Source organism: Arachis duranensis, chromosome 9 (assembly GCF_000817695.3).
Source record: "Arachis duranensis cultivar V14167 chromosome 9, aradu.V14167.gnm2.J7QH, whole genome shotgun sequence".
Taxonomy (NCBI): domain Eukaryota; kingdom Viridiplantae; phylum Streptophyta; class Magnoliopsida; order Fabales; family Fabaceae; genus Arachis; species Arachis duranensis.
In genome coordinates this window covers 6,466,998-6,593,613 of record NC_029780.3, presented here as the reverse complement: position 1 = coordinate 6,593,613, position 126,616 = coordinate 6,466,998, and the positions used below count along the sequence as shown (strand labels likewise).

General features: G+C 33.2%; 11 protein-coding genes and 4 long non-coding RNA genes across 18 annotated transcripts; 5 read left to right on the top strand and 10 right to left on the bottom strand.

Moving 5' to 3' along the window:
• Positions 1–1,804: 1,804 nt before the first annotated feature.
• Positions 1,805–3,325, bottom strand: LOC110275018 (uncharacterized). The gene is made up of 6 exons (XM_052254057.1): positions 3,282–3,325; positions 3,078–3,209; positions 2,558–2,691; positions 2,363–2,466; positions 2,171–2,246; positions 1,805–2,069 (listed from the first exon to the last, which is right to left on the bottom strand). Exons 4-6 carry the CDS (start codon positions 2,446–2,448, stop codon positions 1,821–1,823), a joined length of 411 nt encoding a protein of 136 aa, XP_052110017.1. The 5' UTR covers positions 2,449–2,466; positions 2,558–2,691; positions 3,078–3,209; positions 3,282–3,325; the 3' UTR covers positions 1,805–1,820.
• A 9,643-nt stretch (positions 3,326–12,968) lies between these two features.
• Positions 12,969–14,294, bottom strand: LOC110275017 (disease resistance protein RPP2A-like). The gene is made up of 3 exons (XM_021130479.2): positions 13,915–14,294; positions 13,516–13,837; positions 12,969–13,400 (listed from the first exon to the last, which is right to left on the bottom strand). Exons 1-3 carry the CDS (start codon positions 14,292–14,294, stop codon positions 12,969–12,971), a joined length of 1,134 nt encoding a protein of 377 aa, XP_020986138.2.
• Positions 14,295–14,527: 233 nt separating this feature from the next.
• LOC127741482 (uncharacterized) lies at positions 14,528–16,747 on the top strand. Its single transcript, XR_008002656.1, has 3 exons — positions 14,528–14,926; positions 15,734–16,084; positions 16,190–16,747. It is a non-coding gene; the product is annotated as an uncharacterized LOC127741482 (long non-coding RNA).
• A 636-nt stretch (positions 16,748–17,383) lies between these two features.
• LOC127741483 (uncharacterized) lies at positions 17,384–19,350 on the bottom strand. Its single transcript, XR_008002657.1, has 3 exons — positions 18,457–19,350; positions 18,294–18,367; positions 17,384–17,804 (listed from the first exon to the last, which is right to left on the bottom strand). It is a non-coding gene; the product is annotated as an uncharacterized LOC127741483 (long non-coding RNA).
• A 13,445-nt stretch (positions 19,351–32,795) lies between these two features.
• Positions 32,796–40,118, bottom strand: LOC107464508 (disease resistance-like protein DSC1). Its single transcript, XM_016083430.3, has 7 exons — positions 39,494–40,118; positions 37,699–38,752; positions 37,284–37,586; positions 35,637–37,173; positions 35,459–35,529; positions 34,818–35,172; positions 32,796–33,972 (listed from the first exon to the last, which is right to left on the bottom strand). The coding sequence occupies exons 1-7, from the start codon at positions 39,967–39,969 to the stop codon at positions 33,041–33,043; spliced, it is 4,728 nt and encodes a 1,575-aa protein (XP_015938916.1). The 5' UTR covers positions 39,970–40,118; the 3' UTR covers positions 32,796–33,040.
• Positions 40,119–50,750: 10,632 nt separating this feature from the next.
• On the top strand, positions 50,751–56,757 carry LOC107464319 (disease resistance protein TAO1-like). The gene is made up of 6 exons (XM_021131784.2): positions 50,751–51,333; positions 51,934–52,975; positions 53,059–53,358; positions 53,447–54,897; positions 55,374–55,455; positions 55,602–56,757. The coding sequence occupies exons 1-6, from the start codon at positions 50,849–50,851 to the stop codon at positions 56,631–56,633; spliced, it is 4,392 nt and encodes a 1,463-aa protein (XP_020987443.1). The 5' UTR covers positions 50,751–50,848; the 3' UTR covers positions 56,634–56,757.
• LOC107464439 (TMV resistance protein N-like) lies at positions 54,482–62,591 on the bottom strand. Of its 3 annotated transcripts, none has more exons than XM_021130478.2 (5): positions 61,606–62,591; positions 59,854–60,937; positions 59,464–59,772; positions 57,775–59,364; positions 54,482–54,596 (listed from the first exon to the last, which is right to left on the bottom strand). In XM_021130478.2, exons 1-4 carry the CDS (start codon positions 62,532–62,534, stop codon positions 57,784–57,786), a joined length of 3,903 nt encoding a protein of 1,300 aa, XP_020986137.1. In that variant the 5' UTR covers positions 62,535–62,591; the 3' UTR covers positions 54,482–54,596; positions 57,775–57,783. The 3 variants fall into 3 exon arrangements, with proteins under 3 accessions (XP_020986137.1, XP_020986136.1, XP_020986135.1); XM_021130477.2 differs by lacking the exon at positions 54,482–54,596 and adding an exon at positions 56,099–56,221; XM_021130476.2 differs by lacking the exon at positions 54,482–54,596 and adding an exon at positions 56,122–56,240.
• Positions 62,592–62,774: 183 nt separating this feature from the next.
• On the bottom strand, positions 62,775–84,280 carry LOC107464318 (wall-associated receptor kinase 3-like). Its single transcript, XM_016083247.2, has 3 exons — positions 83,790–84,280; positions 69,255–69,425; positions 62,775–63,926 (listed from the first exon to the last, which is right to left on the bottom strand). Exons 1-3 carry the CDS (start codon positions 84,193–84,195, stop codon positions 62,815–62,817), a joined length of 1,689 nt encoding a protein of 562 aa, XP_015938733.2. The 5' UTR covers positions 84,196–84,280; the 3' UTR covers positions 62,775–62,814.
• LOC127741484 (uncharacterized) lies at positions 71,611–74,197 on the top strand. The gene is made up of 3 exons (XR_008002658.1): positions 71,611–71,754; positions 71,977–72,135; positions 74,032–74,197. It is a non-coding gene; the product is annotated as an uncharacterized LOC127741484 (long non-coding RNA).
• A 1,010-nt stretch (positions 84,281–85,290) lies between the features above and the next one.
• LOC107464317 (disease resistance protein RUN1-like) lies at positions 85,291–89,878 on the top strand (the record flags this gene model as incomplete). The annotated part of the gene is made up of 4 exons (XM_052254161.1): positions 85,291–85,809; positions 87,083–88,157; positions 88,249–88,548; positions 88,631–89,878. Coding segments are annotated over exons 1-4 (3,090 nt in total), but the record flags the coding sequence as incomplete, so codon positions are not given.
• A 4-nt stretch (positions 89,879–89,882) lies between these two features.
• On the top strand, positions 89,883–91,024 carry LOC107464396 (uncharacterized). The gene is made up of 3 exons (XR_001587094.3): positions 89,883–90,193; positions 90,344–90,516; positions 90,910–91,024. It is a non-coding gene; the product is annotated as an uncharacterized LOC107464396 (long non-coding RNA).
• Positions 91,025–91,935: 911 nt separating this feature from the next.
• Positions 91,936–95,628, bottom strand: LOC107464521 (coatomer subunit zeta-2). The gene is made up of 6 exons (XM_016083449.3): positions 95,476–95,628; positions 94,327–94,486; positions 93,503–93,650; positions 93,313–93,390; positions 92,890–92,974; positions 91,936–92,179 (listed from the first exon to the last, which is right to left on the bottom strand). The coding sequence occupies exons 1-6, from the start codon at positions 95,485–95,487 to the stop codon at positions 92,120–92,122; spliced, it is 543 nt and encodes a 180-aa protein (XP_015938935.1). The 5' UTR covers positions 95,488–95,628; the 3' UTR covers positions 91,936–92,119.
• Positions 95,629–98,780: 3,152 nt separating this feature from the next.
• On the bottom strand, positions 98,781–99,618 carry LOC107464395 (EPIDERMAL PATTERNING FACTOR-like protein 3). Its single transcript, XM_016083314.3, has 3 exons — positions 99,395–99,618; positions 99,197–99,249; positions 98,781–99,093 (listed from the first exon to the last, which is right to left on the bottom strand). Exons 1-3 carry the CDS (start codon positions 99,507–99,509, stop codon positions 98,857–98,859), a joined length of 405 nt encoding a protein of 134 aa, XP_015938800.1. The 5' UTR covers positions 99,510–99,618; the 3' UTR covers positions 98,781–98,856.
• Positions 99,619–105,711: 6,093 nt separating this feature from the next.
• Positions 105,712–107,302, bottom strand: LOC107464536 (uncharacterized). 2 transcript variants are annotated; one of them, XM_016083464.3, is made up of 2 exons: positions 107,184–107,302; positions 105,712–106,148 (listed from the first exon to the last, which is right to left on the bottom strand). In XM_016083464.3, the coding sequence occupies exons 1-2, from the start codon at positions 107,209–107,211 to the stop codon at positions 105,898–105,900; spliced, it is 279 nt and encodes a 92-aa protein (XP_015938950.1). In that variant the 5' UTR covers positions 107,212–107,302; the 3' UTR covers positions 105,712–105,897. The 2 variants fall into 2 exon arrangements, with proteins under 2 accessions (XP_015938950.1, XP_020986609.1); XM_021130950.2 differs by having other exon boundaries at positions 105,712–106,142; positions 107,184–107,279.
• A 16,190-nt stretch (positions 107,303–123,492) lies between these two features.
• Positions 123,493–125,373, bottom strand: LOC107464316 (uncharacterized). The gene is made up of 2 exons (XM_016083245.1): positions 125,049–125,373; positions 123,493–124,505 (listed from the first exon to the last, which is right to left on the bottom strand). The coding sequence occupies exons 1-2, from the start codon at positions 125,371–125,373 to the stop codon at positions 123,493–123,495; spliced, it is 1,338 nt and encodes a 445-aa protein (XP_015938731.1).
• Between the last annotated feature and the right edge of the window lie 1,243 nt (positions 125,374–126,616).

The following is a 126,616-nucleotide window of genomic DNA, read 5'->3' as shown; positions in this document are numbered from 1 at the left end:
TGAGTTTGGGAATGGGTGCACATGGTTGATTTGGTTTAGCCTCCGTCAGCGTAAGGGCATTTGGGAGGTCAAAAGGTATAACGGACCACATATGTGTCTAGCGACCTCCATCTCCAGCGATCACAGGAGTTTTGATGATAATGTGATCTCGGCATTCATCATGCCAATGGTTCGAGCTGATGCATCCGTATGCATCAAGGTGCTCTTAAATGCCACGGCCGCACAATTTGGGTTTAGGCCGACGTACAGGAGGGTCTGGCTGGCGAAGCAGAAGGCCGTTGCCCATATATATGGTGACTGGGATGAGTCGTATAACGAGCTCCCTAGGTGGGTGTTAGGAGTTCAGCTGACGATGCCTGGTACAGTTGCAGTTCTTAGGACGAGCCCAGTTCGAGTTGGGGGACAGGTGGACGTTTCTGCCATGTATCGAGGCATTCCGTCATTGCAAGCCGTTGGTTAGTATTGATGGCACCCATCTGTATGGCAAGTACCTTCCTGTTATGTTCTCCCTCGATGGAGCAAGAAGATAAAGCGCAAGCATACGTATGTCAAGAGTAGCCATGATGTCAGTCGATCAGATGAGAGTCATGTTGCATTCAGGGGACTGTGTGCACACTTCTATAATGTTGCTCAAGAGTTCGTCGGTGACGATGACGAAACAGCATTGCTGCATGTTGCTTTGGAATAAACAAGGGCCAAGTTGGCTACGCACCGTGTCAACATTGGCTCACAGAGTTCGAACGATGTCGGTGTTGATGACATCCAAGGCCCATCGAAGGTCACCACAAAGGGCAGGCCAAAGAGTAAGCGGCTCAACGCTGTCCTTGAGAAGTCATTCAAGAATTCAACTCGGAGAAAACAAAAGAATTCATCCCCAGTAGATGTTTGGCTTAATCTCAACTTTGTATGTGTATTTGGTATAGTACTATCCAAGAACATAACTGTTGGACTTTTTCTTTTTTTTTTTGGCAGGTGGTTCGTCTGCACGCATCTCAAGATGTAAACCATGGTGCTGTTGCTAGCCTGAATGTTCCCGAACAAGCCGGCCGGTGGTTTCATGTCTATGTCTTCCTTCAACAAAAAATAGGATTAGTTGGACAAAGTTGTGATAGTGTATATTTTCTCATCTCTGTGTTTAAAGGGTTCATGTTAGTTTCAAGGTTCTAAGGCAGCTGTTGCAAAAGTCCATATGTTATTAATTGCAAGAACCCTTTTTCCATTTGTTAGAAGGAACCATTTTACTATTTTTATTTCATTTAGACTTAATGCATAACGAGTGTATTTGATGGTTATTCTGTAATTTACGAGATAGTTTAATAAAGCTGTACCTGATTTCTACATGCTTTACTGTATAGTTTTTCGGTACGTAGCTGTTCGTTATAGAAATTGTTTTCACGTATTTTTAATAAACTAAAGTGGATGTTCATTTCTATAATTGATCAGATGTTCGTTTTCACTCTAAGCCTGGATGGTTAGCCGTTAGTATTCATGTGTGCAGCACTTGGTTATGTTTAAATTTTTACCAAGTTACACTGGATGTTCATTATAGTAAAGTATATGATGTTCAGTTTAGCTATATTGGTGGATGGTTATTGGTCACGTATTTCAATATGCACAAATATGGCAACTTTACCAAACAACTTTGATAAATCCGGGATTCTAACCTATAAAAAAAAAACATAGATAATTTTAAGGTAACATAACCAATAAATCATTGTCCTGGAATCAAGTCTTTCTAATGTGGCATAAACAAATCCCTAAGTATGTCAGCAGTAAGTAAACTAATTATAATCTAGTAGTTCAATTCATTGTAACTAATCCTAAGTAAGCAACTTCTTCCTCCCTTTGCGCATTGCCCTCTTCGGTAACCCTTCCGCACGTTCTATCAATGACCGTGTGCTAAGTGCAGTGTATGGTAAACTAACTTCCTTCTTCTTGTTCCGTGATGCATTGCCCCGAACAGGTTTAACCTTATCATTCAATAATGAAATAAGCTGGTGAACCAATACATTGTGTGGGCCACAAATTATATCTAGCATCAACTCCATCTTGTATGATCTGAGTGAATCCTGTGAGTAGATTTATCAGGCGATTTAGTGTCAAAGAATCGTTACAGTGATATTTTTACATCAAGAATAATGAGAAGTGCAAAAATGTTTATTTAACAAACCTTGTCCCATTCGTAAAGTTCACGATCTTCTGTCCAACTTTTCATGAACTTAATAACGTACATGCCACAGTCAAAGCTACAGGAAAATAAATTACTTTTGCAATTAGGATGACAAAAACTGTTAACATGCTACACCCAATTATTGAAAGAAATCTAAAGAAGCCTCAAATTTGGGTTATAATTTCATCTCACTTGTTCGGTTGCTTTGGAACCCTAGCGTAGGAACGAGTTGGGCCATACGGAGTCCGAACGAATGCAGGAATAGCAATGTTTGCCATATCCTCACACAGTCTCCCCTGAAAACCATGGAACAAACATGGTGAAATAACATGCTATCGAATTAGATAATATAGTTGTATATTGAATAAAAGAAGTATAGTATCTTACCACATATGCATCGAGTTTATCTCGTTTGTCATCTTCTGGTGTAGAATGCAAATTGTCGAGTATAATTATGCGCTTCGCATTCACCTCAAATGCATATACCCACCATGGCCCCTCCAACAATAAGGAAATAACTACTGCAGCAAACAGTACATATGAATGAGTTTGTCTCGTGAGTAAACAAAAAGAAAACCCCAAAAAAACCTATTGATCTCCCTCGAGCATTCAATAACCAAACATTCTCGAATTATATGATAACCTATTTCCAACAGCATAGTATGGTAAAGTCAATCAACGTAATAACATGGGAAAACCTAATACCAAAATATGCAAATAAAAACACACATAAGAAAAATTGGTCACAGTGACCCCCCGTTCTAGATTTAACCATGTATTTATTAGGTGAATCAAAAGCCTGGGTTAGGTCACGTATACAAATTGTGGTAAAATAATAAATAACCCGCATAAACCAATACCGGGTTCAAGGAGGATATAAACAGTTCAAAACAAAACATTAACTCACCCAGTTTCTCTTTGCTGCTACTGCCTTGTCAAAGAACCTAGTATCCTCACCAAAGCTTGGACTAAGACCAGCATAAATTGGTCTCACACCGTCAATAAATGAAGCAAGACTATCATTTTGTGTCACTAATTCCTGCAAACCCACACACATAGTAAGAATCCCAACAAAATATTTTTCAAATTGTAATGAGAAGAATGTAATTACCAATATGCCTGGACACACACAACAGAAATCTCGCTTGAATCTAGATGATTTGTTGTCGTTTAAAGAGTAGCACATTCATTAAATTACCTACACAATTTATTTAGCTAGTATAAGCTAAACCCCGATATAAAGATAGTGAATAAAAACACATGATTTAGTCCATATACTTATGCAGCTGTTGACCCAACTGCAGGGTTTCAAGGTCCTGAAGTCCTTCCTTTGTAATACCATGTAGTCCCGCCCTTCATACTTAGCTAAATCTTGATCTTCGTCCAAGGACGAGCTAACTATCCATGTTCTGATTTGTTCCTCCTTAGTCTCCCCCAACTTTATATTTCTTAGGGTTGGATGAATTAAATGTATCGGAGAAGGGATTGGAGTCTTTTCAAACTGAGTTAAACCGAGTGAAAAGCTCGGTCTCCCTGGACTTGGTGTATGGTAGCTTGATTTGTTTGGCAACACCATTTGCAAGGGCTGCATGATGATGGCATTTGTTTCGCGCCCCTGTTCAACATTATTGAGTACTTGCTCAAATTCAGGACACTGAACGATCGAGATGTCGAATTTGCTGCAAACGAATACGACATGAAGTTAGCTAAAATAACAAGTTATGCCTAGCTAGACGGGTAATCACATGGCATGGGTATGAAAAATAAAGAAGATAAACATACAACAAGGTAATCCAAAAACCATTAACCGGTCAAAATTATAGTCACTGAGCTGTACAAGTGCTGCTGGCGGTGTGTGTGGAGATCCACTTTTGAGGTCAGTATTTTCTTCTTGAGGACTATTAAGATTGCCCTTGACCACGGGATCTGCTTATTTTACATCATATGGCAGAGGCTGCTGTTGGAATAACCGTATCCTTCTAGCAAGCGGCACATTGTCATCATCATCAGAATCTGGGACTACCAATGGTGCAGCATTGCTTCCTGGTAAATTTTCTCTTGGAATTGCTTTTTTGTTGCCACGTCTAGATCGGCTTTTGTGGACAAGCAACTTTCTCCTCGTACCAGTCTTGATTCCTGTGGTGTAAATTCATGCATATCGTCATTTGCATAAAAAAAATACTGAAACTCTTCATCATAGATATTGCCATTTGAATGAAAAATAAACACACGTGATCATAATGCAATTAATTCTAATTAACCAAAAGAGTTGTCAAGTACATGCACATCACAGCATGTTGCACACCAGCCAATGAAGGAATATACAAAGATTAAGAAGGATGCATGAAAATATTAACAAAAATGAATCACAAATTAGTAATCCAGTTCAAAGCATAAACCCCTTTTAGCATCTTAAATGCATTTGTCTACATAACAAAGACAATCCAAATTAAGAATAAAAACCGACTATTGTAAACAACTCTCCCAATTTTCATTCCCAAACATCATCTATCAAAATCAAACATTCGATTCCATAGTAAAGTTACCTTCCAATTATACAAACCGAAGTTCTATGAATAAAAACAACCAACCAATCATATAATCGAGTAACGATCCAACAGGAAAAACTCTCTATCTATCATAAAAAACAACCATCTAAAATCCTACTAAAGTGAACAACCAAGATCCAACTAAAGTGAACATCCAATTCAAATTAGCGCATGAGCTATCATGAAGAAAATAGATCACCTTATCCACTTCCTTATAGCTTTGCTGAGATGTAGTCTTGGCTTGGATAGACGGAGATTTGTCAGTTTCCTTGCGAGGGCCTTTTACACCCTCCTTTCTCGTTAACTACTTTACTCGAGGACTGTTCTTTCTGTTTTTTCTCTTCATTGCATTGTTGACTAGACAACCCTGTGTGTTCAACATGGGACAACAAATAGATGGAAAAAACTAATGTGAACCTTATGGTGCAAGGCAAATAGAACAAAGTCACAATCTATCATCACAACCAACCACCTAAAGCCCTACTATAGTGAACACCCAAAACCCTACTACATGTGAACATACTCAATTACAACCACACCAATCATCAATGAAATCTATTTTCATAGAATCAATCAACTTGGCAGCCCCATAAAGCAATTCTTTCATACATAAAAAAGCCATCCAAATAAAGATATCATACGTTATCTATCCAGTTCAGATCAAAACCTAATTAGAGCATCTTATATCCATCTGTTTACTTAACAAACTTGACTCAAATAAAACCTTAATAAAAATAAGGCACAACTAATGTAATCAAACAAGCCTTCAACATAAAAACATGTAAATATCGTTCACGGTAATTGGAGTCAGCTCTCCCAAACGTTCATTAATAAACACCATATATTAAAACAAGCCATGCAGCCACATAATGAATTAACTTTACAATTTTGTAATGGCAAATTCTATGATAAGGATCAACCATCCTATCAAATAAGTAAGGATCCAATTAAATGAGCTCGTGAGCTAACATAAGGAAAGCAAATCACCTTTTGCGCCTCCTTATAGCTTGGATGAGGTGTAGTCTTCCCTTTGGTAGACGGTGATTGGTCAGGGTCCTTGCGGGGCCTTTTACACCTTCCTTTCTCGTTAACTGCTTTACTCAAAGAATGTTTCTTTTGTTTTCTCTTTTTCCTTGCATCGTTGACTATGCAACCCTGTGTGTTCAACATTGGGCAACAAAGAGATGAAAACAATCAATGTGAACCGCCAATTTGCATTTTTGTTCAACTAGATTATAAAAAATGCATTATTAGAGATTGAACTTGTGAGATAACATGGTCGGCCTTCTTATCAAGTTCATTAGTTGTTCATTCAACAATCCAAGGGTCAGATACTTGACATCCATGCAGCGGATCATGCTTTAAGCGCTGAAAGTACAAAACCTATACAGAAATAACTTAAATTTTAAGAATTATACCTGCAGTCGTACATGGGTTTTAAATTTAAGTAATTTATTGCCATTACCAACAACACGAACATGCACCCGCCACATGTTTCCCAGTTCTCATCTTGGAATTTCCTTATCGCATCTCACAGCCACTTTAATATGTAATATGGCCAATGAAACTTTCTTGGGTTCGAGATATCCAATATCAGAGGGAGGTGCCATGGACAAATAGTTTGTTGGCTTGTGGGGTTAAGAAACATCTTCAACACAACCATGATAAAGTATCTTCTAAAGGTCATACTCTGTTGCTCGGTCTCCATCGGACAAGCAAAGACAAAGTCCCGCAGTTGGGTTGTAGTTTTCTTCTGAAATTCTCTCTTAATTGCCAAATGCGATTCATTTTTTTCTATAGTTCAGGGATTGGGTCCCCTGCCCGAAATGAAACAGTTTACCACAATCAGTACATGTCAACATCGGAAAAAGCATTACCATGCAACAAAAAGCTTTACAGCTTACATAATTTACACTAACCTCGAGAAGGTATGCCGAATACATTGCCGATAAGTTCTACAGTAATGCGAATGTCTCCGACGTCGATCCTGAGAGTGTTTGTCTCCACATCATAGACACTAGCTAGTTAGAGCATGATGCTCTGCTTCACATGCCATTGTGTTACTTGGCGCAGGAAATCAAATCCAATGGCCTCAATTTCGGCCAACTTAGCTTGCTCATTATGTCGTTCCAAGTGGGTAAATAAGTTGTTAATGTAGCAAGGTACGCAATGCATCTCGACTAGTTTCTGTAGAGCAAAACAAATATGTATCAGCAGAACGTCATAAAAAATACCTAGATATGTTTATTTATTCATGTAATCAATGGGATACCTTTTTACCCATTTGAGTTTGTCTTGAGCCGATTTAGAGATTGGTTTGTTCGATCACCGTGATAATTTACTCACGCAATAGCCCCCCTGCAATCTAAGTCGTTAACTTTTGCAAAGGAGGCAAGTAACCTGCAGCCAAATAACGTAAATTATAGCATATTATTAAATTCCAATTGATGTCACCTTAATTATTGGAGCTATATGGCATGACAATATCATACTGTTGTATCAAGGCAAATAAGAAAATATTGACCTTAAAGACTAGCTTTTTTCTTATATCTGCTATGTTATTAGAGAGATATAAAGTTCAAACCTCAAATTTTCCCTTTTGTAACCATATATAATTAACATAAAAAACCAATTCATGAAGACATAGTAGCAAATACAAAATTCAACTGTCCAACCACAAATTTAAGTAATGATCCATATAAATATGACCAATGTCTATCAAGTACACCAACCATCCAATACCCTATTAAAGCGACCATCCAAAAGAATTAAAAACTACCAGCACATCACAGCATGTTTCACAAATATAAAGAAAGATGCATGAAAATACTAACGAAACTGAACCAAAAACTATCATTCCAGTTCAGGCCATAACCCCTTTGAACATCTTAAGGATGTATAAAATGTCGTATAAAGCAATATAAATGTCGTGAAAATTAATATCTAAGGAACACTAAATCAAGGGGTTTCACCTCCTAGCAATTAAGGACGCCTGTCTTGTAGAAACCTTGAACCTGGGATAGTGAGATTGCTTTAATTCTTCCTGTGGCACACACCAAAAAAATAAATAATAAGCTTATATTGTGTAGTTATCTTGCTCATGTAGCTGGAAGCATGACTTAAGCACAATAAATAAAAACATAGCCAAATTTAGTTTGCACAAAACAGCATGACACAAGGATGCACTTCAAGTCCATTAACCCTTTCCTTATATCCATACAGCAGATATTACCTTGTTAGAGCCTCCTAATGCAATTTTGACGTCCGGGTTTAAAAATCCTAATGGTCCAAGCGTGAGATGAAAATTATTTTAAATTTATTACAAACCTATAACAACAAGTTCATGTAATTCTTTGGCTGTAGTGGCAAGAGCAACATACCAGGAATTAGAAATTGTTCAGACTTGAGAAAATTTGCAAAACTAACCATTCAATATCCTACTAAAGTAACCATCCAACAAATATTAACCAATTTTCAACGATGGTCAGCTAGTATATGTCACGTTGCATGTACATGGTCCACACGAGAACAGACAACAAATTTTTAAATTTAACTCATATATAAACAAGATCCCAAACTTTTCTGACCTTTTTCGCGCTAAAATAAAATCATCATGAACTGCAACAACCTAAACTAAGTACAAAAATGGCTCCTACTGCTATTTCACCATGGTTAATCATGCATTTCATCAACAAAATCTATCTACAATTAAACATGCAACTGCAATTACCAATAAAAAATGAACAACCTCACCCATTTACTTTGGATGGATAGGATTCTTCCGGTCATGATGTTCGTTGTGTTTCCGGTGAACTGTTGACTAGCTGGCGGCTATTTCTTCAAGGTCGGCTGCTTCGTTGCTCAGAGACAACGGGGCCCGCTCGCGGAGTACTCTGAAGATGCTCGGTTCAGCGGTGAGATCTCCCTGGCGGCAGTTCTGGTCGGCGGCGTCTCGCCCCGCGGTTGCAGCGAAGGCCGGATGTTCAGCGACGGCGCCATGCTTGAGGGCAACGAACAGGTCACTTGCGTTCACCCGTGACCTTTCTCAGTTGCAGGTTGCGGGGCTCAGGGTTCTAGCGCCGTCACGGGTCTCTGCAACAAATTGGGAGGATTTTGGTGGGAGGAGGAGAAACGGCGAAACAAAAGGGATTGGGGATTTGGGAAAAAAGTGGAAATAACAAAAATCTAGTGGTGTGTAGTAAACAGCCATAATAGAATTAGGGTTAATTTTTTTCTTTAATTTCAATTGACCCTAATAAAGAGCCCATTGTAGGCATTGTATACATATTCCATTGTCTCCTTAGCGAAATTCTAAATTATAGCCATAACCTTCAAAATATGATCACGAAGAGTTCACCACTTTTAAAATAATAAATAAATAAATATTTTTTAATTGTGACCATATAAGAAGCCTATAATCATGATTAATAACTTTGATCACAGAATAGTTTAATATCACAGTTAATAAATATAACCATAAAAAAAGTAAGATATATAACAGTTTTTATTAATTACTAGTTATAGCCCCGATTTTTTAGTATCAAACAAAAAAAAATATTATAATGTAAATAGTACTAATAGTATTTTAAGAATAAAGATTCTTACCCATTATTTCTATTTTGTGAATATTTAATCAATTAAATCACAGTTGTTATAATCCATTGTTGCCATCAAATGATAGATATCCCAATGCCATGTCCATCGGAGAAATGACCCATGAAAAGAGCTACAACAATATACACCAAATTAACATGTGTGGGAAGATAACATTGTAAATTGTGAAGAATAAATAAACAGCGTATACAAAATCAGCAAGATATAAGGCAGAACAGTTCCGGCTAAATATCAGTATATTAGACCATATCATGCATCGTGGATGATAATCTTTAATAATTTATTTGTTTGAAAATAGGATCTTTATCGTTCATATATCATTATCTAACCAGAAAAACTAAAACTCCTGATTATTTTTTTCGTATTCTGACCCTATAAACCATCTAATAAGATTCAGCTAGCTTTCACCACATTATATCAGATTTACGTAATGAAAAAAAAAGGGGGGAAGAAAACGAGGCTTTTAAGAGTTTATTGGATGTAACTTCATGTATTCATGCTTGGCATCTCCGGTCATACCAAATACACAATTAAATTAAATCACGGCAAACAATTAAAAGATATTTAAAAACAAATTGATCTATGATAAAAAAAAAAAAATAAAGGATCTTCCTTACGTGTTTTAGGACAACACACAGAATGAAAATACTTCATAAAAAATTTTATTATTATACCCTCTAAAATAAAAATGCACCTTGACAAGAGAGCGCAACAGCAAAAGAACCCCCTTACGGGTTGAGCACTAAGTGACGAGAAAGGTGTAGAAATAAGAAAGATTTGGAAGAGTGAAGTGAAAACTCCACAGATGAACGAGACACTATATATAGAAAGAGAATGAAGTTACTAAAAGTAAAACGGAGTGATTACGCTTTGTTTACATTGTTGAATTTAAATTCTTATCCATTAGATAAGTTAGAGAATTAAATTTCAACTGCGGTTTAGAGTCAACAAAAGATTCTATTCCCTTTCCTCGCTGTCAACCAAAACCGAAAATCACAAATTGAATTTGTCAACGTAAATTACAATGCACATGGATATATCTTCGGACGGACTGGGACTCTCTTGTATGGTAAAATCTGTAACTTTATACCTTATAGAAACCTTTAAACTTGTATATATATTCTTCGGACGGACTGGGACTCTCTTGTATGGTAAAATCTGTAACTTTATACCTTATAGAAACCTTTAAACTTGTATATATATCCATATATGAATATGAGCACTATATATATACACACACGTATTGCACCCCCAAGGTTTAATTCCTTCGTTACCATATTTTGCATTAAAAACGCTCCAACTTATATTTATATTAATCTAAAATTATTTTACATTTTTTATTGATACAATTGACAGTAATATAAAATTTTAAAACATATATAAATATAAATTTTTAGATTATATTCTCACTAATATATAATAAATAAAACTTTTAAGTAATTGGGTAAATTTATAATTTCAAAATTTATGAAAAAACCAATTATACCTTTGAAATCACCCATAAAATTCTCCTAAGCGTTTGTTATTTATAATGATCTGACATTTCATACTTAGTATGTGGGACTCATCAATGTTGTATGTAACATTTTTCATGGTTATTATTAGTTATTCCTCGTTGCAAACTTGGCTGCCAAATTTGGACGCTACTTCGCTTCATCATCTGGCTGCATGCCTAAGCTTGTTTGCTTATTCTATTTTTATCCTGTTGTCTTTTTTCCTTCCTCCTAAAAAAATTGATTTTCTTAATCTTGAATCTAGTTTTTTGTTTAAATAAAATTTTGCTTTGCATAACTTTATTTAAGCAAAACATACAATATGTGCATACTTTATATTTGATATTCTCTAAATATACTGATAATTGTATAATTACGGCTAAAGTTTTTTTAATTATAGTCAATAAACATATTATTAGTGATTATTTTTATTGCTGTTAAATACAAAATAAATAGCTACTAAAAGCAATTTTCTTTAATAGTAAATAACTCTATTAAATGAAGTTGTCAAGATATTGTAAAATAATTTTTATCTTTAAATTTACATATTTAAAAACATTTTAATTGTATCTATTTCCAATTCATTAACCCTTACTCCTAAATCAATATTTTATTCTAAAAATTAAAATAACAAAAAAAAAATCCTTTGTCTATTTAGTTTTTTACTCGTATACAAGACCTCCTATATGAGACTATATCTTAAAAGGTGAATTATATGATAAATATAGAAATTTACAGATTTTTTTATGAGATAAAAGAGAGGTTGAAAAAACTAGACTCACATTTTAAATAATAATAAAATAATAAAAAAAATAACTATAAAAAAATTTTTATTCTCTTTATACAACTTTAATCTGTATAATAGAATGTCTATCTTAAAAATATAGAAGACTCTTTTAAAAAATTGGTCAATAAACTTGTTAATAAGAGTCTTTAATTTTGAGTCATTATGATACCCTAAGATTTGTCATTTGTGGCGCTTAGTTAAACTTAAATATTTTTTACACTCTTGTGGCGTTAACAAAATAGATCATATAAGGACTTGGAACAATACAATGCAAGTTTCAAGCAAAAAGTGTTGACAGAGAGGTTGAAGATCTTGACGAACATATTTGCCTTCTTGTTGAACAAAGAAAAAATCATCCAAATGAAATGGACCAAGTTGAATAAGGACTTGGAAGAATGTGATGGCAAAAGGAGGAAACTAACAGATGAGGATAAGAACTGGGTAGCTGAAAGCAAGGAGCTTATGTTGACAATTAACAATTCTAAAGTCTCTTATGCATCTGAAACATCCAAGCAGGAGAAGCTGAATGAGAAATGGGAAGGTTTTCGAACATCCTTTTCACAGAACTCAATAAGAAGTTAAGACCTTATTCTAGAGTAATGTTGCAGCAAGAGTTTTAATTTTCTTAATTTTTCTCTCCAAATCCAGTAACAATAACATGTCAGCTTATTATTTGCTTTCTAGCTATCTCAATTTCCATGAAAACTTGTCAAGTTGCTATACAGTTTGGTACAATCCATGAAAATTTTACTAAAATAGCGATCCAAAGGCTGAGTAAGTTCAAAGGTTATGGAAGATCCCTTTGTCTAATATGTGAACCAATTTGGTATTCTGTTGTCTGGGTAAATGATTCTAAGATATCTAGGCCATCCAATTGCTCTTCCTCCTACTTTTTGTCTGAGTTCATATGCATGCACTAGTTTCCTTGTACTTTGACGGAATAAATGAATGCATTTCCCTTCATCCAAACTTGCAACATTTTGGAATGAAGTACTGGTGCACTCTTGTTGCTGTGGCCTACAATTGGTTGAACTATTTGCTACCATCTGAACCAATGGGCAGTTGAATGCTTTCAAATTAATAATTGATAATGGAAGCTCTGGCAGACATTGAAGCCTCTTGCAATTCCACAATGACAGTGTTTCAAGCCTTGAAAGATGCTTGATGCTCTCAGGCAACCTCTCAATAGCACTTCCATCCAACTCTAATATTTGTAACGATGATAAGCAGTTGATGTTGTCAGGAAGTTCAAACAGGCCATGACAGTCGAGCAAAGTCAATTGTAGCAAGTATTGCAAGCCATCAAATATGATATGGAGGGTTTGCTTGGACATTACTCCGCTGTAGCTATGAAGCTAAAGTGTTCTAAGATATTTCAAGCAACACCACTCCTCTGGAAGATTCTCAAGTTTACTCCCATTGACATACATATCTTTTACTTTGCTGAGACACCCAACGGATAAGTGTGATAATTTGACTCTAGAACTGAAATTCAATGACTCCACTTCTAAAGACAGAGAAAATTTCCTTAGACTTGAACAACCCTCAACATGGAGTTGCTGAAGAGATCTAAGATGAATTTCACTTTCAAGTGCCTTAATCTTTTTACAGTTGTGTAGATTCAAATAGCCAAGTGTGCCAAGAGATAAAATGGTTTGGTGGACATGCCGCAAACTTCTACAATAGGAGAGATCTACACTTTCAAGAGTATATGCCTTGGAGAAATCTGGGAGCTCAATCAACTCACGGCATTCAGCTAGGTCTACTTCCTTCAAATTAACAAGATTCTGCAACAATGCAAACCAAGACCCCACAATGGTAAATCATTTGAAAGTTGAAACAACAAAAATCACATCCCATTTTTCAAATAAAATTTAAAGCATGAAAATTATGTGAACAAACCTGCACTCCACTCCAAAGTCTTTTAAATTGACTGTGTGGCATGCGTAAAGTAACAAGATTTTCTGGGCAAAAATTTGATGGCAAGGACTGAATAGGGCATGCATGCCACTCAAGGTACCTTAATTCATCAGGAAGTGACTCTAGCCCTGTAGGAATATGTAGATCACATAATCTTCCATCAATGTCTAAGGAGGTGAAGAATCTGAGATATCTTAAATTAGGCATCTTCTTGAATGTGTCTGGACTTAAGCATAGATTTCTACATCGAGACATATCTAACATTATGCCATGAATTGCTTCAGATGAAGGAAAATAAATCAAACTAAATTATTGTCAAGGAGTTTAAGTAAAATATATCAGTGCATTTGACTAAATTTTCTTCCTGAAAAATAGTAGTACCTCTTTCTTACTTTATTGTTCTTCAAAACATCACAAGCATCGTCAAAATCCCACAGACAACTACGTTTTCCAGGAGATTCTTGACGAACAATTTCCCAACTCATTTGTTGTATCAGGTCATGCATCTCCACAGTATTGTTACTTGATATAGTTATAAGAGCCTTATCAAGAAGGGATCTCATGCCAATAACCGCATAGAAGCCACAACAGTCCAATAGATCAACTACACTTTTTTTTGACATTCCCTTTAAAAAGCATGCAATGTTTAGAAGTATCTGTTGCTTCTCATAATTTAATCCATCATAACTCAATCTTAACACATTTAGAAGTTCCTCACGGGGAGAGTGCAGGCGATAACTCATATCCTTTGCGAAGCTCATAATCGATGAAGGTTTTTATTTGCTTTTGGGACAAAGCTCTGTGAAGATGGCAAGTGAAATTGGTGCGAGTGTCCTTGCCTTTAAAGCTGATAAACACATCATATTTTTCAGCATTCAATTGATCAATCGAACCAGATGAAGAAGAAGTCGAAGAAGATGCACCACAAACTTAGCATTTTTTCAAGACAATTGATCATCCTCATCCATCCGAACGTATATCCTTCAACTAACCAGAAATGGTAAAGGGTCTCCAGTTTCTATAAATGTGACAAGGAGCCAACATCCTTGATTACGCGTCCCTCTATAAATTTTGGATTGTGAAATTTTTATGCTCGGTTTGTGCTGCCGCATCCCTAACAGAGAGTTGTGCTTTCGACACTTAAGCGTAGACGACGCGATCGCGTCGCTTTGCCAACGCAGATTACAGCCGCGCGCTACCCTATTTCTTCTGTTCTCTTCTTGTTTCTTTTCTTTCTTCTTTTTTTTCTTTCTCTCTCTTACTTCTTCTCATCACTTTTCTTCTCCCATTTTTCGTGGCCGGCGGACCACCACCACCGGCAACCACCACCTCCGACGATCCTATCTCCTCTCTTATTTCTCCTCTTTTCATTTTTCTTCTCCTTCTTTTTAAGGTCTCACTTCTCCACCTCTTTTACTTTCTAATTTTCTTTTGTATATTGCATTTAAATACTTTGATTGCTCTTAGTTACATTTTCGTTTTGTTATTTGTAGTCTACTTTTAGTCTTTCTTTCTTCCTCCTATATTCTTACCTTGGTGTTAAAGTTTCAAATTCAATTTTTATGAGTTGGTGGATTATTGTGGTATCTTTTGATTAATTGTATATTGTTTGGTGTTGCTATGGTAGTTGATATTTTATTCTGGGAACACTTTGGATTTGGCAAGCTACTTGTTGTTTATAATATGCCCACTAAATGTTTGTGAAAAAGAATCAATGAAACTTTGCCTCAATGTCGGTTTTTTTTTTTTCGCAAATCTTTGCTATTTTTTCATCACACTTGCATTCCTTGTGCATTACTATACTTTTTCATGGGGAATTCTTATTGTTGATGGCTTGCTATACTTGTAACATCATGCATGAATTGGTGATCTAACTCCATTCTTTTCAATTTTTATGCCTAATTGTCTTGGAGTTATACTTTCCTCATGTTTTAACTATTCTTGCATGTGTTTTTCATTGTTGATATTGATACTTGAGATCACTCTTTTCATGCCTTATGCTTATATGCTTTCTTCACTCTTGCATCAAGTGCTGGTGATTTGTATCAATGCTTTTGTTGAGTTTTCACTTATATATTGTAGCTACCATGTATTTGAGACACCTTACTTTTAGTTGGCATTATTTCTCATTTGCATTCTCTTACTTCCAGTGTCTTTCTCTCTAAACTTAATATTTCTTTTTTTTTTTTCTCCTTTTCAGGATGAGGACCACGAAAGGAAAGGAGAAAGGCTCTAGAAAGGCATCCACCAAGGCACGAGCTCCCAAGCCATCCATCAATCCACCACCAGTAGCATCACATGCACCACAACAATCTATTCACCAGTTGTTACTTGAACTTACTGAGAAGATAGACCGAGAAGGCCGGAGGATTGAGCAGATTGAGCGACGCAACAAGCGTCGTTATGACTACTTGAAAAAGCTCATTGACTGTATCAATCCACCTATAGAGGAACCCAGACACTCCGGAGTATACCTCTAATCATGACGAAGAGAGTAATCAAGAGATGAACATGGAGACGCTCCTGTCTCACCATCCCATGGCCATTGGAAGTGAGGCAGCCAAAAAAGACTATCATTGATTTGGAACTTGTTTGTTTGATTATAGTATGATTTTTTAAGTTTGACGTGGAGCTTATATCTTTACCTATATTTTAGGTGGAATAAAGTCAACCACCAAGGCGCGAGCTCTCAAGCCATCCATCAATCCTCTACTAGCAGCACTACATGCACCACAACAATCTATTCACCAGTTGTTACTTGAGCTTATTGAGAAGATAGACCGGCAAAACCGGAGAATTGAGCAGATTGAGCGACGCAACAAACGCCGTTCTGACTACTTGAAAAAACTCATTAATTGTACCAACCCATCTATAGAGGAACCCGACACTCCGGAATACACCTCTGATCATGACGAAGAGATCAAGAGATGAACATGGAGATGCCCCTGTCTCACCATCCCGTGGCCATTGAAAGTGAGGCAGCCAAAAAAGACTATCATTGATTTGGAACTTGTTTGTTTGATTATAGTATGATTTTTGAGTTTGATGTGTAGCTTATTTCTTTACCTATATTTTAGGTGGAATAAAGTCTCACAAATCAAGTTATCCGTTGTGAAACTATCATTTTCTTCTGTGAAGGATTACCATCATTGTATACTGCTTATGCAACAAATGTTGGGTTTAAATGAAAGAGACAATCCATTAAGTGAGACAAGAATGCACAAATAACATATCAAGTCTTCATATTGCCTGTGTTGATTTGATCTATGAAAACAATGATGAACTTGAAGCAAATAAACATGGGATATATTTTGTTAATCGTGCTTGTGTTTCTAAAAGTTAATTTAGTTTTTAATGTATTTAGCAACAAAATTTAGAATTATTATATGGATTAAATTAAGGTGAATGTTATAGTGTCTAAAAGATGGTGTCTACTTACTAAAATAGTTAAAAATTAATATTTAATTTAAAAGATACAAAAATAAATAATTTTAAAAAATTAAAATTTACTATAAAAGGTAAGTCATAAAAAATTTAGGCATCAATTCATAGCCATAGAATTGACCTTAAATTAAACTGCTCTGCTAAATCCTCAATCACTATTGAGTTAAGCTCAATTAAAAATGTTTATCCATGGCTTAATAGAGAGAATATAAGTCCATAGTGATTTGTGTTGTAGATCAGCCCTAGTTGAAGTAGCCATGAAAACTTAAAGTAGAATACACTCTATACTAAATACATATTATGGAGTTTTATAGGTGAGCTTGTTTGATAATAAATATTTCAACTTAAAAAACCAAATTAATGAACTAATTCTGTTAAGAAAAAAAAATAAGTGTGTATCGCTTATTATTAATCTCAAAATAGATTATGCAAGGGAGACAATTTCAAAATCTATTATATACAAAATAAGTATATACAATGACTTCACTTGGGAACTATGACTTACATATACAAACATATCTACGTTAAATAAGTGATAGAAAATTAAGTTAATTGAAATTAAACTGGACTTAACTAAACAGAACACTTTAAATATCTAAAATTCTTTTCCCTCCACTATAGTTTTTTCTTTTGTTCGAGTTTGCCTTCTTTCAGTTGAAATAATGCATTTTAGTGGTTCTATTGTAACATTTGCATGTGGAGTAACTTTGCATTCTACGTCGGTGTTGTCCTTTATTAGTTCTTGTATCAAAACTTCAAAAGTGTACAATTCTTCTAGACTTTGTCTATCCTTATCAAGATCATTTTCTTGATCATGTAGCTACTATCTTCATCAAAGTTAAAAAAAAAATCCTAGAAAAAACAAAATCAAATTGTTAGTAATTTGTAAACCAAATTCACTTTTTGATGACTAATATACATATATATGAGTAAGCTATAAGTTGAACCTTTATTGTATCAAAAAATTACACCAAAAACATGTTGTTAACTATCAATGCAGTCAAGGAAAACACACACACACACACACACACACACACATATATATATATATACCTCTAAAACTTACGTATACTAAAATAATCAAATTTATCAAATTATTAATGCATAAATCACCACCAAATTAAGAAAGTCAACTTCAGCACTTAGCATCAGTACGAATAGCATTATTTTCTATAACAGAATTGCAAACAAAAGCCTTATCAAAAAGATTTTGAAAGCGGTAACTTTTCAACTTTCCTATTCTTTGAAGTCCAATCAAAACCGTAACTAGAAGCAAAACCAATAGAGCAAAATAGCGAATCAAGCTAAGAACATACCATAAAAAGAGAAAAGGCGCGAGGGATGAGGAAGCAGACCAAAAGGTGACATCAAGAAGAGCTGGGCAACATGACTGCACCAATTAAACATAAAAATTGAATCAGAATCATAAACAGAAACCAAAAACAGAAACTATTAGAGCAAGGAGAGTGAGGATCATACCCAAAGAGAGGCACACGTCAACACGGCAGCAAGGTTGTTGGAAGGCGGCGGGAGCAAGTGGCCCGGATTTTGGGCCTTACCTCATCTTTTGTTTTTTGTCATTACACGACTCACACATCCACAAGGTCCTTATACTTAATCCCAGTTCTAACTAGGATTTCAACGTGGTATAGTTCTTAAGAGGCAACTAAGTTTACCATTTGATCTAGGCCTCAACTGCGAGCCTTATGTCATCTAATTGTGCCAAAGAGATAAACTGCATCTTATATTATTATATTTTAATTCCTATGTTTTGGATTTAGCGGGAGATGGCCTTTGAATTGCTGATAAAATGTTTGATCTAGCTACACCACCTAAACAGTTGTTGAAACCGCCGCAATCAAACCATTCAGCGGCAGTTAAAAACAACCACTAAAGGGCAGCCAGTGGTGTAGTGATAGCATTTGATTGCTGATAATCTTATATAGTTTGTTTTTCCCTTCTTGGAAGTTTTTCCTTCTCCATCCTAATACAAATATCTATAATGTACGCTGCTGCTTGCAGAATTTATTTTCGCATCAAAGTTATGTTTTCTTATTCATTTTTCTATGTCTCCAGGGAATTGAATATGCAGTATAAATCCTTCAAATGGTTGAGCTTTTGTGTTTTTATTTCTCAATCTTAATACAGTCTTTATTATTTCTTTAGTGTGCAAAACAATTACATAATGTAAAGAACACTACTTCGGAATATATATTATTATGTTATGTTGCTGTTATTTTGTTGAAACATTTTGGTATTTTTTATTTTTACCTAGTACAAAAGAGACTTTAACTTACTATTGCACAACGTATGACAATACAATATATACTAGGGGCCAGCAATATTTGTGTTGGTAGCTATCAACTAGCTATCAATAATGATTTGTTGTGAGATTGGTGTGAGATTTCATCCAATGACTCACATTTCTCCTATACTTTTCCATATATATATATAATAAACATAAACAAAAATGATTAAGAACATATGAAAAAGGAAAAGGGAAAAATGGCAAACTTTCTAATGCAACAACGTAACGGTAGAAAAAAACACAAATAGCTAGTGTCACGTTTATAAATCATAAACGTAGCCTTCAAATATGCTAAACACTTTCAAAATAATAAATAAATAAATGCTTTTTAATTGTAACCATAAAAGAAGCCTATAGTCATGGTTAACAACTTTGACCACAGAATAGTCTAATGTACCAATTAATAAATATAACCATAGAATACATTACAATCAGAAACAATAAAGAATATGAATAAAGTCATAAATGCTTAAGAAAAAGAACGCGATACAATTTTTATCACGTTTTTCGACTAAGCACAAAACAAGGATGGCTTAAACTCGAAAAATCCTCACTGTTAAACAAGGTTAAACTAAATTTACATATAGAGAAAAGATATAATAACAGTTTTCGTTAGTTAATAGTTATAGTCATAAATTTTCGTATCAGACACAAAAATATCAAACAATGTTAATTTATATAAAATAGTACTAATAGTGTTTTAAGGATAGAGATCCTTACCCATTATTTCTATTTTCTGAACATTTAATCAATTAAATCACAGTTGCTACAATCCATTGTTGCCATCGCGTTGCCATCAAATGATAGATATCCCCAATGCCATGTCCATCGGAGAAATGACCCATGAAAAAGAGCTACAACCTACTCAGGCATCCAATAGATATACACCAAATTAATGTGTGGGAAGATAACATTGTAAATTGTGAAGAAAAAATAAACAGCGTATACAAAATCAGTAGGATATATGGCAGAAGAGTTCCGGCAAAATATCAGTATTATCAGTGTAGATAATATTAGACCATATCATGCATCATCGATGATAATCTTTATTTGTTTAAACATTTTTTTTTCATATTCTGACCCTATAAACTATCTAATAAGATTCTGCTAACTTTCACCACATTATATCAGAAGAAGGGGGAAGAAAAAGAGGCTTTTAAGAGTTTATTGGATGTATTCATGTTTGGCATCTCCGGTCACAACAAATACATAATTACATTAAATCACGGCAAACAATTAAAAGATATTTAAAAACAATTTGATCTATGATTAAAAAAAATAATAATAAAGGATCTTTCTCACGTGTTTTAGGACAACACACAGACGAAAATAATTCATAAAAACATTTCATTATTATAGCCTCTAAAATAAAAAATGCAGCTTACCAAGAGAGCGCAACAGCAAAAGAACCCTCTTCTGGATTGAGCACTTAGGTAGCGTTTGTTTTGAGGTACTGAAACAGAGACTGAGATTCAGTATCGTGTTTGTTAGTTCAGAGACTGGTACAAAAATTTTTGTCTCTGTCTCTAAAATTTCAGTATTTCAGTATCTCTATAAAGTAGGGACACAGAGGACTGAAATTTTTAGAGATAAAGACTAAAACTTTAATAATATTTTATACCTAAAATACTTTTATTTCAACTAATTAATTTCAATTTTACCCTTTATGCAAATTAAATTAGAATTTCATTCTTGTTTCAATTCTTGTCTCTCATTTTGCACCAAATAAAATACTGAGATTTATTTCAATCCCTGTCTTTCAGTTTCAGTCTTTCAGTCTCAGTCTTTCCGTCTCTGTCTCTCCACCAAACACTACCTTAGGACGAGAATGGTGTAGAAATAAGAAGGATTTAGAAGAGTGAAGTGAGAACTCCACGGATGAACGAGCCACTATATATAAAAAGAGAATGAAGTTACTAAAAGATAAAACGAAGTGATTACGCTTTGTTTACATCGGTGAATTTAGATTCTTATCCATTAGATAAGTTTGAGAATTAAACTTCAATTGCGCTCTAGAGTCAACAAAAGATTCTATCCCTTTCCTCGTTGTCAACCAAAACCAAAAATCACAAATTTATATTAATCTAAAATTATTTTACATTTTTTACTGATACAATTGACAGTAATATAAAATTTTAAAACATATAATAAATATAAATTTTTAGATTATATTCTCATTAGTATATAATAAATAAAACTTTTAAGTAATTGGGTAAATTTATAATTTCAAAAGTTATGAAAAAACCAATTATACCTTTGAAATCACCCATAAAATTCTCCTAAGCGTTTGTTATTTATAATGATCTGACATTTCATGCTTAGTATGTGGGACTCATCAATGTTGTATGTAACATTCTTCATGGTTATTATTAGTTATTCCTCGTTGAAAACTTGGCTGCCAAATTTGGACGCTACTTCGCTTCATCATCTGGCTGCATGCCTAACCTTGTTTGCTTATTCTATTTTTCATTGTGTTTTTTTTTTCTTCCTCGTTAAAAAAATTGATTTTCTTAATCTTGAATCTAGTTTTTTGTTTAAATAAAATTTTGCTTTGCATAGCTTTATTTAAGCAAAACAATATTTGCATACTTTATATTTTAATATTCTCTAAATATACTAATAATTGTATAATTACGATTAAAATTTTTTAATTATCAAACCCCCTCTAAAATAACATGTAAGTTACCCTTCATTATGTGTCATATTGTAATTGGTCCTTATCTTAACCATAGTTAAATTATTTTATAATTTATTATTCTTAAAATATCAAAGCTCCACTCCCGTTAATTGAAGCACATTCCACTCCTCCATTTTTTTTTCATCACTTCATCACCTAGATTTGGTCCTTCCAAGCACCGTTGCGTTCGTGACAAGAAGCACCAACGTCATCGTCATCTACTTCCTTCCCACACAACCTCTATTTCTTTAGTGCATCATCCTTAGTCACGTCGTTAAATTTCGTCGCCCATAACTTGTCCTTCCCAGTATAGTCAGCGCTTCTTTTTGCCATGTATCACTGCTTATCCATATAATTAATGGTTACCTAGTAATGTCTCACTTTTGGTACGATCATGACGTGCTAAAAGTTAGGGTGTTACATTATGATATCAGAGCAGTTCATTCTTGCTAGAGCCTTGGGAATGGACTGACTATGTTTCTTTGCATACTCTGAGTGTCTATCATGCAATATGACTTGTTCTAATGACAAAAATTTAGATTTTAGATGCATGACTGTCTATTGATTAATGCTGTTAGTCGACCATTGTATTTCTCATGGTATTAGGTCTGGCCAACTTAATACTAATGATTTATGTATATGGGAATACTAACGAGTTGTCATGGACAAAATAGAAGTACTAGATAACGTGAATTTCGGGGGTTTGAGAACGTTAAAGGTTACGAAGACAGCTCAATTTCAAAGTATAACATTTATTCGTGCTACATGAACTCGTGCCATCTCTTCTTTCATTATGTTCATTGGAATTCTTGCCATGGATATTTTCAAAATGAATCTGATTTTTTTTCTGACTAAATCTTGTTGTCTCCATGTACCTTTATTTGTTTGTAGACCTAATTGCCTACCTGACATCTTCCAAACATTATTTTTTTCTGATTTTAATTATACTTTTAAATACTCTAACTAGAATTATTATATTATATTTTACATATGAATATATATTCTATCGTGTAATTAAATAAAGATTTATTTTAATAAAAAAATTTAATAACCAAACTAAACATTACTTAGGTATGTATTTCATATTTATCTCTTAAATATTTATACAATTTATTTTTTAAACTGTTATATTGATCTCTTCTCTAATATAATCATAAAAATAATTTGTTTAATTATTAATTAAATAATAAAGTACTAATAAATTAAAAATTAAAAAATAAAAATACTATAAAAGATACGGTAAAAAGTTGAATTTTATCATTTCAAATTTCTGTTATTAATTTTAATAATATATTTATTTTTAAATAATATATGTATGATAAAAAAAATATGTTTATTTTTTCGGAGTACAAATTTTATTATTATATTTGTATGTTCATGATTTTAATTATACTTTTAAATACTTTAAATAGATTTATTTTATTATATTATATTTTACATATAAATATATGTTTCATCACGTAATTAAATAAAGATATATTTTTTTAATAAAAAAATTTAATAACCAAATTAACCATTAATTATGTGGGTAAGCAGTGATTCACGCGAAAGAGAGGCACTGGCTATACTATAGTGGGAAGAGAGGTTGTGTAGGAGGGCATGGCGATGACGTTAGCGCTTCTTGTCACGAAGCGACGGTGCTTGAAAGAACCAAATCTAGGTGATGAAGTGATAAACAAAGAATGGAGGAGTGGAATGTGCTTCAATGAACGGGAGTGAAGCTTTGATATTTTAAGAATAATAAATTATAAAATCACCCAACTATGGTTAAGATAAGGACCAATTACAATGTGACACATAATGAAGGGTAACTTACATGTTATTTTAGAGGGAGTTGGGTAGCATTCACCAACATATTATTAGTGACTATTTTTATTGCTGTTAAAAATAAAATAAATAGCTACTAAAAAATAATTTTTTTAGTAATAAATACTAAATAACTCTAATGAATGAAGTTGTTAAGATAATTGTAAAATAATTTTTATCTTTAAATTTGCATATTTAAAAACATTTTAATTGTATCTATTTTCAATCCATTAACCCTTACTCCTAAATCAATTTTTTATTCTAAAAATTAAAATAACAAAAAAATCCCTTTGTCTATCTAATTTTTTACTCATATATACGACCTCTTATATGAGATTATATCTTAAAAATATAGGAGATTTTTTTGAAAAGTTGACCAATAAGCTTATTAAGAAGAGTCTTTAATTTTGAGTCATCATGACATCCTAAGATTTGTGATGTTTAGTTAAACTTAAATAATAAACTTGTGTGTCTCAGTTATTCCTTTCCTAACGTTAGTAATGAGGAGCTCAACCAGATCAGTAGCATAGTTTCTAATATCTAGGTTAAAGAAGTAATTCACCAAAAAGAGATGGCATCCAAGATAGCTTTTTAATCAAAGTCAATGGAATTGTGCAGGAATAGATTTGTGCTTTTTGGTGCAACAGATTTTCGTGGATCCTGAGAAGATTTGCGAGAATAATGAAATTTTTATCATCTTTATTCTTAAATCTGACCCGATTACCAGCCTCAGTTAAATGCGCTCCATCCGCCTTTGTAATATTACTTATAAAGTGGTTACTAAGATCATCGTGCAACAGAAAAGAGGGGGAGGTGCTGCTTCTGCCGTCACCAAGTCGCCACCGTCACCGAAAAACCCAAAAAGATAGACTCGAGAAAAGAGAAGGAGAATGCGACAAAGCTCATCCCTTGTACCGCTATTGGAAGGAGGCCGCCGTCGAACTGCGTGGCGCTGTTATCATCGAAAAAACCACTATTGAAGCCTCTGCTAGCCTACTCTAGCTCTGTCCTTTGTTCTTCTTTCACTAGAGGAGCCTTCCGCCATTGCCTTGCCCTTTTGAAAACGCCGCAGGAATTGCTTCACACCTTTGTCAGTTTAGTTTCACCACCATTTTAGTCAGGTTAGTGATTGCTTGTTTTGTTTTATTTTTACCATTGTTTTACCATTGCTATTGATGATGTTGTCATTGCTCTTACCTTTAGCCATTGTTGCGTGTCACTAGCTTGCCGCTTCTGCTGTGCTGTGTTCTAGTTAGCTGTTCTGCCTGTCTGTCAGAGCTGCCGCTGCTCCGGTCCAAATTTTGCGCTCTTTCGTTTTTGTTACCTAGATTTTTTTTATCCATAGTAGATGTAGGCTTATTTGTTATATATTTTTTTAATGAGAGTCCATAAGGAGTACATAGTATATAAAGTATAATAACTCAACAGATATTTTTAAGAAAATTTTTCATTCTTTTCAACAATGAGAATAACTTATTTATCTCCCTCTCTTAATCCCTTCTTGTAATGACCGGAAAAATAAAAAGAAAGAAAAGCACGTGGGGGCACATGCCCCCACTTAAATTTTCTTTCTCTATTTCCCCCTTCCCTCCTTCGAAGACCCCGTCCCTCTTTCCTTCTTTCATTTTCTTTTATTTCCTTCCAACAAAACCTAAAACCTTCTCTTCTTCTTCCCTTCCTTCTTATTCATCTCTTTCATCTTCTCATCTCTTCTTCTTGCAATCACACACTATCATTAAATTCATTTCTTTCATTTTACTTCTTTCTCTTTCTCTACTTTATTTTATTCATTCAATTTTTACTTTCGACAATCCTAAATCATGGAGTTCAACTTAATGAATGAAAAAACTGTTCAACTTTTGAGTTCTAGTTATTATTGAGGCTTCAAGGTAACTCTTTGACTCAATAATTAGCTATATCTCAAATTTTTTATCATTCCTATACTTGTGGGTATAACGAAATCCGAAATTAAGGTTATTAGGTTAGAAAATTTGGGGCTTTTGTCAAAGTGAGTAAGATTATGTTAATTGACAATATTAGTAGCTCACAAATATTATTATTGCCATTTTTTTAGAGTTGTAAGAATATTGGACATCATTTGGTAGCTCGTTGACGCGTTCAGAGTTGCTTTTGGTTCTTTGGAATCAAGTTGTGAGTGGATATTATGTCTATAATTGTTTCTAACTATATTATTATCAATATTTATATTGAACAATTATTTTTGGAGTTTGAAAATATTTGATTATTATAATTTTTGAATTTTTGAAATAGATATTAATTTGTAAAACTTATAAATTAATAAAAATACATACAAGGCGATATTTATATATTTTGTAAAGCATACATATTTTCTTATTTGACTTTATTGAATTTTAATTAAATTTTAGTATGCATTCTTATATATATATTTTATTTACTATGAAAATTTAATAATATGTTATAATTATTAGAGATTTGTTATAAATGATTTGGTTTGGATTGGTTTGAGAGACTCTGACTAGAAAACCATAGTTAACGGCGGTTATGACGTTAACTTAGATGCATCTAACTCAGACCTCAGCTAGCAAAGGCGTTGCTAGCCCTACGTGTAGGCCACACATTGGATCTGTTATACCGTACGAGCACACTAGAGGAAAGAGCTACCCTTAGAAGTGGAGCCGCCCTAGATATGTAATATTTGATTTGATTTGACTTCTTGAATGAGAATTCCCATTTCAGTTCATCCGCTTAACTACTTATCTATTTGTTTGCATAATTAATTAATATGAATTTCTCATCTCTAAAAGGAAATATAATTTTCAAGGTAAACTTTATATTGTCTCGTGTGGTTATAGATGTAATGTTTGCTCACTGAGTTACAAAACTCACCCTCTTATATTCCCATATTTTCCAGATACAGGAGTCATTCCAGGTTCCATTCCACTTGTCCCTCAGTAGATCTTAGTCATTTTGATGAGCCCTTCTTCTTTCCAAGGGCTAAGTAATTATGTAATATAACCTTTACTCAAAATTTAGATTATGTCAATGTTCCATATGTCACAGGCAGGATGCTCGTGTGGGTTATGTTATTTTGAATCTTGAACTATTTAGGTAGTAAAAGTATGATTTGGTTGTGTAAGACTTATGGATTTAGCTATATACTCTAGGTATCAACTTTATACATATATATATAATGCGTATTTTGGATATGATTGGAATATGTCGTTGTTGTTGTCTTTGGAAATGGATGTTTATTATTGATACAGGGAGTTAATATTTATATTGGTAAGGTCCTAGAAACAGAGGAGATTCTATCAGTTTTTCTGAAAATTTGGTCATTTGACTTGCTGAGGGACTTATCCCTTGAACGCCAGTCATGGCTTGGTTCGGGCCATGACACTACTGATTCATCAAACCATCAACATCATATGTTGAACAACTTAGGACATGAGATTTTCTTCATGGTACGGTGAGTGTGGAGAGCAACAAAGCTGTGAATCAAATTAAAAAAAAAAGTTGTGAATTGATTTCATTTTTCCCTTTCTTACTTCTTCCTTCAAACTCATTCAATAGAGTTTGATGAGAGGCTATTTCGCAAGATTCTTTCTTGGTGAACATAGCTATTTTGATCAACGAGTTGGAAGGAAGAAGATCTGAATCCTTATTACTCTGTGATTCATTGATTTCTCAAAATGGCGAACACGATAAACAAATCTTCGAGTGGTGATTTTGACAACCAGAGCAATGTCAATCTTCTCCATCAACTCACAAATCTTTAATCTCAAATTTTGAAGAACACCACAAGTTCGATTCAATATCAATCATTGATGTTGTCCTTCCAACTGTTTATAATTTGAACATTGATGCTGTCTTTCCAAGCTAGCGGAAGTCCTCCTAGCACTCCCAATGGATTAACAATATGCCAGTTTTCATAGCTGCATGTCTGGAGTTTTGCTTCCACCTGTCGAGATTGGTTCTTTATTTCACTTATGAACACAATCTCAGGGGAGTGGGATTTACATATCCCTTTTAGGGTGTGAATTGTCAAGGGTCTCCTCAAACCCCGACAATTACAAATTATAGTTCTCATGGCGCCTTGGGTGCCATTTGTAGGCTGGCACCCTCCACCCCCTGTTCAACTGCATTTTCATTCTCTGTTCTTGTTTTTTTTGTAGATCCTTCAAATATACCACTCATCAACTTTTTTTGGTTCCAACTTTAGTATCTGACCCTCTAGCACCTTGTCTTGCTAATTTTTTCCACTTCCTGCCTTCCTCTGTTGTGAGACACTACCCAATAGTGAATTGCATAGGTTGTCCTTCATCCTCCTTGGCATTGGACTGACTAGCTATGATAACCTCCATGCATTTTGTTCTAGAATTGGCTTATTAAGGTGACTTAGGTGCTACCCTGTTACCAGGTTTTGTGGTTTCAAACTTTATTCCCCCTCTTGCATTGACATTCCTGCAAATTCCTCCAATAAGTAGTTTAAGACCGGCTTTTTCTTACGTTGAGTAGCCTTATTCTGATTCTGGGCTGAGTTGTTGAATGTTCTTTCTCCTTCAGAGTTAATTTGTGTTCTCACTTGGCTGCCTTTAACCCATTCGCCAATGTCATCCTCTTTTACCCTATCACTCTATGTGTCCTTCAGCAAATCATGGCAGTTTTTCACCTCGTGCCCCAATTTTGCGCAATAGGTACAGAACTTTCTAAGTCTCTCATAGCGCAATGCCACCTCTACCTCCTTTTTATTAGGTCCTACAACTATTAACTGATCCCTCACTTACTTGTCAGCATCAATATTGATCTTGACTTTTACAATCCTAATTTCTCTGCCTCTCATTGAAAATTTATCTATCTCTAATATTGTGCCCAATTTCTCTTCCAATTTACGTCCAACTTCGAGAATTTTAAACGATTTTAGACATTCACTCATCATTTGAATGAAATATTAACTTCCTTTTTATCGTTACTGTAAAAGTCCAATTAATGCCAAATCTAAATCATTCATTTTAAAGGAACTACTTCATTAAATCAAGAAAAATATATTCTCCTTCATAATAATTATATTGTTATTAGAATAGTTATTTTTATTTTCATGACAAATCTACTATTACTTAAATAAGAGGCAATATTTTAAATCACTGCATCACCTATTTCTTAACTTCTAAATTTTGTAGGAGTCTAAATTATGTCTCATCTAACTTAAGCAATACTTCGTTCAAATATATTTAACAAAATTATTAAGTACAAAAATTTTAGTGCATAATATAAAATAACATAAAAAATTTTAAAAGATGACTTATCCAATCAATAAAATATTTTGTGCTGAAAATGTTTGGTGTTAGAAAACAGCAAGAATTACTAAAATAAAAAACGAAACGATACAAGTTTCAAGCAAAAAGTGTTGACAAAGAGGTTGAAGATCTTGACGAACAAATTCACCTTATTATTGAACAAACAAAAACCATCCAAATGAAATGGACCAAGTTGAATAAGGACTTGGAAGAATGTGACGGCAAAAGGAGGAAACTAACTAGATGAGGATAAGAATTGGGTAGCTGAAAGCAAGGAGGATGTTAACAATTAACAATTCTAAAGTCTCATATGCATCTGAAACATCCGAGCAGGAGAAGTTGAAATTTGAAATGGGAAGGTTTTCGAATATCTTTTTGATGAGTTTGAAAATTCTAATTTAAATTAATAATGATTAAATATTATTAAAATAATTAATTATAAAATTATTAATTTGATTTCAATTCATATATGATAATTAAAATAATTTTAATGTACAGGTTTTTATAATTGGACCTAAAAAAAAAGAAAAATTGTAAGTCTAATGTGATTGTAAACACTCAACCTTGATTAAAATGTTTAAGTGACTTGGCTGAAACAAGGATTTGTTTATTGGGCCAGAATTCAATCATTATGACTATTAGCCCAAATTAATTTTTATTGGCTTGCTTGGTCCGAAATGAAGAGAAGAGAGAAAGCAAATGCTTCTTGCTTCCAACGGATCTCTCTCTCATGCGATGGATTCTAAATTTAATTCAATTATTATTAATCACATGGGAATTGAGAGAAATTAACAATTGATTTGATTGTTATCATCAATGCTACACGCCACCTAAAGCAGAAAAAGGGAAAAAAATTAATTTTGTTTAATTGACTTGTTCAAATCTATTTAATGCTTCTCTTTTCTCTCTCTCTTTTCTCTCTACTCTCTCTTCTCACTCTCGGTCACTTCACAAAGAAAGCATGGAAGCTATGGCAAGCTACCGTAGAGAAGAAGAAGCAAGTAACAAGACCATTGCAATGATGATAAGAAAAAGAAAACAAAAAGTATGTTGTGACTAAGATCTTCACCAAAATAAGGTAAGATTTTGTAAAATAAGCTCATGCTCTCCATACCAAAAATGGAAGAGAAGATCTCGATCAGAGGAAGAAGATCTCAGAGGCATGACTCGTCTCTGCTTTTTGTGTTCACTCATCACAGAATGTAGCTAGGGAGGCTACGTGAAGGAGGAAGCAAAAGTGGAGCAGGAGGAGCTGTCATGCATCAAGAAGCATCAAGGACTAGGAATCCTTCTTGGAGTGCAAGTCAAGATGGAAGGTTCAGATTGATGAAGGTTGGTGACAAGGGAAGACACAGAGGTAATTGCATGTTGGATTTTACATTCGGTTATCTCTACTCTCTCTGGCCGAACCGATTTTTGCTTGAAGAAGAAGAAGTTTAGCTTGGTTCAACCGTTTCAACCTTGGAGGTTTCCCCTTCTATAAATAAGGGAGAACAACCAGGGCTTGAAGTAAGGAAAAGAGTGAAAGCACAGTGTTCACATAGCTACCTAAGCTAACAGAAGTTCTTCTCCTTCAATGTTCTTCATTTTGTATTTTTTTGTTTAATTTTGTCTGTCTTGAGTCTCATGGTAAAAGGCAAACAGTGAGGTTTGTAAGAAAAAGATATAGAGCGAAAAAAGACAGAGTGCAAAATTAAAAGAAAAGTCATAGATGTCCTTAGAGGTCCTTTATACATCTGTGTTGTGTATCATGATTCTGTGGGAATCCCCTTACAAGTTGGATTAGCACTTAGCAGTTGAAAGCTTGGCAATGACCAAGTCAAGTTCAGGATTGGGGATTAGATTTTGGACTTGTCCCGGATAGGAAGGGTAGTTTCTAGGGAGAATTGGTATCTGTAATCAAAGAGGATTATAGTGAAATTCCATCATTATTGTAATGGAGACTTGATATAGGCTACATTGCACTCAACAGCTGAACCAGGATATATCTTGATATAATTTTCTCTCTCTTCTACTCCATTTTTGTTTTTGCTGCATAGGAGACAAAACTGAAAAATATCTCCTCAAGTGTTCTAAAGGACAGCAAGAGTTACTAAACGAAAAAGGAACTAAGATTCAACCCCCTTCTCTTAGCTACTGATAAACCATCACTTTTCACATAACTCAATAAGAAGTTAAACAAGATCAATGTTGTAGCAAGAGTTTTAAAAAGGTGTTTTCACAAGGTGCTTTAACAAAGTGTTTTAAACTTTTAATGTTTGAATCTTTGAATGTAAATATACTTGTAACGATCCCATTTTTAATATAACAAACGAAATTAAGGAGACAAAAATTAATGGAGACTAAGATTTTTAAAATGAGACAAATCAAGGATATTTTACTATATGGTTTAAAAAAAATCGGTTTATTTAATATAAATGGTTTATTTTAAAAAATCGGTTTGAATTGGACCAAGCAGTTACTTTTATTCCCTTCTTCTTCGTTTCGCACGTAAAATTCGTTCTCTTTCAATCCCTTTTTCAGAACTAATATGAAACTTTTAATTAGGTATGTTCCTTTTATTTATATTTCGTAATCAAATTTATTATTTCAAATGTATTTCTTAATTTATGTTTTTATTCATTTCTCTGTAAATGATGAAAATTATTTAATAAATAAGTACATATTTATGTCATCACACCATTTTAATGTTCAGGATCATAAATGCCAAGATAATCATGGCAATTTCATGTGATGGAAGATAAAAATGTAATTATGGTATAACGTGACTAGTTGATAGCATGAGCATTGTTGAAATTTTGGCATGATCTCTTTCATATTTGCTATATGTCTCTTTAGTTGGTGATGTTATAGTTCATTGTGATGATATGATGGTAATTTAATTGTATGAGTTATGTCCTTTTTATTTGGTTGAATTTTTTCTATGGCTATCCTATTCTTGATGGCAATGTCAAAATAAATATTTTCATTAGTTGTTCTTTTTTTCTCTATTTTTTAATCAATTTTATTTTGAAAAAATTTATTAAAAATTTTTGTTATAGACAAAATTAATAATATTATGTTCAATTATTTAAGGAGACCAAATTAATATTTTGATAAGATACTTTTTGTTTTATTGAAAATAAATTCTAATTTCATTAAAAAATAAATTCTAGTTGATAAGTAAAAACACAAAAACGTGCATGATAGTGAAATCATAATTTCTAGACAAGTAAATTATAGTCTTATTATCTTAAAAAAATAATTTATTTATAGAATAATATTGAAAAATAAACAATAATTTGCATGAAAATAGTTTATTAGTAAAATAAAAGTTAATTGATTGATTACCATAAAATTTAATTTAACGATAAATTTGCAATTGAACATATTTTTACAGCTTAATTTAAAATATGTTTACAGCTTAATTTAAAAACAACTGAAAATGTAAGTTACAGAAAACAAAACAAAACTCATCAAGAAAATAGAAACAGAGACACAAAAAAAGGACAGATGATATCATTTATGCCATTTCTATAAAAAAAACCGTAAAGTTTCAGATAAATTTAAAGAAAAATTGGTCAATATAAATGAAGGAAAAGAACATATCAAATTCATCTGTTAGGAATTTAGGAATAACACGCAAAAAAAATTTAAATTATTTTAAAAGTAGTTATTTGATCTATTCAAACCGGTTTTTTTAAATAAACCATTTATATAAAATAAATCGATTTTTTTTAAATCATACAGTAACACGTGTCAACGATCCAGAAGCAACCTCACTGCAGTCAGTCGAGTGCAGGTGAGTTTCCACCATAATATAAATAGAATGTTTATTAGTAATTGAAGAGTGCGTAATTAGTTCCTCCAAGATGCTAACAAGCTGTAATTCAATGGCGTGGTGTACTTATCTTCACCTAAAAATTTGGAACTCTAATCTCACTCCTAATTTTAAAAAAAAAAATCCTCCCAAGACTGGCACTGTCAAAATTTAAATCTTGGGATCACAAAAATAATTTACTCGCCACGGGCATCGTCATGACCACCATTGTCAAAGTTGCTGGTGTCTTCTTCACTTTCAGTCTCCTCCGTATCAGAGGGGGATACTATCTGCCCATTTTGAATCTCCTTGAAAGGTCCAAGCCTACTTAAATCAATGTTAGGGTACAAAATGGAAACCTGCGACCTGCAATTTTCAAACGACCAAACCAACTGAATTGCCGCCTCCGTAATCAGCTCACTCTCTCTTCTTTTCCAATAAGATTCTCTCTCAGCTCCTACTTCTTTCTCATCTTCAAGTTTCTTTTCCGTTTCTTTCAGCGACTTTTCAGTTTCCTCATATTTACTTCTCCAAGAAGCCACCTCAGAATTCAAATCCTCAACTCTTTTCTCCAACGATTCAACATGTGAAACCCTCTCCTCCATTCTTTTCAATGCTTCTTCAAACTTTGCATTTTCTTCTCTTGCAACTCTTAACTCTTCCTCTCTTTCCCGTTTGGCCGCTTCGAACTTCATCTCTGCATATCTCGCAACGCTCACTGAGCGAAGCCCTTGAACTTGAAGCCAACGACAAAGTGCCGAAACATCAAGGTCTTTTGTTATGGAATGATCATATGGATACAGAACATGATTGTCCACAAACTCTGTTATTTGGAGGCGTTTCGCCGATGCATCGAAGTTTTTTAGCAACTCCAGAGCAACTTGAGGATCATCCAAGGAGGGAATGGTAATTTTATCATGATTTTGTGCAATAGAAGTAGAAGCATTTTCAGTTGGAACCTGGTTCAAACGGATATCTTCTGCTCTTTTGCCTTTAATCTTTGAACGGGAAGAAAGAGAAGTTACCATAGCTAAATTTGTAGCTGGGGTTACTCTTTCAGGGTTGGCTTCAACCTTTGCCTTCAAGTGACGGCGGAGTTCTTTCAGAGGCAACTTAGGAGCCATGATCACTGCAAAAAATAGATCAAGGTAGTTGATGTGTGTTTGGCAAAGTTAAACATGTGTTGTGAAACTAACTGTCACAACTTGATAAGAATTTTATCAAGGGTTATGCTAGGTATACACCAAAATCAGCTATCAAAGTCAGCCATCAGTATAAAATACATGTTGGAATACAAATACACATTGAAAATAAATTAAACTACACATATATTTATATATAAATACATTGGTGACCGATTTTAATGGCTGATTTTAGTGTACAAATAGCATTTTTCTTTTAAGTAATTAGATTAATGACAGAAAATCAATTTGAATCACGACTCAATGACCAAACTGCACATGTGTAAACTTAAAAGACCAAATTGATTATTAAATGAAAACTCTAACACTAAATTAAGTCTTATCTCATTAAAACACTTTTCATTTATTTATAATCGGATAATGTGAAAACTAATTTCCTTTAGATAATATAAATTAAAAAGAAGAGAAATATAGAGTGAAAGGTTGTGATAGTTATCTCCATGTGATTTCAAGGATTCAAGGTTACAGGTTCAGATATGAAAGTAGCCACTAATATTTTTATTAGATTAGTTGCTGTGTTACATGATAGCTTGTGATGCAAGTCAAGTCAGAACTAGAAGTTAGTTAGGATGTTTGATCATTCCGTTTATTGTTGAGCCCACGTGACTTCTAGTTATAGTTAGTTATTAAGTGGTTGATTCTGTTACCTAATTGTGTTGCTCAGAATTGTTATGGAGGTTGAATATAAATAACCGAGGTGAACATTTCTGTTAAGCAGTACATTTCATCAACATAATGAATGAGAGAAAGGGATTGCTTAAAGGGAACTCACCGCCGTGCGAAGGTATACTGGAATTAATGGGTTGAGCATGCTCAATCATTTCTTCTTTGTGTAGCTCTTGCAGTTTCTTAGCATCTATGTTTTGTTGCCCAAGATTTTTCGTTTGTTCTGCATTTGCTTCCTTTTGCTTTTCTTTGTATGGTTCATCAGCAGTCATACCACGCATGTTATGATGAACTTCTTGTAGTTTTTCTTTCAAATCTTTGACCTCTTCCATACCATTTGGCTGATCATAATAATTTTCAATTGAAATGTCCTTGGACACATTTTTATTTACTGAATCAATAGATAGAGGGGATCCAGCTTCAGATTCAGTTGGTGTTTCTTCATTTCCTTCGCCTTTGACCTGCACAATGTAATTGCAAAATAGGTATAAAATGATTCTACCTGTGTTTGTAATTATGGCATGTTTTGAGTAACAGGAATGAAGTCAACAAAGCTTTTTGAATACTTTTCTAAGAACTCAAGATCATAAAAGTTTCTACCAATAATGTTATGAAACGGTAAAGAATTATGGCAGAGTGATATACAACTATTTTTCTAACTTTATTGACTGATATAACTATTTTATAGAGTGTCGGTATATAAAAATTAATGTCTCACATAAAATAAAAGAAATTCTTTTGACTTACTATGTTGTTCTCCTCATGGCTTTCTCCACCACTAGTATTGTTTTCATTGGGAGCAAATTTCATCTTCGCTTCTGCATGAAAATTATCTGAACTCTTAGTATTTGTACTGAATGGTTATTGAAGATGTATAATAAATTTTTTTATTAAGTACATATCGAAAAACATATTCAATGTGTACCTGCACCCAGTACATTGCTCTGCTTCTCATCAAGTCTTTCTTTCTTCAAGTATTGAGGTGGTGTCTGGACATGGCTGTCACTGTGATTTTGATATCCATGTGGTGCATGTAACTGCTGCTTTGATGATTCCTCCTCCAAGTCCTTTTTCTTCTGATCTAATTCCAGCAAAAATCTTTGCAATTCAGATTCATTTATGATTTGAACACCACATTCTTTAATAGTGATGGAATCATCAGCTTCCCCGGTGTCCGTTGCAACACTGAACTCAAGATGAAAACTTGTCCCATATTGTCCAAGAATTTTGTCAGTGAGGAATGGATCATACCATATATATACAATATCCGAGTTCAATTCACTTATGGTTATGTCCTCCCACGAAGAATTCTTGCCTCCTGCAAAGTTGTATTCGCATCGGATTTTGGCACCGTGCATCTTCATTCCATGAGGCGGTGAAAGAACCACTGAATAGATAAAGCCAAGAAAGTTGGAAGGAGAGTCAGGGAGTTCAATTGTTATGGAGGAGGATTTCTCCGTTTTATATGCAAATTGCTCCGGGATTGTGTCTCCTGGCAAACAGACCTCCACACTATTGTAGTTGTAGCTATGGACATCGGTTGCATAGCTTCTTACCGTGACATTGCTAGATACAGCACTCACCATTGTTGAATGGATGCTTTCCATGATCGAATGCAATGTGTGTCCGGCCGACAATTTCAAGCTATTATTGAAGGAGATGCGTTTCGTCTTTCCCACCATCTTTGTTGCCAGAGTGTTTAGAGCTGATACAGACTCCAATGAGATGCAGTTATCGGCAGAGAACTCCTTCACAGAGGATGGAAGCTCAGGAAGTGTCTCAAGAAACTTGCAATTCTTTAGGGACAAAATTTCCAACTCTTGAAGACGCTTGATAGTTGCAGGCAACCTGGTCACATTGCTTCCATCTAGCCTTAACTCACGCAATTTCGATAAGGCATCAATGTTGTCAGGGAATTCAAGTAAGTGATTACAATCCTTCAAATGTAGTATTTGTAGAGATGATAAGCCGTTAAACAGTTCTTGCAACTGATGCTTGTCAATTACTAGTTCACTGTATGAATGCCTCAACTCCTTAAGGGATTTTAGAGTTGATAACTGCTTTGGAAGACGCTCAACTCTTGAACCTTCTAGATTGAGGCATTTGAGCTTCTGTAGCTGCCCAATTGATTCGTCCAGCTTTTCAACCTTTGTGTTACTCAAATCCAAGTTTTCAATTAAATCTGATGATACTGCAAATTCATTGAGATTTGAGCAGCCTTTGACACTTATGTGCTGCAGAGACTTCAGATGCCTTTTGGCCTTAACACACTGCAAATTTGTGCACCTATCCAGTATCAAAGAAACAAGTTCGTTGGAGGAAAATACAGATGAATTAAGAGTAGGCAAAGTCTCGCAGCCAGAGAGATTCACCCATTTGAGACTTTTAGCCTCAGACAAATCTGGAAGCTCTTCTAACTCTCTGCATTCACTTAAGTCAATCCCTTTTAAATTATAGAGTTCCTGTTCCAATCACACAAGGAGCTGAGCCATCAGAATGGAAAATCTTCATATTTGAATTTAATAAAAAAAGAAAAAGTGATACTCATGAGTATGTATGTTTATATCTTTACCTGCTTCTCGTTCCAAAGTTTCTTGACACGGCTGTGTGGCATGTGAATCTCAACAAGTAACTCAGGACAAAATCTTGGTGGAAGAGTGTTGAAAGGGTACTGATGCCACTCAAAGTACCTTAATTTACCAGAAAACGGTTCAAGGTGTGTAGGAAGGATCATCTTACCAGAACTCTGACCCGAGGGGATATATAATTTTAGAAATCTCAAGCTATTCATCCTTTCGAATGTGCCAGGACTCAAACTCAAGTCTTTAATTTTAGACAAATCTAATATTATGCCTTCAACTGCATCAAGACTCTCCTGAAAAACAATGTAACCAAAAAATGCAAAATAAGCTATGATATAATGATATAATGTCCAAATAAAAAGGTATGCAAAACAAGAAAGCATACAGATACAACCTGTTCTTTACCTTGTTATCTTTGAGTACAACACGAATTTCTTCAGTATCCCTCAGTCGGCTACGTTTTCTAGGGTCTTTCTCTTCCTTGCGTACGATCTCGTAAGCCATTTGTCTTAGCAAGCCATGCATTTCGATTGTTTTTTCATACGGAATAGTAGTAATCAATGCTTTATCTTGAAGGACCTCTATTCCTCTTATTGGTGATAAATCACAGGCTTTTAATATGCTTGTGACAAGATCTATCTTTTCTCCATGGAAAAAGAATGCAATGTCAAGAAATATCTCCTTGTCTAGGTCTTCCAATTCATCATAAATCTTTCTAAAGGCAGTATGAATGCGCTGATCTGGATGCTTCTCGAGCTTTTCTAAAGTACTTTCCCAGAACTGAATGCTTTTGGATCGAAGATATGAACCCAAAAGGTTCAGAGCTAATGGAATTCCCCCAGCATACCTAACAACCTTATTTACCAGACTCTCGTAAGGTTTTGGAGGGATGCTTTCCTCAAATGCTTTCAGGCTAAGAAGCTCTCTAGATTTTGAATCGTTCCATTGTTGAACTTCAAATATCCAATCAACTCTGTTTTCAAGCAAATGCTTATGTCTTGTTGTTATAATAAGTTTACTTTCTCTACTATGGTTCTTGTACCCTTCACACACTGCTTCTAACAATGGTTGATCAAAATCATTCACATTGTCGAGGATAATGAGAACTTTCTTGTTGCTAAGGCTGCTAATAATTTTCATGAATCCGCTTACATCAGTGGAAATTTCTTCCTTCAATAGCACTGAAAGAAGCCTTTGAAGCGGATATTCTTTCGCATTTTCCGCATAGCAAGCATGGTCATAATGAGGAAAGGATTCTGCATATAACATTTGAGCAATGGTTGTCTTCCCTATTCCAACCATACCCCAAATTCCAATTACTCGGTGTTGCTGAATGTAGAAGTCAACATTTTTACGGGTTTCTTCAATTCCAACCAGGCCTGTTGGTACAATGGGTTGCTTTAGATTACGCATTTTCCGTACATCATCCACAACCTTTTTGATGAGCTCATGATCGTCCCTACAATGAGTTGAGAAACATAGGATACACATAATAACTATGAAAATTAAATAATCACAATATTTTAAAATAAAAAACCAGAAATAGATTAATTGTCATCTCAAGTAATTCTACTTTTATTAAAGTAGAATTTTTTTATTATTTTAATATATAAATTTTCAGAATTAAAAAAAAAAATGTTTCTCCTTAGCCGGTGTTTTATTGCTCTATAAGCAGTTTTTAGTTAGCTAAAGTAACCAAAACCAGTATGTGTTCTAATTTAATTATTTTGAAACTAAAACTTTATGTAACTTCACTCTTTTCATTAATTTACTAAACTGATCACATGAATAATACAAATTTATTAAAGGTGAATTCTATGGTGCCTATAATTTGGTGCCTAATTTTTGTCTAACTTACTTTTTATGATAATTTTTGAATATTTAATAATTATTTATTTTTATACTTTTAAAATTAAATATTAATTTTTAACTTTTTTGATAAGTTAGACAAACACTTTTAGGCACTATAGCAATCACCTTTATTAAAATACATTTCTTAAAAAAATTGGTAAGACAATACAGGCAACATTAACCACAGGTAAAATAATAATAATAATAATAATAATAATAATAATAATAATAATAATAATAATAAAAACAAATTTTCCAAATTCATAAATCATGTGTGGTCTCTCAAATCAAAATAAAAAATATAAGAAACTAATATTATTAATTAATTCTAAAATTNATATATACTTACGCATAGTTTCTGGAGTGCCATCCAGAAATATTAGCTGATTTCTTGAGAGCTTCTCTCCAGTTGCTTATCTTGTCTCTGTTGGATTCACTCTCTGCAAGATCTCTTTCGTATTTAGCAAACGCCTTCTCAAAACTCCCACTTTGGTGCCGTATATGTGACGGATCTATTCTATAGAACACTGGTATGACAACCTGACTGTGATCTTCCCTCCATTGAAGAATCTTGACGAGCTCTTCCAAGCACCACTTTGAGGTTGCGTAGTTTTCTGAGAAAACCACGATCGATATTAGCGAGCTCTCGATGGCTTTCTCGAGTGCCGGCCAGACTTCGTCTCCTCTCTGGAGAAGACAATCCATGTATGCCCGGATTGTCATGTTTTTCAAAGCGCTATACAGATGGACAGTGAATGTTTCGCGGGTGTCCTCACCTCTGAAGCTGATGAATACATCGTAGGTTATTGTGCAAGAAGACGACATAGCTTATCGTAATGCACCTCTAACTACTACACAGATGATTGTAGACCTGCATCGCCTTTTAGATCTCTTTGTACTAAGACAAAATCTTTTGATGCCTGTCTTGTGGTCAGGCGCGGCAGGTCAACCATTGCTAAGGTTATTATTAAAAATGAATATACTATAGAAAAAATTTTAAGCGTATATTACAGTTGTTTTAAGAGTTGATTTTAATTAATATATATTTACACATATTTTTACAATTCAGATCATTGGAACACCAATATTTTTGGTACATTTAAAACTCTTTTTATATTATATGTACACTAAAATTAGTCATCAAACTCAGTTATTATATATTTTTTATATAAATTAAAAATACATATTGAAATATAAATATACATTAAAAAAATTAAATTACACGTATATTTATAAATTTTTTTCCCAAACACTATTTTTAAAATTTTATTTCTCCAACTACGATTTTTTTTGTTTAGAGCAAGTTCCTCGGCAAATTCTATAAAAATTATAGAATTTGCCCTCCTTTCAAATTTTTTGGATTTCTACGTTTTGAATCCATTTTAATTTATTATCATCTCCAAATAGTAGATAGACCTACAAATAATATATAGGAGTATACAAAAATACACAGATAATAAACATGGTTTTTTTAAAAAAATTTTTAATTATAAATTAAAAATAATAATCATCATCATCGTCTCCAGAAATACACAAGTACACCGAAATAAGCCATATTTAACAAGAATTTTTTAAAATATAAATCGTATTTTATTTTGAAAAAATTTATTTATTTTTTTAAAAAATAAAATACGACTTATAATTAAAAAAATCCTTGTTAAATATTGCTTATTCCGGTGTACTGTGTATTTTTGGAGAGGATGATAATGATTATCATTGTTAAATATGGTTTATTTTTTTAATGTATAATTAAATTTTTTTTGAAGAAGACATGTTTGTTGTTTGTGTATTTTTGTATACTCCTATATACTGTTTGCAGATCTATATATCATTTGGAGATGATGAATATAGATTAAAATTGATTAAAAACGTGGAATTCAACAAATTTGAAGGGAGTTCGCTGGGGTAAGGCAAACCGAGAGTGCGGCGAACTTACTCTAAAAAAAATCGTATTTGGAGAATTAAAGTTCAAAAATGGTGTTTGAGAAAATATAATTTTTTTATTTTATTTTTGAAAAAAATCCGTATACTTATATATAAATACATTGATAATTGATTTTCATATATTAATAGTATTTTAATATAAAAAAATTTAAATTTTTAAAAAATACTATTTATACATCAAAATCAGTCGCTATATATTTTTAAATAAATATATGTGTAGCTTAACTAATTTTTGGTATATATTTTATATTTTTATGTATATTCTTTTTTAATGACTGATTTTAGTAGTTAATTTTGATGTAAATTTATCCTTGGTTGTAAATATTTTTTTATTAAAAAGTTATATGCACCATTTTTTCTGCATTATCTTTTGTATATTTTTTGTTTTGATATTAAAAATAATTAATAAAAAAAATTATTTTTACATAAAAATATAAAAAATATATACAAAAAATATGTAAATTAACTCCATTCCTCATCTATTATTGCTTGTAATTTTCAAGTCATCATCTAGTGACACTAGAAGAAGGAAACAACACAATTACCCACAACCGAGACTGAAAATTAAATAAATAAGACCACAAGTACACTTTTAACTTTGGGACTATAATGGCCAGCTAACAATTAATTAAAAAATAAAAAAATGTAATTAAAAAATTAAAAGAAATGAATGCAATTGGATGAATTATGGAGCAAAGCACATGATATGTGCATACGGAAATGTTTGGTAACAAAAAAAAATCAGTCAAAAACAGCTATAATTTGTCTTATTTAACATTCATTAATTATTGCGATAATTAATTAATGTTAAATAAGGCAAGTTCTAACTGTTTTTTTGTCTACCTAGCATTATCCTATTTATATAATACCAAACATATAATAAAACGAATTTATGCCATATTACTTTTTACATTTGTATCACATTAGCAATTTTGCATGACTAAATCTCCGTAGTGGTCCCCCAGATTCAGCCCGTGCATCAATTTAGTCCATGAGATTCCAATTGCACTGTTTATGTCCTCTAGATTGCGATTCGGGCACCATAATGGTCCTTCGGAGAATTTCCGACGTGACTCAGCGACGGCGTTGCTTATGTGGCACAGCCACTGCCACGTTGGACATTCGGAACGACGTCGTTTCATGAGGCAAAATGATTGAAAGCCCACACGTTGCCGTTTTGATCACAGTGAGTGTAGTAGTAACTTGGGTAAAGGGTTTGGCATTCGTTACGTCTTCTCCTCCATATTTTCTCACCTCTCTCAACGCTTGGTCTCCTCCTCCATAATCAGTAGCCACAGGCAAGGGCACTGCTGCCTGGTTTCTTAACATTGCTGTACTGAACTTGGGAAAGGGTCGTGGTTCACAATTGAAACAACGACTGAAGAGCCGTTTAAGTTAATTTCAAGGTACAAATTTTATTTTATTTTTTTTTTAATTTTTGGATCATGTTTCATTCCTGATATGGCCGATTGTTAAAGTTACTTGAACATAATGCATGTAGTTTGTGTTAGAATCTACTGCTTGTTAGGGTTTTAGTGTTTTCCTTCTTCAAACCAGTAATGCATGCTCTGTTTCTTGTGAAAAGAACAGGGGATAATCTCTGGTGGTGTGTAATATTTAAGTTATTTGTTGTTTTTGTGTTGCATGCGTGGTAAATTTTTTTCCTCTGTTATCTTGTAGATGAACGCCGAATTGTTAGACATAATATTTCATCATGGAGAAAATTTTGAGAGGGGTAAGGATGGGAGATGGACATACACACCTGACAATAAGCATTGTTTAGGTTATCTGGATGTGGACAGGTTGGATGTATTCTACCTGAGAAATTACTTCAAAGAGCTAGGCTATGAGACCATGAAGGAGGTTTGGTGGCAGGTCCCTGGAATGAGCCTGGAAGTAGGTTTGAGGCGTTTAGACTCTGGTAATGAGTTGAAAGAGCTGTGTTCTCATGGTGGAAAGAACAATGGGGTAGTGGATGTCTATATTGAACATGGCATTTCAGAACCTGAAATAGTACAAGGAGAGGATGTTGTTGTGCATGTTGATGACCAGGTGAGGGATCTTGGAGAGCAAGCCAAGTCAAATTCCAGGATGGTGAAAGACCCCCCTGTCAAACCTACCACCGAGAAGGACCCTCCTATGAGTTTAAACATGGTAACATACAAGCCCCAAGTTAAAGAGGCGTTACCGAAGAAGAGTAATGTGAATTCTAACATGGAGTCCCAGCCTAAGCCTAAGTCAAAGTCTAAGAGGGAAAGGTATTTCAAAAGCAAAGGAAAATGCTGGTGACCATGTTCTTTTATCCTCTGACTCAGACTCTCATGACAGCTATAAGAGTGCTGAGGACGAGGCCTATAAGCCACAAGAGCCGGATGATAGCTCGGATGAATCGGGCATTGGATATACTGTTCCTTCACAGAAGAAGAAAGTCAAGAAACCCAATGCAAGGAAGAAGGTCCAGGCAGAGAGTGGAAAGGAAAAAGGGAAGGCCAAGGTCTGTGTTGATGATGATGGATTTGTGGAAGACGTTTCTGATGAAGATGTGGACATCGAATTTGTGGGGGGAGGTCTAAAGGGAGATAACCATGATGCTTTTGATCCGGGATCAGAATCGGATGGTGGCAATTCGTGGCACTCTTTGGAGATGAAAACACCACCTAATTTAGAGGATGAGCTGGTTGGAGAAGAAAGTTCGGAGGAGGTTTTTCTGGTGTTTAGACATGGTGCTAGGTTCGAGGAACTACATTTAGAAGTCGGGATGAAGTTCAATACTAAGTGGGAGTTCAAGGAGACAGTGAGGGAGTTCACTGTACAAGAAGGGAGACGGATGAGGTTTAGGAAGAACGACGAGAAAAGGGTAAGGGCAGTATGTAAGGTGAAGGATTGCAAGTGGGTTGTGTACGCATCAAGGGACCACGAAGACAGGTGCTGGCAAGTTAAGACTTTCTTCAATGACCACACTTGTCCACGAAAGGATAAGAACAGGGCAGCAAATAGAAAATGGGTTGCAAGTAAATTGGTCAAAAAACTAAGGAAATATCCCAATTTCAGGAACTGTGAGGCTACAACATATTTCAAGACGAAATATGACTTGTCTCTCAATAGGAACTCTATATCACGGGCACTGTGTGATGCTAGAAATATAGTCTATGGGGATGCGAAGGAGCAATATGCCATGCTTAGGGACTATGGTGAAACACTGTTGAAAACCAACCCGGGATCAACTATTCAGATTTGCACAAAGCCACAGCCTAGTGGTGAGGTCATATTTGAGAGGATGTATGTCTGCTTGAGTGGTTGCAAGTCAGGTTTCAAGGCTGGCTGTCATCCATTAATTGGACTTGATGGGGCCTTTCTAAAAACTGTTTTCGGGGGCAAATTCTATCGGCTGTTGGACAAGATGCTAATCATCATGTCTACGTTATTGCCTGGGCAGTTGTGGAAGTGGAGAACTTTGAGAATTGAAAGTGGTTTCTAGAGTTGCTACATGAAGATCTTGGAGACTACAAGACTCATGGGTGGAACTTCATCTCTAATATGCAAAAGGTAATTTCCTACGTGAAACCTTAATCCTTAATCTCACATAATTTTTAATGTGTAAAACTGTGTTAGCTTGATTTAGTGCATAAAGTGCAGTATACTGCCATATTGTGATGATACCTCTGATATAATTGTTTGATTATATACTATACCTCTGTGGTGTGCTGTTAGGGACTACTGCCATACTGTGATTACTACTCTGATATAATTGTTTGATTATATACTATACCTCTATGGTGTGCTGTTAGGGACTATTATGGTGATTGATTTTCAAAGTTATGGACTATTATGGTGATCGATTTTCAAATTTGGGGACTATTATGGTGATCGATTTTCCAAGTTAGGGAGTATGGTGGTAACATATTGTTTGCTATCTTCAGGGATTACTGCCTGCCATGAAAGCCGTGATGCCTAATGTGGGCCATCGATTCTGTGTTTGGCACTTGTGGCGAAATTTCAACAAGCAGTGGAAGGACCTGGAGCTGAGGGGACTGTTATGGGAGTGTGCTAGAGCTACAACATTTCAAGAGTTTAAGGTACATAAAGCCACTTTTTCTGCAACAGGAGTTAGCTTACATGGACTTTTTTCCCAACTATTAACTGTTGAAATTCAGGAATACATGGATAGGATAAAGAGGCTGAACGAGGACGCATGGAAGTATCTTGACAAGTGGCCAAGGGAGGCATGGACGAGGTCACAGTTTAGGCACAACCCGAAATTGGACTCGATTTGTAACAACGCTTGTGAGGTTTTCAATTCAAAGATCAAAGAAGCAAGGGGCAAGCCTATACTTACTCTTTTAGAAGAGGTGAGGATGTTTGTCATGAGGACTATGGCTAAAAACAAGGTTAAGTTGGACAATCACCTGGGGCTGTTACCACCCGTAATCAAAAGTAGGTTAGAAAAGGTGAAGAAAGAGTCCAGACATTGGCATGCTATATGGTCTGGAGATACTGGATATGAGAAGTTTGAGGTCCATGGGCATCCTACAAACCATGTGGTGTTACCATATAACACTTTCATTCATTAATTTGGGAACTACATTACATTGACATGTTCTCAACCCTTTAATAGCACCAATCCTACAAAAACAACAACTACTAAGAACCCAAATCCAAGAACATGAGTTATGAATTTCAGATTCCTAATGTCTGCCTCCATCTTGCCCATCCGCCATGCAAAGTTCATCTTCATGTCACCATCATCATCTCCTGCAACAGTTCTTTCAGACAACACCTCTTGCACAGAATCAGCCCAGACGAATAACTCACACCATGTTTTTCTACTTGTCTGCAACCAACCAAAATAATCAACCAAAAAAAATTTCAATCAGCTACAAATTATTTGCCTTTACTCACATTATAGTTGGGGCAACCAAAGAAGGGCTTGTTAGGATGCGACTCCGTCCCTGACCACCTTAGCACCGGGCGACAACCACAGCCGCACCAGTCCGGAACCCGTCCCTACCTGCTTCACGTCGTGCTTCTTCTCCAGTTCTCCGTCGACAATGACCAGTTGGAACTTTCTGCAACATGGCTCCCACTTCCTCTCATGGGGGACAGCTATTGGTGTACACAAGAGATGCAGAAGGAGACGTTGTTGGAGAGAACCACATTGAGGGGAAGCCAACAAAATTTTAGGGTTTAAACATGAAGACAGGGACTACATTGAAAAATTTTACCACACAATCCACGTCATCTGTACACTATGGCGTCCAACGTGGCAGTGGCTGTGCCACATAAGCAACGCCGTCGCTGAGTCACGCCGAAAATTCACCGAAAGACAATTATGTTGCCCGAATTGCAATCTAGGGGGACATAAACAGTGCAATTAGAATCTCAGGAGCTAAATTGGTGCACGGGCTGAATTTGAGAGACCATTATGGGAATTTAATCAATTTTGCATAAATAGTAATTTTATAATATAAAAAATTATATTTTTTTATAATATTAATATGTTATTTATCATCAACCATTATAAAAATTGAATCAATTTTAATATGCTACTAAACAAAATTTAAAAGTTCTTAATTCATTAAATTTAATACATACCATTACTACTCAAGTGAATTAAAAAATAATAATTAAATATAATTATTATCTATATTAAAGTAATATATTTTTCTTTGTATTTTTTATTAAATAATTATATTAAATCATATACAAATGGCCAAATAAATATTTTGTATATTTTTTTATAAATTAGTCTTTAAATTTAATATTAATTTATATATTATCTAATCCATCCCTAAATAATATAAAAATTTAAATTTATACTATATTAGTATATATAGCTCAGGCAGCGACTCACGGGAGAGGAGACATGGAAACATCTTGTTATTTTTCTCTCGAGTAAATAATTATTTCTGACCATCAAAGATTTAAGTGCCGACAAAACTAACCACGAAAAAATTAAACTAACAATGTACCCATGAAAGATGAGTATCAGTTTGACAAAAATACCCAATTATTAAATTTAAAATTAATTCCATTAAAAATTTTATGAAATTCCCAAAATACCATTTTCTTTCATCTTCTCCATCCCAATCTTTTACCCTACCAAAATGAACCAGCCCCATTTCACCTCCTTTGTTTTTCTTCACTCACCACTCTCAAATCATCGCCGGCAGTTTCCCCAGATCGTCGCCGCCTCCTCTCGCTTTCACTGAAGAGTGCTTCATCCTCGTCAATTCAAACTTAACTACATGTTTTAGAAATATGTATATGTATACTAAATCAAAACAAGAGGAAATAATCAGTCATACCCAACTACTCCAATCAACTTCACTTTCCTGGGAATTTCATACCGCTAAACCAAACCCCCCTCTTTATTAGTTAACATTTCTTCATTTCTTTATCATTTCCTTCCTTCCTATCGTCTATTCCAATTCCAATCTCAAGGGTTTCTTTTACTCACCCACCAATCTTTATATGTTGTTATTGCTCTTCTTCTCCTTTTAGTGGTAATTCGGATTCATATTACTAAATCTATAAGCATTTGGTGGCCACGGAGAACAACAATTAGCAATATTTTTGGCAATTTAGTGACCAGCTTAGGCTTCAAGCATCTAGTTTGGCCAATCTCTCTCTTAAAGGTTCAATTTGCATCAACATGAAGGGTCTTGTGCCGCTACAGCCAGTCTGTGCTCTTGCACGCCACCACGTAGCAAATTGCCTCCCGAGGTACAGCTCTGACATCAATATGTCCTCACCAGCGGTGGCACCGCCATCTTCATCGACACCGATCCCTCCAGCGAGTCAAACAAGCTTGATCGCAAGTAATAATGCAACGACTCCGTGAATAGATCCACAAAAACCGAACCGTTATGGTTGGCTTCCTGCTCCACCATCGTGAAGATCTTCGGCTTGATTTTCTTAACCGTGGCAAGAACTTTCTTGATGGAACCGGGGACAGGCCAGCATGCGATGCAACTCGAAAACGCAATTAAACGCAACGGCTTCTCCGGGTCGAATCTCTCGAGCATTTTCAGGTCAAGATCCAAAAGACTAGAGCAGAAGAAGCTGTGAAACTCGAATTGAACGCCTATGGTTTGTCAGAGCGAGAGAAGGGGGCGACAATCTGGAAAAACCGCAGGCGATGATTTGACAGTGGTGAGTGAAAAAGAACGAGGGAGGTGAAGTGGGGCTGGTTCATTGTGTTAGGGTAAAAGATTGGGATGGAGAAGATGGAAGAAAATGGTATTTTGGGAATTTCATAAAAATTTTAATGGAATTAATTTTGAATTTAATGATCGGGTATTTTTGTCACACGATACTTATTTTTTATGGGTACAATGTTAGTTTAATTTTTTCGTGGTTAATTTTGTCAGCGCTTAAATCTTTGATGGTCAGAAATGGCTATTTACTCCTTTTCTCTCTTAGCAACTCGACTCACAAAAGGTTTACGTGGGAATAGCATTCCAAAAACATGATTCCCTTGAAAAAGACATTTCCATTAAGGACATCCAGCAACCATACATAAATGTAAGAGTGAATATCCGGCCCTGACAATTATCTCAAAAGGATAACGAGGCCTCAAAAAAAAAAATATTCAATTCGGTTCCTGATCTTTTTTTTTTGGGACTGATTAGTCTTTGTGCCAATTAGCAAGAACCTCATGATCTCGTTGTCTTTTGAGATAATTGTCAGGGGCTATTTTGAATTTTTCTCTAAATGTAACTAAATAACAAAGGAAAGATAGTCACCAAAACAAAAGGAAGTCACCTAAAAAAAATAACAAAGGAAAGACTAGTATTATGAATAGCACTGCTAAGAAGATGAGACGGCCACTATTATCTTTTAAATTTTAAATTTTTATTTTAAAAAATAAAATGTAATTTTTTATTTTTAAATATGTTTTTATATTTTTTTATCTTACTTATAAAATAAATATTAAGAAATTATATTTTATTCTGTAAAGTAAAATATAAAATTTAAAAAATTCAAATCTATTAGCATTAAATTAAGAAAATAGTAGAAGATCAAACATATATATTTTTTTGGTGAGTAGATCAAACATATATATGTGTCACCTATTTAATTCCTACTGTTTTTACTATATTTTTTAATCTCTCATGTCAATTACAAAAAATTTTTATAAATAAATTTAAATTTGACACAACATCTTTTTCACTGAATTATCATGATTATAAAATTATTTTATAATTTTTTGATTACATATTTAGTATTTTCATTCTCATTTATGTTTCTTCCAACTTTTTCTTTAATTTTTTGCAAACTAAACATCACATAAAAGACAAAGCATAACAATTAAAGTAGATATAGAAATAGAAACAACAAACAAATATATAACTATATATAATTTTAATATAACAAAATTTTATGTCTTTTTTTAAAATAAATCAATTCAAATTCCTAAAACAATAAACTATATTCAAATTTGTATCACAATTTAGTTGAATAATTATATAGAATTATACAACAAAATATTTTTAATATATAACACTTCAAATTTAATATTAATTTACATATCATCTAATCAATTTATTTTTTTAAGTGACTGAAAAAATTTTATTTTTACAGACAAACTTTAAAAAAATAACTACAAAGACGCAGGTTAAGACAAGAATAAATTATATAGTATAATTAATTTATCTCTTGCATAATGCACATGTCTCACTTTAGTTTAAATTTAACTTTGATGCATTAAGCATTTTTAATTTATATATTTATTGTATTTAATTAGTATTTTATGTTTTAATTGAATAATAATAATCATGACATATTTAATTACTACTTTATGTTTCAATTGCATTTAATTTATCTTTTAAAGAAAATGTCAAATACTCAAAATTTATTTGTTTTTGTAACTTTTAATTTAAATGTTGACTTTTTAGGTTTTTTTTTTCTTACAAATTAGACACCAAAGTTTAGGGGAGCAAAAAGAGTAAACTAGTAAAATAGTATTAAAAAATTCACATTGCTAATAAAAATAATCTCAAAAAATACTAATAACAAATAAGTCCGAAAAAATTTAAAAGCACAACAAAAAAAATTAAATATTAAATATATATTATAAAAAAAGACTTTAATGATCATATTTTGATGTGATTTTTTGTCAGTATTAATAGAAAATAAGATCTTTTTATCCTTAAAATTTAGTAATTTTATATCAAGTGAATTTTTATAAAAATATTTTTTATTGTGAATGACCACATATTTTTGAAAAATAAAAAGAAAAAGTCGAAAGATTAAATTTTATTTCGAATATTTTTTTACATCTAAATATTTATTTAAATATTGTCATAAAAATTCAGATTAAATGAATAAATTATTTATTAAATATAAATTTTGTTTAATTATTTATAAAAAAAAATTTACATTTTTAAGTTATTTAAAAACGATTTGTCGATAATATCTTTCCAAAATTTTCTTGTCAGCATCCGAATATCTCATAACTCCACAGAAAAGCAAACACCTCAGATAAATTCGGTTGAGCCCCTACTCTAAAAAGTCTTTGTATTAAAGCGCAATGGACCCGTTTTGAATGGTGGACTTAGTCATATTGAATATTGATTGCACTCTTTCAAGTCAAAGGATGCAGGTGAATAATAAAGGAAAAAAGATTATCAAGTTCATATTAGGTGCTTTATATATATAATTCAATCTAAGCCAAGTGATTAGGTTGGCCATGAACACACACATACTCTGCACTTGTTCTAATTATCTTCTGCACTAAACTTTCTTAACCAATTCGGATATGTCTTGCTCAACCAAGAAATATGATGTTTTTCTTAGCTTCAGAGGCGAGGACACACGCACAAACTTCACTAGCCATCTTTACACTGCTCTTGATCAAAAGTCAATCAGAACTTACATAGATTATCAACTCAACAGAGGAGAAGATGTTTGGCCACCACTGGCCAAAGCGATCGAGAACTCGCATGTATCGGTTGTGGTTTTCTCAGAGAACTATGCTTCTTCAAAATGGTGCTTGGAGGAACTTGTCAAGATTCTCCAATGCAGAAAGGATTTTGGCCAGGTTGTTATTCCAGTGTTCTATGAAACAGATCCATCACATATAAGAAAGCAAAGTGGGAGTTATGGGAAGGCATTTGCAAAACATGAGCGTGATCTTTGTGCAGAGGGAAGATACAGTGATTCCAACAAACACAAAGTAGAGAATTGGAAAGCTGCTCTCACTGAAGCTGCCAATATTTCTGGGTGGGACTCTCGGAACCACAAGTAAGTTACATAAATTCAAGTAAACATCTAAAATGGTACCGGAAATATTTTGGCGTTGACAAAATATATCATATAAGAACTAAAGTCTCTATGGTCTTGAACATGTGTTTGACATTTAAGTTATGGTTGGACCATTTTATCAAATATCCATAATCTTTCAGAGAAGACAAATATCAAGTATCCATATCAATGAAGAAATCTTTCTCAGTATTGGCTTTTGTAGTTCTCTTTAAAAAGAACATTTTGCCATGATGTGAATGTTTCACTTTTACATAAGTACCAAACACTATCTGAAGTGTTAGAGGCTTAGAGCACACGTAACACTCACTTCATAACACAGTTATAATATATTAAGAGAAATGCTTTGAAATGATAGATTTCTATTGATTAATGTATATTTCAGTCATGCAAAATTTAAATGCATATAAACTTGGATAAAAGGTAAGAAAGAAATGGTAAATGAACTCTTATTTTCTTTGTTAATTATGAATGGTAAAAAAAGCCAAATAAATTCATAGTTTCTGTACTTAGTTTTCATATTTGTGATGAATTTATTTAGTTTATACTTCCTTACATCTCTTTTCCCCATCATTTTTGCAGGGACGATTCTCAACTGATTGCAAACGTGGTTAATGATGTACTGCAAAAGCGTTACTTGAGGCACCCTATTGAACTAAAAGGCCTTGTTGGAACTGAAGAAATCTGCAGAAATGTCGAATTGTTAATGAAAAGAGTTCGAATAATTGGAATTTGGGGCATGGGTGGAATAGGTAAGACAACCATTGCAAAAGTGTTGTTTGCCAAACTGTTTCCTCAGTATGACAATGTGTGCTTTGTGGTGAAAGAAATCTCAGTTGATAGGCTTCTGTTCGAGCTGTTAAAGGAAGAAATTTCCACATCTAACCTGGTAGGACTCGCATTCGACATGAAGAGGCTTAATAACAAAAAGGTCCTCATTGTGCTAGATGATGTGGATAGTCTTGATCAATTGGAACATTTGTGTAGAGATTTTCGAGATCTAAGTGAAGATAGTCGACTCATCATAACTACAAGAAATAGGCAATTGCTTGCTGGAAGAGTTGATTGGATATATAAGGTTGAGAAATGGAAAGCATCTGAATCTCTACAGCTTTTTAGCCTGGAAGCCTTCAAGGAAACTCATCCTCAAAGGGGTTATGAAGATCTCGCCGCAATGGCAGTTAAGTATGCTGGAGGCATTCCCTTAGCTTTGAAAGTTTTGGGTTCGTATCTTCGTTCGAAAAGTATCAAATTTTGGGAAAGTACTTTGAGAAAACTCAACAAGTATCCCAATGAGACGATTGTAAATTTGTTGAAGGTAAGCTATGATGGATTGGATGATCTAGAGAAGAAGATATTCTTGGACATTGCATTTTTTTTCAATGGAGAAGAGAAAGATCATGTCATAAGCATACTAGATGCCTGTGGATTTGAAGCAAGTAGTGGAATAGATGTTCTTGAAGATAAAGCTTTGATAACCATTTCATATAACAACACAATAGAAATGCATGAACTGCTACAAAAAATGGGTTTTGACATAGTGCGTAGAGAATGTAGCGGAGACTTTGCAAGACGAAGTCGATTGAGGGATACTGAAGTTCGTGCTGTACTTAAAGATAATAAGGTAAGAAAATGTACACAACTTCTTTTAGACATGCGTTCAGTTGGAAACTGTTGCTAATGTGATTCCATCACCTTTTTTTGCAGGGGACTGATGCAGTTGAAGGCATAACGTTAGATTTATCTCTAATCAAAGATATTCATTTGAGTGTTGACACATTCAACAAGATGAATAACATGAGATTTCTAAGATTCTATATCCCCTTGGGTCAGAGTCCTGGCCATGTGTACCTTCCAAGAGCTCTTAAGTCATTTTCCAATAAACTGAGGTACTTTGAGTGGAATGGATATCCTTTAGAGTCTCTTCCTTCAACTTTTCATGCTAAGTTGCTTGTTGAAATTCGCATGCCGCACAGTCGTGTCGAACAACTTTGGAGGGGAAAACAGGTAAGGATATATACATATACCTAAGCTCTTTTTTCTTATGTCTATTCAAATTTGAAGACTTACTTTCCACTATAATGTCTTGTTGTAGGAACTTGATAATTTAGAGGGCATTGACCTAAGTGATTGCAAACATTTGATAATGCTTCCGGATTTGTCGAAGGCGTCAAGACTTAAATGGGTGAATCTATCAGGTTGTGAGAGTTTGTGTGCTCTTCATTCATCTATTTTGTCCTCTGATACACTTGCCACTTTGATACTAGATATGTGTACAAATCTGGGGACTGTGAAAGGTGAAAAGCATTTAAAATCTCTGAAGAATATTAGTGTCAGTGGGTGCTCAAGTCTCAAGGAATTTGAAGTGTCATCTGATTTAATTGAGAACTTGGATTTAAGCAACACAGAAATTGAGACGCTAGACACATCAATTGGGAATCTACCTAATCTTATATGGCTCAATTTAGAAGGTTTGAAGCTTAAGCAACTTCAAAAGGAGTTATGTTTCTTGACATCACTCAAGGAGTTAAAGCTTTCTTACAGTGGACTAGTAATTGACAAGCAGCAACTGCATGTGCTGTTTGATGGCTTGAGATCTCTACAGATACTTCATCTGAAGGATTGTGCTAATTTGTCTGAATTTCCCGACAACATTGGCGCTTTATCGAAACTACAAGAGTTAAGGCTAGATGGAAGCAGTGTGAGGAGTTTGCCTACAAGCATCAAACATCTTTTAGCGCTTGAGATTCTATCGTTAAAGAATTGCAGGGAGCTTCTGAGCCTACCGGAGCTTCCGTCTTTCATCAAGGAATTCTATGCCCCTAACTGCACCTCATTGGAGACAGTATCAAATTTCAAAAGCTTTGCGATGAAGATGGTGGGAAAGACGAAACACATTTCATTCAAGAATAGCTTGAAACTGAATGGAAACTCACTGTATTCTATCATGGAAAGCTTGCATTTAACAATGTTGAGTGCTGCATTTCACAATGTGTTGGTAAGAAGATTCCATGTGGCCATCCATAGTTATAATTATAACTGTATGGATGCCTGTTTACCAGGAAGCAGAGTCCCCGAGCAATTCACATTTCGAATAACAAACTCTTCCTCCATTACCGTTCATCTTCCTACCTGTTCCAACTTGCTGGGCTTCATCTACTGTGTGGTTCTCTCACCATCCAATGGAATGAAGCAGTGCGGTGCAAAAATACAGTGTGAATGCAATTTGGCAGGAGGCCTAAAGGCTACATGGCAAGATAAAGCAGTTAGTGAGCTGAACTCGTATCATGTTTATTTATTGTATGATCCATTCCATTGTGACAACATTCTCAGATTTTATGAACCAAAGGTCTATTTTGAGTTCAGTGTAACAGCTGACACAGGGGAAGTTGATGGATCTATAGCTATTCAAGAGTGTGGTGTACACCTCATAAGTGATTCAGAATTGCAGTGTGTTTTACCAGAACTGGAAATGGATTTAGACAAGAGGAAGGACTTGGAGAAGGGATCCCCCTCCCCCTCCTCCCTCAACCCCTCCACTCCCACAACCAAAAACTAGAAAGAAAGTAAGGTCACACAAGGAGAAAAGTAGCAGCAAGAGAATCCGGATGCAGAATCCAGGAACGGAATTATGCGTGCAATGTTGCTGCGATAGGAAAGTAGGTATGTAACTCTGACTAATCTTTTATAGTGTGTGCATCTGTGGTTGTTGCTCATTCCTTTGATGATTAATTAATAGCATTTATATATGTAACCAAGAAAATAAATAGCATTAATATTTAAGTTTTAACAATCACACAATACAAGAAGTAAAGTCTTTACACGAAAACCAACGAATTTATCAAAAGATGTTATAGGACTCGAGTAAGGTATGTCTTTACTCGGTGTTGAATCTATCACTTTTTGTGTGTGTGTGTGTGTTTTTCAACTTATCATTTGTTTCTTGTTTGTAGCCACAGAAGAAATGAAGTCTGAGACTATTGAAATAGATCCTAGGAGTACAGACCATTTTTCTGATGTAGGAGAATGGAATCTAATTGCAAGAAAATCAAGAATGGTGATAGAAAAGGTCTTGAGGAAAATAACTCAGAGTCAACAAAAGCTGTAAGTCAATGGTTGTTTTATTTTGAAAAATTTTCTCATTCATCTTAGTTATGATGTGCTAAAAGTATAAAACATTAACACTTCCATTTTAGTATTTTATAAATATAACAACAATGTCATTTTGTCAATCTGATTATACTGCCTAGGTCAAAAGCAAAGGAAATGAAGAAAGGCCAATTGATTTTGATGCTGGATTGGATCTGCTTGTTAATTCAGATTCAGCCAGCAAAGAATATGCGCCTGAAGACATGCCACTTCAAAACTTTTATGATCAACCAAATACCACAGGAGGATCTAAGCACTATAAAGAAAATCCAATGCTACTAAGAAGACAACTCCTGGTTCATCCTGAAATTAATGATCTGACCGTTGAAAAACCAAACCAGGAAAGAAAAAAGGAAAGAATGGGTCTCGACAAACCTAAAGTCGAAGATGAGCCAGATGAAGATCCTCTTGCTGAACTTGAGAGCATCTTGTTGGGAAGACAGAAGTCGTTGCTGAAACCAGCCTGTTCTGCAAGCGATGTTGCCATAAGGGAAGCTCTGCATAATCTTGAATGCATACTCGAAAAGTCACTTGAAAACATTCTTGGTGACATTGAATTACAACACAAGTTACAAATTTCTTTGCAATGCATAGAACAGGCATCAGATGAAGAAGTTTCTCCCAGTATAACAAAGCTTGTCAAAAGCATGACATCTTCTGTTGAGGATCTGATCAAAAGTTTTGCGTCGACCCAAAAAGTAGTTGAAGACCACACTAGCCGCTTGGAACAAAAAGAAAAACTTGTGCAGAAAATGTTAGATGCTAGGAAACAGCAAGAATTAGTAAAAGAAAGAATGAAACAATACAAGATTCAAGCAGAAAGTGTTGAGAGAGAGGTTGAAGATCTTGACGAACAAATTCGATTTCTTGTCGAACAAAGAAAAATCATCCAAATGAAACGGACCAAGTTGAATAAGGACTTGGAAGAATGCGATGGCAAAAGGAGGAAACTAACAGATGAGGCTAAGGATTGGGTAGCTGAAAGCAAGGAGCTAATGTTGGCAATTAACAATTCTGAAGTCTCATATGCAAGTGCAATATCTAAGCAAGAGAAGTTGAATGAGAAATGGGAAGGTTTTCGAGAATCTTTTTCACAAAAGAAGTTAAAACCTTATCCTAGAATAATGTTGTAGTAACAGTTTTAACAAGCTGTTCTAAACTTCTAATCTCTTATTTTTTCTCTCTGATCCCAGTAACAATAACATACTGTGCAGTCAGCTAAATGGATTAGTGTGTTCATCATAAATCGTATTTGATCCCCTATTCGTATTCAAGTCCACCTTCTCTAATTCCAAACTTAAACGAGAAAGTTTAAAATAGTCAAACTTTCTCCAGATCCAAACATTAGACTGCTCTTTACAAGATTAAAAGGCGACCAAAAACCTTCTTTAGTTCCCAAAGGAGTAGTAAACTGCTACAAAATTGAGTGCTTTACAAACCTCAAAATGTGTCCTTCTTCACATTTATTAGATTTGGTAACTTTTCTTATTAAGTTTATAATTTCAGAAAAATATATCTAAGCACAATTTAATCTCTCTTCTCATGCACAACTAGCCATTTCAGGAAATTCCTACCATTACTTGGCTCTATTTTAGTGTTGTGTTAAGTTTAAATACCCCTGATTCAACCAATCAACCCCCTCCTCAGGGGCCAAAGTATCATATCCAATATTCCAATCAAGTCTATCAAAAGAAAAAAAATAGATTAATATGATTTAAGAATAAAATTATATATTTTTAGGTTATTAAAAATTAAATTAATTAATCTGTTGCCACCTTGTCAAATATGTACTAGTTAGTAACAAACACCATTGGTTAAGTAATAAGCAAACTCATTTCCTTTTCAATAGTGTTGAGTTTAGGTTGTGGACAAAGAAAAAAAATATTATGGTAGGAAATTTTTAAACTGGATAAATCGAATTTAAGGTAACAATGTCTAAACAATAGAGCCGAAAAAAACTTGTTGAGAACAAATTATGTATGAAACGAAATCAAAATCATACGAATTCTCATGAATAACTATAAAATTTGACTATAAGATTATGAGCCAAATTATCTATTATATTATTATATATTTTTCAGCTACAAATAGTCAAACTATTCTCATGAATCTTATTTCATCTTCAGAATTTGTCAAGAATGTAGTAAAAATAATTTATTTTTCTTTCTTTCTTTCTTTTCAAAAGAAGTTATCATCACATTGTGAGAAGCTACAAAGAGAAAAAGAAAGTTAATACATGAGTAAGAAATTAAGAATTCAGAAGAAGAAAGAAACCTGTGTCCACTAGCAAAGTTCTTTGAGTTTCTTTGTGGAAGGGAGTGGTCCTCGGTCACTGGAGCTTCCAACTCCAACCCCACCTTCAGTATGCTCCATCTCAAGAATACCCCTAGGCCTTTTGTTTTCCATGCCCAGCTCCAATTCCAATTCCACCTGCTTCAACCGAGAATCAGGGGCAACAAGTGGATAAACCGCACACTCTCTGATCAACCAGTCATGATCCTGATTCCACTGAAATGTGCAACAGTAGAAATAGAATTCAATTGTGACCTTTAGGTTATTGTAACACTCGCTGACGCTGTGACTCCCGTATTTTAATTTGTATGCCTTAATTGCCTCTATGATGCCACCACGGTCAAGTGACATATAAATATGATCAAAATCCCGTTCTGCAGGAACGTCATCAAGAAGAATTTTACTAGTTGAATATTTGTTCATGTCACTATCTTCCAAGTGGCATTGATACTGAAGAATAAGGCCATATTTGATTGGGGAAGGCCAACCGGGTGCGATAACAACGCAGAGAACGAAACTAGAACAGAGATCATAAGGCTGATCAAGTTCAAAAGTTATGGAAGCTCCCTTTGTTTGATACGTGAACCACTTTGGTATTCTGTGGTCTTGGTAGAAGATTCTGAAATTGATATCTGCAAACATTGCTCTTCGTCCTCCCCCTCCTCTTCTTTTAATCCTTCTTAACTCATATCGGTGCGCTAAGTCCCTTAAATATTGATGGAATGAATCAGTATGTTTCTGTACATGGAAATTCACACAATTATGAAATGAATCATCACTTCTGCCATCTTCTTTCGGCCTAAAATTTGTTAAACTTGATGATGCTATGGGCAACAATGTGCAGTTGTCTGCTTCCAAACGAATAATGGATGATGGAAGCTCTGGCAAAGATTGAAGCCTCCTGCAACCCTTTAATGACAATGTTTCCAGTGCTGAAAGATGCTTGATGGTCTCCGGCAACCTCACCACATAGCTTCCATCCAAAGCTAACTTTTGTAGCGACGATAGCTGGTTGATATTGTCGGGGAGCTCAAACAAGTAATGACAGTCCATAAAATACAGTTCACGCAATGATTGCAAGCCATTAAACACGAGATGCAGGTTTTCTTTGGAGCTTACACGGCTGCATCTATGTAGCGAAAGCGTCTCAAGAGATTTCAAACAAGACAATTCCTTTGGAAGATTCTCAAGTCGATGCCCATCGACATGTAAGATTCTTGCTTTGCTGAAACGCCCAATGGATGGGTGTAACACTTTGACTCCCATCATTAAATCCAAGACTTCAACTTCTTCTGAAGACACAGAAAATTTAGCTAGACTTTTGCAGCCACTGACATTGAGGTGCCAAAGTGATTTAAAATGAGTCTGGCTTTCAAGCGTCTCAAGCTTTGAGCAGCCAGTTAGATCCAAACGCTCAAGTGTGCTGCAAGATAAAATGGATGGATGGATGTTGCTTAAACTTCTACAGCCAAAGAGATCCACATTTCTAAGATTTTTTGCCTTAGACAGATCAGGGAGCTCCACCAATTCTTGGCATCCAGCTAGGTTTACATCCTTCAGATTAACAAGATCCTATAACAAAGAAAATGGAGACATCACAATGGGAAATCATTAGTGGAAAGTGCCTTTTTCTGGCTAAAATCCGAAGCAAGGTAATACACATGGACAAACCTGCACTTTGTTCCAGAGTCTTCTAAATTGACCATTAGGCATTCGAAGAGTGACAAGCTTTTCAGGACAAAAATTTGACGGTAGAGAAGGCAAAGGATATGCATGCCACTCAAGGTGCCTTAATTTCTCAGAAAAAGACTCCAACTCCTCAGGAAGCTGCAGACCAGATAATTTGCCATGCTCCCTTACGGAGATAAAGAATTTGAGATATTTTAGATTAGGCATCTTTTTGAAAGTGTCAACACTCAAGCTTAGGTTTTGTCGAATTTGATATGTATCTAACTTCATGCCTTGAATTGCACCAGTTCCCTGACAAAAGCACAGAGAAAAAAAGCAAATTGAATCAAATTAATGAGAGTCTTGTTAAAAGGAAATGTGAGTGTCTGTTACCTTATTGTTTTTGAGAACATCACAAGTATCGTCAAGATCCCACAGGCGACTACGATCTTCAGGATTTTCAATAGATTCTTGACGAACGATCTCCCAACCCATTTGTTGTATCAAGTCATGCATCCCTACAGAATCATTAGATATAGTTATGAGAGCCTTATCAAGAAGGGATCTCATGCCAATAACTGGATAGAGGCTGCAACTGTCTAATAGACTAACTATGTTTTCTTTTAGCTCTCCCTTAAGAAAACACGCAATGTCTAGAAATATTTGTTGCTCCTCATAATCTAACTCATCATAACTCAACCTTAGCACAGTTTGAATTTCTTCATTGGGAATCTTCTCGATTTTGTTCAGCGCACTTCCCCATTCAGCTTCAGTTTTAGAATGAAGGAAAGAACCCAACACTACTAAGGCTAGGGGGACACCTTTGCAATAGTTAACTGCCCTTCTTGACAGCTCTTTATATCCCACTTCAGGAGAGTCTTCATTAAATGCATTCAAGCTGAACAATGTTAGGGATGTAGGGGAATCTAACCCCTCCACCTCATGTATTTTCTCAACTCTCCGGTTTTGCAGCACACTTTTATCTCTAGTTGTAATGATGATCTTACTACCTGGACCATAGGATTCAAGCTCCCCAACCAGGTATTTCAACTGCTTTGAACTACTCACATCATCAAGAACTATGAAATTGCTTTGTCTGCGGATCCTGCACTCAACAAAAGTTGATTTTGCTGTGCTACTTTGGCGAACTTTTTCATTCAACAGCACTGAGTAAAGTTGATCACGTAAATCATGTAGTCCTTGCACATGATCTCCTGATCTTTCCCGTATATTTTCCAAGAAGCATGAACCTTCGAACCCATGAGAGTATTTGTCAAATATATATCTCGCAATAGTTGTTTTGCCTATCCCACCTATCCCCCATATACCAACCGATCGAGCTTCTCTTAGTAATGATTCTAAAGGGGCAGACTTTTCCTGAATACCAACAAGGCCGTTAAAATCATTGGGTGGGTAATGGTAAATTAGCTTTTGCAAAACGTCTTTGACAATCCTTTGAATGAGTTCAGTGTCATCCCTACAGTATGAAATAGAGCATAAAAATTTTAATTGTTAAGTGAAAGAACCATTATTCATTATAGCGCATTGATTGCAATTTAGATTTTTTAGATTCCTTAAAACTATATATGCAAATCTATCCTTGAACTTTCTTAAATATGTGTTCCCCCTAAAATAATTGCACTATACATTAGGTATGAACAAATCTAATATACAATTTTGATATAAAAACTTTTTATATTTTATACCAAGTTTGGAGTAAAGATCCAAATGACCCTAGAAATTTGTCTTGCGCCTTAAAATAGCTCCCCAAATTTCATTTAACCCAATTTAAATTCTCAAATGTGGGTTCTTGATGTCTTTGGATTCATCTTCGCTTTGCCCAACTTCCCTGTGACTGAGACTTAATGGAATTATCATAAACTTGATTGTCACCATCAAAATTTGGAATTCAAATTAGATTAATTGAAATTTCAAAGAACATTTTGAGGCGCGAAACAAATTCCAGGCGTCATTTGGCATTTTGCTCATTATATTTGCTCACCATGGATTAAAAATTTATCAATCAGACCTGAGACTAAAATACGCATTACATTAAATTGAGGGAGGTAAAGTGCAATTTAGTAGAATCCATTTACTGAATAATGAAGAATTTCTCAGTTTACTATTTGGCAAACGAATCATTACCTATAGGAGCGAGAGTGAGAATCCCAGCCAGCCAAATCAGCTGCTTCAGCCAGAGCATCCTTCCATTTTTGAATCTTGTTCATATCAAGCATGGAATTTTGCATGTGCTTCTCAAACGCTTCTTTGTAACTTCCATTCTGCTTCCTTACATGTGATGGATCAATCTCATAGAACACAGGTATAACAACCTGTCCATATTCTTTTCTACACTCCAATATCCTCACGAGTTCTTCAAGGCACCACTTGGAGTCAGCATAGTTCTCCGAGAAGACGATAACAGACACATACGAATCCTCGATTGCGCGAAAGAGCGACGGCGAGATTTCATCGCCTTTGTGAAGCTCGTAATCGATGAAGGTCTTTATTCGCTTTCTGCACAGTGCTTCGTGAAGATGACAGGTGAAGTTGGTGCGCGTGTCCTCACCCCTAAAACTGATAAACACATCGTACTTTCCATGAGTACTCAACGGACCAACCAAACGGGAAGATAATGAAGAAGAAGGAGGAGGTGGAGGAGGAGGAAGCTGTAACTGCCTTACGGCCGGGTCGGGTTCGGGTTCAGATGAAGCGGCAGCAGAATCAAGAGGGAGGTTGGGGAAGAGGAAGAGTCGCATGCGAGCAGTTTTAGGGGAAAAGCTGTGGAGTTGATCGTACTCGATCATCATGTTTTCGAGGTCGTCATCGTCGGTGACGGAGATAAGGGAGTCGAGATCCTCGCCGGGAAGCTGGTACTTGAAGGAGACGTCGGCGGAGGCGGCATTGCAGAGGGTGGCAAGCTTGGCGAGCATAACAGGGAAGGTTATGGGGGTGCGGTGAACGTAGAGGATCTTGGTGTGGCCGCCGACGTAGGAGAGCTTAGTGTGGTCGGGTGTGTTGCTTTGGATCTTGCCGCCGTAGCTACACATGAATTTTGCCTTATAGTTCTCCATCTTCCTTTTACTTTTTGGATTCTAGGTTTGGAGTTGGGAGAAGAAGAAGAAGAAGAAGAAGAATGTGTTTGAGATGGGAAAGAAGGAGGATGCTGGTCAACGAAAATATTCATCCATGTATATGGTCTGGAAAAGAAGAATAAAAAATTAAAAATACGTATAGATCAGTTACTGTTTTTGGTGCTTCATACCCGATAAACATTTTCATATTTTACCTAATATTATTATACGATCCAATATTCCAATGAAATCATTGCTATAAACTTTTGATTGATACTTCTTACATTGAATCGGTACATGATTCGTAGCCACTGTTTTGGACACTGCTAGTGCTACTATTGCCATGCTCAAATGTATCATCAAACAAGTGAAGACTCTTGGTCAAACTTAGGTCTGAATTGCGTTTGATTTGATGCTTCTCTCTTATATTCTCCAACTCCACTGCAACCATTCCCATGCTAGGCCTTTCTTTTGCATGAAGTCTCAAACACTTTGCTGCAAGTAGAGCAACTTGGATGATTTCCTCCTCATTTTCTTTATTCACAATGCCAGTTTCAAGAATATCAAGCCGGCAATTCTTTTCCAAAGTTAAGATGAACTGCTTAGCAAGAAGGGGAAATTCCCCTTTTGGATTCTCAACATTAATTGGTTTATCCCCTATTATCAATTCTGCAAGAACAACCCCAAAACTATACACATCACTTTTCTCGGTAAATTGCCGTATGTGAAAATACTCCGGGTCCAAATAATCAACTTGATACATTGAAGTAAAATCAAATAGTAATTTGGCAGTATTAGTGTCATCAAGCAGAATGTTGGCACTCGTGACATTTGCGTGGATGATTGGTATTATTGCGACACTCGAGTGCAAATACTCTAGAGCTCTAGCTACCTCTATTGCTATCTGTAGACGAATTTTCCATGATAATTCGATCTTGTCTTCCTTGTGTAGGTTGTCAAAAAGGGTAGCATTATCGCAAAATTCATAAACCAGAAAAGGAATTTCACTCTCTAAACAACAACCCAATATGGGGACCACATTCTTGTGTCTGATTTGTTCTAGAAGGACCAACCTATCAACGAATTCCTCGATTAGGCTCTGATCTAGTTCCCTGAACTTCTTGATAGCAACAACCCTATTATTGGACAAAATTCCTTTGAAAACCGTACTGTTATGTCCTGTACCAATGATTAGTCTCTCATCAAAGTTGCAGGTGGCCTTCATAAGTTGCTCTGCAGTGAAGATTTTAGCATGGAAAAGCTTTTCTTGTAAATCGAGACCACCGTTTTGTTCAAAGAACTTGTATTTCAATTGGATTAGTTTCCTTTTCCGATACATCAGGCATATGCAAGAAGCTCCTAAAATCAGAATCAAAAGTCCAACGCCCAAACCTATGCATGGTTTAGAAGGGGAAAGTAATAAGCACATGCCAAGTAAAAAAGAAAAGAAAAACAGAACCAAGTAATTGTGCCGATTATTTTAATTAAGGAAATATATAATTTATAGGATATTTATCAATTTACATCACATTGATTTATTACGTTTATACTGTGAATGAGATAATTATAAATATATAAATAAGATATATTCATAATTTTCTTGTTTATAATATAAAAAAAATATGTATATTTTTAAATATAAAAATATAATTTTAAAAATAATAAAAAATATTAATAACTTAAATTAGACCAAACTCTTAAAAATGAAACGTTTCAAATAATAAAAAAAATAGACGATTTTAAATAATAAAAAAAATGAGCAGTTTCAAAATAACGAAGAATTTTAACTAACTTATTAATGCACATATCACATATGTCACATAATTTAAAACTATCTATTTAAAATTAGTACATTGTTTTTTGAGAAACCAACCCATTTAAATTTTAAATTAATAATTTCTTTATGTTTATTTGCACTGAATTTTTTAAAATAGATAATTTTAAATAACAGTAAAATTAGATAGTTAATTTAGATTAATAGATGTATAAGATTAGTTAAAAATTCAGATTTACACTAAACTAATTTAAATTTAAACTTTTCACTTTTAATACTTATAACACGTTTACTTCTCCAAATCATGGGAGTACATGACCATGTGAAACTGGGTTTGTTCTAACTCAAAATCGACCCTAAATATACGTCGGGTTTATTTTTTAAACCCTAACCCGACTCTAGACTCAAATATTTTTGGCCCACAATTATACCGGATTTAAACCGCGTGAAAATCGGGCTTTTAAAACTTTAACAATAATTTATAAAAAAATTTATTTATGATGCACTTGTTTATAAAGAATAAACTTGTTACTGAGAAGTTAATATCCATATTTGAACTTGAATTTGTCTATAATTTCTAATTTGATGTTTCTTTGATCTATTTACTAATTCAACAAATGTGATTAAAAATAAAATAATAAACTTATAATTAAAATAACATAATATTAGAATAAATTTAAAGTATATATTTTTTTTTAGTTCTCTTAGGGTGCACACTATATTCTTTTAATTGTGTACTTTATCTAAAGAACTTTTTTTTTGTGTACGGATGTAGACATAACATATACATCCAAAAACTCTTAGGTACTTGTGGAAGGCTTTGCCCACTCTATGCTTTAATTGGAGTTTTATTTTCTACTGTTTTAGTGGGACAACAATTTAATAGATATATTGCGGTGTATACAGTTTCTGCCCAGAAGATAGTTAGCATATTTTTCTCTTTGAGAATCAAGCGTACCATCTTCATCACAGTTCTAAGTTTCCTCTCAGATAATTCATTTTGTTCATGAGCATATCCAACTGTGAAATGAGTTTGATGCCCACTTTTTCGCAAAATTTATTAAATTATTTGGATGTGTCTTCAATTTCTCTGCCATTACGAAATACTGCTACTATTGCTTTGCTTCTCCACATATTGCTTGAACTTCTTGAAGATGCCAAAAATTTCTAATCTTTCATGTAGGAAATATATTCATGTCATTTTGGTATAATTATTGATGATGAAGAGAATGAAGTACCTAGTGTTATTGAGTGATGGAGTTTTTATCGGACCAAAAATGTCAATGTGAATTAATTCAAGCATCTTTTTGGCTCGCCAAGCTCTTCCAAAAGAAAATGGTTGACGATGTTGCTTGCCAAGTAAGCATTAAAGTTGATTATCTCTGTAATACTTAGTAGATTTCTCATTAGCTGCTTTTGGTGTAGTAGATTTTATCCATGAAAGTGAAAATGACCAAGCTTTTGATGCCACAACCGTAAATTATCTTCTTGTGCCTTTAATGTAGTTTCAATGATATAACTCTATTCTAGCGGAAAGCTCTTGTTTTTCATTTTGACAATTGCTAGAAATTTTTTAGTTTTCCTTTCACGTATAGTACATGAGTCTTCTTCAAAGTGTAATACGCAGCCTTTTTCTATCATTTGGCCAATACTAAGTAAAATTTGTGCTTGTTTAAGAACTGACAGAATATCATGAATATTCTTAGTTCTTATTTTAGTGTGGATGGTAATTATACCTTTACCATTTGCCTATATGATGGTTTCATCTCCAAGCCTGATGCCAAATTGAATAGATTTATTGATGTCACTGAATAAGCTTTAATCACCTGTCATGTAATTACTGCAACCATTGTCGAGATTTCATATGTCATTTTTCTTCTTGCACTCTTCTTACGAGGATGCATATAAGAGACATTCTTCTCTCTCCTTTGTTTCAGAGAAGTTGGCTCGATGGTTAATTTTCATCCTGTAGTCTTTTTCCATATACACGAACTTTTTATAATTGCGGCACTGTAGTTTTACACTATGCCAACAATCTTTCTCTAGGTGGTTGGCCTTCTTGCATAAGCTACATAGAATATTATTTTCCTATCTTTAATTTTATTTTCTATTTTTCTAGAAGTGTTTGACTTTCTAGAATTTTATTGCCTTTTTTCTTCTCCTCTTTTATTTTGATTATGAAATTTTATATTAAACTTACACTAAAATGCATTTTTATTGAATCTTTATCATTTTAACTTGTTAGTCTTTGTTCAAAAGCGTGTAGTGAGATTATTAACTCTGTTAGTGTTAGTGTTGATAAATCCTTAGTTTTCTCATGGTAAACACTTTAGAATCAAATTTGGAAGGCAAACTGTCGAGTTAAAAACATAACTAATTTAAATAATGATGACAAACATTGATTTAATGGGTTAAATACCCAATTAGTTTTTATTGCTTTAGTTAGTGTTGCAAACCAAAAATTAAAGAAGCAACTAGCCCAAACCAATGGAACCAAGAAACAAAGGTAATGGTGAGTTTTTTGATCCACAAACAAAGTCCAAAAGAAATGAAATAAAGAAATCATTTGGATTGAATGGAAAGTCAAGTCAATTCAAGCGCAGATTGATTCATCCAAGTTGAAGCCAACCAAAACCAACGTTCACAAAACTTTCTTCGGTCAGATTCAAGAAGAAAGAGAGAGAAAGCTTCTTCATTTTGGTTTATTCACTAGAGAAGAAAGAAAGAGAAAAGTAAATCAAGAAAGTAAATATCTAATCGCCTTAATCAAAGCAAGTTAAGCTAAATTAGAGGATAAAGGTGATTTATTTCCATTTATATGCAAGTTAATTTCTTCACTTCTTCTTCACTTTTCTGCAACGCCAACTTGAGATAAATAGAGAAAGTGGTTTCTGATTTCCACTGCTGTGAATCAATGGCTTGAAAAGTTACTTGGAGTCAAACCACATTTTCGATAGTTTGAATTTGGGATTATCATTGAATAAGCTCACATCTGCTATCGTGTTGTCTTTGGTCAAACAAATATTTCAAAAATTGAAATCCCTAATTTAGGGGTTGATTGAAGAAAGAGAAGTGATAAACTATACAAGCTCAAGGTCCAAGAAGTTCACTTGAGAGAAACCTTAACTGTGACTCAACACAATGCACAAAGGAAAAAATATTCCTGGTTGGGACTCAAGGAGAGAAAAAACCCGAGAGAAAGAGAGCTGTGTGAAACCTCACTACTGTGTTTGAAGTTTTAGAATTATTGTACCTACACTAAAAAAAGCACTCCGCCAAGATGAAGAATAAGGTTATGAATTCAGAAGATGGGTTCAATTCATAGAGTCAAAGCTGCATAATCATCATTTTATTCATGTTTTACTATTTTGTATTTCAATTTCAATGTATATCTTTCTATATTTTCTTTGAGAGGAAAAATGCTGAAAGAGAGAAATTGAGAAAAAGTCTAAGAGTGAAACACTTGAGAGAAAAGTCAATAATGATTTCATATTTCTTTTGGTTGTATTTTCTATCTTGTGTCAAGTACCTGTGTGGTATTCCTTACTAAGTTGGGTAAGCACTTAATATAAAGAGTTTAAGTATTAGCATAACCAATTCAAGTTTAGGTAAAAACTTGTGTGTCCAAATAGGATTGTATGAGTCCTAGAAAATCGGTGTATATACAAGGCAACTGAATCAAGATACATGAATATGTCAACTTCTTCCTTTCTTTTGCCATTCTGTTTTCTAAAATTTATGAGACAAAACGAAATTGTCTTTTAAATATTTCGCTGCACAGGTCAAACAGAAATCAAGTTTGAAGTTTGGTATTAAAGGCTTAATTTATTAAAGTAAAAGAAGACCATAGATTCAACTCCTTTTTCTAAGCCTTCTATAACCTTCACAAACTAATAAGTATTTTTTTTTCACTATCTTTTTATTAGACAAGTCATCTTCGTAAGCTTTCGTTTCAATTACTAAACTCATTAATTTTGTATTGTAACTTTTTATTTTATCAGTATTTTCATTTTTATATTTGTATATTATTTTCTTAGAGATTAGAGGAGGATTGTGCATATTTTTGTATTACCTCTGAACTATTGCTTCAATTTTTTTTATACTTCTTTAGCTGACGATATTCCTCTTATTCTTGAGAAAATTGTTTCGTTACAACTTGTTAGAAGAAGTATAAAGCAATATAATTTTTTTGTTGTTTTTCTTTCAATTTCTTCTTTTTTGCAGCGGAAAGTGTTGCTTGATTCTCTGGCATAGTGAACTTTCATGGACAACATCTCACAAGTCTTATACGTGTAGAAATATTTTCATTTGAGAATGTCAGTTCTCATAATTATCTTCTGATAATATGAGTATGGGAATATTTATAGTTGAGATAGTCATGATTATAGAGAAATTTATTTGAGTAGGTTATAATGTGGTGGATATGTATAGTTGATAGGTTAGAAAAAAAAATTTATACCTAATAGATAGTCGAACATATATAGCTCTGGTACTATTGTTAGTTTTATGAAATAATTTGATGTTGGTTTAGTGTATTATACTTGAATTGTGTAGTAAGAACACAAATGATAGTTTTGATGAAAGAGTAATTTAGATGAATAGTTTAAGAAAATTGATAGTTATATTATTTATGAGTTAAGCTAAGCAAAAAGTACAAAGGCTAATAAGACTTGTTATGTTTGTTAGTTGATTACAATAAGCATTACAATGATTTATTTATTGGCTTTACAAGTTGTTAGAATATAATTTTTAAATAATTATAGTTATTAAATATTATAGATATTTTAAATATTAATTTTTTAGATATTTGAGTTGATTTATTTATTTATTTTTTAAATTTTTTATTATAATATTTAGATATTTAATTTTACAAAAATAAGATGATAATTAATAAATTTAGATAGTTCTACAAATTGTCGCATTATTAATAATGCTTAACTGCTTACCAGTTATTGCAACCCTCGTGCGTACAACACTTGGATGGCATCCTTTACCTTCCCTTTTTCCATCTCCAGATTCCCCAGCAGGACAAAAGCACTCGAATGACCCTTCAGTTTCACGGCAATGATTTTCACTAATGCAGTTATGGGTGTTATAGTTCTTGCATTCTTCAACATCTGCAGGGGTGGTGCACCATAATTCATTATAAATTCATTTAAAGTAGGGAGTGAATATTGCTGTTGAAACTCAGCTCGTGATTGAGATTTGGTGAGGGTGTGACAAGAAAGAAAGAAGATAGATGGGAAAGAAGAGAAAAGCAGAGAAGAGAGAAAGCATGTGAAAACTGAAATGATGAATTCTATTAGTGTGGTTCATCTCAACTAAACTAACAAACTGTATCTAATTGGTTTATATACATGAGGTTAGAAATCTGTTAAGCTAACTATAGAGTTTGGTTAGGCTAACTAGAGTTAAATTAAACACTGCCTGCAGTAACTTAACTAACTAAACAGCTTAACTACTTCAACAGAATTGCTATCTTGGGAAGTCTGGTAATTCAGCTAACTAGATAACCAACCATCAGCCCCAACAATTGCAACTCCCATTTTTTACATGCTTATATAAAGATACAATAATAAAAAAATTTATATATAATGATATATGAGACTAGAAATGCAAGATTAATTGTTAAGATGAAAACTTGAGGCAATTTTTTTTTTATCTCTAACCAGTAACAAACTTAACCAAATAAAGATGAAAACTTAGTCATAAACTTGATCTCTTAACATAATTAACATAGTCATCCTAATACGACCAACGTATTCATAGGTAACATGTCTAACCAAAGTATGCTCTCTCTTATAAATGACAATGATTAAATCATCTATCCCCTTTTCTCAAAATCAATTATGGTTATGGATTGGTTAAAAGCATTTCTGAGATATTTATTCTATTGCCCTTATTGCAATTTAAATACCAAATTCCTTTACATTTTGCTAATGGCATCCCAATAATGCTGACCAGACCATGTCCATATTCGTCTATTTCCCGATTTTCAATTCATTTTGTGTTGGACTTACATGATATGTCACTGTTTTTTCAATTGCAAATAATGAATGGGCAGAAAGCATTTTGAAGTTTGCGCCCCATCATTTAACTACTGTTTAAGATTGCCTTATATCCCCACGATAGTGCAACTTCCAATCCATCATTTTCTTGAGACCAATGTTTTTTGGATTTATGTTCTTTTAGTTGGTATTAGTTGCCGCCAAAAAAAAAAATTTCATAATTGATTTATTAAATTAATTCATATTTTACAATTACTTAATCCGTCAATCACTATCCTAAAAAGCATAGTTGTAAAAACCGGACCGGTCCACTGCACTAACCCATTTCTTTAGCCTTTTGAATGCTTTTTAAAATATATATATCAATTCTTTCTAGTTAATACATATATATATATAAACATGGAAATACTTAACTCATTTTTTAATTGAAGTACAAATTAATTAATTTTAAAATAAAAAAATAAAATAAAAATTACTTATTCTGAAAAAAATAAATTTATATAATTATTTAATTATATAAAAATATTTAGACCTTGAAATTATTCTTTGGATATAATTCATAAATTGTTATTCTTATTGTATCTAATTAAGATACTATATAGTAGTATGAACTAATTATATGTTTATCCTTGTATTAGTTATTTATAGAATTTGACTTAACTGTTTTTAAAATGTTAGTAAAAATATGTATTTCAAAATTTAATTTTAAATTTTTGACTATTTTATATTTTTTATTTATGTGAGAGCGGTTTTACCGGTTGAACCATTAACTTATCGATTGAACCAGTAAACCAGTAAACCAGTAATTTGACCGGTTCGATTTTGACAACTATGCTAAAAAGCTAATTAACCTCGAATTACCTTGGACTAATTTGTTTCCTTGCACATTTTTTATGGAAAAAAATTATCTAAATAAGAAAATAGTTTTTTTTAATAAAATAAAAGATTAATACTATTAAATTATTATCTATTATGAGTCACCAAAAAATTATTATCTATTATCTTGTGGAATTCTTACTATTTTTGTAAACCCCGCTAAAATTGGTAAATAATTAGTTAATAATTGAATTTTAATTAGGAAAACTAAAAATGCAAAACTAATATCAAAATATGATAGAATTCGTCAAAACAAGAATTTTGATACCAATTTCAAAAATTTGACCCAAAATTGGATCGGAAAGACCGAACCGGTTGAATTGGGACCCAAACCGGACCTGTGGGTCCAACCGGACCCATAATTAAAAAAAAGCAGCAGCTTCTTCTCTTTCATTTGCATCCAACGAAGCCAGCAGAATTGGGGGAAAGGGGAGAGGAGATCTCAAACCCTCACAACCTTTAATCCACCATAACTCCTCCGTCCAGGCTCCGATCGCCGCACCGTTCGCGGCCACGCACTCAACGCGTTGAGCTCTACCTTTCTATCTGATCAATTTCACTGGTAAGCCTCATATTTGATTCAGAATCTCTATTCTCCTTTCTTTGGTGAAATTGAAATCCTATAGTGAAATCTTGTCCAATTTTGTATTTTAAGCTCAAGTTAGTTTCCGGAAATTATGGGCTCAAGCTATTGAGCATATGGGTATGGTAAGGACATCCTAACCCTAGCTCAATCTTGTATTTATAGTAGAAAAACTAAAATTAGAACATGTATATGTATTAGGTGTAGATTAAGTGGGTATATATGCTTTGGAATTGAATTGGGAGTATTTGGAGGCTTGTTGGGGATCAAAGCTTGGTTTGTGGCTGTTTTAATTGAGCTTGGAGGGGCTGTGTTTTGTGTTGTGAGGCTGCCTTGGATGAAGCTAAGTGATCGGTCAAGGTATGGTTTAAGTTTCGTACGTTTAATATTTACGGTGTTGTGAAAACTTCGGTTAGAGGAACCATATGATAAGTTGAATTTGTTAGTGCATTTTATGAATAGTTTTGTAATGTTGTTGGAATAAATTGATGATGAATATATATTGGGATTATGAGGTATTGAGGTTATTGATTTTATGCTCTTGGACTTGCTTATGATGGGTTGTGTTGGTGTTGATATATATTGATGGATTATGGTTGGTATTTGTTAATAATGAGTGGATATATGAGTTGATAGATTAATGTATGAAGGGTTGATAAATGTGTTAATGGAATAATGTGTGTGAGGGTTGATAATTGCATTAATAGAATGGTTTATGTGAAGGTTGCTCATATAAGTATATATGATGTATGCTAATGCAAAGTTGAGGATATGACTCATTGGATTGGTTAAAAGTAGCTTGAAGTAGTTTTTGATAAGTTGGAATTGGATATGTTAGCAAAATGCATGTTTTAGAGATAAGGATTTATGAATGTGGTGAAAATGAGGTTTGGAAGTGTTTTGATAAAAAGTGATTTTGATGAACTTTGGGCGTCCATAATTTACTCCATAAATTTCGGATTGAGTTATGATTTGTTACAAATAAAAGATGATTCTATGAGCTTTTGATTGATATCAATTTTGTGAAAAACGAAATTTTGTAGAGAAAGTTATGGACGTTGCAAGTTTGGTGTATAAAGCGGTGTTTCATGGTGGCAAAACTGGTTGCAGTATGCATTCTGGGCATTCTGCCCACTTTTAAAAAAAAACGCCCATCCACACATACGCGTGGTGTGGAATTTGGCGACGCATGCGCGAGAAGCATGCGTACGCGTGGGTTCATATTCATGCGTACGCATGACTCACGCGTACGCGTGACTTGATGTACGCTCCACGCGTGACTTGATGTATGCTCCACGCGTACGCGTGGATGCTGCCTGCTGCAAAAACCAGTTTTGACTGTTTTTACACCAATTTTCCACTTCTAAACCTCCATTTTCTTCCCTTAAGGCTTAAAGTATTGTTTTAGGTCCAATGGATAAAAGAAGCTAGGAAAACAAAATATCTTAAGGGTGAAGAAAGTTGTAAATGTTGGCTTTTATGAAAGAAATAAGTATGTTAACGAAGTTTAACGCTAAGGCTTGATAATTGATGATGTATTGATGATGAATTTGCCATGGCTTATGAATAATGATATCTGAGATACGAGTTGTCTTGGGTAAAAATCGTGGCTCGCCACTAGGTGTTCTAGGTTGAATCTCGATACTCTATCGACCCTACGTCATAAGGGTGACCGGGCACATATAAATTCTCGGGTATGGATAGCCCCCATTGAGTGATTATATGATGAATGAATGTGAACTCTATGCATAGACTCTTGGGGATACGCGATGGGGGACAGTCTAAGGTTTTCGGACTTGTCGGGTTGGCTGGATAACCGACGGATGGGCTCCATCAGCCATAGGACAGGCATGCATCATATGCATTTGTTTGTTTTGATTGCTATGCATTTCCTGGATTTGTCTAATTGTATATACCACCTATTACCTGTTATACTTGCTACTTGTACTATCTGCTCATTACTTGTGTGTGAACTTATTTGGTTGTTTGTTTCTGTTGCATTATGAATGATGGAGGGATAGAGAAAATGGAGAAATGATTTGGTGCTAGGATAGGATTGAAATTGAGTAAGTTAGGTAGATTTAGAATACCTACCCCTGTTTATGGTATCTGTTTAGTAATTAAGTTGGATAATTGAATAACGGAGTTCTAGGATTGCCTACGGCATTCTCAGGACCTTATTTATTATACGCGTGGCACTTTTACCATGCTGAGAACCTCTGGTTCTCATTCCATACTGTGTTGTTGTTTTTTCAGATGCAAGTCAAGAGGCTCCTCGCTAGGCGTCTGGATCCCCGAAGCGAAATAGTTCTTGGGTGTATTTTGGTTTCTGTTTGTATATATGTACAAATGTAACTAGCTTACTCTCCAAGTAACTTGTGTATGTTACTCCTCTTAGAGGTTGAAGGAGAGATAGGATTTATTTATGGTATTTTAGTGTATTTTGGGGATACTTATATATATATATAGGATTTGGATCCTCTAAAGTTTAAATTTCACTTTAAAGAATAAAGTGTGATCTCTCACCATTGATTTCATAGACTCTTTTACTTATCTTTATCATTTCCCGATTAGGTTTCTTAGCACGCAAGTAATCCTTTCTTTTAAGCGTTGCGCTTTTCATTTTGTGATTTTTGCTTACCCATTTCATTTCAAAGCTCCTAGTATATTATTCTTTTTTCTATTATGTATTTATTTTGTTGTTTAGAGGTCTATAACACTACACTACCTCTATTCTATGACTTAAGCGTAAAACTCTGCGTAGTAAGGTGTTATAATTTTAATTCAAAACAATCAATTTTTTACTTTTTCACTATGCTGATGTCCTCATTCTAAAAGAGATTAGTATATTATTGATAATTAAAGATAAAGTCCAAAACCTTTATTGAGTTTATTCCCATACCATTCATAGTCACATACTCACATTGCCAACTGGATTCACATACCAATAACCATATAAATGTAAACTAAAATAAAATATTAAGATAAAATATATATTAAAAATAAATTAAATAATATATATTTATACATAAATACATGATGATTATTAGTTTTAGTATTTTTAACAAATATAACGGAATTGTATAACTCACATTTATTGCTATTTGAATACAATTTTAGTGATTAATTAGAACTTGTTTCTTAATACAATATTAATGAAGAAAGAAGGTTAAACAGTTAACAGAATTTATTGTTTTTTGTTAATAATATTTAAAAATATTAAATGTTGTTTAAAAATATATTTTTGAATTGTTAAATTAAAAAATTTGGCTAATAATAATTAAAAATATCAATCAAAAATAATAAATTTTATTTGTCTTTGAATTTTTTTATTAATAAAAAAAATTTGTCTTGGAAATATTTTAAATTCTTTATCAAATCATATTTTTTTACTCCAATAGTATAAGTGAAAAAATATAAGTTATTCCTGCACAATAACCAAAGACGAGGTATAACTCTGGTCGCCGATCAGATAAAAATCTTTCTTATTCTATCATAATGACGAGGTATAATATATCGGCTACTTGAAGAATATTATTGGAGATAGATACGTGAAAAGATATTCTAACTCTCAAGTCAGAAAAATAATAAAAAAGAGTACAACAAAATTATATCAATCTTCTTTTAGTTTTTTATTTTTGTCAAATTATCTTAAGTTCTTATATAGAGTCATACATGTACTTATATGAGTAGGTTTTTTACTATCTAAGATTTCAGGTATGAAAATTATTTTTTGCGAAGATTTCGTACATAGTGGATGAACTGTGTTTGACTTGTTCTAATTGGTGGCCAAATTATAAAGAACACAGACTAAATTATATAACCCCCAAATTTGACCTGTTTGTCCGAGAGACACAGGTTAAGTTTATTGAAGTTATATGATCGGTCCTGTGTAATAATTTTGTCACCAACTAGAACAAGTCAAAATAATCGTTCACCCACTACGTACGAGATTCTTATAAAAAATTGTTTTCATACTTTGGATCTCAAATAGTAGAAAATCTACTTACATAAAGATAGGTATGACTCTATATAAAAACGTAAGGTAACCTGATAAAGGTTAGAGCCAAAAAAAAGACTGGTATCATTTTTATTCTCTCTTACTATTTTTCTGAATTTAGTATAGGAATATCTTTTCAAGTATATATCCTCTCTGATGTTTCTTGAGCAGCTAATGTATATTTTGTCATTAGGATTTGATCTTGCCTGTAGAATAAGTCGGCTTCAACAATCTGGTGTTCTACCGAGTTATATACTCAGAGGCTGAACGTCCAACTCTTGAGTCTGAGCTTTTTTCTTACACCGCGGTATGAGAGCACGAGCAATAAAGAGGGGGAGGAGTGTACCTGCAAAGGCACTCCAATGCTTAAGTCAGTATTTTATCTAATTCGAACTTAGTGGAAAAGAAATGTTTTACCTCCCTTTATATGATGAATTCCTCGTCTGTTGCGTCCTTGGCAATAAATCGTCGGTTTCCGAAATGATTGATAATGTAACCGACCTTATCATACCGTTTGGGATGTCGGTTATGATAGGAATATTGATGTCACCGAGCTATGACTCATAAAATCCGAATAGTAACGGATAATAACGAGCTATAGCACGTATTGATAACGGTTATGAGGCCGAGTTATAACTCGTATTAATGACGACCATATCACAGCCCCAAGCTTAGCCTGAGGGGAGTTTTTTAATGAAGCAGGTTGAGCTTTGTGATGAGTTATAACTCGGTCGAGTGGGTTAATGAGTGAGCCCCCAGTTCAACATACTTCATTAAAGGCGGTTTATTTTGGTTATCGTGGGGAGTCGTGTCCATTGGTTATTGAGGAGAGAGAAATAGTAATGTTTGCATTAAATTGATGTTGGTTTCCAATGTGGTTGTCACCGTTTGACATGACTTTGGGAGTGGATTTTATCATTTGGAACTTTTTTGGGGTTATTAACTCTGATGTTTGGATTTTTAGCTGTCTATTTTTGGTGTTTGATTTTCTGGTTCGTTGTGAAGAATGAGTAAGAGAGGTATGGTTTTGTCTCTTTGTTTCTGATTTGTTTCTTCATTCTTCTCTGCCTTCTCTTTTCTTTCTTTGTTTCTGTTATGGTTTTTGTGGGTTGATGGGGTTTGGAAAGGAGAAAAAGGATAAGATAGATTGGTCTTATGATTGGGTAGGGGAGGATGTAAAGTCTCGTGTTTCGTTGTTCTCTGATGAGGCTGCTGTGAAAGAGGTTGATGTAATTAAGGTAGTAAGGGTTAGTTCTGGAGTTCAAGTTGAGTTGTTGCCATGCAGTGTTGATGATAGGGTCTACCATCGGGGAAGGGGGTTTGAGTTTTTCTACATGCACAGTTGTGTTCTTGAAGAGCTGAGAGTGAGGTTGCCTTCTACAAAGTTTGAGTGTCAGATTTTGAGGCAGTTGAACTGTGCACCATCACAGCTTCATCCAAATGGGTGGGCGTTCCTTCGATCGTTTGAAATTCTGATGGAATTTCTTGAAGAAGTCCCATCTGTTGCTCTATTCTTTTCCTTATTTCAAGCCAAAGGGGTGTGGAAGGGGGGTTGGATAAACTTTAATAGTACCCCAGGTTTCGGAATTTTCAAGCTCTATAAATCCTCTTTTAAAGATTTTAAGGAGATATTTTTCAAAGTTAGAGGTTTGGAAAAAGATTTCCCTTTTTTCATTGATGAGAACTTGGCTGAGAAGTTTCCGCTGTATTGGTGCTCGGAACCTCGAAATATACTCGGACCGGAGGTGATATCTCCGAGAAATGTTTGTTTGATTGAGTTCCTGATGGAAAATATTGATCGTGGAAATCTAATTTCGATGTATGAGTTGCTAAAGTGGGAGGAGGATAAATATGCTGTTTTAGAGTATTTGGGTGAGTTTTGGGGGTTTTTCTCTGATGTTTGTATTATTCTTCTCTGGATATCTAACATGTTCTGTTTTTTGTAGGTGGCAAATATCCGGGTGTTTCAGCTGCGTCTCTGAGGTCGCGTTTTAAGAATAAGAATTTGGAGAAGGAGGTGTTGTCCTCTAATGCTGAAAAAGTAGTTGGGATTGGAGAGGTTACTCAACCTCCTCGAGGTCGGACAAAGGTGATTTTAAAAAGAGAAAGTCTGATGTGGTGGAGTTGTCCGAGAATTCTGATGAAAAGGAACACGGAGTCTCTTTGGAAGAAATACAGGCCTTTATGGGTAATCATAAAAAACTTCATGAAATTTCCGAACATAATGAGTGCTTTTCTGTGTGGGAGAAGGAGTATCCTTATATGGCTGTGGTTGACGAGTATTGCCAATCCTCGGCTGATGTGTCTCTTGCAAAAAAAGTTGGTGATATGGCGATTGGTCAGTACATGCAGGTAGTATCCGACCTTGTTTACTTTTTTGGTTTGTTTCGGAAAGTGTATGAACTTGTTATATTATTTTTGTATTTAGGTTGTTGGCTTGCGTCTTGCCAGTCTTGGGCGTAGCCAATAGTTGAAGTATAAGAAGGTTTCAATAGAAAAGGGGGAGGTTTCTTTGTTAAAAGAGGAGTTGAGCAAGAGCAAAGCTGTTGCTGCCGAGCTTCAGACTCGGTTAATTGATACCGAGAAGTTGTTGAAGGAGACAAAAGAAAGTTATGATAGAGATGTCGAGGACTTGAAGAAAAAGGAGAGTGATCTGGCGAGCATTCAGGCTCGCCTAATTGAGGTTACTGCTCAATTTAAGGATATGGAGAAGAAAAAGGCCGATGAAATCCTTGATTCTTTCGTGGAAGGGTTTGAAAGAGCAAGGTTACAGGTGAAGTTTTTGGCACCAGAATTTGATCTGTCTGGCATGGACCCCGGAAAGATCGTTCGTGATGGGCAGTTAATCGGGGATGATGGTGACGCAGAAGATGAGGCTGATAATGTTTAGTTTGCCATATCGATCGTTTGTTGAATATTTTGCGGAGTCGTGCAGGTAGATCGCAGACCCGGCAAAGTGTTCTTCAAATAGCTTCGCCATCTGTTGACATCGCGAGATAGAACCTGCAGGCAAAGCACACAACCAATCAAGTGCAGGACTGTCTAAATAATTTGGAAAACAACGACATAAAATAGTATCTGATGCACCGTTGACGATCATTATTGATCGAAACTTTTTGAGGAATTTCTTTGGGTCTCCGAGTCCATCATAAGGGGTGAGGGTTAGTGGCAGGGTGAATCTCTTCGGCAATTGGAAGTTCATTACTTCTTCTGTGAAGGGTCCTATAAGTTCGTCGGACTCTTCCTTCTCATCTTCAGGTTGAACCTCCTCGGCTCGGATAGTTTCTGAAACATGAGAGGGCTGGGAATGATGCTCATCATCTTCTGGTTGTTGGTGATGAGGGTCATTGTGTTCGATCCGAGCATGGTTTAGTTCAGCGATCTGGGCAGCCATTATTTGGTTTTCCTCGGCCATTCGTTGATTAGCTTATTGTAGCTCAGCCACCATCCGCATGAGCTCAGATAGTGAAGGAGGTGGTACGTCAGCCATGAGTGTAAGAGAGGGCAATGGGACCAAAAGAAAGAATCGATTTTCTCGGCCCCACGGTGGGCGCCAATTGATCTTGCCTGTAGAATAAGTCGGCTTCAACAATCTGGTGTTCTACCGAGCTATATACTCGAAGGCTGAATCGTCCAACTCTTGATTTTGAGCTTTTTCCTTACACCGCGGTATGAGAGCACGAGCAATAAAGAGGGGGGAGGAGTGTACCTGCAAAGGCACTCCAATGCTTAAGTCAGTATTTTATCTAATTCGAACTTAGTGGAAAAGAAATGTTTTACCTCCCTTTATATGATGAATTCCTCGTCCGTTGCGTCCTTGGCAATAAATCGTCGGTTTTCGAAATAATTGATAATGTAACCGACCTTATCATACCGTTTGGGATGTTAGTTATGATAGGAATATTGATGTCACCGAACTATGACTCATAAAATCCGAATAGTAACGGATAATAACGAACTATAGCACGTATTGATAACGGTTATGAGGCCGAGTTATAACTCGTATTAATGATGACCATATCAGAATTGAAGAGAAAAGATTCTTATCTCGCCAGCGACCATAGTTATACCTCGACTTTGATTATTGTGCAGAAAGCTAGAAACATAAATTATATTAATATTAATTATATATATAATATATTCAGTTGACATGCTACTTCTTTGTTTTATTTATCTACTTTCAATAAGAAAAAAATAGTAGTAAATATATAAACCAAACCGAAAAATGTTAATCATAAATTCTAACTAATACTAGTATAATACTCCAAATTTAATCTTAAGGAAATTTGTAAAAGCTAGCACGACCTATCCATAATAAATTACCTAAAATTCAGCCAAATTATATATAAATACTAAAAATTAATTACTAATCAATCACCTTATATAAACAAATATTTGATATTTATGAAAAATATTTGATTATATTATTTTTTAAAAAAATAAATTATTTTATTATGATATTTTTAACTATTTTGTTAAAAAATTAATAATTAATTATTTTAATAAAAATACTTAAAATTATTTATATAATTTTGGATAATAAATAATAATTGATTGTTAGGATTTATAAATGAGAAATATTATAAGACAACACAATTTATTGTTTTTAAGCATTACTTAATTGTTAATTAAATTTTTTTCAGTCTAATAATTTAATAATATTTTGTCTTATATTTTTGGGTAAAAAACGTTATTAAGTCATGTGAGGAGAAGCTTAACCTAAATCCGCCAAAATGAATTTCGATACAGCATTCAACCAAAACGAAATTTTCATATAATTCGAATCTATATGATTCGAATTAAACTTGAATGTAGTTCGAATTGAGTAAACTCGAATTACATGAACTAATGCAATCCAAGTAATTCGAAACAAGTAGTTTCGAATTAGAGAATAATAATTCGAACAAAATCAATTCGAATTACTTTGAAAGTGTGACGCTAGGTATAGTTCGAGACATATTGACTCGAATTACGTACACAGGATAATTCGAATTTAGTTAATTCGAATTATATATATATGGTGCGATAATGGAGTTGATTCGAATTAGTGGGAAGCAGAGCTCTATATATATGCTGTGAACTCATGTTGTGCTCAACAAAAAGGTGAGATGACTAGTGAGGATAGTTTTCTAGTGCTAGTACACCACAGAGGATCGATTAAGAGAAAAACTCGGTCTGGGGTGAAGTTCACGGATAAGGATCCTCTATGTATTATCATGAGCCCCGCCACCAGTTACGATGGTCTCGCGAGCTCTGTGCTTGGCAAACTTGGTCTGGAAGGAGTGAAGAGAGTTAAGAAGTTTTTCTACCGCATTCTAATCACGGTGCTCCACGATACAGTGAAGTATGATTGTTTCACGATCGGGAGTGATGAGGACTTGCAGGTCATGTTTCTTTCTCGTAGGCAGTTTCCGGAGGTGAGGACACCGGAGCTGTTGGCTAAGTTCGTCGACGTGGTATCTAGCTCTGGTGGGTCGAACCGGAATGCCAACACTATAGCCACGGCGGCCGGTTCGAGCTCGAGACCTGTGGTTGCTTCTTCCTCCGTTCCAGTGTATGAGGCAGCGGTCCAACCTGCCGCCTCCCCATCGTTTGCTGTTGATCTCACTGGCAATGTTGGAGACGAGGTTGGATATGATGAACATCATCCGACTGAAGTACAGTGTCCTCCTCCGACTGGTGTTGGCGAGGCATTGTGTGATGATCCAGATGATGATGAAGTCGAGCCGGATATTATCGCTGATGAAAGCGGTGATGATGTTGGAGCGAGTGATCCGATAAGGCCTACTGGTGGTTCTAGTTCTGGCACCAATCAGTACCCACCCCATTTTTCATCTTTGGATCTGGATGCCATGAGGCAGGACGGACATCTTGGGCAGCTAGCTGGATTTGGCGCTAGAGATACCGACGGGTCTGCCGGTATAACAGAGTTCCAGGTTGGTCAACAGTTCCAGGATAAAGACGAGGCGCTGTTGAGTGTCAAGACGTATAGCATCCGCCGAGGGGTACAGTACAAGGTGGTTGAGTCTGACTATTGCCGGTACGTGGGAAAGTGTTCTGAGTTTGGGAATGGGTGCACATGGTTGATTAGGCTGAGCCTCCGACAGCGCAAGGGCATTTGGGAAGTCAAGCGGTACAACGGGCTGCATACCTATCTCGCCACCTCCATCTCCAGCGACCATAGGAGCTTGGACTACCACGTGATAGCGACATTCATCATGCCAATGGTTAGGGCTGACGCATCCGTCAACATCAAGGTGATTCTAAATGCAACGGCAGCACACTTTGGCTTCAGGCCTACATACCGGAGGGTGTGGATGGCCAAGCAGAAGGCGGTAGCAATCATCTACGGGGACTGGGATGAGTCGTACAACGAGCTCCCTCGGTGGGTCTTAGGAGTTCAGTTGACTATGCCTGGCACTGTAGCAGTCCTCAGGACCTGCCCTGTTCGAGTTGGTGGACAGGTGGATGAGTCTCAGGCTTATTTTCATAGGATGTTCTGGACTTTTCCCCCTTGTATCGAAGCATTTCGTCATTGCAAGCCGTTGGTGAGTATTGACGGCACCCATCTATATGGCAAGTATGGGGGAACGTTGCTCGTGGCGATTGCACAGGACGGGAATTCCAACATACTCCCTGTGGTATTCGCACTAGTTGAGGGTGAGAATGCTGAGTCATGGTCCTTCTTTCTCTCCCACCTCCGTCAGCACGTGACACCTCAGCCGGGTCTGTTAGTTATTTCAGATAGGCATAACGGCATCAAGGCAGCACTTGAAGCACCTGATGGGGGATGGCTACCTCCGTCTGCATACCGGGCATTCTGCATTCGACACGTTGCAGCGAATTTCGCCCTCACCTTCAAGGGCAAAGATGCCCGGAGGCTTCTTGTGAACGCCGCATATGCGAAGACTGAGGTGGAGTTTGACTATTGGTTCGACATCATGCGCTCTGAGAATCCGGCAATGTGTGACTGGGCGAACCGAATTGAGTACTCGTTGTGGACACAGTACTGTGATGAGGGCCGGAGATTTGGTCACATGACGACCAATATATCAGAGTGTGTCAATTCAATCCTTAAACCGCTAACAAAACACAATAAAAAAAAACACTAACAAAAACCACTGGCCTAAACTACTACCTTAAACCGCTAACACTAACATAAACCGCTATAAAAAAACCATTAACAAAAACCACTTGCCTACACCACTATCCTAAACCACTATCCTAAACCACTAAATGTTACATAAACCATTACAAAAAAAAACCACTATCAAATACCACTGTCACAAACTGCTTTCATCAATCACTACCATAAACCACTAACAAAAAACACTATCAACAGCGCAACATCATAAACCACTAACCTCGTCGTTGATCACCCCGACGATATGAGTAACTCCATCCAAACGATAAAGCCTCCCCGGATCGTCCCCCATCCCCTGAATATGCCTCCCTTGTCTTACTCGGTCCGAATGTTGGTCGTTTTCTCTGGAATTTGGTGGGGTATGAGAATGACAAAGTGATTCGAATAAACTTGGTTCCAACTCCTTATATAGCCGAAACCCTTGTAATTCGAATCAACTAGATTCGAATTACTCATGTTCACAAAGCCCTACTAATTTGAATCAATATGATTCGAACCCCACTCATGTGTCGTTCTCAATGTAATTCGAATTGATTTATTTCGAACTACACTATTATAATTCGAACCTACTCGTTTCGAATTACAAAGGAATTTTGTTTGATAATTCGAATCTTATTGATTCGAATTACATTGGAAAATATTTTGGAAGTAATTCGAATTGATTCAACTCGAATTACATGGAAACCTAATTTGAATCCTATTGATTCGAATTATATAAAAATGAGTTCTGATGGATTGAGGTATCAAACTTTGATTTGGCTGATTTCCGTAAAAATGAGCTCTCCTTGGCTCAATTAAGTTTTTTACCCTATATTTTTAAATAATAATAATTAACTAAGGGCTAAAAACAAAACAATAGCTAGTAAGTACCTCGGCAACCTTCGGGATGGTAGGGGTTTCCCTCAAAGCCTTTGTTACATGTGCATTGGTAGCCATATCCAGTCTTGGAATCCTCGCAACTGCTATTACCCCTGCATACATACCCAGACAAGTCCTTGCGGGAAACTTCACAACCGTATTCCCCAACGCTCCAATCAACAACCATGGGAACCCCCTCTAACGCTACCCCCTTCATCAAATGACTCACTGAAAATCTGTAGCCACCCTTTTTGGCTATAAAGGAGTAGCTGCAGTTGTTGAATCCCCATGATGTGTTGAAATTGGAGAAGCTATTCGCCTCTATGCTGATGTTATTGTTCTTCATTGCAAGAGGAGGAATATCCACCTTACAACACCCTATCCCCGTACAAGTCCCATCGTTTTGCATATCACCCATGCTATTGCACCTTGTCAAGCACCCTGCTGTGCTTTCTACGCTGCCATGAATAGTGTTGATGAACCCGTAAGTGTCACACCCTACACTTACGAAGCTATTTTCTTCCTTAGAAATCACGAACGCCCCCCGGCTTTCTATCGGAAGCCTGGCTTCGCTTCCATGCTTCCTTCTTCTGTTGTGATCATCTCTACATACCTTTGAAATCAAAGCCGGCACGTCCAGTTGACCTTTGAGGGAGATGTTCCATATTTTGAGGTCCGCGCCTCTGAGATACAAAGTTGAGTCTTTGCAGACAAGTTCCAAGTTTTGCTGCAAGAAACAGCTTTTACTGGTGATTGATGAAACTCCTATACCGAACGGGTATGGAATTGAAACATCCCCACATGTTTCAGTGCAGCCAGGAAGGGCTAGGTTAGCTGCGGCTGCGGCTCCTTTCTTTGCTAGAATAATAACCATCACAAACACCAACCTCATTTTCAGTTCCATTGCATTAAGAAATAATTAACCGTTCTAACTTCTAAAATTGGCTGTGCCTTGAATACAGGTTTAATTTGTTTTTCGTTGAGCTTTCTTTTAATTTTCTCATCCGGTTTCTGTTGACCTGGAAGGACGACTTACTAGCAAGATCCATGTAAAAGTAAACGAAACTACATTGCCCTTTCCTTTTCAATTTTCTTATTTAGTTATTTTTTTTTTCACAATTGTTTGATAATTGATGTGCTTTCTCAGTTCACACCTTCTGTTTCATCACTTGGTATCTCGCATTTTTGCTACACGAACTTACTGCAACACAAGACCCGTAGAGTTGGTTTAAAAATTGCGCCGTAGATGTGTAGAAGACCCGTAGAGTTGGTTTAGTTTTTCCTTTTTTTTTTCATGAATGACAAAAAGAGAAAAAAACATATATTAAAAAGTAAAAACGAAGTGTATGTTTTTATCTTTTTTCCAACTTCTGAAGGATGGGAAGGAATACAATTTCAGGAAAAAGATTTTTAAAGCCAATAACATTTGTTTTGAAAAAAAAAGAAAACATAAGATGTTTTACTTAAAATTCTTTTCAGAGTACATAAATAAACATCAACTAAATAAGGTCTGTCAGGTTCCTATCTATTTTTTGCGTTGACCTCGGCCCTCATAAATCGGAACAATGTCTTCCTCCGGCAGAAAGCACGACGTTTTCCTTAGCTTCAGAGGCGAAGACACACGTGTCGGCTTCACAAGCCATCTGCATAGTGCTCTTGATCGGAACCAAATCGACACATACATAGATTATAATCTCAGAAAGGGAGAACAAGTTTGGCCCAAACTATCCGAAGCAATCGAGGGCTCACGTCTCGCCATCGTGGTTTTCTCTGAGAATTATGCCTCTTCAAAGTGGTGTATGGAAGAGTTGGTTAAGATAATGGAGTGCAGAAAATTAGAGGGGCTTGTAGTGATACCTGTGTTCTATGAGACTGATCCTTCGGACGTAAGGAACCAAACAGGGACTTACGACAAAGCGTTGGCAAAGCTTGAGAGAGATCTTGGAAGTGCCCTCAGATTCAAGGTGCATAAGTGGAAGGCTGCTCTCACTGAAGCTGCCAACTTATGTGGATGGGACTCTCGCACACACAGGTAACTGTTTTCTGTTTTCATCTTTCAATGAGAAAGGGTTAAAAACAAAATAAGTGTTTGTTATGAATAGGATAGGGGGGTATATAATTGAGGTGCCAATACTTACTGATAAGAATGGAAGATTCTAAAATAGGAGCGAGGTGTTCAAATAGAGAAAATACTAAAATCTATTGTGCTGTTGTATGTTTGTCATTTTGCGATTGACGAAAGTAAACAGTACAATTAATTTACTAAATTTTAGAATGTTATTTTTAAGGCTGTTTGTATAGAGTTTAGAAAGACTCTAGACTGTTTAGATTATTCTAGATGATTTCAGAAGGTTCACAAATACTTGCATAATGAAGTGCTCTTTCCACCAAAACTTTCTTGTGTTCTCGAATTCTCATGTTCTTAGCTTTCTTGCCAAGTATTGAGGGTTAGGGACTTAGGGTGACCTTATCTTTGTTCAAGAGATTGAATGAGTCCACGTATCAGTACGATAGTGTTGGAATGTGTAAAGGATGTGACATTTAAGTGTTTACCTTTTTCTCTTTAAAATTGTGTTTATTTAAGTTCATAACAATTAACAATAAGCCTACATAGACAGGGCTTTTGCTTCCAGCTTAAATTACTTTTGTAGTGTTTTATAAGTACTATAAAGTATAAACACTAAGGTAGCGTTTGGTGGAGAGACAGAGACAGAAAGACTAAGACTGAGAGACAGAGACTAGGAGACAGGGATTGAAACAAATTTCAGTATTCTGTTTGGTGCAAAATGGGAGACAAGAATTGAAACAAGAATTAAACTCTAATTTAATTTGCACAAAAGGTAAAATTAGAATTAATTAATTGAAATGAAAGTATTTTAGGTATAAAATGTTATTAAAGTTTCAGTTTCCATCTCTAAAAATTTCAGTCCCCTGTATCCCTACTTTTTGGAGGTACTGAAATACTGAAATTTTGGAGATAGAGACAGAAATTTTAGTACCAGTCTCTGAACTAACAAACACGATACTGAGTCTCAGTCTCTCAGTCTCTGTCTCAGTACCTGAAAACAAACACTACCTTAAAAGAACTTAGGAGTTACATATTTATAAATTCTAATAGAAAGACACTAGTCGGGACTTTTCCAGCTTAACCCAAATCTTGGGTTTAAACTCTAATTGTACAGTTGTGTTAAAGCTTAAAATCTTATTCAAATAAATATACAAATATATATATCTTAAAATCTTAAAAGAGAAAGTTTTACTGTCTAAGACTCTAAGTTTTACTGTTTTCTTCTTTCATATGGTAGGGACAATTCTGAACTTATTCAGAACATTGTTAATGACGTTCTGCAAAAATTGTACCTGAGATACCCTAATGAAATAGAAAGGCTCATTGGAAATGACAAAGCCAGGACAGACATTGAATCATTATTGGAAAAAGTTCAAGTAATTGGAATATGGGGCATGGGGGGTATAGGCAAGACAACCATTGCAAAAGCTGTGTTTGCCAAACACTTTCCTCAACATGAAAGTTCATGCTTCTTGGCCAATGTAAGAGAAGAATGGACAAAGCTTGGACCAACACATTTACGTGATAAGCTTATCTATGACATACTGAAGGAACATATTCCCTCATCTAATGTTGTAGGATCCACATTCATCAACCGCAGGGTCCTTAGTAAAAAGGTCCTCATTGTTCTTGATGATGTGGATAGTGTTGAGCAATTAGAGTATTTGTGTGGAGATCATGGTGACCTTGGACCAGATAGCAAACTCATTATAACAACAAGAGATAGACAGATGCTTGTGGGAAGAGTTGATGAAATATATGAACTCAAGGGATTGAACTTTCAAGAATCTCTAACTCTTTTTTCCTTGAATGCCTTCAAGGTAAAGTACCCTGAAGAGGGATATAAACATCTCTCAGAAAGGGTAGTTGATTATGCCGGTGGAGTTCCATTAGCTCTAAAGGTTTTGGGTTCATATCTTTATAAGAAGAGTAGAGTGTTTTGGGAAAATGCATTGAAAAAATTGAGAGATTATCCTAATTTGAAAATTCAAAGTGTGTTAAAAGTGAGCTATGATGGATTAGACGAGCTAGAGAAAGACATATTTCTAGATATTGCATTCTTTTTCAAGGGAAAAGATAAAGATTATGTCATAAAGATATTAGATGCTTGTGGTTTCTACACGGCACTTGGAATAGATGTTCTTGTGAATAAAGCTCTTTTAACAGTATCTTATAACAATAGACTTCAAATGCATGACTTGCTAGAGGAAATGGGTTTGGATATAGTTCGTCATGAATGTGAGAAAGACCCTGGAAGATGCAGTCGACTGCGAAATATTAAAGAAGTTTATGATGTCCTTAAAAATAACAAGGTAAAGGTAAACATAAACTTTTTGTCTGATTTTTTTTTTATAGAAATTTGGCTATTAATTTGTTGTTGTTTTGGTTTCATGTCCTTTTTAGGGGACTGACAGAATTCAAGGCATAGCATTAGATTTATCTGAAGTTCAAGATTTGTACTTGGAGGCTGATACATTTAGCATGATGATCAATTTAAGATTCCTTAGATTCCATCTTCCTTCGGGTAGGAGATCAGCTGATGTGTTCCACCCTAGAGCCCTCAAGTCATTTTCTGAAAAATTGAGGTACTTTGAGTGGCATGGATACCCCTTTAAGTCTCTTCCACCTAATTTCTGTGCTAAGTTGCTTGTTGAGATTCGCATGCCGTGGAGCAATGTTAAAGAACTTTGGCAGGGGATTCAAGTATGTATATGTGAATGTATGCTTTTATATTTGACATTGTTGAATTACCATGGTTTCTCATTTTGAATTGACACTTTGATAGGACCTTGTGAATTTGGAGGGCATTGATCTGAGTGAATGCAAACAACTGATAAAGCTTCCAGATTTATCCAGGGCATCAAAGCTTAAATGGGTGTATCTCTCGGGCTGCGAAAATTTGTGTGTTGTTCATCCATCTGTTTTGAGTTTGGATACACTTGTGACTTTGATATTAGATGGATGCAAAAAATTGAAGAGCCTTAAAGGTGAAAAGCATTTAGCATCTTTGGAGAAGATCAGTGTCAATGGCTGCTCAAGTCTCAGGGAATTTTCAGTGTCATCGGATTTAATTGAAAGGCTGGATTTGAGTAACACCGGAATCCAAATGTTGCACTCATCAATCGGGCATCTACACAAACTTGTGTGGCTCAATCTAGAAGGTCTAAGACTTAAGAATCTTCCAAATGAGTTATCTTCCTTGAGATTTCTTGAGGAGCTTAGGATTTCTAACTGCATACAAGTAATTGACAAACAAAAACTCCATATTTTATGTGATGGCTTAGAATCTTTGAAAATACTGCATTTGAAGTATTGTGACAAATTGTCTGAACTACCTGATAACATCGATCGCTTATCGAAGTTAAATGAATTAAGACTAGATGGAAGCAGTGTGGAGAGGCTGCCGACAAGCATCAAGAATCTTCAACAACTAGAGATTCTGTCCTTAAAGAATTGTAGGAAGCTCCGGTTTCTAGCAGAGCTTCCACCATTCATCAAAGAGTTTTGTGCTGATAACTGCACATCATTGGTGGCAGTATCCACTTTGGCGAGTTTTGCAGCAAAAATGAAGGGAAAGAAGAAACTCATTTCATTCAAGAATTGCATGAAACTGGATAGACGCTCACACCAGCGCATTATAGAAGCAGCACAATTAATAATGATGAGTGCTTCATATTATGATGTAATATTAAGGTGGTACAGTGCAGATGCACAAAACTACATCTGTAACAATGTTGAAGTTTGTTTAGTAGGAAGCAATATCCCAAAGCAGTTCAAATATCGAACAACATCCTCCTCCATTGCCATTCTACTTCCAACGCAATACAACATGCCAGGTTTCATTTACTCTCTGGTTCTTTCTCCATCTCATGAAATGAAGAAGCATGGAGTTAAAATCCAATGTCAATGTTACTTGGCAGATGGTAAAGAGATTGGGAATACAAGTACATGGCATTACAATGCCATCAGGGATTTGAATTCGGATCACATTTTTGCATGGTATGATCCACTCCATTGGGACAGCATTTGCAGGTGCACCCAGTATTTTCAGGCCTTGTGAGTGCTCTACAGGGAGTGGAATTGGACTTAGAGTTGAAATTGGACTTTGGGGTGAAGATGAATTTGGCAATTGACATTATGAATCACAAAGATGTGGATGAGTACAAACTATTGGTTGCATTGGAGAATGGATTGGAGTTGGATGATCAACTGAAAATGGATTTTGAATCGCGAAGTAGAGCAGTGTTAATGCTAATAGGGAAGGAAAGCAGCGGAACGGAAACTAAGTTACCCGCTCAAGAATGTGATTCAAGTGAAAAATGTTCATGTTCATGTGACTGCCTACTAGGTATGAAGAATAAAAACACACACAATTTCAATAAACACATTGTTTTACACAGAACTCTACTGTGAGGGACTTTTTATTGAGAGTTAATCTTTCTCAATTTTCTTTTTCTATATTTTATGTAATAAAGCATTTGTATTCTTATTTGAGCAGATGTCCTTGGGTACTTATGGAGATTAATCAGGATTTAGAATGGTGACACTGCATTAATCATGATCATGATCTCAGGAATATCTGCTGTAATGGCTTTAATTTTGTAAGAGAAGTTGAAAAAACAAAGAGAAGACAAGGCAACTCCAGTTACCTAGTAGCTTGAAGATGAGAAGGTATTGTTGTTTCTCTTCAGATTTTGTTTGTGCCTCTCAATTTTTTTTTTGCTTGCTTTTTTTTTAGTCCTTTTTTTACTTGGCAATTATTCTCTCTCAAATAGTCAAATCTCAATTTATAGTTGATTTGGATTACAAGTTTTAGTTACGGTTGCAATTGTTGTCAACCAAGCTTGTAAGCTCAATGTTAATATGCAGTGCAACTGCAAGCAAGACTATTGACAGATCCAAACAGAAATGCAGATGACTCAGCGTCGAGATGTCGGCTTGGTTATCTGTGTTTTCTGGTTTGATACATATCTTTTATAGAATAAATAGTAACTCATTTTCTTGGCATGTTCTTTTCTTTTCTGGATTGGTAATTCTTTTCCCTTTTTACTTTCTGGTTAATAGGTACCTTACAAATCAAGGAGCAGAGATTCACCTTCAAAGGAAGAAGCAGGGGTATTTTGATTAGTGAGACTACTGGTTTTCTCAAGTTTCCATAAGATAAAAAAAATCAAACTCAACTCTATGTATTTGGTTGTTTGAGGACTGTTTGTTTTTAAGGTAAGATCACAGAGTTGTCTCTTGTGAATGTGAATGAAAAGAAATGAAAATGGTACTGATAGAGTTTTATTTTGTATCAATTAATAGGATATTCAGAGACACTGATGATTAAGAGCTTGTTTGAAAACCATTTAACATGTGAAAAGAATTTTATTTTTTTAAGAAAAAAATTCATTTCTATTTAAAATTCAATTTCTGATTTGAAATAACTATAATATATTAATAGAATAAAATTCAAATTTAAAAGGAGTGAGAGTTGATTTGAAAATCAGACTCTGTTTTGTCTCATTTACAAATGAAGGAAAGACGAGAATTGGAATTCTCAAAGGAATTCAAATCATTCATTTTTAGTTGTTCCAAATCAAGAAAAAGAATTCAACTCTTGAGTAAATTCTAATTCCTAACATTCCAAACAAGCTCTAAGTCTTGTAAACTACCAAATATGGGAAAGCTTTGAGCAGTCTTTTAGAATAATGAATATGTTTTCCTAACATGTCCTCTAACCTAACAAGTTAAAAAGAGAAAAAAAATATTTTTTTTAAAGTCTTTATTTTGTCTTACTGTATTAGTGTATTCAGATATTCTGTGAATAAAAAATTAAATAAATTCTGTCCAAACATAAATATATCTTACCTATTTCTATATATGTATAATTCTTTAACTATGTTTCTATTTCTTAATGTCTCTTTAGTTCCACACCTCTGTAATGAAATGATCTTAATTGTTGTTCAAATTCGTAAATTGGTGTAAATGTCACGTCATTTTCTTGTATATTAAGCAAAACAAATAATCCTAAATTACCATTCGCATCAATAATTTCTTTACCGCACTCCACAAAATAATAATAATAGTGAATCAGTGGTGCAATAAAAAAAAATAATTGATATGATAAAAGGAAAACCTTTGTCAACACTCAACAGAATGGAACGATATCATTGCTCTCGTTGGCTAGACAAATTAGGGGAACAGGAAACGAAACTCTCATCAACATAAAAATTATAAATTTAAAATAAAAACTACCCAAATACATGTAACTCGTTTCTAGTGTATTCGATCATTTTAAAAGGGTTCTTGTCAAATGATCTCTGGCTGTAGCCCATGCTTGAGTTAGTGTCTACAAAATAGATCAAATAATATGCGGTCTGTTATTCTAGAGAAAAAAAATGCACAACCAAAATGGGGTTCACAAAAATGTCACTTATGTTTGAGGTTCAGAAAGTAATGTAGGTTTGGACTTAGGGATGAAAATTAAACAAAATTACTTTAATTTTAGCAACACTTAAGTCACCATAGCTACCATAGGGATGAAAATTAAACAAACATTACTCTAAATATATCTTTTCTCTTGGTACCTTTAATTATTTATTATTGCAGAACCATACTATAAATTTAAGTTCTTTTAAATTTTTTTATTTTCTATTTTTAAATTTCAGACCTTCTGACAGGATTTAGACCATATCAAGTTTAATAACAGGTCAAGATTAATACTTATAAAAACCTATAAGAGGCCTGGCCTAACAAAAGTAAGGCCTGATCTTGCCCTGTTTCTAACCCTATAATTTGACTACTCTAGTAAACTTTGGTTTATATTGTCAAAAATGTTTTTTGTGCCTTAAATATGTGAGATTAGCTTTTATGCACTATTATCAGTTGCAAAAGAATTTATGCTCTATGCCGTTACATAGACAAAGTAGTTTTCTTTTTATATGGTAGCATGATTAGATGTTAGCATACAAGAGAATAGAAATTAAACTCAATGTGTAGTCAAAAGGAGTACAACTTGGTGACAGTAACTGAAGTGGAGATGAAAGAGAAATGCATTACCTGCTCAGACAAGGGAGCATCAGCATCCAAGCTACTGGATGTCACTTTTTCAGCAATAAGAGCTCCATTTGTTTCAAGTATGATCCTTCAAGGGCAAAAAACAAATAACTATTAGAAACATAGAATACTAAGGAGTAAGGACCTCGTTGGTTCACGAGAATATTGCTGATTTCATTTCTTATTCACTTTAAATTACAAGAATGGACACTTCGTTTTAACATTTCTTGGTTTTAGGATTTTGTAAAGGAAATAGTAAGAACATTAAAAAACTTGTTTTTTACTATTTCCTTTGTAAGATCCTAACCCAGAAAATCAGATGCACCATTTATGTGATTAAAAATTAAATGAATACAATCATGTTTTCTAAAGCCAGGTTGTAAACTTTATTGGGAAAGAATTTGTGGCAAAGAAATATATACACACCCTCCATCAACAATTTCATCAAGACATAAAAGAATTAGATCCAAGTTCTCAAGTGCCTCTCTCTTGTCAACATTGCTCCTGTGAAAAGACATTCAAAGGGATAAAAGAAAAACAGAGGATGATGAGTATATGGCAAAATAAATTCACATCATTGGTTTCAATTTAAATAGGAAAATACAACAAAGAATACCTTAACAGAAGGGTGACCGCGTCAAAGAAACCCTGAAGAACCGATGCTAAAATGAGCTCATTTTCATCATCACCACCAGTGACAAAGAAATGCAGGTCTTGTACAAACTTGTAGATAATGACATTGTTCTCTAGTAGTGTTACCTCAGCTGCGGATGATTGTAAACAACATTATCAGCTTCTAAAGCAAAATATTTCCATGAGAAAGTTAGTGGATAACATCAAGGGCACTAATAATTAGAGTTGAAAGTGCTTCTGTTGACAGCATTTGGACTTTTGGAAGACTTATATTCAGACATAACTAAGGTCATTACTCATTAGTGATGTTCATATCTTTAGTCAGTATAATAGAGAATTGATATCACTGTTAGTGTCTCGATAACTACCCTTTTCGATAAATATCTACTATGAGTTCTCACATTCGTGCAGTTAAACAATGGGGCTTCGAACTATAAATTTCTTTTCATTTTAATTTTTTTTAGCTAATATACTAGCAATTAGCAAGGATGTTGAAAATTTATGCTTAACTACTTACACACTTGATGTCGAAGATTATGGCCAACTAACAACTGAGTGCAAAAAACTAATTCTGAAGTGAAAGCAAATGGAATCTATAAGCAGAACTGCTACTGAAAAACAGTTTTAAGGACAAACATGCATAATTGAATAACCTCTTCAAAAAACTACATATCTGTTGCATCAAGAATAATTTTTAGATAATAGATAGATGATAGATCGATATAGCCACCCCCGTGGCACTAAAACCCAATAGAAATTAAGTGACTTCTTATTATGATGAGTATATCTCCAGGCTCTTTTGCTCACCTTCTGTACGCGCATTTGTTTTAACAGTCTTGCTGAATACAAACTTCTCAAAAGCTAACTTTGCATTGTTTGTTGGCCAGTCATCAGAGTAATACTTGACTGCCACACGCTTCCCTTCAGAGTCTAGAAGAAGAATGTTCTTCACTGAAGGACACATGCCCTATAGATGAAAAACAAAGCAATAAATCAAAAAGAAAGCAAAGAGAGGCAAAATTGACAAACATAAAGTCAAAGGGCAGGTAAAAAGGATCTGTGAAAATTAGCCTATTCAATTTCACAGCATTCATAGGAAAATCAAACATCTGTACTCAACACTTTCCTGTTAATAGTCCACTATATTTCAATATCTATGGCATTTGAACTTGTAAAAGCTACACAAAACCCCAAAAGTCACAAACAAGGATTTCAATGTAGGAACCATAGCACATATATAGAGTATTCACTTCAATTATCGGTTTAATCACTAGACCAAAGTAATCAAAGTTGAGAGTTCATCTAAACTCATGGAACTTAGGCAAACTTGAATTATAAGCTAAACTCAAACTCTATTTGGAGATCCAAACTTGGAATCTCCTAAAGTTCAACTCAAGAGTGTGATTTGCATCACACTATAATGCTCTTAAAATAATAATGATAATAGTAATAATAATGAAAGAATCTCTTCCATTAGAATGATTCATGGTTCCACAAACTGATGAATACCCAGCTACAAATTAGTACATTGGTGCCAGATAAGTTTATTAAGCGAAGCACCACAAATGAACACTCGTAATCATTGTTCTGAACAGATCTGATATTAGAACAAAGAGAAAGATACGATTTGAACAGCTAATTACAGGAACAGAACTTCAAACTCCAAATCACCGGATTATCCAACAAACAATAACAAATCAGGAACTTCTGAAAACGCAAATCTGAGAATCATTGACACAAGCTACACTATGATTCATGAGCACACAAAATCCACTGCAACATAAAAAGATCAAATCTTCACTCAGCTCATTTCTTCATAAACCTGATAATTATTTAGCTAGATTGTGATTTGTGCACATAGCAAGATATTGATACTATATCCGATGCACTGAAGTTGAAGTGACAACAAATGTTGCAGAGAGAGAGAGAGAGAGAGAGAGAGAGAGAGAGGCTTACATGAGACGCCATATCTGAGAAGAGAGAAGAGACTCGAAGAGAAGAGAAAAGAAAAGAAGAAGATTCAGCAACTGCAGTGCACGTTGAAGATCTGCGATAAAATGGGTGAACTCAACAGGGATGACTCCTCTCTTCATTTTTCATCTTTCCATTGTCCCTGGGAGAAGGGTAATTCGGTAAATATCAATAATGCTACATTTTTTTATTTTTTCCTTCTTCGTTTATTATAATCCAAATTTAAAAAAATAATCTGCTAGGTAGATTAATATTTTTTAGTATGATCATAAAAGAAATAAAAATCCGAAATTTATTAATTTGTTTGTTACTAACAAGTTATTTTTTAAGAAATTTTGTACTTTACACCTTTTATTTTTGTTTTCTCGAGCACATTAATCAACACTCACCATAAGTAACTAAACTTTTTTTTGCCAATGAGTAAAATATAACCAACATTTATAAGGAAATGCAAAATATAATTTAAGTTTATTTTTTAAGTTATAATTCATAAAAGAATAATGTTAGGATAAGTATAATTAATTATTTTTAGTCAACAATTTTTTTTGTTTCTCATAGTATCTCCCAATCTAATAGTTCAAAGACTAATTCGTCGCGATACTGAACTTCATTTAAGAGGTCAAAGACTAATCCGCCGCGGTACTGAGCTCTATTTAAGAGTTTGTCGATAGTCAATAAATTACTACATACACAATACGAAATTCGAACCGACATTTATTTTTAATCAACAATTAGCCTATAATACTTAAAAGTGTTGACTAAAATCATAGTATTAAACGGCTAGATTAAAAATTTTGGACAGGTGACCAATATAAATTAAAATTATCAGTTTTTAAATTTTTTCCTTCATAAAATATGTTTTTAAATAAATTTGTGGATTTATCTAACTTAAACAAATTCGGTTCAATCCAAAAAAAGATCTACCACAAATAATAAACCTAGATTTAGACCACATTTACAATATGAGTTAAGTTCATTTGAGTTAAATCTCAACTCAATCCAACTTATTTTTCATCCCTACAAATAAGCATTTAGCTTTAGTAATCTTGAGTTTGAATAATCTATTAAATTTACATATTAGAAGAGACAGTTACATTTTTTTTCTATTATTAGTTAAATGAGTCTAAATATCAATTAATTTTGTTTACTTAAATTATTATACAAGTTTGTAATAGACCAACTTTACAAAAATACTATCTCAACAACAAAAAATCAATCATCAAACTAATTATTATATATTTATATAAATATATATATATATATAATTTAATTTATAAATATATATATATATATATAATATATTAATTAAAATTAACGGTTAAAATATCTGAAATACTAATATTTTTAATCCACTTAAATTTTTTTCTATATTATTTTTTCCATGTAAAATATAAGAATATAATGTCTCCAAGCTTTTGTTTTTTTATGAAAGTACATGTCCCTAATCTTGTTGCCTATTACAATTATATAAATTTATAATCACATGCATACGTCATAAAAAAAAGTATTGTTTAGTCTGGTTCCTATAAATTTATTATTGTAGCTAAGCAGGTAAAACTGTAAAAGTAAAACTTTTAAGCGATTGGGGAAGTAGATTGGAAAGTGCATCATAGATTGGAACTTCAAGAATCTGCAGCTCCTATCCCAAGAAATCTTTTTTCCTAAAATGAAGATTGCGATGTTAAGACCAAGCAAACGATTTGAGTCAGACCTTGCTTATGTATCTTTCATAGTTTGCACCCATGCCATTACTTATCTACATCTTATCAACTATAAACATCTCCTTTTTTCATTTTTTTCTCCTTCCAATTTTGTCTTATGTAATTCTCCAGTTTCTATAAACTCTTATTGTCCAATGAAGACTAAATTTCAGAATAAGTTTGTTATGGAAAGTATAATGAAATTTATTATGTGTTTTTAAAGAAAAAAAAATTAATATTAAAATAATCAAAGAAAATAAATAAGTGTAAGAAGATACTCTACTAGTATAGTAGAGCATTAGTGCTTATCCTTTTCTTATTAGTTTGTTGGCACTTTATTAAGTAGGACAATAAATTCAAATTTAAAATTTCTTAAAAAAAACTATGTCTAAAAAAGATCAAGTATTATATAGTTGTGTATAAATATATATATTATTTAATTTATTTTTAATATATATTTTATATTTTAATATATATTCTATCTTATTAGTTAATTTCGTGGCTACATTTTGATGTACGTCTAATATGTGTTGTAAATTTTTTTTTTATTTAAAGAAAACATGGATCCATCCCCTTCTCTCAATTCACTTCTAAATTCCTACTTTATGTAGGGTATATACATGGGTATGTAGAGGTATACATGGATCGGGCTATACTGGATTTGGCTTAACTCAGATTTGACCCAAAATATAAACCGAGCTTAATTTTTAGACCCTAACTCGATTCTAGATCTAATGAAACTTACGCACTTTTGAACCGAGTGAAAATTGGATAAAAACCAGGTCTTTAGTATGTAAAAATCACCTAATCTCCAACCATTATTTCACAATTCACATAGTAAGATTCACTTAAAAAAAATATAACAAGAACCAAACATTCTCTAAAGTTAAAGCATAACCATAATCAATACTAATATTGTCTAATAACACCAAATATTTAAATTAATACAAATAATACTATTATGCATTAGTCTAAAATTTTATACATTTTAAACATAAAGCATTAACTTATAATCTTATAATAACTAATAACACAAAATATTAAGGTTTACAATATTTAAATTCCACATAAAAATAGCCATCATCCATCACTAATAACACAAAATATTAATTATGTATGATGACTGGGCCACCAGGCCGAGTTCGGGTGACTCGAGCTATGTCTCGGACCCGACCCGAAATAATGACCAGATCTTTTTTTGAGACCCTTACCCGATCCTAAACTCGATGAAATCACACTAAATTAATCTCTAAAGTGGTCGGATCGGGTCTTTGGATCGGGCTATGTACACCCCTACTTTCATGATAGAAAATTCACTGAGGGGATTAGAAATAATTTTAGAAGAAGGGCAAAATTAATTTTGTTGTAGTTTGAAAGAAATATATATATATTTTTTTAATTTTGTCAGTATTATCTTTAAGGGAACCAACAAATATACATAAGTATGTGTATGTTTTTCAGGTGGTACATCATTGTTCTGAGATTAACATCATGAGATTTAGCTGCTTGGCAATGATTGTAATCACAAGGAAAATTTTTACTAATCAATTAAAGTTTGTACAAAATACAAACTAACTAAAAGAGTGATGCAGAACTCAGTATCAAATCAACCTACATAATGTAAAATAAATACATCTATAACTACTCTATTGAAGAATGTTTAATTTCAAGGGCTGTAGAAGGAAGGGCCACACTTGCATTTCCAACTCTCAGGCTCATAATTTGTATACTGAATCCCCAAATGGCTTCTCTTGTTGCTGCTTGTGTTTGGAACTTGGATTGCTTCACATGGAACACAACCATAGCATTTGTTCTCACATATTGGTGGACTTGATCCTATTTTGCTCACTCCTCCTCTTTCATTTCTTACTTGCTTCTTTCTCTCTTCTATTCCCAACATACCCTTTAAGAATAAAAAGGGAAAATAGCATTGATTACTAGTCACTTAGGACACCAAAGAAACCAAAAAGAAAAGGGTAACAACTAACAAGTAAAAACACACTTACTTTTTCTGATTCTGTAGTATCTGCTTTTAAAGACTCCAGTGAATTTTCATGTGCTGATAAAGATGAAAGGTGAGAATAGTTAAGATAAAATAAAGATACTTAATTATAATAAAATGTTTGTGAAGTTTCAGCAAGTAGTAACAGAAGAATTAATGAAGACAAATTTCTCAAATTTGTTTTCTTTTCTGAATAACAAACCTGGATGTGAAAAGCCATGATGATCATTTGGAAGAAAAGGGTTCCTTGCTATTACAGCAACAACAAAGTTCACAACTTGCAAAGCTATTAACAAACCCAAGAATCTCCCCTTCATTCTTCTTCTTTTTCTACAAAAAAAGAGGTAGAATATGATGATGTTTGTTGTTGGTATTTGTTATTGGTAATAATAATGTTTGTGTGAGAGAGGGTGAATAATGCAGATGTTGAAATGATTCAGACCAATAAGAGAGTAGGCATGAATGATTATAAGTCTATAACTTCAATATATACATACATATATATAAATATGAAGAGATTAAAATAATATACATAAAATAAAAAGTAAAAAAACCAAATGAAGGTGCATTCTTGAAAGTCCCCAAAAGCAGAAGCCATGACCACAAAACATTCTATGGTCACACTTTAAAACCTTTGCATTGGCCGAGAGATCTTTGCTTCACAAGCAAGTGATGTGTTTCTTGTCACACAGTTAAAAATAAAAACAAAAAAACCTTCAGCAACTTTCACCTTCATGTATGACAACTCATCACTTCTAAGTTCTAAGACTAGTCATTTTTTTCCTGCTTCTAATATTGGATAACTTACCTTTCAATACAAGCCAAAACCTTTTCTCAAATCAATCAAAAATAGTACTAGTGTTAAGGTGGTCCATAAATTCAGAATAACAGCACCCTTTTTGGGTCTGAACTTCCCTGCAACACCCTTACACTATTAATTGATCTCATATTGGAAATCACTCTTTTTTTCTCTTTTAAAATATTATAACCCTCAAAATTTAGGGTCAACATGCATTATATTTTTATTTTTCTGTTTTTAAAATAGAAAATATTTTTTTCAAGCAAAATGATTAATTAGTTTTCAAAATAACTATACAAGTAGGTAATACCTAAAGTTTGAATTTTACTTTAGAGAATAAAGTGTGATCTTCTACCCTTGAATAGTTTTTCTTTTATATTTATTTTTGATCCCACCTATGAAATAAATAGTGAGAGATTACACTTTACTCTCTAAAGTGAAATTCAAACTTTAGAGAATCCAAATCCAATACCTATAATATGCATTTCATTTCCTAAATTCTTTTAAATAATTAATTACATTAGAAAATATATAATTGATTCTCTGTATATTTTTTACATTCACAATACATCAATATTAAATTCTTACAAATACCGAAAATGAAACTAAGACAAAGTTTTAAGAAAACGTTTTAGCACTGCAAGTTCCTTTTCTTCTTCTGAGAACTAAATTATTAATGTTTAGAAGCTAAACTGATGGTTTTACCATGAAGAATATCTCACTTTTTTGTTTTTAATTGTTATAGACAAAAAAATAAAACTTTAGAGACCTAGAATACAGAGCCTTTCCTTTTTCTTGATGATTTCATTGCCACATAGGGAAGAAAGAAATCAATGGCAGAGTGCCAGTTATATCTTTATATGAAGTGGGAAAAATGCATGAGGCTCTGAGGCAGTTTCAGTTGTGCAGGTAAAAGCAAATAATTTAATGAGTTAGTTAATGAATTAAATAAGGTACTTAAATATTCTCAACATTGTAAAAAGGGTAGGTTGTTGGAGAAACATGCAAAGCTCCTCTTACAAATATCCAATTTCAGCTATTCCATATTTCCTCTTTACCAGTTGCCATTCAATTTCGGGTGTCCATTTCACCTGCTGGATATTTTATTTTACCGCATTCAATGAATAAAGCATATTCCACTTACACCATTTATTGTGATCTAAATTTACATTCATCAAGGACGGTTAAAATTTTTAGATATAGATAATTTTAGTGTGAAATATAATAATATTTGATTATTTTAATATTTTATATTGTTATGATGATATTGATATTGTATAAAAAAATATTTTTTAATTATTAAAAAATAAAATATTACTGATGTTTTATAAAGAAAAAATATTATTTTAATTATATAAAGATTGACATTTTATAAATATCTACGATAACTTATAATACATAATTTAGATCATTTTTAAATATTTTACTACTTATAATTCAAATATACAAAAATAAAAATTCATCAGAACCAATTAAGCGGAAAAAAAGGCATGTACGGATGAACAATATCAGGTTATTTTTATTATTTTTCAAATATTATTGATTTTTAAAAAAAATACTATATAAAGTACTTAATAAAGATTTTACTAATCAGTAATACGAGTTAAAAATAGTATTAAATTATTGAATTAGTTTTGTAGTGAATTAGATTGAATTTGACCATATAATCTCTTTTGTTTTAACTCAAAATTTTTTCTGATAACATTTATCTTTACATGAGATTCTGATAACTTCTAATAGCTGACAAGATTAAAAGCATCCAGAGTCCAGACAATCAATTTGAACGAATTGATGTCTGACTTTTCAAACAAGAACTAAATCCCTCCAAATGTCAAATAATTATGCTCTCAAAATGATGTTTTCTGGCACTTTACTCGAACACTCCCACATCCACTTTACCGCAAACATTGCGAACTAACACACCCAAAATCAGGCTTGTTATACCTATTAATAAGATTTGAATACTCTAAAATTTGAATTTTATTTTAGAAAATAAAGTGTGATCTTCTACTCTTTAATAGTTTCTTTTTCTTATTTATTCTTGATTTCATCTATAAAACAAATGATAAAAAATAACACTTTACTTTCTAAAGTAAAAGTCAAATTTTAGAAGATCTAAATATTATTTAGTAGTATCTCTCTATTTTTAGGAATTATTATTAAAAAGAATTCCATGGGCATCATAGATGTAAACATTTAGTATGTGTCAATATTCACTTTATTATTCTTAAATTTTAGTGTCATTCTTAATCAAATATCCAAATTTCTTATTTTTCTCCCTTAAATTTAATTGAATGTCAAATAAATAAACACCAAACTTTAATTAGTATAGGCTAATTAATATGCCATTAATATTCGGTAATCTCTTAGTGCATGTTTGGGCGTCATTATTTTGTTAAAAAAAGATCTTTTTCCAATGAAAAAAGATCTTTTTTTATTTTTTAACGTGTTTGGCAAATTTCTAGTAGTAAAAGTAAAAGGACTAGTAAAATAAAAAAAAGATCTTTTTTGAGAAGCTGTAATTTACATCTTTTTTTAAAAGATCTTTTTTCCTTAAAAAAAAGATGTTTTTCATGTAATAAATAAACAAAAAAGTACTTTTATATTGTTATACCCAAACATAATTAATAGATAAAAAGACCTTTTTATATGAGATATCCAAACATAAAATTACTTTTACTTCTCTATAAGATCTTTTAAAAAAAGATAACTCGAAAAAAGATCTTTTCTTAGAAGCTCACCCAAACAAGCCCTTACTCCAATTGATTGAGAGCACCCCTTTTTTGTGTGATAAAACTAAAAAAAAAAAATCCTTTTAATAGATAAAAAAAGATAACAAAATTACAAGATTAGGTCATGAATGAATGAATCATGTTAAAATGGAAATTGTGGGAAGGAAGGAACAGCTAAAGAACAAATGCACCCACCTATATATAGACAAGTCATACATATACACTTAACACTTATGTGGTAATGTGCAATTTGGGTGTGCACTATTGACTGGAAATTATTACTTATAGTGAAGCAGTGTGATTTGATTTTATGTAAAAAGGGTCTTTCATATGTTGAAGTTGATGTGTTATATGGTCAAGGTGTGAAGCTGATGATGTATTGATTGATAGATGTTATCTTATCTCTGATCACTACAAACAGTGTGCCAAAGAAAGTGACAGAAAAGAAGCCTAGTAAATAGTGTAGACTTTTAGGACTGCTGAAAAGAAGTTAAGAAGAGAATTTGTGGCAAAGGAAGAGAAAATTCCAATAAATAAAATAGAGGTGTTATATATGGGTTGGATCCTGTGCATGAGAGTGTCTAAGATGTTATGGGTGACGTTAACTAGGAAAAGAACTCGTTAATGCATGACATTGCATGCAATTTAAATAGGCTTAAATTTTAAGTCTTAGAAAGGAACAATATTATCTCAATTACTTTCTTAATTTTTAAATAAAGTAAAAAGTTATGTTCGAAAAACTCAAAAAAGAGAGACCAAGTCCTTTGAAAAGTAAGGTTTAATATCTTAAAAGAGAAAAATTAGAGAGTCATCAATTTTAGTTTATATTGATCAATATTTTTAACCTAGTTTTCAACTTTATATTTTTATCTAATACCTTTAAATGTTACTGATTAACTATTAGATAAAAATAATAACTTGTGCTTGTGTTGTTTATCTTAAAAATGAAATAAAATAATATATTTCTTAAAAATGCTTGTTCGCATCAACTTTTTCTGTCTACATAATTAAATATTTATTGTTCATTATCTTTGCATTTATATACGAGGGATAGTATTCTCAATGTAAATAAATGATTAGACCAAGGGAATGATCATAACAAGTTTTTTTTTTCATCAAATATAGAAAGATTCGAATTCGCGACTTCTTAACTGAGTATAAAAAGACTATGTCATTTGAATTATAACTCATTGGTAACAAGTTAACAAAAAAAATTTGAAGTGTAATACTCTTTTCATTCTATATTGACAAGTTATTTTAATTATTTTTTATCTATTTATAAATTAGTGTATACGAAAACAATTTATTTCTAGTTACATTCATTTATAAATATATAAAAAAATGTATCAACATAGAATGAGAACATTTATGCAAAGCATGAGAGCACAAGATATGATCGCCAACCATGACAATCCATAGTTTCATACAACCCTAACTAATATCAACCTATATCTATAGAGCTATTAATAATAATCCCAAACATATATAGGTCATAGAGTAGAATATAGCAGCTCCGTCAAGTATACCCAAATCAAACACAAGCCTTTAAAATCAAGCAAACTCTTTTCTGAACCTCGAGGTAGTTTTTGATTGAAAACTCGATGACAATTGCGAGAAAGTTGAATTTTGTCAACCGAATAATTAAATAATATTAGCACGATCATACCCAGATTTCGTTTCATTTACAACTAGGGTTGGCAATAATAATTTTATTAGTATGTTTATGAAATATGAAATAATTGAATATTGTATTTGATTGAAAAAAAAATCAATTTGTTGTGGGTAAAGTCAGGTAGGAATTAGGATAGAGTGGAGAAAGAATTAAGAGATTTTCAACTTACAAATGGAATAAGATTGAATTTTAAAAATATTTTAAATTTGCAAATAGAATTATAATAAAAGTAAAACTAAAGTAAAACTCTATCCTACTTTATTCATTTCATGTATAATACTCCTTTTATTTTATATTGACAAGTTATTTTAATGGTGAAAACTCAGGTGAAGTCGACTTTACGTTGACTGAGAGCCGTTAAATGAAAATTTAGTCAAATCATTTAAATCATCTAATAACTCTCAAGTATCAACTTCACGTGAAATCGACTGCACCTGAATTTCCACCTATTTTAATTCTTTTTTATCTATTTATAAGTTAGTGTATACAAATACAATTTATATCTAGTTACATTCATTTATAAATATATAAAAAGGTTATAAGATGTATCAATATAGAATGAGTACATTTATGCAATGATGGCTAACCATGATAATCCATAGTTCCATACAAACCTAACTTATATCAACCTATAACTATAGAGCTATTAATAATAATCCCAAACATAGGTCATAGAACAGAATGTAGCTGCTCCATCAAGTATACCCAAATCAAACACTAGCCTTTAAAATAGAGCAAACTCTTGTTTTTTTTATGACAATTGAGGGAAAGCTGAATTTTGTCAAACAAATAATTAAATAATATTAGTATGATTATATCCAAATTTCATTCCATTTACAGCTATCAGCCTATATAGATGAACGTGAATCTCGAAGATATACCATATTTACATGCAAGAATCTACCATAGAACTTTCACATCAATAATGTCCCTGCCCAAAGGGTAAAAGCTTTCTCTGCCTTTCTTAATCTGTTAAGGAATGGATTCAGCACGTTAAAAAGAAATTGAACCAAAAAAGTATATAACAGTTTTGACTTTTGACCAAAATCTCATATGCACTCTATCCAAAACATTACTTCTTAATTACTCTGATCTGTTGAATACTTCTACCATCATATTTGTGACAACTATCACAAAGCTGGAACATTAAGATCCTCGTTATGAGGGTAGTTGTAAATGAAAATGTAAATGATCAAACATTCCTGCATCATTTTGGTGGAATATACATGTAATAGAAATTATTAATCTAATGTTGATAAATTTCTTAATTTTTTTTACTTTACAATTATTCCTTACTAATAGAGAATCCAAATCCAAAACAGAGCTGATATAGCAAGGAGTAATTGATACATTATAGCAAATTAAATAATGATTTGTTCCAAGAGCTCACAAAAGTCCTCATAGTTTTCATGGTTTACACCTTAAACAGTTAAACCCTTGACACAAATTTTCAGAATCATAATTACAAAACATTTGAAGGGACATTACTTCCACCATTCTCTTCACTTTGATGATGAATCATGATCCTGAGAGTCTTTATTTGGATGCAAGGCCTCAACTACAGCTTCAATCTCCTCCTTCACCCGTTCAAGAACGCCCGGGGCTTTGACCTCACTAGTATCTGTTTCCTCGTCAATGTCATCGTTTCTCCCATGAGTTTCTTTGTCATGGGTAGGCATCTTGTCGTGATGGAAAACCGCCTGTATCTCCTCCTTCGCTCGCTCAAAGATGTTTGGTGATTTGACATCTTTTTCTTTCAAGATTCAAAAAGGAATCAATTAATTGGTCTTACAAGAACCAGTTAATTGGTGTATTTAAGATTCAAAAAAATCTTAGGCAGACGAAAACTTAAAAACATTCACAATTTCGCATAAAAGTTAATGGAACTAAGAAACAAGTGAGTGCCATAATGGTGAGACCTACTTACTTTGTGGTTGTTAATTGTTGTGCCTAGACACAAGTTACTAAATGATTTCTACTCACATAAAAACATCTTCATATGAAAATGATAGCTAAGACGTAATGGTCAGATCATCTTCAAATTATGTCATCTTTATGTGAGTAGCCAGCTTATTAAATTTGTACATGTGCAACAATCGCTTGTTTAAAGAATGAAAAAGATACCAAAATTACCCACAAAAATATCATGTAGATAGCAATATTATCTACAGAAGAACAAAGATACAAACACTTAAAAGAAAATCACCTAGACAAGAATCATGTCACCATCAATATTACCTACTTTTTAAGTAGATTTGTTGAACGAATCAAATTTTTTGAATAAACTGGACATCTGTTTTTTGTTCTTCTCTGGTTTTTCAGCAACATAAGGTCATTTTGGTACTTCAATCCTTGTTTGAATAAGTTTATTCTGAATTTAGAACAGCCTATAATCTAAACCTTCCTATAATTCAATAAATTTTTTTTCAATTATATCCGAGAATTAATCTATTCCAGACATGCTGCAAATGTATAACAAGAAAAACTAGAATCAATTAGGCAATAATAACTATTACATCATGTTACTGAAAAAAATGAAAAACGTAAAAAATAAAAAAAAAATCAAAATCAAATAATCTCCACACATTCCCCCTCACAAATAAAGAAAGGATCATTTACGAAATGAAATTCACCAAGAACTTGAAACAGATCAAAAAACAAAAAGGCAAAAATGATTATGGACGAATATTTAACCATAGATGGAAAAAGCAGTATGAATGATTATAGCATGCAGAAATTTTGATTGCAAGGAACGAAAAGCATGGAAGAAGGTTTTGGTGATGGTTACCTGAATGAGAGTCATGTGGTTCTGCCATTGAAGCGACAAGCTAAGTTACGACGATACGATTGGTTGAAAGAAAAGGGCGATGTACTTTTGCATTTGTTATTCTTTCCTTTTACATCTGGAGCGGTAGCCTTTAGCCAACTGGGCTTAAATGGACCTTCCACCTCTGAATTGGACCTTGTATCTTGGGCTTTTTTGTAAGGCCCAATATGAATTATTAAGCCGCTCTCAACTGAAGCAGTACTTTTTCTTAAGGTGTCTTACTATTTTGGTTTTAAAAGTGAATGGAAAATAGCCCATGTGCAAAACGAATCCTCCGACGGAGCTCACTTAGAAATTAACAAGAAAATAATAAATAGGTCATTAATTTTTTATTAATTAAAAATATAAAAATTTTAGAATGAGAGACATTTAATTTTTTTTGGAGAATCTATTTATTCTTATATATTTTCGACAGAAAAATTTAAACGTTTTATATTTTAAAAGGTAAAAAACGTTTTTATATTTTTAATTAGTCAAAAATTATGTGTTTTTGAGTTAAAAAATTTAAAATTTTTTTATCTTTTCTTGAAATTGAAATCACCAGAAATTAATAGCTAAGATGCTTAAAAGTCATTTATTAATCAATAACAAATTCTTAAATATGTAATACCTAATCATTAACCTAATGAAAAAATCTCTTAACAAACCAAGAACACACAACCCAAAAAAATAAATAAATAATAGTAAGAGACTAAAAGGCTGAGATGCCAGAGAAGAGGCCGAGAGATGACATGCCAGAGGCAAGAGAAAAGTTGATTTTTTTTTTATGTTATTTAGATGAAGAGAAAATAAAAAAAAGAAAGAAGAAAAAGAAAATCATAACTAAGTAAAATTACATGAAAACCCTTCATTTTTCTTTTGTTTTTTTAACATCATAGATAAATTAATAATTTAATTTTCACTTTGTGTATTATCATTCATTTTCATCGCAAGAGTGAGAAGAAAACTTGAGAGTAGTCCCACCCCACTTGTTTTCCTTTCCTTCTAATTTCCATTGTCATCCAATCAATAGAAAATAAAGTTTTTCATCTATTTTCTCTCTTTGCATTTTCCTTTTTTGCATTTTTTATTGATCCAAACAGTACAATGTAGATTTTTATTATTTAACATTCTTTTCGTATATATTTTTTGTCCTACTAAAGAAGTGTATAAACTATGTTGAGAAATTATATTTGATAAAAAATTGAAAAAATTTATTATTATTATTATTATTATTATTATTATTGATAAAAAAAAGAGGGTTAACTCTGAAGTTAACACAATTCTTTTAATGAGTTTAAAGAAAAAATTTTAAAAATTAGGATGGAAAGGAGGATGGAAATAATATTTTCTCTTTTTATAATAATATTGTAAGAACAATTTTTTTGTTAAAAAAAATATTTTTAGGATATTCATTTTCAGCAATAATGACTAAAATATTTTACATTGAAAAGAATTATTCTTTGCCATTTTTATATTATTAACCAATAAAATTGTTAAAATTCTACTTGGTATATTCCCTTCCCTACTCACTTTGATCTATAATGATGATTAAATTATTTTGCACTTAAGTTAAAAGTTAAAGCTTCTTAGAGAGGTATCAATAATGCTGGACAAAAAGCACTATGTGTAAACAATCATGTCACTTACATAGTTTGTCACAACAATGTATAAATTTCCCACTTGAGAGTTGATAGTTGCTTCAATATTAGGGGACAATAAAAACAACTAAAATTTGTTTGATTAGTATGAATTTAATTTTGATGTACTAAAAATAACTACTTTTCATGTTGACCTATAAATAATCATTTAAAAGAATGGATATAATTGCATGTAAAATGTAATATATTAAAATTAAACTTATTTAGTATTTATTAATTATAACGATAATTAATAAGAGTTAAATAAAATAAGTTTGGACTGTTTTAGCTTATTTTTTTATTTTGTAAACATTATTAAATAATTAAATAGTAAAAATGATGATTCACGAGAGAGTAGCTAGAGACAGAGAGGGATTCATGGAAAAACAACAAAAATATTATTCACATTTAACAGGGGACGGTGTGTGTTGTGTTCGCAGTAGTGCACACAAGACACAACAGAGTCAAGGTCGTTGTCGCAGTTGAACGGTTTTACGTTTTGTTTAGGGTACTTGTTTCATTCTTCTTTATTTGTTTCTTAATGGAAAAACATGTTCTTCTTCTTTCAACAGTCTCATGAGGACCATAACCATGAACCGCGTTGAACTTCAACAACTTATTTCAAACGGCGTAGATACTACAAAAACAGAGACAGAAAATTAAATAAATTTCTACCTTTGTATGAACACAATGTTAATATCTCTTTTTAAATTAGATTTTTGGATATGATGAAGTATATACTCTTCAAACGTGATTCTCCTTCATTTTATTTCCTTATTATCAACTTTGTTTTTTCGTTTAAACCAATTTGGATTAGTTAACTCACTCGAATCTTATTCTAGATATACAATTTTTCATTGGCTTAAAAATAAATTTTTAAGTAGAATTCTAATTTATGATAAATTAATTATTAACTTGTCAAGGTTATAAAATATTATAAAAAATACTTTGTTTCTTCATTTTAAAGTTAGAAAATATATTTATGATTTTTTAATTTGGATGCTTTTTTATATTTTTTAAATATATTTAATTAATATATTTATGCCTTTATTTTATTAAAAACAAAAAAATATAAGTTATATTATAGAAAAGACCCTGTCACCACAATTACTACTAACATTTTGGCAGAAATACTGTATCCATCCAGATTCAAGCCTCATTTTTATTAATTATTTTCTATATAATATAATAAATACAAAATAATGTGATCTACTATAGATTATAGATATTATAAATTACTAATAAATTAGTTATTTGAGAATTCATAAAGAATATAACTAAAGAGAGTGAGAGACCGAAATTCAAATCAATCTATTTCAATTCTTTCAATATAGATTATATCAAACTCTAGCTATTGATCGATGTAGGAATATAACTCAATTTATTCCTTAAGAAGAAGGACTGCATCTTTTTTAATTGCTTTTGTTAAACAAAAATGTTTAAGTACAACAAAACTTAAAAGCAACATATACGGCCAAATAAAATAAAAAAATTAGTTAGAAATTAAATTGTTAAAATAAAAGGAACTATTATTAGAAAAATGATTAAGTATGATTTTAGTCTCTAAGATATAAGTTAAAAAAAAAATTGTTTTTAACATATTTTTGCATACAAAATCGTTTCTAAGGTTTAAAATAGTTCTTTTTACTTAAATATTAAAATTTTAGACCAAATTACTCATAATAAAAAAATTATAAAAAAAATTTACAAAAAAGAAAATGTTTTTACTATTGCAAAGAGAAAAGGGAAGAAAAGAGAAAAGAGAACAAGAAGAAGTTATCCACAATCAACCTCTGTTTTCGCTTTTATCGTTATTTTTGTATAATTTTAGTCTCTAAAATAAGGACGATTTTAAAATCAAATTAAATTTTAAAGATTATTTTTTATGAAAAAAAGATCTGAGACTGAAAAAAATGTTCGGCTTTTATTTTACCTTAAAAAAACATATTGGAAGGATTTAGACTTGTTCTTTTCAACTTTCATGACTTTCCACAAAATCACATCCTATTCAATACGTTAGAATTTAGAAATATGAAAAGGATTGCACAGCATGCGTTGGTCCAGGGAAACACAATGTTTGATGTTTCATGCAGTGTTTGTATTTTATTGTCTGATTCATATCTTCATATATTGAGCTATCATTTTACATACTTAAAAAAATTCAAGGGTCCTTATATTATATTATTAAATACTTAATGCATGTTTTGGAATTTTTAAGTACAAGCCATCAACTAGGATAAAAACTAAGTATAGTATGCAAATCAATTTGTTTATCTACTTTTCTATTAATAAAACAAAGAAATTTTCATTAGCACAATTTCACATATACCCTCCTAATATATCAAATAATAGTTTATACATTATTGTGCCAAAAAAATTTACTTGCTTATTTTATAGATCACTTTTGACATAAATAAAAAATAAAAAACCGCAGACACACACGTTTGAATATTATTCAATTGACAAATATTTAAAGTTTTTTTGAATAAATTAATCTAAAGGTTAACATATTCCGGCAGATAGCGACGGTTATGCAGTCATATTACGGCGGTTAAACCAAATTCTGAAAGATAGGTCACGGATAAATGATTAGCGATGGTTTTAGCTAATTGCTGGAATAACCGCTGCTAAACGTTTATCAATTTTGTGACGGTTTAGAACCGCCGCTAAATACCAAATGAAGGAAAACAACATTTGTTTTGCGGCGGTTTAGAACCGCCTCCAAATTTTAGTATTTCCGTTCATAGTTATTAGAATCGATCCAACCGACTCAATCGTTAAATCCGCGCTTCCGCCAATAGACTCACAACGTGAAACTTAGAAGAAGGAAAAGTTTTAACAATGTCATGTTACCACCAAGTCAAATGTCTCTTCGATGTATATAGCGCTAATAATTATATATATTATATGAACACATTTGATTGCCACACAATTTTTTAATTGTATACTTTATATCTAATTATAGTTATTATAAGCCCTTATATGTTGGATAAAATGCACAATTAAATCAAATGAATGACCAAATTACACAATTCTATCAAATTGAAAAATATTACCAAGATCTCCCAAAAGCACATTCTTATGTAATTCAAATCAGTTTCATTCGAATTAGACAAATCAAGACTAATTCAAATTAGTCCTGTTCGAATTAGTAGTAATGTGTAATGTTAATAATTAGAATTTGTCCAATTTGAATTATGCTTGCATATAGTCTTAATTAGGGTAGTTCGAATCAGGGCGATTCGAATTATGCATGCTAGGACGTCCCTAGTAATTCGAATGGGTCAGTTTTGAATTAATTTTTTACCATCGTAGATTGAATTAATTTACATTTATTTATATATGATCCAAGCGTATATAAAGAGTACAATAAAGAGTACATTTAATAATATTTATAATGAATTCAATAAAGAATACATTCAATCATAAATAAAAAATAATAATAATAAATAGTTTTTTTATAAATTATTAAAAATTAAATATTTTCTAAAAATATTTATTAAAATTTAGAATTTAGTCTTTAATATTTAGAATTAGTGAAATATTTGCCAAAAACATTATATTTTGTTGGTGAGTTAGTATTATTGAATCTATTAACCACGATAATATGCAGATGATTGATTAGTTTTCATATAAAAATATTTTTATTCTATTTAGTATTTAATTTTGATAAAACATTAATTAATTTTGAATTTAGTTATTATGAATTCTTATATCTAAGAATACAAGTTAAGATTCTTATTTAAAAAAAATTTAAATTTTTTATTTTAATAAATGCTTAACAAATCAAGTAAATAAGAAAATCTTATTGGTAAATTTGTTCATATGAGTTAACATATATAACTTATTTAACTTGTGAATTTTTTTTACGTAAAACGAATGTAGAAAAAGTATTACGAGTTTAAGTAACAATGATTTAAACATATGTAACTTAAGATAGTAGTGTTTACTTAATTAGATTATACCCAAATGGTTATTACTAAAGAAAATATTGCAATATGTGGTAATACACATTTTGCGACGGTTTAAACAAAACCGCCGCAAAATATAAAACAATAACTCATCCGACGGTATATATAGCGACGGTTCGAAAAATCGAAACCGCCGCTATATGTATTGTCGGATTGCAGCCCCAACCAATAACCATCGCTATATGTACAGCAGGTTGCCGTTTTGCCGTGGTTTTATAAAACCGCCGCAAAATTTCCGCTGCTATCTGTCGGAACTGTTGTAGTGCTTTATAAAGATAAGGTGACAGGCTAAATAATAAACACATCGATACTTTTATATGGAGTAAAATATCGTTTTTGTCCCCAACATTTGAGGTAACTCATATTTGTGTCCTTAACATTTAAATCGTTCTATTTGTATCACTAACGTTTATAAAAGTGATTCAATGTTATCCACTATCAATTATACTAACAAATCAAATTATATTTTTCAATTATTCTCACTTAGATGTATTCATTCTCAATTAGGTTTCACTTGGATGTGTTCAATTTTAATATTATACCCACTATTTGTGTTTAGATTCAATTATGTCCCTAGAAAAGTGAACAATGTAAATGTTGTAGGAATTAGTTTCAACTTTTGATAAGCTATTTTTCGGAGTGGATCATCGATTCTATCCAAAATATTTGTATTCTAACTTCAAGAAGAGATTTTTGAAACTCAAACTAAAATGTTTATGATGTGTAATTGACGGCAGGATAACATTGAATCACTTTTATAAACGTTAGGGATACAAATAGGACTATTTAAACGTTAGGGACACAAATAGGATTTACCCCAAATATTGGGGACAAAAATGATACTTTACTCCTTTTATATGAATTGAGAAATTCATTTCCAGAATTGTAATTTTTTTAAGAATAATAATGATTTAACAAGATTAATAGTAAAATTAGTATAAAAAGATAGTTTGATCTTTAAATTTGTTTTTAAAATATTTTATTAACTAAATTGATCTTTTAAATATTATAATTTAATCAATTTTGTTCTTTTATTACTTTATTAATAATTTTTGTCAATAATTAATGATATAAAATGTTAACTGTTAACATACATAATATTTATAATGTCTAATTATATATTGAATAAATATATTTATAAAAATTTATTAATTTAGTCGTTAGATTATATTAAGACTAAGATTTATATGATTAGAGAAAGAAACAAAAATGATAGATTTTTATAATTTTGTTAGTATCTAATTGATCATACTAGGTCGTTGACGAAAAATTGTTAATGAAACGACGAAAGAATAAAAATAATTAATTTGTAATTTTAAAAGACCAATTTGATGAATAAATTTTTTCAAAAATAAATTTGACAAATAATTCATCTTTTAAAGATTAATTTGACCTATGATGCATGTTTTTAATATTTTTAATTATATAAAATATTTAAAATATTTTTATTTTAATAAATAATAATATATAAAATTATTTCAATAATATATATTTAAAAATAAATAAATAAAATACAATAGATATACTTGCTATGTATAAAATATTTGCTCTAAACTTATTATTATAATATATATTATTTTTAAATTCATTGTACTTGCTCTGTTTAAAATAAATAAATAAATACAATAGATGTACTTGTCTTGACTAATAGAACAAAATTCCTATGACGCGTAATAATTGTAGCAAAAACACACGCACAGATTACCAGTGTTCAATTCAATCACCATCTTTCTCCATCACTTTAATTGTGAAAGAAAAGGCCATAATGAACTAAACTAAAAGTCTTCATTTTAATTCTTTAGTTTCTAATAAGCTTATAAATTTGACTAATTGTCTTTATTTCACATCTCCGCGTACATCATAACATTTTCACATACTCAAATAAATATCTCTAAATATTTTATTTGAATATAAAATATTATATTAAAATTAAATCCTAACTAAGATTAATTTTTTATATTGAATTATTATTGGTATTTTTCATTAATATTATGATATTTTGGTGTAATGCAATGATATGGAATAAAAAAAATAGTGAGTAACGATTTTAAATAAAACAAAAAAATTAAACAAAATTAACAGAAATTGTGAATTACGATTTTAAATAAGAAAAAAAATAAAAAATTATGAGTCACAATTTTAATTTTTTAATTTAAAAAAATATGATTTATGAAATTGTGAATAACGATTTCTTTTGTTATACAAATCCTAAATAATGATTTATATTGTGCATCACACTTGTAAAATACACCTATTTCAATTCATACCAACCTAATACACCATTTCCTTCATCATATAAAAAATAATTAACTTTTAATTTATCCCATCATTTCTATTATTACGAGACTATGAAGTTTGAAACATATATACTTACATAATTCTACAATATATTTAATACATATTTTAAAAGTTTATTTTTAGCCAAATTTTAACTATATATTAAATTAATAATATCTAATTATTTCATATATTAAAAATATATATAAAACAAACCTATCATACAATAATATACAAAAAATTTTAAATGATTCCAGAATAATTGCCTATGTGTATGTGACACTTTCTCTGCAAGCTAAGTCAGAGTACAATTTGTTTTTCATTTTTTCAAATTTTTCTATGTTCAAAACTACCCATTTAATAGGATTAATCTTTTTTGTGTCCCTTTAATGGGGCTAATTAAAACCGTTATACAGACTTTTCTATTAAAAAAATAAATATATTATAAAAATTTGTTAATAATTAATAAATATTAAATAAAATAAATTTTGATTATTTTTAATTAATTTTTTTATTATTAAATATTAAAAAAGGTCTCACAGTTATTAAAATGGAATGACAAACGTAAGTGTTGACACATCACAACACTTTTTATTGGTTGAACTTTTGTAAGACATTTCTAGTCGAGGACCTTTTGGTCATTTCATTTTTCATTTTTTTTATTTTTTAACATTAATTAGAGTTTTAATAGATTATTCTAATTTTATAAATACAAAAGTTGAGAATTTCCATACCCAAAATAGTAGGTGAACACCCACCAAAGATGTAGTTGTCCGTGACATAGAGAACAAAATTTCATATATTTTTTTAGATATTAGCTAACGCATTTAAATTTTGTTGGCAACTAATTCTAATTAAATTAATCTAAATTTAATAAAAATTATTTTTATTATACGTAATGTATACATATATGTGCTTTATTAATACAAATATATTATTTTTTGTATTTTTTTACATATTTTTTTTATTGTTATTCTTTTATTATTGTTGTTGTATTTTTTTTCTTCTTTTTTTTAGTAATTTTGCAACATTAATTTTTTTTATTTTATTCCTCTTAAGAGAATGCAACAAAAAGAATTATTAGAAAATGATAAAAGAAAATGATGAAGAAGAAGCAGCAGAAGATAAAAAGAAGAAAGAGAAATAATTTTGAATTATACAAAACTTATGAGAATAAAAATGCACCAAAATTTTTTAACAATAACACATAAATTTCTTAATTTTTATACCTAAATTTTACTATAAAAGTACAAAAATATCTTCTTTAATGCTGCATTTTCTTCTTCTTCCTCTTTTTTTTTCTTTCTTTCTTTTAGTTGAATGAATATAGGTTTATTCTCTTCCTAATAATTTTCCAACATTATGCGTTTTTTTTTTGTTAAGAGAGTAAAACAAGAAAAAACTTGAAAAGGTAAAACAAGAAGAAAAAAATGAATAAGAAAAAAAAATGATGATAATGAAAAAGATTAAGAAGAAGCAACAGAGGATGAGGAGGAAGAAGATGAAAAGTTTTAAATTATACAGAACTTATCAGAATAAAAATGCATTGAAATTTCTTAATAATAACACATAAAGTTTTTAGTTTTTACACTGAAATTTTGCTACAAATGCACAAAAATATTTCGTTGATGCTGCATTTTTTCTTATTTCTTTCTTTCTTTTGGTGAGTGAATGTAGATTTATCATTTTCCTAATAATTTTGTAACATTATGTTTCTTCTTCTTTTTTGTTTGATTTTTTATTTTTATTCTTTTTAAGAGAGTAAAATAAGAAGAAACTTGAGAAGGTAAAACAAGAAAAAAAATTGAATAAAAAAAAGATGACGATGAAAAAGAAGAAGAAGAATTAATAGAAGATAAGGAGGAGGAAGAGAAAGAGTTTTGAATTATGCATACTTTATCTAAATATAAATACACCGAAATTTCTTAACAATAGCACATAAGTTTCTTAGTTTTTACATCAAAATTTTGCTATAAAAGCACAAAAATATCTTCTTTAATAATGCTATATTTTTTTCTTCTTCTTTTTTTTTCCTTATTTTTTTTTCTTTTTTTTGTTATACATATAAGAAGAAGATGACGACAATGATAACAATGATGATGGAGGAGGAGCAGGAGGAGGGAGAGGAGATCGAAGAAATTCAAATAAGAAAAAAGAGGAGAAGAAAATAAAGGTGGTAGTAGTGACGATGACAATAATAAAAGAGAAAGATAAAAAAAAATGTGGAGATGAAAAAAACGACCATGAAGAAAATGCAAAGAACGAAAAAAACATAGAGAATGAAGAGCATGTATTTATATATATTCGCATGTTAAGTCAAAAATTTATTAGAGATAGCATCATGTGGAGGTGAATTAATTTATAGCAACTTGATTGAACTTAATTTGTTAAATGGTTTAGATGTTAATTTTTATTAATAGACTAATTTATTATTAAATTTTATGATATTTTTTAAATTTTAAAAAATTTCTCACTATATATTATTATATGCTTTCTATATATTCTATATTTAATATTAATATATACAATACATCTCTTGCGTATTATATATTTTAAATATTAAAAGTATAATATACTTTTTGCGAATTGTTCTGTTTTTAATATTTTTAAAATTTTAAAAAATACCATAAAATCTAATAATTAAATGTTACGCTAAAATTTGGTTAATATCTAAAAATATTAGTTACAAAATTCCTATCATGCATAGTAATACTAATATATATTGCAATACAACATTGTTAATTTAAAGGTGATGAGTTTGGTTTATATTTTAATTTTTTATTTATAATATTTTTTATTTTTATTTTTTAGTTTTTATAAAATATAAAAAATACAAATACAAACCAACTATATTTTAGTTTTCCAAAATTAAATTAAGCAAATACATTAATTACTAGGTGTTCAATTCAATCAATATCTTTTCTCCAATTTATTAACTTTCCAAAATTAAATTAAGCAAACACACACCACATTAATTACTAGTGTTCAATTCAACTATTAACATCTCTCTCCAACTTAAATTCGTTTTTTAATTTTTATATGGAAGAAAGGTTGGGGTTGAACCCGGTTATGAAAAGGAGGGGTACTAGACAAAAGGATGGTGTCAGTTAAGAAGGAAATTGGACCGTGCGAGTAGGTGTGTGCAATTCGGACCGTACGATATGCAGTTGCTCTCAACTCGGACTCTGCGACATGTAGCTCACAACACGGATGGTCCGTTTTGTGGCTATGTAGGCACGCGTCGTGCAACTCTCACTTCCTCAAACGGTGCCCTGATTATCAACATAGTGCATGAAGTAGGGACTCTCACCATTCGATATCTCACTCTCAGCATTCATTCTCAACCTCCAAATTCCATTCTTCTTCTTCATTTCCCTGCTGGTAGTGGGTGTGTTTGCTGAAAAAATAAAGAAAATGCTAAAGAAATATAAAATCAAAGATGTTAATTGCCCTGAGTTTCATATTAGACATTATCTCAACCATTTTGATTATGTAAGTTTATTTAATATTTTGTTAAATTTTTATAATTATAAATATTGTTCTTAAAATTTAGTTATTCCTGTTGTTGTTAGGATTTGAGTTTAAAAATATATATAGAATGGTTAGAACTATTTTTTAAATTTTTTATTTTTTGCTGAATTCTTTTATTATTTATTTTTGAAAATTATTATTGTTATGGTCTGAATTTTTATTATTGTTGTAACATAGAATCTGAAAATGGAAATGTAGTTAGCATGATGTTATATTTATGTAAAACAAACACAGTTTATTTTTTTAAATTTGTTTAATTTTTTAAATATATTTATTAGTGTTAGGAAGTGAAGTGAATATTAGTATTTAGAAAATAAATTATAAAATGTAAACCGGATGGTTAATAAAATTTTTTGTACAACGTTTTTTTTAATTTTTTAATTTTTTCTAGTTATAATTGTTAGAAAATTAAATATTATTGTGGTTGTCAGTAATTGAATGTAAGAATAAAACATGAACGGTTAGTATTAATTTTTAACAGATATTTAGTTTGATTTCGTTAATTATAATCATAATTGTTAGGAAGTTAATTATTCATTATTGTTATTAGAAAATGCATTTAGGAAGATAATGAGAATGATTATTAGTATTTTTTAAAATTTACATATATGTGTTTAGATTTACTTAAGTAATAGTTAATAGATAATTAAAAATACAAATTATAATGTTATATATTAAAAAAATTGGAATCTATCCGAAATAAATAAATAACCAGCATGTCTAATCTAATGTTGTCATATTCTTGAGAATTGATTAGGAATGTATTTATTAGTTGATGTCATTAATTGTTAGTTTTGAGAAATTTCAAGGATTAATAATTCAATTTAGAAGTTGTAAATATTTGTTTTACTTTGACTTAGTCAAATAATTTATGAATGTTGTCTGCCTTCCACTAATATGTGTTGTTGAGTTAGTTATGCAAATTTTGTTAATGATTTGTTCTACTTAAAAATTTCTTGCCTCTTAGTAGTAAGTTAGAAATGGTTAATTAGTTGACTAATAATTTGTTATATTTTTTGTAGAAATTAAGAATGTTGACCTGTGACCATCCAGTTTCTCCTAATCGGTACGACGATCTGGTGGAGGAGTATTTACGAGTTACTGGATTTTATCATGCATCTCAGATTGGTGTAGTACAGTGCTAGAAAGCACTTGTGAATGCTCTAATCGAACGGTGGCACCCAGATACTCATACGTTTCATCTTCCCATTGGTGAATGTGCCGTAACTCTTGAAGACGTGGCTTTAATTCTTGGTCTTCCGACGGATGGTCTTCCAGTCACGGGATGACAATGAGTAGTTTTGAAGCGTTGCAGGCTGAGTGTTTGGATCAATTTGGAGTTGCACCGTGTAAGGAAGAGTGTAGAGGATGTTGCATAAAACTGACGTGGCTGCACGATCTAAAAGAAAATTTACAGTTGACTGATGAGATAAGTATACGTAGGTATGTGAAGTGCCACATTATATTGCTGATCGGGACGATCTTGTTTGGGGCTATATTTTTGAAAAGGTTCAACATACTCTTTATATATATTTCTACCACAGAGAAATAAAAAATACAAGTATAAATTCTTTAATTAGACTTTTTTTTAACTTCAATATTATTGGTTTTGAGGGGTACGATTAGAATAGAAGTTAAAAGTTGAAGGAAACCTTATTTTTTTCCGTGCCACATTATGTTGCTGATCGGGACGATCTTGTTTGGGGATAAATCTGGGGCAGCTGTGCACTGGAAATTTCTACCATTGCTTCGTGATTTCCACATTATTGGACAGTACAGCTGGGGATCAGCATGCTTAGCATACCTCTACAGGGCATTATGCAGGGCATCTCGCTTTAACTGCAAGAAAATCGATGGTCCACTAACACTTATGCTCGGATGGGCTTGGATCACTGCCTTATCTATCGCCGCTTCCTAGGGAACCCCGCAGTTTTCCGCTAGCAAACAGGTAATATTATGTTACAATGTATCCGTTTCTTGATATTTAGAATTCAGTTGCACTAAATAAATATATCATATTAGGTGGCGTAACTGGGAGCGTGATGACTGACGATATAGATATCTGACGCTAAGTCACTTTAGGAAGGCCTTTGATGAACTTCAGGAAGGCCAGGTTAGTTTTCATTAAAGATGTATTACTTTCGGATTTAGTGTTTAGCTAAATATGATGAAGCATTGGTATTGTAACTGTGATGTGGGTTGTAATTATGAGTTTCATTTATGATTGACAGTTTGTGTGGGCTACTTATTCTGTGGATCGCGTAGATCCGAATATAATTCCTTCTGAAATCTACATGCAATCGGTTGTCTGGAGCGCAACAGTGCCGTTGGTGTCATTCGAATGCATCGAGTGGCATGCTACCGATAGGATTAGGCGACAATTCAGTTTCGTCCAGGGAGTACCTAATCAGGAACGGAATCTGGACAAGGCGCATGGAGAAGTCCTGACTGGTCCTAAGAATCTTAACTGGGTCACGGCACCGACTCATTCATACTGGGTGATGCATTGGACAAATAGGTATAACCACGTTCTTTTTGAGGTTCCGTTGCCCTCACAATATCTATTGGAGTCTTACATGGATTGGTACCGATCAAAATTTGGGGACCGCTTGTACTTGTCGAACCTTGTTGTAAAAGAGAATGATGAGGGTAATCAGGATACGGATGAGGGTAATGAGGAGATGGATCAGGGTAATGAGGATATGGATGAGGGTAGTCAAGATGCGGATGATGATAATGAGGAACAGGAGCCGCAATCGCCGCCACCACCACCTCCAAATCCGATTCCACAAGAGCAACCACAATCCTCAGGCCAATATGTACTTCAAACACATTTCACCCCGTCATTTCCAATGCATCAATAATATTGGGGTAGGTCACAGTTTGAAACAGGAGAAGGAGGTTCTTTTAGCCAATTGCTTGGGTTTATGGCTACAGATGCCGAACATTCACAATATCGCAATCAGCCTGATTTCATGGCAGGTAGGTATTCGTTGGATGTGAGGCTTCCATGCCATACCTCATCGGTTGCTTCTAGAGGATTCGTGTCTGTTGACTCTAGTAGAAGTGAAGGTGGACATGGAGTTCTTAATAGTCAAAATCCTAACCGTGTTTCCATGGTACTTCTTGAAGAAGATGCTAACACACTCGAAGAGGACACCAATGCTTATCTAGTAGATGAACCGAATGACGAGAATGATGATGAGGATAATGAGATAGAGGAGTTCGATGAGGATGAGGAATCGCGCAATGATGGTAATATGATTGTGTATTTTGCTTTACATGTTCTATTAGTGACTCATGTTGTGTTCATAAATGGTATCTCCATCTGATTTGATTAAATGATATGTGGTATCTCTCTTGTTTTGATTACCTAAAACCATAAATTTAATTGTTTTTATTAAATTGTATGCAGGTCATTGTGACACTCCGGATGACAAAGTCAAAGGTTACAATCTGAGGATTGATCCGCCACGTCATAGTGCTAATCGCTACACTCCATTCATGTTCAAAAAGGCCGCTAAAAAATGCAAGAAATTTGTGAATGATGTAAAGTGGGCAATGAGAAAGTAGTTGTGGTGTAATAAATTTATTTGTGTATTAATGATGTGGACTATGTTTAGAGTACTTTATATGTGTTGGACATTATGTATGAATGACCTGGACTGTGGTAACATTACTTTGTATGTTCATAATATTTTAGTATTAATGAACTTATTTATGTATTAAGATCTTGGACTATGTATTAGTGTTTCAAAATTTTGAATATATTACTACGAATGGCATATCAAATTAAGTCATTTTGGACAGTTGATGTCATATTATATAATGATACAGATGGAGAATAATACTAGATTGTCATACTTTATAACGCTATATAGAGCAGGTCAAGTTACATAAAATAATTTGTTAACTAAGATGGATAACTCATGTCATATTATATAATGCTACATATGTATTATCATCTTAGAATGTGAACCTACTGAGTATCTCCGCCGGCATTTACACCATCGGACTGACGGCATCTGCTACGGTTGTGTCCTCAGCTCCACACAGCCTACATCGCCTAGGCCGACGTAACATACGCGTGTCCATCTCATTCAAGAAGCGCATCATTCTGGGGCGACCTTTCGTCACTCGTCTCAGGAACGAATTTGGCATGAACCGAGGTCCATTATAAGCAGACCATGTAGTAGGATTACCTAGTGGCCTAAACCTTGCTCGGTACACACGCCGAACTTGGTCCATCTTATACACATCATGCACATACAGTTGCCAGTCTAGTCGCTGGTTGGCACAACATGCGAATACATGTCGACAGGGGATTCTATCTACCTGGAACTCACCACAATCACATCGAAGGCCTCGTAGGTCGACTGCAAACTCCAGTCCACTTGGCATCTCACGAACCTCAAACACCTCATTCTGCCGGTCAAAGCAAATAACCTGTATGTTTCCTGCTGCAAGTTGGTTTGCATGCAACTTCAAGGTCACGACATCAGAAAACACATGCCCAGCATTAATCCGGGCTTCCGCCTCCGCTCTTTTTTGTGTAAACAACTCGTTAAGCCTGTAAAATGTTGCCTTCACAAGGGCAGTAACGGGTAGATTGCGAGCACCCTTCAATACTGAGTTGATGCATTCCACTAGATTCGTCGTGACCCCATCGATATCTACCATCAAAAGCCAACGCGTACTGTTCTCGGGGGATTCGGTTTAACCAGTTAGTGTAGGCCTCGCCCCGTTCTCGTAAATGTTGGTATCGTACTTCATACTCCCGCACCGTCCTCAAATATCCTGTATGATAAAAATATACAAAGGAAAATAAAGAGGTAAACACACTTATAGAAGGTAAATCTGTTAATGTATTAATTAGCTTTGCTGATCGTTACCTAAATTGATGACCAGTTTCTGCAAGTACGGCGCCTTGAATTTTCTCAGAAAATTCGATTCTATATGCCTGATGCAAAACATATGGAAAGTTCTTGGAGGTGACCAAGCACCGTCACTCCTTTCCACGGCGGCATTTATGGATTCATGACGGTCGGATATCAGTCTCACACCATCCCGAGTTACAACATGCTGACGAAGGTTACTAAGAAAAAAGTACCATGCATCAAAAGTCTCTTCCTCCACAATAGCAAACGCAATTGAGACGATATTGTTGTTGCCATCTTGTGAAACTGCCACTAGTAGACAACCCTTGTACTTTCCGTACAAGTGTGTCCCATCCACCTGGACAACTGGCTTACAATGTCTGAATGTTCTAATGCAGGGGTAATAACTCCAAAAGACCCGATGCAATACCCGAATATCAGTCACCAAGTCATCACCTTGATATGCAGTCATAGTCTCAAAATGAACAACAGCTGATGGCTCCTTATGACACATGGCCTCAAACCATATAGGTAAGACTTCGTACGATGCTTCCCAGCCTCCAAATATTTTTTTCACTGTCTTTTGCTTAGCCAACCATGCTTTCCGATAACTAACCATGTAGTTGAACTTCGATTGCACCTCTGCTATAACCGATTTTACCTTTAAGGCGGGGTCAGTCTCAACCAACGGCTTTATTGCTTCTGCAATTGTATTCGAATTCAACTTCAAATGATCCTGAGAAATTGTTGCTCTGGTACATGTATGACTGCCATTATACCTCCTTATAACCCAACAGTACTTCTGGCTGATCATGTTAACCCGGATAAGCCAATCACACCCTGACCTATACTGTGTACACTTAGCATAAAATGTCAATGGCTCAGACTCATACACTCGGTAGTCTACGCTTCTTTGTATAGTGTACTCTTTTATCGCCTTAATAACAGTTTTCCTGAAACTGAATTCTATACCAACGCCAAATTCACCATCTGCGACAAAAAGAATTTCTGCCACAAAGACAGCCATACAAAACATATTTAAAAAACAAATATTGTAACATCGAAAATAAACGTAAACAATTTTTTACTGCATCAATTATGACTTAACTCCAATTTTTTTATATTTAACTAATTGACTTATTTACAATGATTGCGAATTTATTTTCAACTAATTTACTAACAAATATTAATTTTTATTTAACTAATTCACTGGTTTATTATTTTACTAATAAATACTAATTTATATTAATCTAATTTACTAATTTACTAATAAATACACCTTTATATATTTACTGAAGTTTTCTAACTTAATTCATAAATCCTAACTGATATTTAACTGATTTACTAATTTCTATATAATTTCTAATTTGTATTCAACTAATTCAATCACTTGCTAAAAAAAACTTTCTTAAACTTAAATACACAAACAGGTAAACAAAATTAAATACTAATCCAGTATATTTTCACACTTTACTTAGCTAGTTGGTCCAACTATCAACATAAATTATTAAAAAATTCTAATACATTTTATAAATTAAGAGAATTACGTACCTGCACTTGTATAATCCGGAAATTCCGAAACATGCATGGCTTCCAAATCCAAAACTCGCATGAATGATGACTCCTCAAACGGTACTTCGTTTGCCAGTGCATTTGCCACATCTGACACATCCGGAGCCACAGGTCCGTCACCTTGGTCTTCATCTCCATCTAGACCAACAACTTCATAGTTGCTTTCGAACTCTTCTTCGCTGTCACTATTGTAATGTTTCCGTAGAATATTCCGGTCGGCCTCAGATTGCTCAAACTCAACATACAACTCGATGAATGCGAGTTGACTCCGATTTTCAATATACATTGAAAACATCTCTTGCATGCTCGCTTCGTCCGTTACATATTTGGTTTGAAACTGGACGAATCCACTAAACACTTGTATAGGGTATCTATATAGAATACATGCTACTCATCTTGCCCTCTCAGAATGAATCTTTTCACAGATCACACATTTAAGCTCTTCAAATGAGATTGTGAAAGGAATCACAACATCTAATGGATTTTCACAAACAAATATTACTCCTTCAGATGTTTGTAATAAAATCTGACTAAAATAATACTCCTTCAATAAAACTCTGTCACTCATTACTCTTAATCACATAAGCAAAATAAAAAACTTGAGAACTAGATCTATAACTATTATGCTAAGTAAAGAAGAAACAGAGAAAAAAATCAGATGAAAGAATCGTTGAAGAATGAGAAGAAGACGCGAGTAGGTCCTCACCAGCATTCAGACACTTTTGTTTAGAGTCACCAACAAGTCGGACCCTCCGATTAGGTATGCTTCATTCAAAAAAAATATTAAAATAACCTAATCGTACCCTCCGATTTGATTAAACGAATTAAAAAAATACACTCTACTAGCAACTCGGAGGGTCCGATTACCACTATCAGAAGATTCAAAAATCCTTCCTCTTCAAATCGGATTAACCGATTTGTTAGTCCAAAACTAAAAAACAAACATATCGCAGGGTCTGACTTTATATACCTGACACCAGAAAAAAGGCTACCCCACATATTGGTATGGAATCCCATGATGCCATATCGAAAAATGACATGCACACTCCTTCCATATCAATAAAATTGATTCCCAAAATTAAATTAAGCAAACACACAAATATTAATTATTACTAATGTTCAATTATTTAATCAGCATCTTTCACCAACTTAACTTCCGAAAAGCAAACACACACACACAGTTCAATTCAATCAACATCTTTCTCCATCACTCTTACACTAGTAACTGTGAAAGAAAATGCCATCATGAACAAACAAAGTCTTCATTTTAATTCTTTATTTTCTAAGCTTTTAAGTTTGACTGATTGTGTGATTATTTCACATCTCCGCGTACACCATAAGCTTTTCACATACTCATAAAAACACTATTACCGAAAACATATTAAATTAAATATTCAAATTAATCCTAAAAATAATTTAGATAAGACATTTTAATTTTTAATAAATTTCTATTTAATAAAAATTTTTAATAATTATTCTCGTCAGATAAATTAGTTTTTAGTCGCTTTTAATCAAACTTTTAATATACAATTTTATAAACAAGTCAC

Coding starts and splice junctions, on each gene's coding strand:
- LOC107464319 (XM_021131784.2), top strand. CDS start 50,849: ATGTCTTGCTCAACCAAGAAATATGATGTTTTTCTTAGCTTCAGAGGC. Junction 52,976..53,058: donor CTGTACTTAAAGATAATAAG/GTAAGAAAATGT, acceptor CTTTTTTTGCAG/GGGACTGATGCAGTTGAAGG. Junction 54,898..55,373: donor CTCAACCCCTCCACTCCCAC/AACCAAAAACTA, acceptor TTTCTGATGTAG/GAGAATGGAATCTAATTGCA.
- LOC107464508 (XM_016083430.3), bottom strand. CDS start 39,969: ATGTCGTCTTCTTGCACAATAACCTACGATGTATTCATCAGCTTCAGA. Junction 37,587..37,698: donor TTGTACTCAAAGATAACAAG/GTAAAGAACAGG, acceptor ATTGTTTTTCAG/GAGAGTCTTGATGCAGTTGA. Junction 37,174..37,283: donor AACTTTGGAACGAGAAGCAG/GTAAAGATATAA, acceptor TGATTGGAACAG/GAACTCTATAATTTAAAAGG.
- LOC107464536 (XM_016083464.3), bottom strand. CDS start 107,211: ATGGCAGAACCACATGACTCTCATTCAG. Junction 106,149..107,183: donor ACCACATGACTCTCATTCAG/GTAACCATCACC, acceptor GAATCTTGAAAG/AAAAAGATGTCAAATCACCA.
- LOC107464439 (XM_021130478.2), bottom strand. CDS start 62,534: ATGGAGAACTATAAGGCAAAATTCATGTGTAGCTACGGCGGCAAGATC. Junction 60,938..61,605: donor TCTCACTCTCGCTCCTATAG/GTAATGATTCGT, acceptor TTCATACTGTAG/GGATGACACTGAACTCATTC. Junction 59,773..59,853: donor ATGTTCTCAAAAACAATAAG/GTAACAGACACT, acceptor TGCTTTTGTCAG/GGAACTGGTGCAATTCAAGG.
- LOC107464316 (XM_016083245.1), bottom strand. CDS start 125,373: ATGCAAGAGATGTTTTCAATGTATATTGAAAATCGGAGTCAACTCGCA. Junction 124,506..125,048: donor TCCGGATTATACAAGTGCAG/GTACGTAATTCT, acceptor TCTTTGTGGCAG/AAATTCTTTTTGTCGCAGAT.
- LOC107464318 (XM_016083247.2), bottom strand. CDS start 84,195: ATGGGTGATATGCAAAACGATGGGACTTGTACGGGGATAGGGTGTTGT. Junction 69,426..83,789: donor CCATCCCGAAGGTTGCCGAG/GTACTTACTAGC, acceptor CCACCCCTGCAG/ATGTTGAAGAATGCAAGAAC. Junction 63,927..69,254: donor CACGAGGGTTGCAATAACTG/GTAAGCAGTTAA, acceptor AACCATGCATAG/GTTTGGGCGTTGGACTTTTG.
- LOC107464521 (XM_016083449.3), bottom strand. Junction 93,651..94,326: donor AACAAATGCGCGTACAGAAG/GTGAGCAAAAGA, acceptor AATCATCCGCAG/CTGAGGTAACACTACTAGAG. Junction 92,975..93,312: donor GATGAAATTGTTGATGGAGG/GTGTGTATATAT, acceptor TTGCCCTTGAAG/GATCATACTTGAAACAAATG.
- LOC110275018 (XM_052254057.1), bottom strand. CDS start 2,448: ATGGCAAACATTGCTATTCCTGCATTCGTTCGGACTCCGTATGGCCCA. Junction 2,247..2,362: donor GTTCCAAAGCAACCGAACAA/GTGAGATGAAAT, acceptor ATTTTCCTGTAG/CTTTGACTGTGGCATGTACG. Junction 2,070..2,170: donor AACTTTACGAATGGGACAAG/GTTTGTTAAATA, acceptor ATCTACTCACAG/GATTCACTCAGATCATACAA.
- LOC110275017 (XM_021130479.2), bottom strand. CDS start 14,294: ATGAGCTTCGCAAAGGATATGAGTTATCGCCTGCACTCTCCCCGTGAG. Junction 13,838..13,914: donor AACAATAAAGTAAGAAAGAG/GTACTACTATTT, acceptor ACAATAATTTAG/TTTGATTTATTTTCCTTCAT. Junction 13,401..13,515: donor GACTTTGGAGTGGAGTGCAG/GTTTGTTCACAT, acceptor GCATTGTTGCAG/AATCTTGTTAATTTGAAGGA.
- LOC107464395 (XM_016083314.3), bottom strand. CDS start 99,509: ATGAAGGGGAGATTCTTGGGTTTGTTAATAGCTTTGCAAGTTGTGAAC. Junction 99,250..99,394: donor TCATGGCTTTTCACATCCAG/GTTTGTTATTCA, acceptor CATCTTTATCAG/CACATGAAAATTCACTGGAG. Junction 99,094..99,196: donor ATACTACAGAATCAGAAAAA/GTAAGTGTGTTT, acceptor TTATTCTTAAAG/GGTATGTTGGGAATAGAAGA.